The following is a 144,179-nucleotide window of genomic DNA, read 5'->3' on the forward strand; positions in this document are numbered from 1 at the left end:
TAATCTGAACCAAAGAGTCCAAATCCGGCAAATCATTTTAAGAAAAACAGATTTTTTTGAAAGAAGTGCCAAACATGGACTGCTTTGCCAAATACAGAGTCGCCACCTAAATTTTTTAAAATGGGAGAATTTAGGAAACCCTGACTCGGTGCCGAAGGCCACGTGTCCGTCATCACCAAAGTTGCCTTGGCTCGGGAACTTGGGTACGATCGGGGAAGGTCAGCTATGAGCACCCCCTCTCGCCCGATCCGAAGATCAGCCTCTACTAACCGTGATATCCAGTTTTGAAAACTTTATGCGTTCTTATTCCATTTATTAGCCTAGAATTACTATTTATGCGCACAGTACACAAGTATAGACTAGATTGCCTAATTTGGAAATAAGCATTGCATATCCGTTTGTCTTGGAAAATGTTTTGAAATTTGCTACTCACAAGTAGGCTAAAACATGGATTTCAATGAGCTATTCCAACTCAGGCAATCCAACCTTCACCCACAGGCATTCAATCAGTTTATATCGCATAAGCAGCTAGCCACATGGTATACATGTTGTCATGATAGCATTCACACGCATGTGATATGCTAAAGCAGGAAAATACTTACATAGTACTCCGTGCCAAAATAATAAACTAGTTAGCCAACATGCATGATCCTAGTTCATGTCAAATTGCCTAATGCAACACATACAGGATGCAATTAGAATAGGCTCGGCTAACCTAAGCATGGCATGTGAAATGCAGTCAATGGATGCACGTATTCAATTTGGAATTGAAATACAAATGCAGTTAGCATGATGTACCGAGCCCGGTGCATGCAAGACAGATGTATGAATGCACGCATGCTAAGCATAAGGTATGCTAATTTAAACATGACCTATTACTAACCATCAAAGCAGATAAGTAAAAGGAAAGAAAGAAGTGATGATTGGAAGACATGCACACACACGCACCCACACTCATTACAGATTCACCCTCACTCGGAGGGGCCAAATAAATGATACAAATTGAATAACGAATTAACTATCCTAGCTAATTAATTATTACAAATTACCTAATTAGTTAACAAACTAACTAAGCTAGGAAAAATAGTAAACCGCCTCGGGAAGAGAGCTCGATGCAGTGCACGCTCGGTCCTGCTCGGAAGTGCACTGCCATGCGCAAGCTGCCTCTGTTTTCCTTGCTCTGCTCCTCTGAAGATTGCCGAAATCTCAGAATTGCTTCTCTGGACATTGGGAGTCGTCACCGGCTGAATAGGATTGCCACCGGCAGTGTTATGTGGTCACCGGCCATTGGTGAAGCTATCGGCAGAGGGAGGATTGCCGGTCGGCACTTAGAACTGCCGGTCGGCACTTAGAACTGCCGGTCGGCACTTAGAACTGCCGGTCGGCAGAGAGTTCCTGCAGAACCTGCAATTGACAGCAACAGAGGGCAAGGCAGAGCATGGCAGTACAATTCAAGCCATATATGCACCAAACATGTTCCTTATCATGTGAATGAGTCAAGTGGACATGCTTCTTGGTTATCGGACCACCAATTGCGCATTTCAATGCGTGATGGCCCAAGAGACCAAGCATGCACATTTTGATGTCAAAATGCAAGGCAAACCAACGAACCAAAGCCCAATTCCTATCACTAGGTCAAGGAACAAGACATGCATGGTAGATGCTATGCAACCTAGGCATGTGAGCTAAGGATGCAACATGGCAATGCAACGCATTCATGCAATTATGCAAGCAAATATGCGAGGCAAACATGCAAACAAACAAAAGGTAGACTTGAGCACGATATAGGCAGCTCTAATTAGGCCCAAAAACAGTGGCCAAAGTGCCCAAAATGAAGGCTAAATGATATGCAAACATGCATGCACACAAGGGCCAACACTCAAGTAGAAAAGGGCGACGCCCAAGCACACTTGAAAGAGGCATAACATGGACTAATGGCATGCAAGGTAAGCATTGAAAATCATGTTACAAAAGGTTCTAAGCCAATTAAACAAGACAAACAAGGCATGCAAACAAAGCCAAAAAACCCAAGGCAAGCCAAGAGGCTTCAACCAAGACTAAATCGACCAAGCCTCACAAGGCTAAGAGGACTTAAAATAGGTCTAGTGCAGACCTAAACAACACCCGAAGGATGCCTAGATGGCATCTAAATGGCTCAAAATCAAAAGCATGCACATTTGCCAAAACATGGAGCATGCTACACAAGCTTCCAAAGCTTCAAGGAGGCATCCAAGGCAAGCATGCAAGCATGTTAAATGGACTGAAATAGCATGGCAAATGATCCCAAATCACTAAAATAAAGCAAGGATGCATGCTACACATTCACACACTTAAGGCCAATAAGCCAAAAATGCAAAGAGGCTATACAATGCATGCCATGGCCGACCCAAACAACTATGGACAGACCTCTAGCATGGCAAAATAAGCACAAAAGCTTCACAAAGCTAGACCTAAAACATGCTTGAACAATGGTTTACAACCTAAAGCATATTAAGGCCTAAACATGGCATTACAAGGTAGGTATGCTAAGCATGCATGGTGTACCAAAACCAATTAAAAATAGAGGTATATTATAAGATAATAAGCATAAAAAACAGCCAAGGCATGGTCAACATGAAGCTTAGCTAGGTGCTCCCTCAAGGGGCCAAAAATGGTCCTTTTCAAGGACAACAAGGAGAGGGGGTGGCCCTCTCCTCCCTAGGACCTGAAGGCACCATCCTCACCTCTGAAATCCCTCAAGATTTCAGTGGTGAGGAGGCCCAAACACCAAGGTCCCGGAGCTCACTCAAAATAGCACAAAATGGGGCCTCTCAAGGCCTAAGAGAGGTCAAACACCTCCAAACCACAAAACACTCTAAACAAACTATTCAGAGGGCCTAAAAATAGAACTTTTTTATGTTATACACTAAGCACAAAAACAGTTCTAAGATAGGCAAAAAAACAATGCAAAGATGGGGAATATAAAGGCAAGTTTCTTACCCTTGAAGACTTTCTTCAAAAATGGTGGTCCAGCTGGTTCTTCAAGCTCAAAACCACCCAAGAACTTCAAGAACAACCTCTTAGAACCTCAGTAGCCAAGGGAAGGCGTAACACTATGTGTTTGTGTGCAATGGTAAGACACAAATGCACCTATACACACACAAAGGCCAAATGAGAGAGAGGTATAGAGATAGAATGTGTATGGATCCTAACCCTAGAACTCAAAACCCTAATATGGCCGTCTAAAATCTCTAACCCTAGAACAAGGAGAAGAGCTCTCCTCTTATAGAGCTTTTTGTCCTACAAAGCTTACAAGACAAGCTTCTAAAGAGAGAGATCCCTCCATACACGTGTATGGAGGGGAGCCAAATGCAAGACAAATGTACTAAAATATCTGCAAAAGCAGATGAACAGTGGTCGGCTACTCAAAATTGCCATTTTGACAAAATGGACTGCCATTTTGACAGCTGGTGGCCTCTGGCCATGGTCGGTGATGTGTGGGGATGCCTCACAAGGCATTCCCTGCCCCTCCAAGGCAAAACACAAGTGTTTGGTGCAAAACCAGACACTAAACAGTCGAGTTCGGAGATCCTGAGGCAAGGCGCGTAGCCGAGACCTCCAGGAACTCCAAACGAACACAAACATGGATGATCACCGGGTGCTCAAACGGTGACGTCCAAGTCTTGAGGACGGTCAAAAATGGGGTGTCTACAGCGGCCGGGAGCCTCGAAAACTAGCTATCGAGCACCAAAAGTGGTACACGACCACAAAAGTGGTCTCCCAGACCACAGTGTCCCTCTAGGGAGAGAAAGCAAGGTGTGGTTCAAAATCCACGCAAACGGAGAACATTAAGTGGTCTCGAGACAAGACGCGCGGCCGAAGGCTACAAAAACCGAAAACTAGTTTCCAAACGGGAAAAGTGGCCTATGACCACAAAAAGTGGTCTACAAGACCTCTCCCTCCCTCAAGCAAGGAAAACAAGACTTGATCCGCAAGTCGAGTCAAAGCACAAAGTGTTCAGAGGCCCGGAGGCAAGGCTCTCCGCTAAAACTCCAGAAACTCGAAACGAGCACAACATGCACTGTCATCGAGCGCTCAATCGGTGACATCTAAGTCTTAAGGTTGGTCAAAAATGGGGTGTCTACAGTGGCCCCTTTTTGACAAAACTCGGAAGTCATAAGTGATGAGAGTGAATGTCAAAGCCCAGAGACGACCCATTTTTGACAAGGCCGAAGACTTAGACAAACAGGCAAGATAACAAAGAGATGTGCCCGCAGGCAGGGGAAAAATGCAAAGGACATGCAAGATGCCGTGCATAACTTATGATCATGCAAAGAAAGCTGTAATGAAGCAAATATACACAATAAATGCAACGGTTTAAACAGACAAATTCAAACCAAACTGCATTACATGCAGAAAGGATGTAAGAAAATTATGCAATTCTCACAAACATGTGCGATAGATACATAAAGGTGAACGAAGTGTGATAGATACACTAAGTGGACAAGAATGTGTGATAGATACACAAAGTGAGCATGCTGTTATAGATACACAAAGCGAGTGTGTGATAGATACACAAAGCGAGTGTGTGATAGATACACAAAGTGTAATAGATGCACTTAGTGAACAAAGTGTGATGGATACACAAAAGGTGAACACAAAGTGTGATAGACGCACTTAGTGAACAAAATATGGTGGATACACAAAAGGTGAACACGAAGTGTGATAGATGCACTAAGCGAACAAGTGTGATGGATACACAAAAGGTGAACACAAAGTGTGATAGATGCACTTAGTGAACAAAGTATGATAGATACACTAAAGGTGAACACAAAGTGTGATAGATGCACTAAGTGAACAAAGTATGATAGATACACTAAAGGTGAACACAAAGTGTGATAGATGCACTAAGGGAACAAGTATGATAGATACACAAAAGATGAACACAAAGTGTGATAGATGCACTAAGTGAACAATGCATGATAGATACACTAAAGGTGAACACAAAGTGTGATAGATGCACTAAGTGAACAAGTGTGATGGATACACAAAAGGTGAACACAAAGTGTGATAGATGCACTAAGTGAACAAGTATGATAGATACACTAAAGATGAACACAAAGTGTGATAGATGCACTAAGTGAACAAGTATGATAGATACACTAAAGATGAACACAGTGTGATAGATGCACTAAGTGAACAAGTGTGATGGATGCACAAAAGGTGAACACAAAGTGTGATAGATGCACTAAGGGAACAAGTGTGATGGATGCACAAAAGGTGAACACAAAGTGTGATAGATGCACTAAGTGAACAAGTGTGATGGATACACAAAAGGTGAACACAAAGTGTGATAGATGCACTAAGTGAACAAGTGTGATGGATACACAAAAGGAAATGTAGTCTGATGGATACACTAAGTGAACAAGTGCGATGGATACACAATTGGTGAACACGAAGTGTGATAGATGCCCTAAGTGAACAAGTGTGATGGATACACAAAAGGTGAATACAAAGTGTGATAAATGCACTAAGTGAACAAGTGTGATGGATACACAATAGGTGAACACGATGTGTGATAGATGCACTAAGTGAACAAGTATGATATATACACAAAAGTAAATGTAGTGTGATGGATACACTAAGGTGAATGACCTTAAACAAAACTTCTTTGAATGAGCCGTACATACAATATCTCCTGGTTGCGCCAGTTTCAAATGAACCGTACATACAATATCGTGCATGAATGAGAAAGAAACATGATAGGTACAATGCAATACAATGCATGATGTTTAAGGAATACAATAAACAAACCTAGCGGCGCTTTAAAAAGCACCTCACGGGGTGAGCGGCGATGAACCGCTTTACTCTCGATGGGGATCTCCCCTTGTGTTCTTCGAACACTTACCTTCAACTCACAGTACAAAGGTTCTGAAACGCTGACAAGAGGTAACTTCTGCATGTAGAAACCACAAATTCCGTTTTCCTTCCCGATCATATTCACAACTTTCCCAATCCTCCAACGGGGTGACCGACTAGGTTGGTTCAGTACCCAGAATTGAGGTGCACACACGCTATCTCAACCTATGGGGCTTCCATACAGATTTCAAGTCGGGGATACACCCCTGGGTATTTAAACCAGACTTTAGTCTTGGAAATCCTGAACCTTTGCGTTTTAGGCATCAGCCATTCGAACTCTAGCTTCCACCGTCGCAGTTGGTCTCCTAGGAACTCATTGCAAACACAGCCAAGATGCCCCTGGTATGGAATAGTACTCAGGGAGAGCACTTTTGATCGCCATTCTGGAATTGAAACAGACTTGAACTCAAGCTTGAGGTAGAGGCACACTCATACTTTGAAGCATTGACAAGGCCTGAGGAGGTGCATCCGGAGTACAATCATGGAATTTGAAACAAACTCAACTGCTCTGATTTTCTCTCTTTTCTTTTGCTTTGTAGTTTGGAACCTATATAGCTTCAGATAGGTCCTCGTTTTACTGTTCCCGCATGATCTGGGTTGAATCATGTGGTTTTACGAAAGAACGAATCATGTTTTGCACAGATGTGGAGAACGGTACGGCACTCTGAGCACAAAACGATTTTATTTTTGAAATTGAGAGATGAGTTCTTGACTGGGGTATTGAGCCTACAAATGAACACAGTGCACTATGACTCAACAACGGAAAACAAAAGGTAAACAACCTAAACATATCGAGTAACACTCGAAATGACTCAAAACAAGAATCGAGATAAAACAAAAAGACACGACACTCAGACGTGCACAAGGAGCCTGTTTCACTGGGTATTGTTTTCCACCCTTTCTCATTTGTGATTCTCACATCACTCGGCCCTCAGGCTCTGTTTTTTCTGAAAAAGTCCTTTCCTCACTTTTTCTCTCAGCGCACATCTCTCTATTCTTCAATCTCTCATTTTTTATCCCTCCCCTTGGGTGGTTGATGGATAAACGAGAAGTTGCAAGCTCTTGCCCCTAGCATTCTGCTAGATTCTCTATCTTCTGCTCACAACAGTGAACTTCCCCCACAGAGGGGTTGTGATGCGGCTGGATGTGCAGCAGATCTGCAATTGACATTGGTTGACGATGCTCTACTGGGTAGTTTGGACGTGATTAGATCTGTCCAGATGAGGGAATGGAATATCCTGCTCCATTCGAGTTCGTGCTTCGCACTTAGCTTGATACCTCACTGCTTGGAGGATAAGAGAACTTTCGGCATTTTGCCGTTAGTTTCTGTTGTGCCATTTTCTGGCAGATACGGTGCCCTTTCTAGCAAGTATGTTGACAATGGGGAAAAGACAGAACAACTGACTTAACTATGCCCCTAGTTCATTATTTTGACCATTTTTTTATTTTCGACGTTCTGCTAAAACGATTTTGACCAACATAAGAGTTAGATTAACATGCTTGTTCGATTTTCTGATTTAAAATCATGCAAGTTAGGTTATGAGCACTAAAAATTTTCCTTTTTAGGTCCAAGAAAATGGTCCAGTTTTGGAAAAATGGAACAATTTTTGAGAGAATTAGTCAACCTCAGTAAAAATTCTCAAAAATTATTTTTTCAAACGGTCACTGCTTGACCCATGTGGAATTGACTCTTGAGATGCACAACCTCAGATCCAAAAACAACGGAAAATTGCCCCTTGTCTGAAGGACACTGCACGGCAACAGAAAGTCGTCCCTTGTTTGAATAGCACCGCAGCACGCTGTATGGAAAGGGAAAGTTCCCCCTTGTTTGAATAGTACCGCAACGCACTGTAACCAGTTCTCATGGTGAAGGTCATAACCGAACTCTTCGATACAGAAATGAAAAACATGACCCGTTCAATCTCATAGATAGGATAGTTGAATTTGAAGTGTTTTATGGCTGGACTTCAGAATGAAGTTGCCTACGTATCCCAAACATGGGAATTAAGCCATACGTAGTTCGGGTAAGGTACACTCGGGTATTTAACCTCTCCATTTGTGCTCTAACTTTTGCCAAGGCCGCCCTTCCGGGTTTTTAACCTTGCGAGCTTTGTTTTTCTTTTCTTTTCATTTCTTTTTCATTTTTTTTTCTCAGAATTTTTCATTTTCTTCACTTTTTTTTTTCTCTTTTTTTTTTTCTTTTCTTCTTTTCTTGCTCTAACTTTTGCCTGTGTCGCCCTTCCGGGTTTTCGGCCCAGCGAGCTTCTCAAGGGTAAAAGTGTAGCTTGGTCCTTGTCAAATGGTTTTGAGATCTCAAAGCCATCTGAATCCAGGAGAGTGGTCGTTGTTCGCTGACGATGTAAAAGTCCATCCGATAGGGGCTGAATTGCCCCCAGTGTTGTCGATAGGAACTTGGTTGTCCTTCAGCAAAAGCTCTCTTCTTTCCTCCCTTCTGGGATTTGCATTCTTGCCAGTCTTCTTTAGCATGAGAAATGTCCCATTTTTGACTCTTCGTGTGCATCTGACATTTTTGCCGCCCCTAGTTCGAGGGGTGCTTCTGATCTAGCTTCGCGAGCTTCCTTTTGACGACGTCTAACCTTCTTGATCTGACTTTCTTGTCCCTAGTTCGAGGGCTACCTCGAATCTGGCCGCACAGGCCTCACATCATGATTGACCTTTGAACATTCTGAATCCAAGTTCAAGGTTTGAAAGCAAAAGGGGTCGAGTCTCGAGGCTGAGAGCGATCCCAAACTGCACAATCTCAAGAGCGATTCCACACAGGTCTTCGCAGGATCGCGCAAAACATTTTTTGAAATCTTTTAAGAAAGCGACAAATCGCTCGTGCTGAGGACAGTGTAAAACCAATCTGGATCAAGCCAAGATCCTTCTTAGTACTCACATTAACAAACATGATTTCATTCATTAAGGGCTTAGCACGTCTCTCTTTCTCTCAATTGATCAAATTTTGCAAAACCCGAGGAATTCCTTCCTCTTTGTTTTCATCACAATGTTCAAAAAGGTTTTGAAAAACTTGGGTCGATGTAATGACTTAAAGGCACAAAAAAGCAGGTGAAAAGCACTGCCGTTTCATTCAAGTTTGCTAGCACAACAGGCTCAAAGCAGAAACAAGCACAAAAGCATGAAAACCACAGCTGTTTCAATTAGATCTTCTAGTGTAATTGGCTCCCCGGCAGAAACAGACTCAAAAGAAAGCGAAAAGACAAACACAAAACAAAATAGTGATATCCGAGGTAACGCCCTCGGGATCACCCAACCCTAACAAAACAGGACTGACTCGATACAACAAGACAGACCCAACTGACTCAGTATGAAAAGACTGACTCTATACAACGGGACAGACTCTAAACGACATAACAAAACTGACTCAACACCCAGGTCAAAAAGTACAAAAATCAGCATTCACAAATACTCAAAACAGTGCGTGCCATATGCCACATCTGGAGTAAACTGAGTGCCGCCCGCAGGTGGTTCATCCCCTGATCACATATTTGTACTATCCCCCAAGTTCACTGATCCAGTGGCGATAGACTTTGCTGAGCCGGTGCGGCGATGACCTTGTTGTCAAACAGATCTTGTACATCATGGCGAAGACGAAAGCAACTGTCAGTGTCATGACCGGTTTGTTGATGGTAGGCACAGTATTTAGTCTGCTCATGCTTTGGAGGGATAGGATCAGGTAGAGGCCGTTCATCCAACGGTTTTAGATATCCTTTCCGAAGTAAGTCCTCTAGAGCCTTTGACAAAGGCATATAAAGTGGGGTAAAAACCCTCTTGACTCGAGGTGGATATTTGGTTTTTTGTGAGCTACTTCCGGATGTACCGGTGAATAGGGTAGCTTTTTTTGATGCGGTGGTGGTGACCATGCCCACTTCAGAAGATCTTGCAGCTGCATCACCACTGGTGGTCGCATTCGAACTGCGGGAAAACGCCCTCCTGGGCTACTCCTTCTCCTGGTCAATGAGGCTTTGCTTCATAGCGTCCTCGATCTGTACCCCAATCTCATGTAGATCTGCAAAGGTGGGGAGGGGAAAAATGATCATCTTCTACATGAGCTTGGGCTGGAGGTTGTGCACAACCATCTGAATCTGATCTTTGTCAACAGGCCTGATGGTCATCATCGAGGCCTTAGCCCTCCATCGAGTTACAAAATCGGAGAAACTCTCCTTCGGCTCTTGCCTAGTGGCCTCAAGATCACGGGTTGTAATCTCAATCTGCATGTTATAGGAGTATTGAGCTATGACGGCCTCAGCCATCTCTTCCCAATTCCTCTTGACGGAGTCCTCCAGTTTTGCATACCAAATAGCCGCTGCACCCGACAGGGTCCGGCCAAACAAAGAAAGCTTCTACAATCTGGAGAGGCCCACCGGCCTTAGTATGTCTGAAAACAGCCGCAGATGCACCATAGGATCTCCAGACCCGTTAAAGCGGTCTATGTGTGGCATCTTAAATCGGTCCGGCAGCGTCACGGTCAAGTCGGTGTACCCATCCTCAATATCCGGAATGGACTTCACGCCCTGAGACTTCTTGAACAGCTTTTCTAGCTTGCTAACTCTTAGTGCTGTGGGGTCCACTTCGAACTCAAAGGGAGAATCCGGTAGGTTGGTGTGTGTGGGTGCCTTGGACAGCTGGGGTAGCATTGCGGGTGGAGCCGGCCCCGTTGGGATGACCGTATCTTCCTGAACATTTGTTGTCTCCCAGAGTATTGGGACTCTTGGTGGAGGAGGAGCTGGGTGTGAAGCAGATGCCCCGGTTTGTTGCTGTAGCCTGGCGATTAACTCTGCCTATTGGGCCATAACCTCGGCCTAGTGTGCGGCAAATTCTGCTTGACGGGCAGCATCCTGCTGCATGGCTTGCATACTTTCCTGGAGCTGACGCACCATCTCTTCCATACCTGCCATAGAGTGTTGGTTTATCTGAACAACTGGTATATCTGTCCCTGCAGTAGAAACGGAGACCTCAGCCTGACTATTCATTGGTGGGGTGGATAAGGGCCACTGATCTTGTAACTGCTAAACTGGTGATATGTGCCTGACTGGCCCTTTTACCCTGCCTTTGGCAAAGGAACACTGATTTCCCTTGAATTGAATCTCTGACCTGACAAAGTCTATCAGCACAAGTCCGATGAACCTCAGGGGATATTGGAGCCTTCTGAAGCTACGGTTCCATGACTACCTTGCAAAAGAGAAAACAGGCAGCATCTCAGCCCAATTTCACTGGAATACATGTGAGCATAGCTGAATGACTGCACTCTCTACTGAATTCTGCCCAAAATTATGCCTGTAAATTGATACCCTCAGGTAAAACTGATTCCCCCAAAATGCTGATGCCCTCAGGCCTGATACCCAGACTTGCAAACTGATACATGCATCACTTGTAAAGGCACACTCTAAAAGCACATAACAAGCAAATGAAAGTCAAAACACCCCTATGGTGGGGTAGGGTTTCCCTGTCCTATTTCGTCAGGAGCGAGAGTTTCACTACGCACGCAGCGGTTTCAAACAACCTACAATCGAGTAAGCTACCTGTCCTAGTTTGGAATGGTCACTATGGATTCCGATATGCACCAGGTCGAATGGTCAAAAAGGGTGCCCCGATAAAAACCGGGGTTTGTGTTCCTATCATGGCAGAGCCCGTAACCGGTCAGCCTTATGCCACGCTTCTCAAAGCGAGCCTCCGACAAACCGTTCAGGAATAGCAGATGGCAAACACGGTGTCCTAGGCGGACCAATGCAAATGCAATGCAAAGAAACACATAAGTGTAATCAAAACAAGATATCATCAGTTCGAGTCAAGTTCTCTAAATCCCCAGTGGAGTCGCCAGAAACTGCAGACGCGCCCGAACGTCCCAGGAAAATCCCGTTTTGTTCATTCGGCTTATTACAGTTCAGACTCAATTTCACGGTTCTTAATCTAATCTTGCAAAGTGCAATGCGAGATTGATAAATCACCAAAGAGTCCAAATCCGGCAAATTGTTTTGAAAAACAAATTTCTAGAAGGAAGTGCCAAACATGGACTGCTTTGCCAGATACAAAGTCGCCACCTAAACATTTTATTTTTGGAAAATTTAGGAAACCCTGACTCGTGCCTAAGGCCACGTGTCCGTCATCACCAAAGTTGCCTCAGCTCGGGAACTTGGGTACGAGAGTGGAAGCTCATGCAATGAGCACCCCCGCTCGCCCGATCAAAGATCGGCCTTTACTAACATGATATCTTATTTTTGAAAACACATGTGTTCTTATTCCGGTTATTAACCTAGAATTACTATGTAATGCGTACAGCATACAAGTATAGACTGGATCACCTAAGTTGGAACAAAATATCTCATGTTTGTTTTTGAAAGCGATTTGCTACTCGTAAGTAGGCTAAAATGCTGATTTTTCCACCCTCAAGTGGGCTTAGAAAACATGGTGATTTGCCACTCTCAAGTGGGCTTAAAACTCGCAATCAATAAATTGCTCCAATTCAAGTAATCCAACCTTCACCCATAGGCATTCAGGCAGTTATATCACATAAGCAGTTAGTCTCATGGCAAGCATGCTATCATGGCAGTCACTCACACACATGCAAGGATGCTAAAGCATAAACACTTTCCGAGTACTCCGAGCCAAAATAAATAATAGTTAGTAATCATGCATGATCCTAGCTATGTCAAGAATGCCTAATGCAACACATGCAAAATGTAGCTAAGATAGGCTCGGCTATTCTAAAATGTCATATGAAATGCAACTTGATACATGTATTCAAAAAGGAATTGAAATACAATGCAGTTAGTATGATGCACCGAGCCCGGTGCATGCAAGACAGATGAATGAATGCGAACATGCGAGCATAAGGATGCTAATTGAAACATGCCCTAAAACCAACCATCATAAGCTAGTAAATAAGAGGGAGAAAGAAATGAGAGTTGGAAGACATGCATCACACACACGCACACTTATTTACAACATTGCCCTTTCGGAGGAGGGTCCGAATAAATAATACAGAACCGACTAATTAACTAACTATTCTAGCTAATTAATTATTATACAACCAAAATTGAAACAAATATATATTCTAAGCTAACAAAACACTGAAATGGCCTCATGATGAGGGACGCACGCATGCTCAAATCGCCTCGCTCGAAAATCCATCGTGATGCCCCGATTTACCTCTATTTGCGATTGGTCCCAGAACACTGCACAAGGCTCTAGAAGGTTAAAACTCCACCATGGAAACCTATAGGGATGCTGCCGACCAGTTGTTGGCATTGGAGACCACTTGCCGACCACTTTTTGTGGTGAAAACCAGAAAAAGTGGTCGACCAGCCACTTTATCTGGTCGGCCGACCAGTTTTTGCTGCTGGTTTCTGGTTTGCTGCAACAGAGAGCAAGAAAGGGGCATGGCAAAGTATTTGCAACACATACGTGCACAACTATCCTCCCTATCATTACATAAGCTCAAGGGAGTATAGTTCTCGATCCTCAGGCCACCAATCACGCATCTCGATGCATGTTGGCCGAGGAGCCAAATTGCACGACTTAATGTGAAATGAATGCGCACACAAACACATAAAGCCCAAAACTCCATCATGTATAGTCAAGAGTGTTGGCGACCGGGAATTGAGGCCCGTTTCATCACTTCGAGTATGAAATGTCCCTCATTTCTCGTGTTTGGACTAACGCCTATTCCAAACACAATGCAACAAACATGGCATGCACAATGCGACTCAATCATGCAACTTGATGCAATACAACTTAGACATGCAAACGTGCAAGGGATAAACATGCAAACATGCAACTAGCATACACAATGCTATGAACTATATTGTATACACAATGCTCATGACACTAGTATACACAATGCACATGGTAACCAGCATACGCAATGCAATGAACATGGCATGCACCAATGCAATGATCGATCTTGTAACAACATGGCATGCTCAATCCTATGAACCACATAGCATACTCAATGCACAATGGACTTAAACCAAAATGGATAGGCCTCAGCCATGTCCAAATCAGTGGCCATACATGCTAAGATAGAAACTCAAAATGCTATACAAACATTTATGCATATCGGCCCAAGCTTAAGGCACAAAACACAACTCCCCAAAAGCATTGAAAGGATGAAACATGGGGTACAATGGCATACTTCCAGCACTAAAATGGCAAGCAAAATGACTTAGAATCATGCAAACAACCCGTGTAATGCATGTTGAAAGGCTCAAGCATCAAAGCTAGTGAAGTGTATTACACTAGAGGCATGCAAGACAATGCTCAAATGGCTAAACCAACCCCAAATAGACCTTATGCAGGCCTAAACGGTGGCTGAATGAGTTGGGATGATGGCTTTGAAAGGCACAAAAATGGGGCTCATGCAATGGCTCACAAATACGGCATAAAAGCATAACTCTAAAGAGCACTTAAAGAGTGGAAAATATGGAAGTATAGCAGCCCTACATGCTCTAAAATAACATTCCCAATGATGTCAAAACATGCAAATATCTCAAAGTAAGCATGTAAGAGACCTCAAAACTCAAAGCTAGTCAAGGCTATTACACAACAAGCATTCATGGCAAGCATCATTCGACCAAGAGGCCTCAAAATAGAGCTAAGGCAGCCCAAAATATGAACAAAACCAAGTTGGAGCAAAGCCAAAATGTGCTAGAATAAAGAACCAAAACATCATGCGAACCAAGCTAGTAAACAAGATTTTACACTACAAGCATATGGAGCATGTGAGAGGTTGCCAAACCAGCCAAAAATAGAGCCATGACCTCTCAAATGATAACCAAAAACCTAGTGAAATGGAGCTAAAACAAGCAAGATTGACAGGCTACCTTGATGAGCCATAAATGGGAATACACTACACATATGAGAAGCATGTCGAGGGTGACCAAACCAACCATGGAAAGAGTTTAGGCAGGCCCTGAAAGTCACCAAAAGGTGCCTGAACCAAGCCTTGAAAGTATGAAAATGTATGCTCCTTTGATAGGCCAAAAATGCAAGTGAACAAGACAAAAAGAGAGAGGGTCACCCCTCTCTGATTTAGGACCTCAAAACCACGTGTCAACCACTGAAAATCCACTAGATTTTAGTGGCTAAAAGTCCAAGCAAGGATTAGCTCAAAGGCCCAAAGGCATGGCACAACACAAGACTAAACAAGGCATGCAAGAGGGTAGAAGGCCCTCAACACCAAAAGGGCCTTAAACCAAAATCACAAGCACCTTAAAACAAGAATTTTTTTAGTTGGAACCTAAGCCCAAATAAGCATGCAAATGGAACCAAGAGAGCAACCAAAACAAAGCTTAAAATGGAGAAAAGAGGTTACCCTTGAAGCACTGCAGCAACAGCTTGTTTCTCAACCAAAAACCTACCTTTTAACCCCCAAATATGTCCTCCAAGAACCTCAGCTCAATGATGGGGGTATGTGGTTAAGAGTTGTGGTGCAAAAGTGAGGAACAACACACTTTTTAGGCCCCAAATATAGAGATATAGAGGGAGATATATACTTGTGCCTTAGGAAATTTTTTGAACCTCTGGAATTGAGAGGGAGAGCCTCTCTTAAAGAAAAACAAAGGTTCAAGCTTCTTAAAAAAGCTAGAACTTGGATGAAATCCCTCCATACACGTGTATGGAGGATACAGTCTGTGCCCTCCAGCTGGCACAGCTGGCATCCACACAGTCTGCCAAAACAGAAAAAAAGTTGCCGACCAGAAAAGGTGGTCGGCCTGCAACTTTTAGTGGTCGGCCGACCACCCAAAGTGGTCTCCCAGGTAAAAAAATGGTTGGCAGAGGGAATTGTTGGTCTCCACACTGAAAGCAAGCCAATGGTGGGGTGGGAAACCATAAAATGTGGCCCAAAGACCAAGAAAACCAGTTTCCCGACCAGAAAATCGGCTGGCGGGGAGCAAAGTGGTCCCCAAGGATAAAAGCTAGTCTCCCACCCTTGTATCACTTCCTAAATATGGAAAGTAAGGTTTGTACCCAAGACAAACCAAAACGGATGCAAGACGAGGGTTCGGGAGGCAAGACACGCGGCCGGGAGCCTCGAAAACTAGTTGTCAAGCACCAAAAGTGGTACACGACCACAACCCTGACCACAGTGTCCCTCTAGGGAGAGGAAGCAAGGTGTGGTTCAAAAACCACACCAAACGGAGTACGTTAAGCGGTCCCGAGACAAGGTGCGCGGCCGAAGGCTCCAAAAACTGAAAACTAGTCTCCAAACGAGAAAAGTGGTCTACGATCACAAAAGAGTGGTCTACAAGACCTCTCCCTCCCTCAGGCAAGGAAAACTAGACTTGGTCCGCAAACCGAGTCAAAGCACAAAGAGTTCAGAGGCCCGGAAGCAAGGCTCTCCGCCGAAACTCCGGAAACTTGAAACGAGCACAACATGCACTGTCACCGAGCGCTCAGTCGGTGACGTCTGAGTCTTCAGATTGATCAAAAATAGGGTGTCTACAATGATGTTGGCCCTATATTTAACTCTAATTAAGGAACGCCGAGATCGTGCTCTTACGTGCATGGCGCGACATTAACAACTGTTTGCCAAGTCGTATAACCAGCGAGTGCAGCTACAGCGTTATACACCTGGAGAACTGGTTCTTAAGAAAGTGCTGCTTGCCACCAAGAATCCAGCAAACGAAAAATTAGGCCCCAACTGGGACGACCCTTATCAAATTGGACATGACTGGCAGAAGTTTACCACGACCATGGAATTCCACACACTTGCATAAATTTTATCGTTAAGCCAACCTGTACGACGTGCTAGTTTGTTTCTAATTTTTGCTGATACACTAACTTCTACTCATCTACAAATTTCGTAATGCATTTCCCTTTTTTGTCAACCTTTCATTAATATTGGTAGAATGATGAAAAAGCCTTCGAATTCGGAGCGCCCTTCGTGAATGACATAATTGGCCAAAGCAAAGCCTCCGAATTCGGAGCGCCATTCGTGGATATCACGTTTGGGCCAAATAAGACTCCGAATTTGGAGCGCCCTTCGTGAATGACATGATTGACCAATACAAAGCCTCCAAATTTGGAGCGCCTGTTGTGGATATCATGTTTGGGCCGAATAAGCCTCCGAATTCAGAGCGCCCTTCGTGAATGACATGACTGGCCAACATAAAGCCTCTGAATTCGGAGCGCCCTTCACGGATACCTTCGTGGATATCACATTTGGGCTGAATAAGCCTCCAAATTCGGAGCGCCATTCGTGAATGACACGACTGGCTAACACAAAGCCTCCGAATTTGGAGCTTCCTTCGTGGATATCACGTTTGGGCCGAACAAGCCTTAAAATTCAGAACGCCCTTCGTGAATGACACAATTGGCCAACACAAAGCCTCCGAATTCGGAGCAGCCTCCGTGGATATCACGTTTGGGCCAAATAAGCCTCCGAATTTGGAGCGACCTTACTACGTGGCCAGAAACGGCCGTGAATTTAGCAATATAGCCGCTGAGGGCCTGCAAATACGTAATTATCTTACGAATTGATTCAAATATTAAACAACGCAGTATAACAAATATTTATTTATTTCAAAAAAGAGGTACAAACACATAGCGTTGGACAAATTTAAAAGTACAAATAATGTGTTTCTTAATATCTAAGCCTTCTTCGGCTCAACGTTCCATTCATCGTCAATTTTTTCAACGTCATATGCTTTGAAAGGAAACTTGTAATTCTGAAATAGTGGCAACGTTGAATCCATTCTGGCCGTTTGTAAGGCTCTAACCCAACCATGCTTGAAGTCGCAGTTGTCTCATCGACAAACGTCTTCTGCCAATTTTTCCTTTCTCTTTTCAATGCCCATTTTTCGGCCCTTAAAAAATCCTTCTTCATAAGCCCGAGTCATTATAGCCTCTTTGGCAAACATGTTAGCCGTCTCTCTATCGGCCATAACATAATCCAGCAGGCGCTGGTTGACTCTATCCGTGATAACCAGGTTAGCGGGACACGCCGATTTCATCTCAGCTGCTTTGGCCTTTCCTATCTTATTCTCAACTTTTTTTGCACGGTGCTCCAAATCTCAAATACACCCCTCCTTTTGCTCAAGCTGTCTTTTCGCCTCACACAGGCATATACCGATTTCATACGCGTTGTAAAGTCCTTAGGTCAACCTATGTATACCCTCCCTAAAACTTTAATAATCGCCACGGCCAATGAGTGACTACTGCATCTCTGGCAGAAATATTTGTCGGCGAAATCCACCGCCACGTTGGGATCACAACTTATTAAGCCCACTTCAATCATTGGCTTGTTCCCAATAAAGACCGAAAAGCTCAACGGGTGCGAAGGTTTGCTCAGCTCACTCCACGCAGTGCTATGACCAACAGTATGACTCTTTGATCCCCCTCATTGTTGCACCCCATCCCTAGGTTACTTTACTACATCACCTCTTCTTGGGGACCTGCTCCGACATGTGGGCAACCGACGTCTCTCTCTCCTCTTCGCTGTCACGTCCCCGATTCTTTGAGCTTCGGCTCCAACAACGTAATGCATTTCAGCGTCTAGTTCAGCCAAACTTCTTGCTTCACCTATACTGTTGAAGAGCAGTCTCTGAGACATCTATGGCCTAACTTAAGTCTCTGCTCTTCTCAAAATATCAATTATTGACTGTCGATTATTGTCGTCTGTGCCAGATTTGTTCCACAATGGCTGGAACTTCTTAAATACTAGATATTTCGTTCATTAATTACGGATGCAGCATTTCTGATGCACTCCGTAGTTAACCCTACGTCTGTAGTAGGGTTTGAAACATGTCCAAACTAGCACAAGCCATATGTTTTATTCGGCATTTGGAACGACATGCCCAAATGGGGCAAGGGCAAATACATCATTATATTCGACATCTGATGATATAGGCGAATGACAATACATTGCCCCATTTGGCCAAACGTTTAGCTTTGAGCTGAATATTTTATTCATAGGATAAGGTCACACGTTGCAAGTGACACATGTTATTCAGCGTTGGAACGATGTCCAAATTAGCACACACCATATGTTTTATTTGGCATTTGGAACGACATGCCCAAATGGGGCAAGGACAAATACATCACTATATTCGGCATCTGATGTTATAGTCGAATGACAATACATTACCCCATTTGGCCAGACGTTCATCTTTGAGCCAAATATTTTATTCAGCAGAAGGTTACGTTATAAGTGATATATGTTATTCGGCTTCGACTTGTCCAACTGGGCAAATATACGATCAAACTCGGCATACAAGATTATTACCGGACCGTATATTTAATCTGGCATACTATATTATAGCCGAATTGGGATACATTGTCTTGCATTATTTTGGCCTTTAATTCAAATTATTTATCGCCAAATGGCATTGCACTGTCCCACTTAGCATTATAGCCAGACTGGGATACATTGTCTTCCATTATTGTGGCCTTTAATTCAAATTACTTATCGCCAAATGGCGTTGCACTGTCCTACTTGTTAATTAGCACACACAAAAAAGAGACAAAAAGGCAATTTTCATTAATAAAATGAGTACAAACAATCGTCATTTTACACATGAAAACTACCTTACAAATAATTTCTAAACAAAATAAGAAAAAATTTACAAAAAACTACATACAAGAAAATACCAAACAAAAAACAAAATTACATTAACACTACTTATTCCTCAAGGTCAGACTCCAACGGCTCAACCTCTAACTGCTCGTATGGAATTGGCTGCTCCAATACCACATTAGCGGCCGCCAGGGCTTTAAGTCAGCCGTGTTTGAATCCCCGATTTTCAAATTTAGGTACTTTCTTCACATATTTTTCCAAGGTCGTGTTCTCGCCGACATCGAACACTTTGGAAACCTTGGAGTCGGCAATTTCTTTCACCTTCTTCGATTCTTCCAAATCGGCCTCCAGCTTCACAATCGCCTCCGTGGCTAACTTGAGCGCTTCGTCACTCGCATTCGCTCTATCCTCGGCAGCTATCCTGAGAAGATCGGAGCGTTTAGCCTTCTCTTCCTCAGCATTAGCCCTCGCTCGCTCTTCCTCCACCTTCCTGGCTTCAAAGTCGACCCTAAGAGATGCCACCGCCAATTTGACCAATGCCTCTTTAGCGTTGCCCTTTTCGGTTTCGATCTTGGCTTTAAGTAAGCCAATCTGCTCGATGGCGTCATAGTGATAGTGGTCGATTTTTGTGATTCTGCCCACTACGTGAAACAAACCATGCATAAGTTAATCAACATAAAAAGAAGTGAAATAAAAAATGTCAATTACGTACCAATATTGCCGACTGAGTAACTAGTGCTATCGACACCATGTCTAGCTTTGCACGGAACACAGCCCTGTCCATCGGCAAGGAAATAGATGAGGCCACACTTACGGCCACGGCGGGGTCCTTCAAAGTCGACCCATCAGCTGAAACTGGCACGTTTTTCATTCTAGATTGGATGATAAACGGCACTGTCAAATCCTGCGATTCTTCTATACGTGGCTGTTTATCAACTAAGTCTTCAGAAAAATCAGCCTCAATCTCGGCGGCTCATTTTTTCCCTCTCTGTTCGGACACCAGGTCGTCCGACTGTTCAATGACCAACTCAGCCACAACAACTTGCTCCATTTCTTGAACAGGAGAAGGTGGAGAAGATTCAGCCTCAACCGAAGCCGGTGGAAAAGATTCAGTTTCAACAGGAGGTGGCGGGGGCACAGATTTGACAGCTTCGGTCCTTCTTCGAGCTGCCATCTTCTCGGCATTTTTTCTTCTAGCCATCTGTGCAAGCGATTCCCTGGCCATGTTTTCAGGATCTGTGCCAGGAAACTCTCTTAAATCGGTGAAAATATCGTCTTCCAACGTGCGTCAACTCGGCCTGAAGTGGATGGGAGGTTGATGTCGACTTCCACAAATACCAAATTGAGAGTCGCGTCGACTTCCTCCAAGTCAGCTTGGTTTGGTTGTTTAGCGACCTAATCGCCGACTTCACCACCTGGCTCCAAATTTGAACCTTTAAGACCAATGTCTCTGAAGCTCTTGTAGTTTGGAAAAATGAGTGTCGTGAGCTGTTGTTTGCCCCTCGAAATTGGAATGTGATCAGCAGCCGAAAAAGTAGTGTATGTTGGCTCATATCGCAATAGTATATGGGCAAAGAATTGTAGCGCAATTTTGACTTGCTAAAGCACAGCGTCGTCGATCGAAACAAGTACTTTCTTCAAATCGTTACCTGCACAAGTGAAACGATTAGTACATGGAATCTAAGCCGAATAAACCTATAAGAGATGCGTAAAGAAATGGGACTGTACGGCCACCTAGTTCGGCTTTTTGTCTAGGCACGGGATATAAGCAATCTTCGCCTTCATCGAATTCCTAGTTGCCTCGGACAACAATCATGACGTCGTCAACACGCTTACTAGAGCTAGCAAGTATAGTCACCAAATGGTGGTCGATGTCCTTGGCCTTGAGAAAGTAGCGTCTCTATCGACCAGAAGATTTCGCCAAGGCATAACAATACTGAATAGCAAGGATTCCTAGATTAATCCTAAGTCGGCAATTTAACTCTACTATTCCTATTACGATTCGGTAAAAGTTTATGTTAGGTTGTGAAGAGAGTATACCCCAGTAGCGAAGGATGACCCTCAAAAATGGGTCAATGGGGAAACAGACTCTGCCTTCAGCAATTGACATGAGGGAAAAGATGATCGTACTTGCATCAGTCTTCACCATGTCAACTACGCTATCTACCACAAGTGACAGATGGACTTCATCTAGAATGGAAAAGTGGTGTTGAAAAGCGAAAACACGGTCCCAGAAAGAAGAGCTTTCAAATGTTTCACCATTTGAATCAGAATAGAAAATACGCTAAACTAAAAACAAACAAGAAAATGGGAGTTGGAATGAGGAAGAAATGCAAATAAGAGAAGAACTTACATGGTAGAGAGAGAAGAACAACGGGGAGCAGATGGAAGTTGCAAAGGTCGTGAAATGAAAGAAAGATGCTCAGAGGCAACCAAAGAGCCTTGCACATTGAAAAAAATATTCGAAGGGACAACGCGCTTTCATATTGCATTAAATGAACAACGCGTACGAAGGGACGGGAAATTGTAATGATTTCTAAACCGTGGTCATTCTGACGCTTCGGTATTGGAAGGAGTGCAAGCACCGTATTTTTGACTTTCCATATGTAAAACTAAACATGCCGACTAATTGGCATTAGACAGATGTTTGCGGGACAATTGTGGGGGCTAAATAAAATATACCAAGGAAGGCCAAGGACTTTGAAGACATCAGGCCAAACACAATTCGACTCTATCCAAGGGCTCTTGAAGCCAAATATACAAATCAGTCATGTAAGGAGCCGAGTAGGAACCAACACACAAATTGAAAGCCGAGTAAGCAATCATGCACGAGATTAAGAGTGGGCCCAACCCTTGAGCCAAGAAGGTAATATAAAAAGAGGAACGCCAACCAAAGAGATGTATGTGAAAATAGATAAAATAACTTAAGATAGAAGAAAACTAGAGACCATACTAGCTTGTCCGTCGAAGTGCTAATTTCGACACTCTCAACCAGAGTGTTCATCCATTTTTCAAGTAGCAATCAAAGGATCAAGGGCGCCTATCTGGATCCTGGAGTATTTCCAAACCACTTCTCCACAAATAGTATTAGGGTGACATCTTTCACAACATAATTGATTAATAAAAACCAATCAATTAAAGTGGAGTTAAGAGTGATTTATGAGATTATCTAATAATGTTATTACTGTTGCACCCAATATCTCATTGACTGAATAGAGACACTGTTATTTTTTGCCACATCAAAATCCCTAACCTCAAGCAAGAGGAAGCTTTAGCTGAAGCAAGGCAAGACCTCAACTGTTGAGTATCCACTGTAAGATTTAATAATACATGTAACCATAATAATAATGCGGAATTAAACTTTACAAGATCTTGAATTCAATACAACTCAAAAATAAAATGAACATACCTTTGTCAGCCATTGAATTAGAAAAGTTGAGAAAATATCCCTAATAGTTGAACTTTTAATTCTTGGCTCACCTTCTTCTCTTTGTCTCTCTTAATTAGGATGACTCTAAAACTTAGAGTGATGAAAAAATACTCATGATACGAAAGAGGAGTCACCCATCCTTATATAGAGGAGAGAAGAGAGTCAAATAAACTGTATCAGAAGAATTCTTATCCATCAAGGTTTCCTTCTTATCTTAGAAGAGTACTTATATTAAAATTCTAATTACTGAACTTTATATCAAATATTGGCTTTATCTAAATTATGGAGTTAAAATAAATTAAAACATATAAATATATGTAGGCTATTGGGCCACACTAGAGAATAAATCCAATATCCACACCATGTGAAGTTGGCTTTGGAAGTTAAGAATTGAGGCTGTAGATTTGGGCTAGAGATCTAGAGTTTTTCAACCTAGTTATCTTATTGTAAGGTGGCTATGTTAATGGCTTACCATTTATTTTAGTGGTTGGTTGTTGGTAGACAAGTGTTAATTGTTAGCTCTCCCGTTTGTGTATAAATATGGAGAGCTGTGAGCTGAGTTGATAGATAGAAAATGAAGAAAAAAGAGAGTTGTGAAAAGCGTTTGAGAGCTGTGAGTTTTTTTTTTTTTTTTTTTTTATCAGCAAAAGAAAACTTTATTGATGAAACATACAAAGTATGAAAATTTATATCAATAAAGAGAAGCTAGGAGCTAGCAGAACCTCGACGCTCCTAGCTGGTGAGAAACCAACAGAGAGTAAAAGTAGATACATTAACTATAGCATCCATTGTTGTGCGTAACAACCAGCTTGTTCGCATACTACAAACAGCATAGTAGCAAGACTCACCAAGACAAATGATGAACAAACCTTTAAAGAAGAATATGCAGCCACAAAACTTCATAGCAGACAAACCAGAGTTCTCCAAGTACAGGATTCCAAGCGTAGGGCCAGTAGCAGATCAAAATTTATACATCAGACTCAGCCACCAAATTATAAACCAAAACAATGACAAGTATAAGCTGCTGCAGTTCAAAACTCAACATAGCAAACAATGACAAGTGTAAGCTGCTACATAGTTGCAAAACTCACCAAGTCAAAACCTGAACCAACCTTTTATGAAGACTATGCAACCACAAAACTTCATAGCAAACAAACCAACCAAACTCCTCAACAAGGACTCCAAGTGTAGGGCCAGTATCAGACTCAGTCACCATTCCATAAAACAAAAACAGAACAGATAAAAAAACCAGGCCGACCGAACAGATTATGCACCAATTGAAGCAAAACCATGACCCAGTTCTGAGACATTGACAAGTAAACCCAATTATAAACCAAAACAATGACAAAAAGAAGTTACTGCAATTTACTTACTAACCCAGGCACCTTCTCACCTGATGCAGATTATGGACCAGATCATTAACAAAATTAGCCAGGGAAGAAACTGAGCACTTAATCCACAAGGCAATTCGCACCTTAATGGTTTCACATAATACTTCAAAATTAGGCTTCACCCCATTAAACACACAATCATTCCTCTGTTTCTAAATGGACCAGAAAATTGCAAACGGGATTACACTCCATAATTTCTTTTCCATCTTCCTTATTCTACCTCCAGACCACCACTGTAGTAAACTCTGAACAGATCCTGGAGAAACCCACTGCAGCCCCCACCACCTGACAAAGAAAGACCAGATCAGCCACACAAAAGGACAGAGCAGTAACACATGGTTAATAGTTTCCTCCACTTCTTTGTAGAAGACACAACAAACATCAACATTGACAGTAAAAATACCAATCCTTGAATCATGAGATAATTTTCTTCCTGCAGAATCAACTAAGTGAGCTGTGTCATAAATATCAGTTTTGCTGACATAAATATGAACAAACTCAAGCAAGAGTAGGGTATCCCGAGTAGGGTATCCCGATCGAGGTCCAGAGTAGTGTATCCCGATCGAGGTCCAAAAACTTGTGGTAACATGCTCGAACTTTGTACTCAAATTCCATAAGCTTGTCAACAAGTTGTTCAAATTCAAGGCTTTGGAACTGCTTTTGGAGCCGACTTGCTGCAGCAAGCTTGTACCTCTCCATCTCATAGAGCTCGGGTTGAAGATGATGGTAAGGCCCCAAGCCTATTAGTTGTGGCATATATGTTTCTGGCTTGAAAGCGCTTAGAGCTGCAGGCACACGAAATATTGAAACAGGAACTTCAATGTCAACCTTAACCTCTTCTTTAATAATGTTTTTTATTTCACTGATCCATTGTCGCTCATTAGAGCTTGAATAAAAAATTGAACTAGTAGCCATGACAATTTTGAATGCGTGATTATTATGAAGAGTTGTTTATATAGAGGGTTGGCAATGCTATTCCAAGAGGTAGGTAGTATAGTATAATTTTAAAATGATATTTTTTTTTAGATTTGGTGTTTGCTACTAATCCTCTGGCAATATAAAATTTATACTCCCTCCGTTCCAAAATATTAATCCCTTATTCTATTTTTAATCGTCTCAAAATATTAGTCACTCTTCAAAAATCAAGTACAAAAATAATATAAATTTCCTATTTTGTCCTTCTTTTAAATTAATAAACAATATAAAAAGTACAATTATGACATTGATATTTTCAAAAAATGTACTATCAAAAGGATAATTTTGAAAAATCAATTTTTTTCAAATGCAATAATTGTACTATCAAAAAAAGTTAAATTTCCCCAAAAGGGACTAATATTTTGGGACGGAGGGAGTACATAGCATCTCGAACGGTAGTAGGCATTTTACCTACCTAAATATTACTATAAAGTATATATTTTATTTTGCCTATCAACTGTTTTATGTTTTTACTCCAACCATGCTCTTTATTTTAGCTATTTATCCAAACACTATTAATTTTATAGAATGCCACGTCAACAACAAAGATGGAGGGAAATGATCCTAATGATTGAATACATTTTGCCTAGCGTTGAAGGCTAACTACATGTAACTAGTGAATATGAGTTGAGCCAAAATGCCTAATTATATGCCTAGTGCATTGGAATTGAAAAAAGTGAATCACACTAGCCATTTTAACTAATAAGTATTATATTACTTGTACAAGTTTCCTGCCACAGGCTGCGAAGGAGATAATTTCTGGTAATCATATGTTTCATGAAACTGAAAGGCGTTTATCCACCCAAATTTATTTTAAATCCACCCAAAAAAAACTGAAGGGGTTTCAAAAGTTATATATTATATAGTATTTGAATTGAGATTAGTAATGCGTGTTTCAACCCATGTGCGGAGCAAGATCCCCGGATACGTTTATTATGTTAATTTGATTATGTTAAACTACTTGGCATTGACATTTCTCATGAGATGTTTGGAAGTTTATCTTATTTATTTTTTAGATATATATAATTTCTCGTATAAGATATATCACACAATTATTGAACCTTCCACTTTGAGGTAATGAAAAGTGAGTAACAAAAATTTTAACCCTATTATTTCAAGTGCAATACTACACTCTCCCTCAAAAAATAATAAATAGAATAAATATTAAAAAAAAAGGGCCAAATGGAATTGACTAAAATTTTTGGCAAATAATGCTAAAAGTTGGTATATTCGACATCTTCAATAGTTGGGGCGTTGTAGTCTGATAAGTAGCAATACGGGGTGAATTTCCAATAATTATTTTGAATTGTTGATGGTCCAATGTTGATATGAGTGGTGAGGAGAGTATAGTCCTACTAGGATTATGCAAAACCATCTCACTTGGTTGGTAGTGAGTAGAGTGTGTGATTCCTAGGAGGACTCTCATAGGGAGAGTTGGAATCCTACTAGGATTGTGCCAAAGTAAAGTCTATAAAAGCTCATGACCAGACCTTTGTACAGGTATCCCAATTCTTACTCTAGAATACACAGAGCTTATTGTCTATTGTCTAATTGCTGACTTCGGCATCGGAGGGGTCTCCGGCACACACCCGCCGGTTAGCTCACGTTTGTGTTTTCAGGTGGCAAAGCAACGTTGTTTGGAGGAGTGCAAACTTGATCAACAGGATCATACGAGAAGATTTATTCCTTTCCCGTACAATTGGCGCCGTCTGTGGGAAATTCACAAAGAGCAAAACCTCTTGATCAAGTTTTCCTCTCTAGTTGAAAGCAATGGCGCACAGTGAAGACTTGCCGTAATCTGCTATAGATGGGCAAACTCAGGAAGGGGGTGGGAGGCACGAAGGTTTACCTTCTATCCCACCCATGGCGGAATTAGATCCCCAGCGACGGAATCCGTGGATAGAAGCAAGAAGAAGACAGGGCTCAAGTCCACACCGCTCTCGGAGCCCTGATAGACAGAGGCGGAAGATGGATCATCAGGTTCTCAAAGATTGCATAAGGGAGCAAAACGAAGTAATAAGAAGAATAGCGGCTGACATAGAGTTTATGAAGAGCGAGATAAAAAACAAAGGGGTGGCAACAAAAGAGGGGAGCAGAGGCAACACACACTCTTGCCACTCAGAAGATCATGACAGACAAGTCACACTATCACAAACTGAAAGTAGAAGCCTCAGGTCGGTTGATACACAATCAAAGATTTCCAGGACATGCTACTCCAAACCTGAGAGAAAAGAAGACTGAAAAGGCTCGAAGGAGAGAGGACACTCAGGCTCGTGACCCCCGCAGAGTCTCCACACTACAACGATTGGCTCCTAGAACACATAGGAGTGTCGAGGCTGGAATTCCAGAACCACGCCTCGCCTATGAACTAGCAGACAAAGCATTAGCAAGGTTGTAGAGCTCACCGTTCATCTCGACAATTGAGGACGCACCATTACCCTTAGGCTTCCATCAGCCTAAATTCATTACTTATGAGGGGGAGTCAGACCCCAACATACACTTAAGCCACTTTCGCCAGGTTATGGCCGTGTATCAACGAAACGAGCCCTTAATGTGTATCATGTTTCCGTCCAGCCTTGGCGACATGGGTTTAGTATGGTTTGAAAGGTTACCAGAAGGTAGTATAGCCTCATGGGCGCAACTAATGGAGGCATTTGTAACCAGATTCAGAACAAACACCAAGACGCCAGTGGAGATTGACCAGCTTCTCTCCATCAGCATGGGCAAGAAGAAAACATTGAAGTCTTGCGACAATCGGTATTGGGAGACCTTCAACCAAGTAACAGATTGTCCTACAAACCTAGCTATTGCACAGTACAAGCAAGGTCTGTTAGTGGGTCATAAATTGAGAGATTCAATAACAATGACACCACCTCTTACTATGGAAGCCCTGATGGAGCGAGTGCACGAACACATCTTGGTAGAGGAAGATGGGATGCACACCAAGGTAGAGTTCGATACAAACAGTGATATCGGACAGAACACCTTCGACAAAAGTTAGCACGGTTGGAAAGAAGGACTAACCAAGCGCAAAAGTCTTTTCCTGACTGGGGGGCAACCAAGAAGCTTGGCAAGAATGGCCAAGCATTTAGCTATTCTTCAAGCCAGGATAAGGATTCAGGCTGCCGGACATTTGGTCGGAATAACCAAACACTTTACTCTAGGTTGGCCGGAATAACCAACTTAGAGGTTGGCTGGAAAAACCAACACCCCTCCTAAGCCCAGGATAAGAATCCAGGCTACAGGACGTTTGGTCGGAATAACCAAACACTTTACTCTAGGTTGGCCGGAATAACACACTTAGAGGTTGGCTGGAAAAACCAACACCCCTCCTAAGCCCAGGATAAGGATCCAGGCTGCAGGACGTTTGGTCGGAATAACCAAACACTTTACTCTGGGTTGGCCGGAATAACCAACTTAGAGGTTGGCTGGAAAAACCAACACCTCTCCTAAGCCCAGGATAAGGATCCAGGCTGCAGGACGTTTGGTCGGAATAACCAAACATTTTACTCTAGGTTGGCCGGAATAACCAACTTAGAGGTTGGCTGGAAAAACCAACACCCCTCCTAAGCCTAGGATAAGGATCCAGGCTGCAGGACGTTTTGGTCGGAATAACCAAACACTTTACTCTAGGTTGGCCGGAATAACCAACTTAGAGGTTGGCTGGAAAAACCAACACTTACTTCTCCTAAGCTGAGATAAGGATCTAGGCTGCAGGAAGTTAGCAGGTATGTCCAACAAAATTTTTGAAACTCTTTGGCCGGGATGATGGTTACCTCGGCCAAAGCAAGTTGGCAGGTATGTCCAACAAAATTTTTGAAACTCTTTGGCCAGGATGATGGTTACTTCGGCCAAAGCAGGTTGGCAGGTTTGACCAACAAATTTTTGGAACTCTTTGACCGGGATGATGGTTACCTCGGCCAAAATAGGTTGGCAAGGTTCGTATAAACCGAGTTAGTCTGTTCGACAAGACACAGAGAGAACGACTCGACGTATACAAACTCGGAGGATATATACGTTAAAGGCAAAAAATCAGGACTATTCAAATTTTTTGCATGACGATGGTAACAAGGAGAACAAGGATATTGGGGCACGCCATGTATCCTAGGAATAACGCCGTACCAGATTAGTGGAAGGACATGCTAAGCAATTGACAAGGCTTATTGGGACCGAACAAGCCGTGAAACCGAACAACTTCTTAGCTCGGCTGGAGGAAAAATAATCCCAATCATGCTACACAGATGGAATTAAGGGGCAATTGAGAGGGTAATTTGTAAACAAATTGGGCCGAGCTAGGAAGAGTCTTCTTTGGGAGTTGGACCGTGTAATGGGCCGAGATAAGAGCTAGTGTAGCTCGGTCTTAGGCCAAAAAATCTCATATTTTGGGGTTTGGGCCGAACTATGGACCGAGGTATCAGTAGAAAGAGGACCGAGCTAAACGATAGCTCTACAGAGCGTTATCTCGAAGTCAAGACTGATAGTAGTGCTTAAAGTATCACAGAGCCGAAGTAACTTGGCTGACCGCAATGTTAGCCGAGGTAAAGATGTCAGCCGAAATAAGTGGGCCTGGTGGTTAGCCGAGGTATTGGTGAGAAAGGATGTCGGGCTTGGTATAGCTCGGCCGGTCTTGATATAACTCGGCCGGGTGCCATCTACATCATTACTTAAGCGTGTGACCGAGGTAACTTTGCTCGGTGTGGTTGCAGCAGCTTATTAAAAGAAGGTAGCATCAATGGCGAGGGCCGAGCTGCGTATAGCTCGGCAGGGTGACATTCGTTAGATCGGCTTTCGATCACACGGTCCGAAGGGCAGGGGACCGAGATAAATCAATTCGGGCAGGAATGTATAACCGAGGTAAAAGGTTCAGCCATCTCACTTGGTTGGTAGTGAGTAGGAGTATGACTCCTAGGAGGACTTTGCTAAGGAGAGTATAGTCCTACTAGGATTGTGCAAAACCATCTCACTTGGTTGGTAGTGAGTAGGGTGTGTGATTTCTAGGAGGACTCTCATAGGGAGAGTTGGAATCCTACTAGGATTGTGCCAAAGTAAAGTCTATAAAAGCTCATGACCAGACCTTTGTACAGGTATCCCAATTCTTACTCTAGAATACACAGAGCTTATTGTCTATTGTCTAATTGCTGACTTAGGCATCGGAGGGGTCTCCGGTACACACCTGCCGGTTAGCTCACGTTTGTGTTTTCAGGTGGCAAAGCAACGTTGTTTGGAGGAGTGCAAACTTGATCAACAGGATCATACGAGAAGATTTATTCCTTTCCCGTACAGATGGGACTTTTTATTTTCTGAGAATATGAATATGATTAAACCTTTTACACAAATTTTGTGTCTAAAAATCAAGACAAAATTGTAGCAAGAAAATTCAATTTATTAATCTTGAATAAAGCGAATACAGTTTTGATCAAAGAAACTAATCATGTGATTCCTCTCTATGTTAACTCAAAAGCTTGACAGCTTGTTCTCAAATCAAATAGCATAATCTTCTCCAAACTGTATGATGATGGCGACGAGACTTGAATGAGAAAGTTCTTTAGGGCTCTAGAAGCTTTATATGCAGAGCTCTCCCTTGCTTGATGTATGCAATTGTGCATACGAAAACCAATATTGTTGGAGGCCACCCTTATTTATAGTTGTGGGTAGAAGAGAGTTTTGATAGAACCCTAACTATTTGATAATTATCTTTATATTTATTTATCTTAAAGAGATTAAAATAAATAATTAATTGAAGACATGCAGGCAAATTCAATTGGAGGGAATTTTTCTTTTCCTCATTTGTAAGTCCTGTATGACAAATGACTTAACTTGATTAAGCCCAAACCTTATTATCTTGAAGATTCCGTCATGTTGACACATGGCGGCATGTGATTTAGCCATTTGTGTAATAAGGATTCGAAACCTATTATATGTGACAAATTTCTTCTTTTTTGGTGTTGCTTGTATAGCTTTTAGAAGAAGGATTACGAGTGTGTGAACCGCACAAAGTCGGGATGTTGAGTTTAATTAAGAACACTAATTTATTTTTAGCATTTTTTTCTGTAACCATCCGTTTTCTTGGTGATGTGATAACTATGTTGGACATTGGGTTTAAATGATGGTAGAGTTTTGTTATATTCTGTTGAGCTGGTTCTGAGGAGCTATATTTTAGGGTCGACTTGTTTTTCATGGTTTTTCACTTTATCACATTTTTTTCTATTTCATTCACAACATTATGTGTGTGCTTGTAGGAATCTCATAATTTCCCTCTTTTTGGTGCAGCATCCTTGTGTAATCCTTTCAATTTGGTTGTTGCAGATGAGGACTTCCGTAAGGGCTTCAACATTGTTTACGACAAAGCTCTTGCTAATCCTCTCTGCCAAATTTTCAAGTAATTATGTGGTATTTTTGTCTTTACTTTCTTAATATATTGTAGTTCAAGTCTCCATTTACAATTGTTTTACTAGAATTATTATTATTTTTTCTAGGCACTCTCTTCTATTTGAAGATATGAGGGGTGAATATAATATCAAATTGGCAACCAATGCCAAGTCTGTCAAGGAATTTGATGAGGGATTAAGTCGAGGTATATTTGTCAAATTATTTGAAAATGTTGTTTTGTACATCATGATGACTACTCATAAGTTCTCTATAACATCTTGCAGTTCCATCTGGGTTCAAATCAGCGGATTACTACTACTCTAACTCAAGCAATTCAGATTCCATTAAACATGTGTGCACGCCTTTGCTTTGCATACAGGCAATACTTCTTTATAATTTCTCATGTCACTATGTAGGAACGTGCGAATCCATAGCTGACAAGCTTTAAAATTAAATCTTTCGTTGGTATAGTATAGATATGTTGATTTATTGGTTAATTAGGTTTGATTAATTTACCACATAATTATAATTGCAATATTTTATCCGTATTGAGGCTCAAAATGCTTAGGTAAGAAGTGTGTTCTGGTTAACACACTTATTTGTCAAGATTTTAATGGCAAGAAAAATGTTGGAGAAATAGAGAAAAAGTATTTTAGTACCTATATATAAAAGTGAAGGAGATCTAATTGGGTGCTGTTTTATATATATATATATATAGAAGTGAAGGATATCTAAAATTGCAACAACTATAGAGACATTAAGTTGCTGAGACATACAGTGAAATTGTGAGAGTGATTGAACGTTGCATAAGAGTAATAACAACCGTGTCAGAGAATCAGTTTGGATTTATGTTCAATAGGTCAACTATGGAAGCAAATTATTTTCTAAGAAGATTAACAAAAAAGTACAGACAGCAAACAATAGAACATAATGCCTGCAACTTAACAAGATATAAGGTAGCATACTTCTCTTTTTATTAATTTTGAGCAAAGGATGGATGTATGTATGGTTTTTATATATCTAGAAAAATCTTATGACAGGGTGTCAAGGTATATAATATATAGAGGGTGTTTGAGAAAAAAATAAAAATAAATACAACTAAAGGGTATATTGATGTTATAAAAGACATGTATAAGCCGTGACTACAATTAGATAACCAGTAGGGGAAACTAATGAATTTTCAATCACCACAGGGTTGCACCAAGGGCCAGATTTAAGTCCTTATTTGCCTTGGTCGTGGATGAATTAACTAAACACATTTAGGATGACACCCTGGTGTATGTTGTTTGCTGATGATATTGTTCTAGCAAGATGAAATCATGAAACTATGAAAAGAAATTTGGGGAGGACCACTCGAGTTAAAAGGGTTTTAAATTAGTAGAAATAAAACTAAAATTTATGGAATGGAACTTTAACAATAGTAGAAGTCGAAATAATGGAGAAGTGAAGATTAAAAATCAAGAGATAACAAGTAGTAGATATTTTTGTTACTTAGGTTCCATTGTTAATAAGTATGGAGAGGTTGGAGATGATGCGATTCATAGAATCAAAGTAGCTTAGCTTAAATAGAGGACTGTATTAGGCCTATTATGTGATCAATGAATACCAACAAAATTGGAAGGAAATTTTTATGTAACAGTTATATAAGACCATTGATGCTTTGTGGGACAAAGCGTTAGGTAACTACGAAATAATGTGCATAAAATGAGTGTAGTTGACATGAGAATGCTTAGATGGATGTGTGGTAACATTAGAAAAGATAGAATTAGAAAAGATAGAATTAAAAATAACTATATTTGTGAAATGACATGACTGACACCTAATAATAGGGAAACAAAACCAGTAGAGGTATGGAGGAGACACAAAATTGAATTCTGGCATAAGGATGAAACTCAAGTTGAGTAACAGTCGTCTGAAAGCGATCATACTAAGCACGAGAAGATTGCTTCAAACCATACAAAACACGCCGAAAATGACAAACCTGTTTAGAGGAATGGAGAAGGCCAAAGGGAGGACCCATGTAAACTTCCTCAGTGAGATGGTCATTTAGAAAAGCATTCTTAAGATCCACCTGATTAGAGAGGCCAATGACGATAACATCAACAGAATTCAAGGTACAAACAGTAGTTATCTTGTCTCTTCATAATCAATATCATACTTCTGTAAGAAACCTTTGGCAGCTAAGTGAGCTTCATAGCACTCGAGAGAACCATCAAAATGAGTTTTGACTTTATAGACCCATTTGCAACCAACAAAATTATTGCCAACAGGCAATGGAACCAGCTTTCAAGTAGTAGTCTTTTGTAAAGCAGACAACTCATGCTCTATAGCTCAAACCCAATTGGGATGCTGACAGGTCTGCTTGTAAGATTGGGGTTTTGAAAAAGAGTGATTAGTAGACAAGAAGGTGTAATATGGAGGAGAAAACCAAATTTTAGCAAAGCCAAGTTTGATTACCTATTTATGGTTTCGAAGGGGATATCGATGGTCATCAAGATTAGTGTCTTCAGAAGTAGGAGGATCAGCAGCAGGGTTAGAAACAACCGGTGGGGGAATAGCCTTGCGATGAGAATAAACTAACTATCGAGAAGGAGAAGGAGCATGAGGGGAAACCGGAGGAGAAATGGGCATAGACTTATGGAGGACAGTAGAGAGGTATTTAGCAAGTGGGGGTAGGAGGAGAAAGAGGGAACAAACTCATGGGGAACAGTAGAGATGTACTCATTAGAAGGGACCTTAGAGGGAAAGGGATCAATTTAAATCAAATCCTTTTTGGAAATCGGGACAGTGATAGGAGGAAGCTAAAAGTAAGAAAGACATTTAAGAAAGGCAACATGGTGGGAGACATAAAGACGACGAGAAATAGGGTCGTAACAGCGATAGCGTTTTTGAGTAATATTGTGATTCAAAAGACACACAAGACAAACAAAACACTAAGTTTGGTCCTATCTTTACAGGAAGGAAGGATAAAACAAGCAGATTGAAAAATACGAAGGAGTGAGTAATTGGGAAGTTAAAAAAATAGAGCCTCATAAGGAGAACGACCAGAGAGGAGGAGAGTAGGCATACAGTTAAGGAAAAAAAAAAAGTAGCAGTAAGAACTGTCGCACCCTAAAACGAAGCTAGAATAAAGGCAGAGAGAATAAGAGACCAAGTTGTCTCGAAGAGATAACGGTGCTTCTGCTTCAGTTGACCATTTTGGGCGGGTGTATTAGTATAGGAAGTTTGGTGAATGGTACCCAAATTGGCCAAATACTCATAGAACTCAGTTTTCAAATATTCTCCACCCAAGTCAGATATTAACAATTTAATTGTAGACCCAACTATGTAGTGATCATAAATTCAAAAGTACGGTATATCTGGTAAAAGTCAAACTTATGAGTCATAAGATAAACCTAAGTATAACAGGTGTAGTCATCAACAAATGACACATATATGCAGAACCCGCTTTGGTGAGAACAGAGGACCCTAAACATTAGTATGAAATAAAGAAAATGGTCCATCAAAAATAGAAGTACTTTTACAAAAAGGTAAGGTTGTCGTTTTTCAATTTTACACCCATGAAACTCGGTAAGTTGACTAAGAGAAACTTTATCCAATAAGTGCGACTGAACTAAAGGCTGTAAGTGGTCAACTAACAAATGCCCTAATCTAGAATCCCATAAATAGAAACTCGACAGAGAATCTAATTGAAAAGAGGAAAAAGTAGTCAGAGAGATAGTCATAGGCATATGCAAGCTCTCTACCACATAGAGGTCTCTAATTCTACGGTCGATCCCAATCTGTTGCGTAGAGATCTAATCCTGCATAAAATAGATAGAAGAAGAGAAGATAACATCAAAACTGGAGGCATTAAGCTGACTGATAGATAATAAAATAACAGATAACTAAGGAACATAGATGACAGATGAATAGTGACAACGAACATAGTAGACGGTAGGACAAACCCAACAGATATAATAGACATATCAAACATGCTAGTAGTATTAACAATAATAGGAAAGGTAGAGGGAGTACAATTTTTAAGTAAGGAGACATTAAGAGTCATGATGAGAGACACCAGAGTCAAAAAGCTAGATGGACGAAGAGATATTTGAAGAAGACCCAAGCAAACTTGAATAAAGAGAGAAAATAGCAGAGGTAGACAGGATGACTGGGAGGTAGACAGCATATTTTGAAGCTGATCAATTTGAGCTATCAAGGAAACCAAGCCAAGATTAGAAGCTAGAGCAGATGCAATATAAGTGGCGAGAGGCTAAAAGTACTTGGAGGAGTGCAGAACTAGGTCTGAGACTGTTGAGAAGATGAGGTAGGCAGACGTTCCTTCTTAGGACAGTGATACTTCCAATGGCCCTTCTGATGACAAAAAGCACACTCATCTGAAGCTAAGGGCCTTTTTTTTTTTTTAACCTAACAATCTTGTCATCCAAAATTGTAATGAACCAAAAAAAAAAAAAAAAGAAAATTGATGAATCAAAGTGTGATAAACAGGAAACAGATGGGTAAAACTCGAATAAACCAAAAAGCTAGATGGGTCAAATTTTAGTAATCCAAAACTAGTACTAGATGGGTTAAATACATGTGGGTGAAACATGATCAAAGCAAAATCAAATATTTCCTACAATCAATGCATAAGTCGCGAATTGTAGAGGGTCAGAAGTTAAATGTAGAGGGTCAAAAGTTAAGGTCAAAATTAAGTATGGACCTAAGTGCGGAGGTCGCCCCTATTAGGCGACTAGGAATATGATTAAGGGAGCATGGGCTAAAGCTTAAGGGAGGTGGGTCAACAGCGGACTGATGTAGGTCTGATCCGCCAAAGGTTCGAACAAACTCCATGAAGAAAAATGCCTAAGTTAAGATGCGGAGGCAATACTTGTAACGGTCAAGTTATTGAGGCACTTTGTCTCAGCGCCGCCATTCCTAGTATTGCTGGCGCAACCATCTCAAGTATTGTCAGCGCCGCCATCTGAAGTTGCTGAGGGAAAGAGAAAACTGGAGCAACTAAGTTGCAGAGGTAGCACTTGTAACGGCCAAGTTGCGGAGGTACTTTGTCGATGCCACTATGGCGCTGCCATTTGAACTTGCCAGAGGAAACAGTCGTCGTAACAACTACAACCGCAGACCCCACCAAGGTGATAGCAGCCTTTGGGTGAAGCTTTCCCTCCACAAGCAGAGGCTAATGCTTGGCACTAATAGTAGGCCCTAAGGCATTACTAGCCTAGGGATGATAGCAGCCTCCCAAAGTCATCATTAGCTCAGCGTTGATAACAGGCACCGAAACTTACTAGCTTGGTGCTGATAGCAGGCCCCAAAGCTTACTGGTTGGAGCTGACAACAGGCTGAGAGATACTAGTGTACTGCGGCGACCTTGTAAAGATGGGAGCAGGGCAGCCCAAGCGCGAGGGACTCCCTTTTCATTTACCCAGGTCATGGACTTGCCTTGGTTGCACAAGCAGGATCGAGGAAGCCCCCTTGGGCTTGGTACTAAGGCATTTCATGGCTGATAATAGGCTTAGCTAAGGCCTTTGTCCTGGGAAGTTGGGAAGTTTGTGGTTAGGTGGCTATAGGTGGAAGCATTCGCTAAGGTGAACACGAATATAGCTGATAGCAAGCTATGAAGTCCTGAGAATGCATGTCTTGGCTAAACTGAACTGAGAAGGCAAGTGCAGTGACAAACATTATAGCTGTAAGGGCACTTATTGAGGTTCAAGCAGAGGAGGCAAGTTACAGCGGCAAACACTTCCGCCGCAAGTGCACTTACTGAGGCATTTGTGCCAAACAGATAGTACATAGTATATGTAGAGGGACACATGGCACCTTCAACCTGGTGGTCCAAGGAAGAATATTACATGTGATTCCTAGAGACACATGTTCTCACTTTATTTGGCCACTTGGTATCCTTTGGTGCCAAGGAAAAGCCTATAAATATGGCCCATTTCCCAAGGTCCAGGAGGAGGATTTTTGGAGACTTGGGGAAATACTACCCATTTTATGCACCGTCATTCTCTTCTCCTTGAGTCACTTGCTCTACCCTCATCTAACTACTCATTCTCTAATCCAGATTTTTGATGACTCATTTCTCTAGCCATTTCGACTTTGTTGGACCATTGATATAGTTTTGCCTCTCTAATCACTCTCTTAATCACTATTTACCTTGAACCGCCCTCACACGAATCAAGTGAGAGATGAGTTGACCGAAAATCAGATGAGAGAGAAACTTCGCAAGGATTAGAGAGAGATTGCGAGATCGTATGGCCACGATCATATGGTCTTCTTGAATTAGATGGTCGCGATCGATGGGTATGCAAGAGGAGAGAGAGGGGGTGAGAGAGAGAGAGATTGAAGCCGAGAGATGGCTCATGCATGAGAATATCGATCGAAGCACATAGAGGCAAAGAGAACCAAAAGTCGATCTAGAGAGAGAAAGAGAGAGAGTCGAGACCACGATACCTAGTGAACCAATCAGAGCTTGCGAACAACTAGAGATTGGTAATCAGAGAGAGTTGATCGAGTGAATCAAATGATCTAGATGAAACAGACCCAATCACAAACTAGACGAACCATGAATCAAATGGGTCAACTTGAACCAGACGCACCACAGAAGATTTGACAATGGCTGCTAGGGTTTTGAAGCTAACTCTGATAACATGTAAGATTTTTGAATAATTTGTATATTCAATTGTAAAACAATACAAAATGTACATCTGATTTTGACGCAGCGGAATATACATGAACTAGATATTGTTTTAATAGATGAAAGGGGTTCTCGAATCCACGAGAAAAATAGGATATTGAATCCACAAGGAAGAGAAAATATTTTAATATTATTGCATAAAAGTTATCTTTGACATGAGGCTTACGTAGCTATTTCTAATAATGTAAGCCTTGGAGACCAAGTATTCTTGGACATCAAGAAAACTCAAATAAGGAAACAATAAACTAATCTAATTCTTGGAAAACAAGAAACCTGTGAAATTAGGAAAAGGAAATCAAAACAAATTAGGAAACTTAATTTTTATATATTTGTACTAAATTACAAGAATCTTAATCAAATAATATATCAAAAATATTAAAACTAAAAATATAGGAATTCTTAAAATCTTGTCCTATATCAAACCCTTCTTCTTTGAAAGAACTTGTCCTCTAGTTCATATATAGATTTGCCACTTTCCATGCGAAATAAAGAGATGTTGAATATCTTAATTTCTTCAGTTGTGGTCCCAAAGAAATCTTCATGAATCGAATGCGCAAAATTTTCTTCAAGTTGATCTTCAATTGATTGACAAGATCAATCAAACATGAGTTGAAAATCACATCAAAACTTGTGGCACCAATAAAATCAATTCTTCCTTAACATCCATCGGTGAATGAATTGAATTGTATAATTTTCTTGGATCTTTAAAATATTCTTTTTTTGATGAATCTTCACTTTCCCTGGCAAAATTTTCGATTTGGGCAATTCTCTTCTTTTAAGTAATTTCCAATTTGAAGACATAAGTTTCAATCCTTTCAACAATCTTTGATTTGTCTTGACTTTCCTCATGATATAGAGCTGAAATTTCTTCAATTTTGTCAAGATCTCTTTGTACAATTTCCTCTCGAGTATTTGAATCTTTTTCATTAGTTTTACAAGTACCTGCACCACAAACAATTTTATGATGTGAAATATTTTCTCTTGCAACTACAATTTCATTGCAAACTTTTATCAATTCCATTGAAGTATCTTCATTCTTATATGACTATCTTCATGATCATGAAAGTAAAATTTGCTTGCTAAAAACTTTTTTCATTATTAACCATGAACGAATTTTGTCTTTACATTTGCAAGCTCGATAATCTTGTAATCCATTCTACCACTTCAATGCCAGTGTTATTAAAGGTGCCCCTAGGCATGTGCCTGGGCTCAAGATTTGTGCCTTGCAATGTTCCAGGCCAGACGACTTCGATAAGTTACGCTTAAGCATGTGACTGGGCCAAGGCGAAGTAAAGCCCCAGGTTTGCTCCTTTTTTATTTTATTTTTATTTATTTTTTATTGTTGCTTTGATTGGTTTTGTTTGAAATGTTACCATTGATTTAATATGGTGCAACTACAGAAGATCTCTACTATTGAGTACACATGCCAATACATTAGGCATTAAGCCCCAAATCAACGATAGAAGAAAATTTAGCCCTAATTCTTAATCTCCGAAGAACTTTTTGCTGCTGAAAAATTATTGTTCATGTTGTTGTCTTCTTCTTCTCTTCTTGCATTTCTCTCTCATTCTCTTCCCTTCTTTTTCTCTGCATTGTTGTCTTCTCCACATTGCTATCTTCTTCTTCACATAGTTGTGATCTTCTTCTTCTTGCATCTTCTTATGCTTGTTCTCTGGTCTCCTTCTCTTTCTCATCCTTCTTTGGACTGATCAGTTTTTTTCCCCCCTCTTCTTGTTCTTCTCCCTTCTTCTTATTCATGTTTTATGTTAAACTTTGAAATAATGTTACATTTGTCTGTGTCAAAATAGTAGTGTTTGTTGGTAATTATATTTTTAAATGTGTAATATTTCATTTTACTTATGTTGGACCCTAAATTATTTACTTATATTAAATTATATATATATATATATATATTTTACATAAAAATGTACCTCACTTTGGTAAAGCCTGCTCCTTGCCTTGCGCCTTGCACCTAGGCCCCAAGAGACCTTGGCTCCTTAGTGTGCCTATTGCCTTTAATAACACTGTTCAATGTAATTTTATCAAGTTTGTAGGATGCAAATATAACTTTCTTTTCATAAGGAATCTTCATACGTTCAAAGAAATTTTCAAGATCAGGTAACCAATCAAGAAAATATTCTTTTTTATAACTTATATGAAATTTCTACAAATAAACATAAATTAAGAGGTTGACCTCTGGCAAATTCTTCGGTGCAAACGCTATCAGTTGTTGGTTGCCATAGGTTGACAACCAGCCCAATTCAGAAAGTAGATTACAAATGTCATTGTGAATTTCGTGTACCTCTAGTTGATGTTCCTCAATCGCATCCCATATGGCTTCCACCTTACGAGCACTTCCACCCTACGAGCATCGTCAATAGGGTTTGTGCTTCCTACTCCGATGAATGCCATTGAGCTAGGAAAATCTCTGCTCTGATACCACTTTGATGCAGCGGAATACACGGGGAATAGATATTGTTCTAGTAGACGAAAGGGGTTCTCAAATCCACGAGAAAAATAGAACCTTGAATCTACAAGGAAGAGAAAATATCGAGATATTATTGCATAAAAGTTATCTTTTCCATGAGGCTTACATAACTATTTTTAATAATGTAAGCCTTGGAGACCAAGTATTCTTGGACACCAAGAAAACTCAAATAAGGAAACAATAAACTAATCTAATTCTTGGAAAACAAGAAACCTATGAAATTAGGAAAAGGAAATCAAAACAAATTAAGAAACCTAATTCTAAAATGTTTATATTAAATTATGAGAATTTTAATCAAATAATATAGCAAACATATTAACTAAAAATATAGGAATTATTAAATTCTTGTCCTATATCAGATTTATATAGAAATTCTAAGCCTAAGACTAAGTAGGAAACAAGAATAATCCTAAGAATCTAAAATATTCACACAATCTCTCAAATATATACAAATACAAACTAATATTCTCACAAAGAGAATGTGGGAAATGGAGTTATGGCAAAGTGGAAGCAAGACGATTAGCAGGGTTTTGGCCCCAACGTACCAAATGTGAAATGTGGAAGTTATTAGTGCATAATAAACATGTGGGAAAAGCCAAAATGTAGGACAAGTGGCAGGCCACTAGTAAAGATAGCAGGATGAAACTACCACCACAAACAACCACTATAAATAATGAGGCATATGGTAGGCAAAGAGGTCCAACACTAAACAAAGAATCTGACATTCAACACTTCAATTTGGCTCAACGCCATTGTCTTTACATTTCTTAGTTTTGCAAGTTGAGTGTCTTAGATTCCCTTAGCCACGTCAATTTGTAAGTTTTTTCGTTCATCAGTGAAATAATTTATCTTTTTCACCATTTACATCTTGAGTTCAACACTCTCCAACATGTAGGAAATTGTGAAATTCCCTTCATTGAGGCAAAAAAAAGAATCTTTGTGTGACACGAATCTCGAAATGTGCTAAAACTTTTCATATTTTGAAATTTGAGTCGACAAGTTCCGCTACCTTACAATTCATAGCATTATCGGTGATGAGTTGAATCACATTATTTGCCTCAACCTTGCTAATTACCTCTTTCATCAAGTTTGCAATGAACTTTTGGTCCTTCATTTCTCCTGACCAGTCAACTGACTCAAGGAACAATAAACATAGTGGAGCAGATCGTGTCAAAGTTGGATTGGATGTATGGGGGAGTGGATATCACTCCAAACATCACTACCAATGCTTTGCGCATTTTCCCTCCATGTGTTCCTAATTTGTTACAACAATCCATCAATATTTGCCCTCTTCTTCTGAAGTAATGTGGTTCTTAATAAATTATAACCCAGAGGTAAATATCTGAAAATATAGTGATTTATTGTAAATGAGTAGGAGGTATAAAGTAAGGGTTCCTTGTGAGGTTAAATGGTTAATCTCACTAAATAGAACATCCTATCAATTTTACAATGCAATTTGATCCTTCTCCTTCATGTTGGATTCTTTCTCAATCCCAATCCTAGTTCCAGACTCACGTTCTTTCCTCTTATTTGTTTCAAGAGTATAACTACCACCCATTGGCACACTAGAAGGGGGAAAATGTACTCTTTTGGATGAGCATTTTCAAATCTCAATTTAGCCTATTATTTTCAATTTGTAGTTGTGTAATATTCTTACTTGTAACAGACTTTCTTTGGGTTGGGATGGGGTGGGGTGGGTGAGGGTTTCAAGTATCATTTAGTGGATTGGAAGATGATGTGCAGTCCAAGGATGAGGGAGGGTTGGGGATTTAGAGCTTGGAGATATTTAATAGGGCTTTGGTGGGGAAGTGGTTGTGGTGTTTTGTGAGAGAAGTGGATTGATTATGGCGGAGGTTGGTGGTGTCTAAATATGGTATTGGGTGGGGTGTTGAGGTTTTGGGGAGGTTAGGAGTACTCATGGGAGGGGTATATGGAAGATATTTGTCTTAAAAGAGGGGGACTTTTTGAGGTGGGCTAGTTTTAGTGTGGGATGTGGTGCTCAAGTGAATTTTTGGACAGATTGGTGCTGTGGCGAGCAAAGTTTGGCTTGTTGGTTTCGTTTGGTGTTCTAGATTGCAAATTGTTAGGATGTAGCAGTTGCTTCCTACTTGTTTATAATGGATGGTAGGATGGTGTGGGATGTAAAGCTTTGTAGGGCAGTGTTTGATTGGAAGGTTGATCAGTTGGTGGACCTTTTGGAGGAGCTGTATGGTTTGAGGGGTGTTGGGGTGGATGGGTTGTAGTGGAGGTGTAAGGGGGCTAAAGGAGTGTTCCGACGCATGGGGGGGCCAGGGATGTTTCTTTTCCTTGGCAAGGGATTTGGGTTTGTAGGGTGCCATTTAAACTAGGATTTTTTATTTGGTCAGCTACGCATGTTCCGATTTTGGCTTTAGATAATTTAATTCGGTGTCGGCATGTTTTGGTTAATTGGTGTTGTTTATGTTATCATGATTCAAAATCTGTATAGCATCTTCTTCTTCATTGTCCAGTGAAGTTTCAACTTTGTAGGCTGATTTTTGGTGTGTTTAATTTGGTTTGGGTGAAGTAGGGACGGTGAAGGAGGTGTTGGGTAGTTTGGAGAGGGGTAGGGCAGGGAAGAGGCGTAGTAGGCTTGGTTGTTGGCACCTTTATGCTTATTGTAGACACCCCATTTTTGACCGACCTTAAGACTCAGATGTCATCGATTGAGCGCTCGGTGATAGTGCATGTTGTGCTTGTTTCGAGTTTCCGGAGTTTTCAGCTGAATACCTTGCCTCCGGACCTTTGAACTCTTTGTACTTTGGCTCAGTTTGTGGACCAAGCCTCGTTTCCCTTCCTTGGAGGGAGGGAGTGGTCTGTGGACCACCTTTTTGTGGTCGTAGACCACTTTCCGTGGTCGAAGACCACTTTTCGTTCTTGGAGACTAGTTTCTGGTTTTCAGAGCCTTCGGCTGCGCGCCTTGTCTCGGGACCGCTTAACGTTCTCCGTTTGGCATAGTTTTTGAACCACACCTTGTTGCCTCTACCTAGAGGGACACGGTGGTCTGGGAGACCACTTTTGTGGTCGTAGACCACTCTTGATGCCCGTAGACTAGTTTTCGAGGCTTCCGGCTGGGCGCCTTGTCTCTCGAACTTTCGTCTTGCATCCTTTTTGGTTTGCTTTTGGTACAAACCTTGTTTTCTTTGTTTGGAAGGTGGTACAAGGGTGGGAGACCAGTTCTTCCCCTTGGAGACCACTTTCCTTCCCTTTAGTCAGTTTTCTGGTCGGCCAACTGGTCTCCTTGGTCTTTGGGCCATCTTTTCTGGTTGGCCACCACACCACTGCATTGTTTTCATGTTGTAGACCCTCTCCCACCATGGCCGACTAGTTTTCATTTTGGGAGACCACTTGTGGTGGTCGGCCGACCACTTCAAGTAGCTGGCCGACCACTTCAAGTGGTCAGCTGCTTTTCATCACCTTTTTGGAGATATTTTTAGGCCAGCTGTGCCAGCTGGAAGGCATAGAAGCCATCCTCCATACACGTGTATGGAGGGATGGCTTTATGCCTAAAGCTTGTCCAACAAGCTTGAGCCTTGTTCTCTATAATAGAGGACCTCCCCCTCCATCCTCTAGGCTCAAAAAATCTTGCTTGAGCTATATATATCATCTATATCTATACATCTCCATTCCTCTCTTGTTTTGTACCTTAAAGTGTTATTTTGTCACACTTTTGCACACAAACACACACTCAAACACCATACTCTTGGAGCTAAGGTCCCTTGAAGTTGTTTTTGAAGTTTTTTGGACTGGTTTTGGTTCAAAAAGTGTGCTGTAGTTGCAGCTTTGAAGGTGTTCTTCAAGGGTCAGAAACTAGCCTTTTAAACCCTTGTTTTGCTTAAGCTTTTGGACCTATTTGCATGCTGATTTAAGCTTAACTTTCTACTGCAAAAAGTTCTGATTTTTGGTCCTTGAAATGTTTGTTTGAGGTCACTTTTTTGTTGGGGGTAGTCTACCTCTTAGGCCATGTTAGGCCTTGTTTTGAGCCATCCCTTTTGGCTTTTGTTTTAGTGGTGGAAATGGTGTTTTGAGGTCCCAAATAGGAGAGGGTCATCCCCTCTCCTTGTGTCTTGTATGCTTGCTTCATTTGCCTCATGTTTGTTAAGCTTGTGTTAGCCACATCTCAGCCTATTTTAGGCCTTATTTCAGCATGACATACCACTATTTTGACTTGGTTTTGTCACCTCATGCATGCCGTATACACTTGTGGTGTATTTCTCACAAACTAGTCTTGTATGCTTCATGAAGTAGCATGTCTTTCTAGCTTGTTTTGTTTCCATTTCAGCATGTTCTTGGTGTTGTTTTACCATGTTATACCTCTATTAAGGTTTGGTTTAATGGCCCCTTGCATGCTACATACACTTGTAGTGTAATTCTATGAAATAGCCTAATGAGTATCATGCTTTAACACGTCATTCTAGCATGTTTTTGGCTTAACTTCAAGAAGCTTTTGTCCATGTTTTAGCATGCACTAGCTCTGATTTGTGTTGTTTTAGTCATGCATGCCATGCTTTGTATAGCTATAGTGCATTCTAGCTTGTTAGCTTTGTGTATCAAGTCGACTAGCATGCATTTCTTGGCCTATTTGAATGATTTGGCATCATTTGTAATGTGATTTCAGTTCATGTTTCATGGTCATACACTTGCATCATTCACTTATTCCATGCTTTGGAGGGTTTGTCCTTTATGCCTTTAACATGAGCCATTGCGTATGCCTTCATGCCTAAGCTTGTGAGCTATCATTTCAATGTGTTTTTAGGGTTATTTTGCCATGATGTAACTTTGATTTTGTTGGCGAAGCAATCTCATGCTTGGTCTTGGTAGGTGTAGTGTAATCCACCTTATTTGCCCTGCATTCATCCACGCTTTATGCCCTTCATGATAGCTTGTTTTGGCTTCCTTCCATACATGTTTTAGTATCATTTTGACATGTTCTAGGACTGTTTTGGGTTGCTTTGGCCATATGCTTCATGTTTTGCATAGTTGTAGTACGAATGCCTATGCTAGCTTCAACCTTCGGGCACTATAGCATGCTTCATTTGTGTTGTGTACACGATTTAGCATCACTTAACATGACATTTCAGAGCATGTAGCATTGCCATGTTCTCATTTCATTCACTTTTTAAGTGCCTTTGAGTGTTATGCATTGTTGCCTTGCTTATGGCTTAGTGTGTATGCTTGCATGCCTAGGCCTTTGAGCCCTCATCTCGGCATGTTTTGGTCCTTGCCTTGACCTATTTAAGCTCTGTCGATAGTTGGTTCATGCATTTGTGCCACATATTACATGCCTCATTTGTAGTCCTCTTTACTAGCCTTATGCCTTAAGGACTCTAGTATGCTTTGCTTGTGTTGTTTGAACGATTCGGCATCATTTCTTACTTTATTTCAGAGCTTATAGTGTTGCTACACTTCCACATTTGTCACTCCTTGAGCACTCTTGAGAGTTGTGCTCTTAGGCCTAGTTGGTGGGCCAATGCATGTGCATGCTTTGTTTTGCATTTCATCCCTTCATTTTAGCATTATGGCCACTGATTTGGGTATGACTGAGGTCTGTCCATTTTGGTTTAAGTCCATCGAGCATGTTATATAAATGTTGTTACATTGCATCATGTTGTTGCATGCTTATATTGCCTTGCATTGTGTATACATGCATTAGCATTATTTGCATGTTATTAGCTTTGTTAAGTTGATCATGTCACATTGCATTGAGTATGTCATGTTGTTGTTTGCATTGTGTATGCCATGTTATTCTTTGCATTGTGTATGCCATGTAGTTGCATTGTGTTTTGCATGCCTTGCATTGCATGTTTGCATGCTTAAGTTGCATTACATGTTTGCATGCTTGGGTTGCATTGCATTTGTTTGGATTGGGTGTTAGTCCAAACACGAGAAACAAGGGATGTTTCATACTTTAATATATGAAACGTGCCTCAATTCTCGGTCGCTGACACTCTTGATCACACATGACAGAGTTAAAGGCTTTATGTGTTTATTTGTGCATTCATTTCATATTGAATTGTACAATTTGGCTTCTCGACCATCATGCATTAAGATGCGTGATTGGTGGCCCGAGGGTCAAGAACCACACTCCCTTGAGCTTATGAAATGATAGGAAGGGTGGTTGTGCACACATATCTTGCAAATACATTGCCATGTCCTTTTTTGCTCTCTGTTGCAACAAACTGGAGAAGTGCAGTCTAGCTGGCCGACCACTTTTTCTGGTCTGCAGCAACAAAAAGTGGCCGGCCAGTGGCTTGAAACAACCTAGGTGGTCGGTAGCCCTCCTAGGTCCCCAAGGTGAGTTAGAAGCTTCCTGGAGCTTGGTGCAAGGTTCTGAGAACAATTGCAAACAGAGGCAAGTTGGGGCATCGTAACGGATTTCCGAACGAGGCGACCGAGCATGCATATACTTCCCGCCTTGAGGCTCCTATTTTACCACTTTACTTAGCTAATTTGCTTAGCTAGTTTGTGCTTTGGTCTTGTACCTAATTAACTAATATGCTTAGCTATTCAATTTGTGTTGTAATAATTAGTTGTAGCTAGTTATTCAATTTTGTGATGTAATAAGTAGTTTAATTAGCTTAGATTAGCTAGTTAACTTCTTATTTGGACCCTTCGTCGAGAGGGCCAACTGTTGTAATAAGCGTGCGTGTGTGTGATGCATGTCTTCCAACCCCCATTTCTTTCTCCTTTTTACTTAACCGCTTACAATTGTTAGTTTTAGGGCATATTTCGATTAGCATACCTTATGCTTGCATGCGTGCATCCATTCATCTGTTTTGCATGAAGCGGGCTCGGCGCATCATGCAAACCACATTGTATTTCAATACATTTACTTGAATACGTGTTCAACAGCATGTTACCAAGTTGCATTTCATATGACATTCTAGAATAGTCGTGCTTATTTTAGTTGCATTCTCGCATGTGTTGCATTAGTCATCTTAACATGAACTAGGATCATGTGTGATTTCTAACTAGTTCTCTGCTTTGACTTGGAGTACACTGTGAGTGTTTATGCTTTAGCATACTACATGTGTGTTATTGATTACCATGTTTAGCATGCTTGCCATGAGGCTAACTGCTTATTTGATATAACTGCCTGAATACCTGTGGGTGAAGGTTGGATTGCTTGAATTGGAACAATTTAGTGAAATCCCCGATTTAGCCTACTTGCGAGTAGCAAACTTCAAAATCATTTTCACAAACGAGCATGCAATGTTTTGTTCCAACTTAGGCGATCTAGTTTATACTTGTATGCTGTGCGCATCACATAGTAATTCTAGGTTAATAACCGGAATAAGAACACATGTGTTTTCAAAAACAAAATATCATGCTTCGTAAAGGCCGATCTTTGATCGGGCGAGCGAGGGTGCTCATTGCATAACCTTCCCCTCTCATACCTAAGTTCCCGGGCCGAGGCAACTTTGGTGTTGATGGACACGTGGCCTTAGGTATCAGTCAGGGTTTCCTAAATTTCCCCAAAATAAAATATTTAGGTGGCGACTTTGTGTTTGGCAAAGCAGTCCATGTTTGTCACTTCTTTATTAAAATCAGTTTTCCAAAACGATTTTTCGGATTTGGACTCTTTGGTGATTTATCGGTCTCACATTGCACCTTGTGAGATTAGTTTCAAAACCGTGACACGAGTCCAAACTTGTAGTAGCGTAAAGAACAAAATGGATTCATGCCCTCGTAGCGCGGAGCCGGGGAGTTCTCGGGGCACGCCTACAGTTTCTGGCGACTCTGCTGGGGAGTTAGAGAACTTGACTCGAACTCATGATATGTTGTTTTGTCTACACTTATGTGTTTCTTTGCATTGCATTTGCATTGGTGCGCCTAGGACACCGTGGTTACCATATGCTATTCCTGAACGGTTTGCCAGAGGTTTGCTTTGAGAAGCGTGCCATAAGGCTGACCGATTGCGGGCTCTGCCACGACAGGAGCACAAACCTCGATTTTCACCGGGGCACCCTTCTTGACCATTCTACCTAGTGCATATTCGGAATCCATAGTGGTCATTCCAAGCTAGGACATGTTGCTTACCGGATTCTAGGTTGTTTTGAAACTGCTATATGCGTAGTGAAACCCTAGCTCCTGACAAAATAGGACAGGGAAACCCTACCCCAACATAGGGGTGTTTTGGCTCTCATTTCCTTGCTATGTGCTTTTTGAGTTTGCCTCTACAAGAATGCATGTATCAGTTTGCAAGTCTGGGTATCAGGCCTGCGTGCATCAGTATTTGAAGAATCAGTTTTACCTGAGGGTATCAGTTTTGGGGCAGCAATTTGGGCACAGTAAATAGTGTTTGAGAACGGTGTATTCAGCTTACAACTGCCAACTGTGTGTTGTCTTTATTTAAGCCGTTATACTGTCCATTTTGCTATTCATTGCTTCCTTATTATGCTTTATTTATCTTTTTGCAAGGTAGTTTAGCACTATTGCATCCGACCAGGTACATATTCCCCAAGCACTCTGGGTTAGAGGTCGCAGACTTCATCGATCCGAGGATCTGATAGATGGACAACCAGTGTACCACTCATTACCCCCGGTTATTAGACGAAGGCCAATTAGGCACAGTGTATCAGTACAACGGTTGCCAGATCAGTGGTCCTTGAGTAGTCAGGCTGAGGTTTCAATTTCCACTGTAGGGACAGATATACCGGTTGTCCAAATAGACCAGCACCCTATGGCAGGTATGGAAGAGATGATGCGTCAGCTCCAGGAAAGTATGCAAGCCATGGAGCAGGATGCTGCCTGCCAAGTAGAGTCGGTGGCGTGCCAAGCCGAGGTAGTGGCCCAACAGGCAGAGTTAATTCCCAGGCTACAGTAGCAAACCGGGGCGTCTGCTTCGCATCCACCTCCTCCTCCACCTATAGTTCCAATACTCGGGGAGATAGTAAACGTCCAGGAAAATACAGATGTTTCAACGGGGCCAGCTCCGCCCCTAATCCTACCCCAACTATCCAAAACATCCACCAATCTAGTGGATTCACCATTTGAATTTCAAGCGGATCCAACGACGTTAAAAGTGAGCGAGCTGGAAAAGCTTTTCAAGAAGGCCCAAGGCATGAAACCCATTCCGGATATAGAGGATGGATATACCGACTCGGCCGTGACGCTACTAGACTGATTTAAGATGCTGCACATAGACCGTTTTGACGGGTCTGGAGATCCTATGGTGCACCTACGGCTATTTTTGGATATCCTAAGGCTGATGGGCCTCTCCAGATTGCAGAAGCTTTCCTTGTTTGGCCGAACCCTGTCGGGTATAGCGGCTATTTGGTATGACATGCTAGAGGACTCTGTTAAGAGGAACTGAGAGGAGATGGCTGAGGCCTTTATAGCTCAATACTCATACAATACACAGATCGAGGTCACAACTCATGATCTCGAGACAACCAGGCAAGAGCCGAAGGAGAACTTCTCCGACTTTGTGACCAGCTGGAGGGCTAAGGCCTCGATGATGACCATCAGGCCGGTTGACAAAGATCAGATTAAGATGGTTGTGCGCAACCTCCAACCGAAGCTCATGCAAAAGATGATCGTCCTCCCCCTATCCACCTTTGCAGATTTACATGAGATCGGGGTGCAGATCGAGGACGCTATGAAACAGGGTCTGATTGACCATGAAAGAGAGCAGCCCAAGAGGGCATTCGACTGCAGTACGAATGCAGGCACGAGCAGTGCTGCAGCTGCCAGAACTATAGATGTAGGAATGGTCACCACCACCACCCCAAAAACTATTGTAGCTACACCCTTTACCGGTGCGTCCGGAAGTAGCTCGCAAACAGCAAGATACGCACCCCGAGGCCAAAGAACCTTCACCCCACTATATGCCTTTGTCCAAAGCTTTGGGGGTTTTGATCAAGAAAGGGCACTTGAAGCCCCTAGAGCCGCGACCCTTACCAGAAAAGCTTCCTCCCTCCCATAATCCAGCAAAGTACTGTGCCTTTCACCAACAGCATGGCCGCGAAACCGACCAGTGTTTTCGATTGCGTCATGAGATTCAAGATCTCATCGACAACAGGGTGATTGTGCCTCCAGAGAAGCTGAATGTCACAACCAACCCACTCCCACCACATAACCAAGCTCCACCTCCCAAACGCATCAACCTGATCCAAACTGGGGTTGTGTCATACGACCCCAGTATATATATCACACCTTCCCACCTACCCAAGCCGAAGGTGTTTATTCTTCACAACATTGACTTGTGCATGTTGGACATCTCCCAAACCCAACCTGAACTGGTGGTGGTTACTATCGAAGATAGAATTAGGTCGACTGTTGAGGTAGATAGTAATGAGGATTCAGACCATGAGGGGTCTGCAAGATTTGTGTACAACCCGAGTGGTTACAATACTTCAACAAGCCAGGTTAGGCCGAGAGTAGAGCTGCCAGCTGGGGCAGAAATCTGTGTAGTTCGGACCTAATCAAGGGCAAGATGACCTAGCTGAGTTGGAAGAGGACATTGTTAACCTTCAGTTCTTCAATGAACAAGATCTGGGAGAGGTGACTGTCAACTGCTTTGATTTGGAAGGGTCAGCAGAAGCTACTGGGTGGCTCAACGACGAGCCAGATATTGTTGAGCAGCCTCAGCTAGAACAGGGTCCATCAGACACCGGGACATCAACAGTGGCTGGAATGGTTAGGAACCAGAATGGATAGTCGGAGAGCACCGGTGTAAAGAATTTTGCTCAGAATACGGGAAATTTGAGTACGGATGATTCTGAACAACAGGCTGCACTGAAGCAGTTTGAGTAGGAAAAGATCGAAGATCTGGAAAGGGCAAGAAATGCCAAAGCCCTTGAGGGGACGGAATGTGCTGTGCGCATAGAAGCAGTTGTAACAGAACCGGACAAGTGTCTGTCGGTTGCCGATAGCATGTGGTGGGAAGATGACGACCTATGTCTTGTCCACACCAATGAAGATTGGGGACAAAACCAACCGGATGATACCTGGTATGTGGGAGAGGTGGACCACATGACCAGAAGTGGGCGGTATTTTAAGCCCCTGCATTTAGATCAACCAAAGGCGTTTGGGAAGGACAAAGAAGCAGAGAAGTAGGAAGAAAAGTTACTCGAGGAGGAGGCTGTGTTGAAACATCTCAAGAAAATCGAAGCAGACATCTCTATCTGGGGACTTCTCATTGCCTCAAGAGTTCATAGACAGGCTGTCCTTTCTGCCATGGACAAGGCCAAACTTTCAATTGACACCACGCCTGAACAGTTGGTAAGATTGGTTTTTCCGGGAGGAGCTTCACCGACGTTGACCTTCACTGATAAGGAACTTCCGCCTGAGGGCACAAATCATAACAAACCACTCTGCATCTTTGTGGAATGTAGAGAAAAATGGATACTAGTAGTTCTTGTTGACACGAGATCTGCTATCAATGTGTGTCCGTCGAGGATGGCATATGCAATCAGGTTGAAGCCCGCGGACTTTGTGCCTACTGCCCAGGTGATAAGGGCATATGACAATACCAACAGAGAAGTGATGGGGACTGTGCAGATTCAGACTGAGGTTGGTCCAGGACAACAGGGTATTGACTTTCATGTCTTGGACATTCCTGCGACCTTCAATCTACTCCTAGGACGACCGTGGCTGCACCAGGTGAAGGTGGTCCCTTCCACCCTGCACCAGATGTTGAAATACCCCAATGGGAAGGGGGTGGCTATTGTTTTTGAGAATTCGTCAATCCATCCACCGCTAGAGGTGTCTACACCGGTTCTGGAGATCAGGCATGGCGCGAAGGATGTGTTCCTATCAGGATTTACCTTAGCCGAGGCTCGGGTTATACAGAACATACTGGCTATTGATAAGGGATTATATGTCAGTGCACAGTCTGTGTACCTCATGAACAAGCTCCAGCACATCCCCGGGATGGGATTAAGGAGAAGTGGCCGGAAAGGCATTGTAGCATCGGCTGAAGTACTGCATAACCCACATACCTTTGGTTTAGGTTATCTACCTACCGAGGAGGACTGTGTAAAGAAAGGGAAAGAGATGGCCGGAAGAGCCAGAGCCAAACAGGCCGGGAAGCCTTATGATTTGGTGCGCTAGCCTATCCAAGGCACCCTGAACGGACGCTTTGTCCAGGAGGGGGAAGACTTTCCATTCTGTGGCTTCCCAGAGCCATGGCTAAACACAGAAACGCAGCGGTTGCTGGGGTTTGAGACATTCTTTAACTTGCAGTTGTTCGGGGATGATGTTGCCAAAGAGCAGACAGACCCACTGACTAAGGCTGAGCAGTGCAGGGAGGAGAATGCTGAGAGTGCAGAGATTGAAATGGGGGTAGCACTGGCTTGTCGACTTTCAGATCCTCCGATCGTACATGAGTGCTTGGGGGATGACTTCTCGGTGTCCATGATCGGGAATGAAACGGCGGCGAGCCCATCTTCAAACATTCTGGATGCATTTATCACACCCTCCCTCATCTGGCAGTACGAGGAGGGCTTCTTATCGAGAAGCACCGGGTCAGGTAGGGAGCCGGAATCTGATTCGACTGAGTCTGTGGAGTTGGAATCAGGTTCCAACTCGTCTGAGTCTGAGTTTGGTATTCTTGGGGGTGACAACCCGGATGCCACAGTCCTGTCTAGGTCGTCTTTTTCTTTTTCCTTTAAGTCTGTTGTAACAGTGGAATCAATCGATTTGGAAGTGATTAATAAGAATGGAATGGCTGTGGCTTTCGAGTACTTTTCTGTGCCCTTAATTTATTGCATTAATCAGGACTTTCAAAATTTCGTTGAAAACGATGAGGAAAAAATTCTTCCGATTTTGCAATATTTTCTTGACGAAGAGCATGAGAGGTTTGTAAAACCCTTGGTTGATGAAATCACCCAAATTAATGTTGGTACTGAGAAGGACCCGCAGCTATTCTAGATCGGGTCCACGTTGTCTTCTTTTGAGCACGAGCGCTTAGTCGCTTTGTTAAAAGATTTCAAAGATGTTTTCGCGTGGTCCTATGAAGACATGCCTGGAATCGATCCTGAGATTGTACAGCACCAGATCCCTCTTGACCCAGAGGCTCGACCTGTTAAGCAGAAGCTCAGAAGGATCCGCCCGGACTGGGCTCTCAAGATCAAAGAAGAGGTCGCTAAGCAAATTGACGTAGGGTTCCTGCTAGTATCTGAATACCCAACGTGGTTGGCCAATATAGTTCCGGTGCCGAAGAAGGACGGCAGAATTCGAGTATGTGTGGATTTCAGGGATTTAAACAAAGCTAGTCCGAAAGACGACTTTCCTCTACCGCATATCGACGAATTAGTGGACTTCACTACTGGGCATGCGTTGCTCTCATTCATGGATGAGTTTTTAGGCTACAATCAGATATTGATGGCACCCGAAGACCAGGAGAAGACTACTTTCACCACCCCATGGGGACCTATTGTTATAGGATAATGCTGTTTGGGCTGAAGAACGCTGGGGCTACGTATCAACGGGTTACGACCACAATTTTGCATGACATGATCCATAAAGAGGTTGAGGTGTATGTGGACGACATGGTTGTCAAGTCTAAGGAAAGAGAGGGCCACTACACTGCCCTGCAGAATTTCTTCCAAAGGATCAGAGAATATCGATTGCGACTGAATCCTCAGAAGTATACATTTGGTGTTACAGCAAGAAAAATGCTGGGGTTCTTGATCACACAAAAAGGTATCAAGGTCGACCCTTCCAAAATCAAGGCCATCTTAGGAATGCCACCACTGAAGACTGAAAAGGAGGTGCGAGGCTTTCTGGGTAAAGTGCAATTCATAAGGTGGTTTATTGCTAAATTAACCTTGACTTGTGAACCACTCTTTGGTCTCCTGAGGAAAGGAAAGAAGTTCCAATGGGACGGCCGATGCCAAGCTGGTTTCGAAACGATCAAGCAATATTTATAGAACCCACCTGTGTTGTCACCGTCTGAGCCGGAGAAACCGTTGATTTTGTATCTTTCAGTGACTGAAACTACAATGGGCTGCATGCTTGCACAAGAGTCTGAGGACAAAGTGGAGAAGGCTATCTACTACCTGAGCAAGAAAATGTTGGATTATGAGGCCCGCTACACTCCGCTGGTGAAGGCTTGTCTGGCCTTGGTATGGGCTACCAGGAAGCTGTGGTACTACCTGTTAGCTCACTTTATAATACTGGTTTCGAGATTAGATCCCATCAAATATCTTTTCGAGAAACCAGCACTTGTGGGTAGGCTAGCCCGTTGGTTGCTTCTGCTTTCTGAATTTGATTTAAAGTATGTGACGCGCAAGTCAATAAAAGGGAGAGCGGTAGCGGAGTTCCTAGCTGATCACCCAGTTGAAGGGGATGAAGCAGTCGAGTATCTATTCCCAGACGAGGCCATTCTACATGTTGAAGAAGAGACTTGGATGATGTACTTTGACGGAGCGTCAAGCCAATACGGATATGGGATAGGGGTGTTGCTGATAGCACCTAACATTCCCGCATACCTCTAGCATTCAAACTCTAGTTCAGAGTATCGAACAATGAGGCAGAGTATGAGGCATGTATTGTTGGATTAGAAGCTGCCCTAGAACTAGGGGTAAAACGGTTGGACGCCATCAGGGACTCGAACCTTGTTGTATCTCAAGGAGATTGGAAAGTTAAAGAAGAAAAGATGAGAATCTATCACCAGACCTTGGACGTGCTGATTCCTCGGTTTGAGAAGCTGAATTTCGCTCATCTGTTAAGAGAGAACAACAGGTTCACAGACTCATTAGCAACTCTATCTTCTATGATAAACATCTCTTTCAGAGTCCAGATGCGTCCGATCATTATCGAATAAAAGTTCGTGCCGGCCTACGAGCTGATTGCTGCCATAGATGAGGTACAAGATGAGAATCCCTGGTATTACGATGTCTGAAAGTTCTTGGAAAAAGAGGCGTATCCACCAGGGGCAAATGCCAAAGATAAGAGGGCAATTCGAAGAATGGCTGCTCAGTCATTGTTTGCGGGGGTAAACTATATAACAGGGGTCATCTCAGGATGCATAAACTGTGTGTTGATGCTGAAGAATCCAAGCGCCTGATGGAGGCCATCCATGGAGGAGAGTGTAGAGCGCATATGAACGGGGTGATGCTAGCTCGGAAGATCCTTAGACAGGGTTATTACTGGTCCACCATGGAGGAGGATTGCATTGGCTTTGTCCGGCGATACCACAAATGTCAGATCCATGCAAACTGCATGAACATTCCGCCGTCGAAGCCGCACAACATGACTTCGCCATGGCCATTCAGTCTAGGGGATTGATGTGATTAGGGCTGTCACTCCGATAGACTACTTTACGAAGTGGGTTGAGGCCCAATCTTACGCGGTGTTAAAGACATCACACGTTGCTAAGTTCATCAGAAACAACATCATCTGTCGCTACGGGATCCTGAATGAGATTATTTCAGATAATGGCTCCCACTTCAAGATGGAGGTGATCGATTTGTTGGAGAAGTACAACGTGGCTTTTCATAAGTCATCTACATATCAGCTGTAGACCAACGGAGCAGTTGATCCTGCCAACAAGAACATCAAGCACATTCTACAGAAGATGGTGGAAACCTACCGGGACTGGCCAGATAAGCTGCCCTTTGCTTTTTGGGGCTACCAGACTTCAATTCGAACTTCTACTAGGGTAACTCCATATTCTTTGGTCTATGGGATGAAGGCTATTCTGCCTATCGAAGTTGAGGTTGAGGTTCCATCATTACGGGTACTGGCTGAGTGTCAGATAACTAAGGCAGATTTGTAGCAAAGCAGGTTCGAAGAACTCATGCTCTTTGATGAAAGAAGACTGAAAACACTGTATCACGTTCAGGGCTATCAATGAAGAATTGCCAGGGATTTCAACAAGAAAGTCTAGGAATTTGAAAGAGGGGGATCTTGTGCTCAAAGACAACCGAGCTCCCATCCACAACCCTGGGGGCAAGTTCAGACCTAATTGGACTAGTCCTTACATCATCAAGTCAATCTGGTCAGGTGGAGCTGTCGTTCTGATGGACCTAGGTGGCCTAGAGTTCTCCCAGCCAATCAACATGAACAAGTTGAACACTATCCTTGAATGGCTTGCTAGGCCGAAAACCCGAAAGGGCGACCTAGGCAAAAGTTAGAGTACAGAAAATTTGAAATAATAAAAACTGAGCTCGCAAGGTTGAAAACCCAGAAAGGGCGGCCTTGGCAAAAGTTAGAGCGCAAAAGGAGAGTGTTAATACACAAGTGAACCTTAGCCGAACTATATAAGGCTTGATTCTCGTCTTTGGGATACGTAGGCAACTTCATTCTAAAGTCCAGCCGTAAACACTTCCCTGATCAACTTTGTTCGTGTGATCATGTTGGCCATCTTTGTCTATTTTGCATTCAAGAGTTCGGTTGTGATCTCTAGATGCAGTGCTATTCAGACTAGGGGCAACTTTCCAGTTGTTAGGATCCGGGGTTGTACATCCCAGTGATAGATCTCAGGCGTGTCCAATTGTGATCCATATCGAAAATGGTTTTGAAAAGTTTTAATAAAAGTTGATTTTGCTCAAATTAATCTTCTTACAACTTAGACCATTTTTGGACCAAACGGGAAATTTTCAGTACCCACAACCTTCAATTACATTAATTTAAGTACAGAGTTCTCCTACTCTTGAATACAAATTGAAGTTGCTTTTTATCACATTCATAAAGAAAACTTGAAAGTACTGATTAAAGCAAATAAATTCGGAGTATAGCCAGGTGTTCCCGCGTCCCCTCCCAGAGCTTGTGGAAGCCTCTGATGCCGAAGTGGGCCCGACCTGTGCCTCTTCATCAAGCCAAGCTATGCACTCATCAGAGAGACTGCAACTGAAAGTGAGAGTGGGGGCCAAAAGCTCTCTCGTCCTCTATGCTGTGGCGTACCGAGCTAGCTGTGTGCCTTGGACTGGAAATGCAGCAGGGTACTCTATCCCTTCCTTTGGGCAAGTCTGATTATGTCCGAACTGGCGCCGCAGTCAGAACGGCAAGTAAAGTACACAGTGTGTCAGCCCGATCAACTGAATCCCGGGCTGGCGAGTCATGCTGTAGCTCATCGCCGGTAGAGTAAGGCAGGGGCAGTGCCAAGTAATGTCAAGAGCAATCAAACTGCACATCCATTCGTACCACCATCCCTCATCAGGGGTATCAACTAGATGTCGCCGGAAGAAATAGCTGCGAGGTGAATATGCTGGGCATGAGCCCACAACCTTCAACTTATCTATCAACCATATCTGGGGAGGGATAAAAAATGGGAGATTAAAGAATAGAGAGGTGTAAGTGGAGAGAAAAGTGAAAAAAGCGTTTTGAGAGAAAAACCGAGCCTGAGGGCCAAGTGATGTGAGAAATATATATGAGATGGGGTGGGAAACATTACCTACAGTAGTAATGAACTCCCCACGAATCTAGTCATCTCTTAGCGATGGAAAGCGTCCAAACCCATCAACGTCTCAGCTAGTGTCATGGCGATACAGCTCTTGCCCTCTTTCAAGCCCTCGGTAACCCCAATTAAACGGGCGCTAAACCCACTGCAGCCTGGGGCAAGCAAGAAATGTGACAACATACACAAGCAAAGTGCATGTCGTCGGAAACCCTGCTAGTCATGGTCGCCGCAGTCGCCGGCATCAGAAAACCGACGAAGCAAGCTCGGAATGTCCAGCACTCCATCACAAACCAATGACCGAGCGTCATGCAAAGTAAGCCAGCACATCCGTCCTAAGGCTTGGACGTGACCGAAGTGGAATTGTGGCAAAATCTCTTCCTTGCGTCTGGGCTCCATCAAAGCTTGGAAATCTTCGAAAGTGGGACACATCTCCTGTTCGCCAAAGCTAAAGACATGTGTTACCGGATTCCAAAACCTTGCCCCAGCATGAAGAAATGGAAGACGCAGCGGGGTGCGACTCAGTGTGAATAGTGCATTTATGCCGAAGCCCCGAAAATTGACCTTTTCCGAGCCATCCAAGGTAGCAATCCAATTTGTGAGATTTTCAACAAGAAACGCCTCCATTTTGGTGCAAAACTGAGTTAGAATGAGGGAACCACGAAGCTGGAACCTTTATGAAGGATAAGGCATTATTTGGAGGACAAGTGTTAGAAAACTGGAGGTCCCCAGGCCAAGTGGTCGGCCGACCACTTTTGCTGGTCGGCCAGCTACTTTTTGGGTCTGTAGAATGAAAACTTGGTCGGCAAGCTCTAAAAGTGGTTGGCCATGAGTAAAAATGTGGCCTCCAGCTCTCACTTGTATCCATAAGAGAATCTCTAGCTTTCCTGTGTGCTAAGAGTGGTGAAGGCCTGAGTTTACCTCTGTTTCGGATGCATTCCATCGCTTCGTTTGTCCAAAATACATTCACTTATCGAGTTGTTAAGTTTTGCTTATCGAGTTGTTGCTCTTTGATTATCGAGTTGTCGCTCTTTGTTTATCGAGTTGTTGCTCGTTGCTTATCAAGTTGTAAACTTGCTAAGGTTTTGTTGTTTCTTAGCGAGTCGAGTTGTTTAGTCTGTTGTGTTGGTTCACTACTTGACTTGGTAATACATCAATTTTCAATTTCCATTCAATCTCATTTTTGTATAAAATGGTGCGATGCGATGCATAGAATACAAATATAGCACTTTTTGAATAAAAGTCATTTTCATTCCATCATAGCTTCTTTTTACAACATTTTACAAAAGGTTACAAGTTTTAAAGAAAAAAATAATAAAACTGCCTAAGCTGTACAATGTGCTACAACTACATGTAAAAAGAAAAATAAAGTAGGAAGATTTGTATCAATGCTATCAAAGCTCAAGATTGAGAGGCCCTCTTCGCCCTCTTCGGCTGAGCAGCCTCTGCACCACCGCCGTTGGCACCTTCGTTTGAATCGAAGTCACCGTCTTCAGAATCCTCCTCGGCATCGCCTCTGCCTTCAGAACTGGAACCGAAGTCGTCATCCCTGCCTGCAGATGTCTCTGACTGTGGATGTGCTGACTTCTCCTCCTCGCTAGACTTCTCGTCATGACTGATAGGTGCTCTACGTCTCCCCTGGCCGCGAGTCGAGACTCCTCTCCCACCTAATCGAGAAGGCCTAGATGGCCCAGTCCGCAGAGGTGGGACCTGAAAATGACAGTTTGAATGCATCAGCCAGTATGTATGTCAGATATCAGATACAAGAATGATACAAAGAATGTGTGCATGCAGATATAGTATGTGAATGTGATGTGGCAGATGTGCTCTACACATACAGTGAATCAATGCAGTGAAATGTTCAGTTTCCATATGTCATCAGAAGTATGATAAATACAAGGAAATTGAAGAGTACCGGAATGCCGGAGGCGTACAACAGCGTCTCCCTCCGCAGGATCATGCTCTCGAGTGAGGCCACCACTCCGAGCAACCCCTCAGTATAATCTCTGGAGGGCTGCAGATGCAAGTTCAAGTCATCAGTGAATGAATGAATGAATAAATATCTGAGTGTTAAATGAAAACTGTGGAGCGTATCGGTGGTGAGTTAGGGTCACCGACGTATCAATGATTAGGCAATGGAGGCTCCAGTGGAATCAGGTAAGATGTCCCATACTGCCAGCCTATCAGCTCGGTCGGAAGAACTGGCCACCCAGTATACCGGCAAGTCGAGGGCATCCCTTTAGCCCCACCCCTCGATGTGCCGGCCCTACTAGTGGAAGGGATCTCTGCAGCTCCAGCGCGAGTCGACGATGGCACATTAGTAGCCCTCCTTGTAGGAGTACGGACACATGTCAGTGGAGGCATCAAGTATATATGGTGGTATGTCGCGTACTTCCCCTCCTCCAGGAAAAGAACTACGTCGGCACCCTGCATAAGGTCGTCAACCTCCTAGGGAGTGAGCCTCTCTGTAGAGCGCAAGTCCAGTGGAGGCAGTGAGGTGATCTCCTGATCGGGATTGCCCATCATCTGGCGCATGAAGCGATCCCCGAGAAACTACGCTTTGCTGGATGGTCCCTCAAGAAAAACCTTGTATCGGGGGGTGTAGACGCGCCCGTGGGCCCCATGCTACAGTTCGGACTCTCGAATTGTCACGGTTCTTAATCTGAACCAAAGAGTCCAAATTCGACAAATCGTTTTGAGAAAATAGATTTTTAGAAAAGAAGTGCCAAACATGGACTGCTTTGCCAGATACAGAGTCGCCACCTAAATATTTTATTTTGGGAAATTTAGGAAACCCAGACTCGGTGCCAAAGGCCACGTGTCCGTCATCACCAAAGTTGCCTCGGCTCGGGAACTTGGGTACGATTGGGGAAGGTCTGCTATGAGCACCCCCTCTCGCCTGATCCGAAGATCGGCCTCTACTAGCCATGATATCCGATTTTGAAAACGTTATGTGATGCGCACAACACAAAAGTATAGACTAGATCGCCTAATTTGGAACAAAGCATTGCATATCCGTTTGTTTGGAAAATGGTTTGAAATTTGCTACTCGTAAGCAGGCTAAAGCACGGATTTCAACGAGTTGTTCCAACTCGAACAATCCAACCTTCACCCACAGGCATTCAAGCAGTTTATATCACATAAGCATCTAGCCACATGGTAAGCATGCTGTCATGTTGACATTCGCACCCATGCAAGATGCTAAAGCATGAAAATACTTACAATGTACTACGAGCCAAGATAAGAAACTAGTTAGTAATCATGCATGATCCTAGTCCATGTTAAGTGGCTAATGCATCACATATAGAATGCAATCTAGAATAGGCTCGGCTAATCTAAGGATGACATGTGAAAATGCACAGATAGCATGTATTCAAGTTAGATTTGAAATACCTTATGCAGTTAGAATGATGCGCCGAGCCCGGTGCATGCAAGACTAATGAATGATGCACGCATGCATAGCATAAGGTATGCTAAAGTAAACATGTCCTAATACTAACCATCAAAAGCAGGTAAGTAAAAGGTAGAAAGAAGTGGGGGTTGGAAGACATGCACACACACACCCACACTTATTACAAATTTGCCCTCGCTCAGAGGGACCGAAAGAATAATACAAATTAATTAGCCTACAAGCTAATTAAATAGTACATACCAATTAATTATTTAACAAATTAACTAATCTAATGAAAACAGTAAACAGCCTCGGGAAGAGGGCCCAATGCAAAGCGCGCTCGGCTCTGCTCGGAAAGCCACTGCCATGCACAAGTTGCCTCTGCTTTAACTGTTATCCTTCTCTGAAGACTGCACAAATCTTAAGGAACACTCTCTGGACATTGTGGATCACCATCGGCTAAGATAAATCATCACCGGCCATATCAAGATGGTCATCGACCATTTGTTGGGCTCTCGGCCATCCATATTTGGTCGGTCGGTAGTATAGATGGCCGGCCGGCCAAAACTTCCTACAGAATCCTGTTTCGACAGCAGCAGAGGACAAAACAGGGCATGACAATGCATTTCAAGCAAATGTGTGCACCAACACATCCCCTATCATGTTTATGACTCAAAGGGACATGGTTCTCGATTCTCGAACCACCAATCACGCATTTCAATGCGTGATGGCTCAAGAAACCAAGTATGCACTTTGATATCAAATGAAATGCAATGCACATAATCAAATAATGAGGCCCAACCTCTATCACTTGATCAAGAGGCAAGGCATGCATGCCAATGCAATGCAACCTAGATATGTGGACTAAGTATGCAACATGAGCATAGGCAATGTAATGTGTAATGTAGGTTAGGCACACAACCTAAGTAAAGAAGCATGTAAGGCATGGAGCAATGCAACCTACAAGTATGCAAGACACAATATGGATGTTCAAGCATGCAAGCAAGCATGTGACTTCATTCAATCATGAAAAAACACACTAGTATGCAACAACACACAAGGTGAGCATGGAACAACATGCAAAGGGGTGGACTTAAACTAATTTTGGCAGCCCTCAAACAAGCCTAAAACAGTGTCCAATGCTACGGAAATGAGGGCCTACACACACACACACATGTACATGTTGATGAGCCAACACTTAAGCATCAAACAAGCAATCTTTAAGCACACTTAAAAACATGGACAATTAGCATGCAATGTAAACTCTAGAAATCATGTTAATAATGGTGCCAAACCAATTTAAACAAGACAAACATGGCATGCAATTGGTCCAAGTACTTGAGGCAAGCCAAGGAGACTTAAACCATGGCTAAGTCAACCAAGCCTCACAAGGCTAAGAGAACTTAAAACAGGTTCGAGGCAGACCTAGACAATGCTAAAGGAACACCTAGATGGCGTCTAAGTGGCTTAAACATGCAAGCATACAAAGGAGCACATTCATGGAGCATGAGGCAACAACCTTTTAAAGCAACAAAGGAGTATCAAATGCAAGTATGCAAGCATGTTATAAAGATTGAAATAACATGGTAAGTGGTTCCAAACCACCGAAATAGTGCAAGTAATGCATGCTACACACTCACACACCTAAGGCTAACAAGCCAAAATGCAAGGTGGCTATACTAAGCATGCTATGGTTGACCAAAACAACCAAGAACAGAACTTAAGCATGCTAAAACAAACACAAAAGCTTCACAAAGCTTGGCCAAAATCATGCTAGAACAAGGATCAAAACCCAAAGCATGTTAAGGCCAAAACATGGCATTACAAGGCATGTATGCTAAACAAGCATGGTGTATCTAAACCAACTTAACACAATGCTATATCATGGAAATATAAGCACAAAAATCAGTTAAGGCATGATCAACATGAACCTAAACTAGATGCTCCCTCAAGATGCAAAAATGGCCCTTTTCAAGGACAACAAGGAGAGGGGGTGGCCCTCTCCTTCTTAGGACCTCAAGGCACCATCCTCACCACTAAAATCCCTCAAGATTTCAGTGGTGAGGAGGCCCAAACACAATGGTCCCAGAGCTCACCAAAAATGCACAAAAATGGAGCCTAACAAGGCTTGAGAGATGTCAAACAACCCCAAAGCTCAAAACAATCTTAAACAACTATTTAAAGGACTCAAAAACAGAAATTTTATATATTATATGCAAAGCCTAAAAATAGTTGCAAGATAGGTAAAAAAAGCTATGCAAAAATGGGGTATTTAAAGGTAAAGTCCTTACCCTTGAAGACCTCTTTCAAGAACAGCACTCCAGCTGCTTCTTTGGCTCCAAACCAGTCTAAAAACTTCAAGAAAAGACCTCTGGCCCCTCAGCAACCAAGAAAAGGTGTAAGACTAGGTGTTTGTGTGCAATAGTAAGACCAAAACACACACAAAACACAAAGAGAGAGAGATATAGAGATAGGATATATGCAAACCCTAACCCTAGAACTCAAAGCTCTGAAAAAAAGTTATCTAACCTAAAAGAGGGAGAAAAGACCTCCTCTTATAGGGGATTCAATCTTGTAAAGCTTCCAAAGAAAGCTAGCAAGAGGGGGATCCCTCCATACACGTGTATGGGTGGGAGAAAAGTGTATGCCAGCTAGCATAAAATATCTGCAAAAGCAGATGAACAGTGGTCGGCCAGCCAAAAATGCAATTTGGCCAAAATAGATGGCCGGTCGAGCATATATAGTGCCGACCGGCAAAAAATTTGGCCGGTGGAAACAAAACACAGCCGATGGCCTCAAGCCATGGCTGGTGATGGGTGAGGATGGCTCACAAGCCATTCCCTGCCCCTCCAAGGCAAAACATAAGTTTTGGTGCAAAACCAGCCACAAAATAGTCGAGTCGAGAGATCCTGAGGTAAGGCGTGTAGCCGAGGTCTCCGGGAACTCAAGGCAAAGACAAACAAGGATGATCACCGGGTGTTCAAGCGGTGACGTCCAAGTCTTGAGGACGATCAAAAATGGGGTGTCTACAGTTACCCCTCTTTGACAGAACTCAAAAGTCATAACAATGACGGGAGTGACTGTCAAAGCCCAGAGATGACCCATTTTTGACAAGGTCGAAGACTTAGACAAACATGCAAGACAATAAAGATATGGTATGCGCCCAAAGGCGAGGGAAAAATGCAACTGACAATGCAAGGAGCCGAACATAACTTATGATCATGCAAAGAAAGCTGTAACGAAGCATAACATGCAACAGTTTTAAGCAAGCAAACGTAAGTCCAACTACACTACAATGCAGAAAGGATATAAGAGAATCGTGTAATTCTTGCTACGTTTCACGCGGAGAATACAATACCGGTGCCGTTCGTCTGGTTGCACCAGCTTCAAATGAACCGTACATACAATATCGTGCCTGCAAAAGAAAGCAACTTAACAGGTATGATATCGTTAACAACATGCATAACATGCAAAATGAATGCAAAATGATATGCAATATATACAAAACTATGTATAATAATGCAAAAGAAAATGCAATGCAATTGAATCATGATTCAATCATGAGTAGTTCAAAACCACATAGATGTCAAATAGATTGATGGAGGTGCAAAGTCCGTCTACCATAGAAAAGGTGCTGCAACCCTCAAAGCGCATACACATGCAGAACTATGAGTGATGTAGACGGACACAAGAACAAGTAATTGGGTGGAATGACATAAGTGGGGAATGACCCGCTAACGAAAGAATATGATCCTAATGCAGGATGTAAAAATTACACTGCATTGTAATATATACAACGAATATGGCGCGCGGGCCAAACCAAACCTTGCGTAGGAAAAGCATGGACACATACAAAGCACGTCTAACATAGAACGGTCATACAGAACTATGAGTGTATAGACGTGATAAGTATGGGCACATACCAGACCAAGCTCAACAAGGAAAGGCGCAAGCCATAAATGGAGGTGATGCAGTGGATGCATGCAAGCTATAATGCAATATATGCACTAGAATGGAATATATATACAATGGATAAGGCATGCGGGCCAAACCAAATCTTGCCTAGGAAAGGCATGGACACAAACAAACCACGTCTAACACAGAAAAGGTGCCGCAACCCTTAAACCAACATACCAACGTGGAATAGGCGTGTACACATGCAGAACTGTGCTTTAACATGAAAAGTATGGGCACATACCAAACCAAGCTCAACATGGAAAGGCGCAAGCCATAGATAGAGGTGATGCAGTGGATGCACGCAAGCTACAATGCAATATATACAATGTGCAGTGGATGGGAAGGATACAACGGAATGCATGACATATGCACTATATATAAGGGAATGCATGACATATGCACTATGTACAATGAAATGACATATGCACTATATACAATGAAATGCATGACATATGCACTATTTACAATGAAATGCATGACATATGCACTATTTACAGTGAAATGCATGGCATATGCACTATTTACAATGAAATGCATGACATATGCACTATTTATAATGAAATGCATGACATGTGCATGTTGTTTTTGTTTTGGTTTTGTTTGAAATGCAAATGATGCATGTTGATGCATGCTGATGTAAACGCGGGACAACGCACGTCTTGTGATATGCATGACAATGCAAATGATCTTGAATGTGCGACCACGCGTGTCGCTCGAAATGCTTATGAACTCGAATGCGCGACAACGCGCATCGCTTGAAATGCATGATAATGCATGTGAACTAGAATATGCGACGGAGTTACTTGAAATACATGTACAATGCAACTTACCAAAATTCGTTCGGGCACGACAAACACCGAAGGACTTGCACCTTCAGAGGATTTAAGGTCTCCTAGGCCAAGCGTATTTAAGGTCTCGCCAGACCATGGCGAATGCATAACAATGCAAGCATAATGACGCATAACTCAACACATGTTTGCAAAACAACGTATGTGGGAAACTTTCGAATCTTAAAAGAGACAAAAGGATACAAAAAGGATACACCTTGCACATATTCGAGTGCCACGCACAGAAGACACGGTCCGAGGTTAAAACGGAGGCCGGTTGAGCTTCGAAAATGCACTGTCTTGCACTATCTTGAGCAATAAATGCCCCAAACTATACATATGTCCCAAACAAGGTTATAGGAGGCTCACCGGCCATCAAGGGAGGTCACTGGCCATCCACCGGCCATCAAAACATCTCACCAGCCAAATGTTTGGCCGACTGGCCAAAAATGTAGCCGACCGGACAAATCTTGCTGAATCGGGGCAGTTTTGTCCTTTCGCCTTGGGTCTTTTAAAATGGGGTTTCAAACCCTATTCCTTTCATTTTCCTTGGCCGAAACTTCTTCCCCTCTCTAGAGTATTTTCTCCCCCTCGATCCTCCATTTTCTTGCATTTCGCGCCCGTTTCATCATTTGATTCGCGAAGTTCTTCGCGTTTCGAACATTTTGAACCGAACATTTCTTCGTTTCGGTGTTTCTTTTGCTATTTCCACCGTTTAGGGTTTGTTCCCCTCGAGTTTCTCTTGATTCCCATGCCTTTTTCATTTTTCGCCTTTTTCGGCCATTTTTTACCCTCTCGGGGTTGACTTTTTAGTTGACCTTTCGCATTCTCACCTGATTTCCACTTTCCCGGTCATTTTCGCACCACCTTTGACATGGCGAATGATATTCCATGGGGCGGGACTCCTTCGGATCACGAGGTGGACCCAGAGGTCGAGCTCCTCCCCTTGAGCGTCCGCCCATTCGACCCGGCGACCTACAGACCGGCGGTTCATGTGCTTCCTCCCGACGGACTTTGTCAGTTCCGGAGTTTTGTGAGAGGTGTGCCATCAGAGCTCCTTCTGCGTGAGCCGGAGTCACACCTATCATACGGCGCTTCCGAGGTATATTCTTCCCCGTTTCGTTTTCCGTAATGTAGAACACTTAACTGCCATAGTTGATTTTATTCTTTAACTGCTTAACCCAGATACATTGATACACTGTATGTTGTAGTTGACTGTGAACACACTCGCACTTGATGTCTGTTTGAATCTGAACACGTGCATACACGTTGCATTGTCACTGAACCACCCAAACACACTAGCACATCGTATGTCGTAGTTCACTATAAGCACACTGGCACCCGATGTTTGCTTGAACCTGAAAATGCGTACTCACACTGTATCTATACTGGACCACTTGGAAACACTGACACGTCATATGCCGTAATTCACTTCAAGTACACCGACACTTGATACCTGTTTGAATATGAAAACGTGCACACGCGCTATATTTGCATCAATTTTTTACTGTTCTTCAAAACTGTACATTGAATATTGCTTCGCAACTATTTGCTTTTGAACAGGGAGATTCCCATATTGTCCGCGGGTATGGGAATGTCACCGCCAGGGATTGGTACATGGAGCTACCTGATGCAGTTCGCCACATCGTGGATCAGGCCGGCTTCAGCGCATTCTGTAGGGGACTCTCCCGGCTTACTACGAGCAGGCCTCTCCTCGCCGCTTTGGTGGAGAGGTGGTGGGACACCACTGACTTATTCCATTTCTCTGCCACGGGAGACATGACGATGACTCCCTATGATTTCTCGATGCTCACCGGCATCGGGATAGGGGTGATCCGATCCCTTTCAACACAGACATGGATGAGTGGGAGGCCGCTCAGATCTACTTACTTGGCGAGGTGCCGCCTCTCGCGCGTCCTGGCTTCGTCAGGTATTCATGGTTTGATGTCCAGTTCAGAGTTCAGCCGGCCTTAGTTGAGGAGGCTCTGATGACCGAGGAGGCGGTGGAGCGATATGCACGCGGCTTCCTCATGTTTCTGCTGGGGACGACTATCTTTGCTGATCGGGCGAACACCGTGCCCCTCTGTTTGTTGAGCGCACTGGTGGATGTCACACGGATTCTACGCTTCGACTGGGGTGGCACTGCTCTAGCCACTCTATATGGATACATGAGCTCAGCCTCCCGTTGCAGCGGGCAGTTACTCGGGGGTTACTGGCGAGCTTGGGAGGTGCACCTCTTTCTCTGTTTTACATTTCTGCCTTTCATTTTCTGTACTCTGTACACTGCACACACTGCGGTCTACTTCACACTGAATGTACATTGCACACACGGCGCACATATACCCTGCTTTACACTGACTGTACACTGCACACACTGTACACTCTGCACAATACACTGCACAATACACGGTTCTGCAATTTCTGCTTTATTCTGTATTCTGCTTTATCTAATAATCCTGTTGATATTTGCTCTGCAGTTGTGGGTCTACGCCTACTTTCCGAGACTCGCCCTTGTGCCAGACGTGGAGACCCCTCTCATCGTTCCGTTCTCGCGCCGCTTTGACGTGAGGTGCGTGCGGAGGCCCCGGGAGACGTTTATCTTTTTCCGCCGCTACTTCGACACCATCACCCCCACAGAGGTATGTTTAACTTTTAGAGTTTTATTTGGCTTGGCTTTACACTGTATTTTCAATAACAGTAGATAACAAACTGCATGTCATTTACAGATCACTTGGCAGCCTTGGGCTCCATTGCCTGCGATGATTCGAGATCGGTTTGCTGGTGCAGAGGAGACTGCACGTTTCAGGATTTTGCTGGAGGGACCGGTCTGTCGGGCTTGGTACCTGGGTGAGCGTTTCCTATGCCAGACCTTGGGTTTGTCGGAGCAGATAGTTCCAGGTCTGCCTCCTACCCACATGAGGGACACCGAGAGGTGCACTGCCGAGGAGATGGCCGATTACACGATTGGCTGGGACGCGGAGGGCTTTAGGGGCGAGGGTGACTACTCAGAGTACGTTTGGACGTACATTATGCGGCCTCTGAGCGGTGGCCGTCGAGCTAAGAGGGAAAGGCCTGCGGCGCCGGTAGTTGGAGCGGGAGTAGGGGCAGGGACGTCGAGGACAGCTCGTGTCCGTGGCAGGAGCGGAGCTTGGAGGGGTCGGGGTCTTAGCTGGCCAGCGCTACCCACGATGATGACATGCAGAGGACGGGGCGGGGCGACTTACTAGATTCCCATTGCTCTCCCTCCGGCTGATCATGAGTTGCTCGGGTTCTATGACTTGCCTCCCGTATGTACTACTACATCTTGCATTTTGCATTGTCATTTTATTTCAGTTTATTGATATTCCGCAGAATACTGATACATCTAATACTTTCGTAGGCCTCTTCTGAGTACACTCGCCAATCCCTAGAGCTTGACGCCTCCGTGATGGGGATGCTCCAACAGAGCCTCGACCTTCTGGCGATTTACAACATTCTGGTATGTTCCTCTGACTGCGGTCTCAAACCATACATAAACTGTTTCACATATCTGATGCACAACAGGACACTGGATACACTGCCCTCACAGCATCTGACATACTGTAGCCCACAGACTGTTCACAGCACTATCTAAGGCATTTATACACTGTACTCGTACACTGCATTTTGCACTGACACACTGCTCACAGTATTCACACACTGTATTCATGCACTGCACTCTGTAGCATACTGATACACTGCTCACAGTATTCACACACTATATTCGGACACTGCATTCTGGACTGATAAACTGCTCACAGTATAATGATGTGTTTGCCTTTTGTGTTTTTTAGCCTCTCTTCCAGATCCCTACTGTGGGAGGTGCTCCAGCTGGACCTTCTGTTCCTGCCGGAGGAGATGGCAGAGTATACCCCCGTACCAAGGCGGGGCGCACCCATATTGGGAGTAGCTCACGGGCACCCGTCCCTGATGATGATGATGAGCTCGAGGCTAAGGCAGAGGCGGAGGCAGAGTCGTCCGAGGAGGAGACCGGAGATGGCACAGACTCGGACTCAGATGACGATGCTGATGACGGTGCTCCTGGACCTTCATCCAGGAAGAGGACGAGGACGGACCCCTAGGCCGGAGCCCTTTTGACATTGATCTAGATTTTTGCTGTTTTTCTTTTCCTCTTTCTTTTTGTACTTTTTGCTGGTAGCTAGAGTACCTTTGTACTGCCATAGGTAGGTTTTTGTTTCCAAAACTATGTACTTGAAAAAGATGATGAAATGAAACAAACTTTTTATCTAAAAAAAGTGTTGCATTTGTACATTTCATGTATTGCATCGCATTGCATCGTGTTGCACCTCAATGTTAATGAAATTGATCTGTTGTATGAAAATTGAACATTTGCATTGTAATAATCAGATAATGAACCAGCCAATAGCAAAACAACCCATACCAACCACTGCTCATTCCAAATACTCGGCCCATACTCTACTGGGGATTAGTCTGCGTACAGCTCATAACACAGCGCTTGGTTCATTTTGCATACAGCGGATCCTGAACAAACACCTCGATTCTGACAAGACGGACCATGAAGGTTGAATCTACTGAAGTTGAAGCACACTCGGATGCGATCTGAAACCCAGAAGCTTCAAAGAGGCCTAGGTTTTCCTGTTCACACTTATCGGGGGTGGACCTTGCAGTTGTATGAAAGAACCAAATCATGTTTTTGCAAAAATGCAGAGAATGACACAGCATTCTGAGCACAAAATGATTAATCTTTGAAATTGAAGAAGGGTTTTTTTTTTTTTTAAACCGGGGTAGTGAGCCTACAACTGGACATAGCGAGAACGACTCAACAGCGGAGACAAAAAGGTAAACAACCTAAACACAACGAGACACACTCAAAAAAGACTCAAAACAAAGGTTGAAGTAAACAAAAAAAAAGACACGACATACAGACGCGTTAACGAGGACGGGGGACCTCAGATCACGAGGAGCCAGTTTCTCTGGGTATTGTTTCCCATCCTTTCTTATTTGTGGTTCTTACATCACTCGACTCTCAGGCTCGGTTCTTCTCTCAAAACCCTTTGGCGCGCTTTCTCTCTCAACTTACACCTCTCTATTCTTTATTCTCTCATTTTTATCCCTCCCCGGGGTGTTCAATGGATGAATAGGAAGTTGTGGGTTCACGCCCGACATGGTTAGCTCACGGCTGTTTCTTCTGGTGGTGTTTGGTCGATGCCCCAGGTAAGGGAACGGAGTACCTTGATCCCTTTGGGTTCATGCTTCGTACTGGTTTGATACCTCGTTGCTCGGAGGTTGAGAGAGCTTTCAGCCCTTAAATGACAGCTTCAGTTGTGCCCTTCTTGGCAAGTATGTTGGCAATGCGGGAAAGACAGGAAGCCTAACTCAGCTGTTCCCCTAGTCCATCATTTTGACCATTTTTTGTTCTGGTTTTCTACTAAAACAATTTTAACCAAAATGAGAGTCAGATTAGCATGCTTGTTCGATTTTTGATTTGAAAATCATGCAAGTCAGGCCATGAGCACTGAAAATTTTCCTTTTTGGGTCCAAAATGGTCTAAGTTTTGGAGAAATGAAATAATTTTCGAGAAAATAGTCAACCTCAGTAAAAATTTTCAAAAACTATTTTTGCAAACAGTCAATGCTCAAAGAGCATGGAACCTACTCTCGAGATGCACAACCTCGGATCGAAGGCAATGAAAAATTTCCCCTTGCTTGAAGGATGCTGCATGGCAACGGAAAGTTGCCCCTAGTTTGAACGGCGACTCGTGGCAACGGAAAGTTGCCCCTTGTCTGGATAACACCGCAGCATTCTGTAGTCAGTCCTCATTAGTGATAACCACGATCGAACTCTCGGACACGGAGAAGACGAAGATGGTCAAAACCAATATATGGACACAGTCACTTTGAAAGTGTGTGGTACAGGACTTCAGGACGAAGCTGCCTACGTATCCCAAACATGGGAATCAAGGATGATTAAAACCATTACATGGACTCAGTCGCTATGAAAGCGTTGGGGGCTGGACTTTAGGACGAAGTTGCCTACGTATCCCAAACATGGGAATCAAGCCTTGCGTAGTTCCGGTTAAGGTACACTCGGGTATTAACCTTCACTTTTTAGGCTCTAACTTTTGCCAAGGCGCCTGTTGCGGGTTTTCGACCTTGCGAGCTATGTTTTTCTTCTTTTCTTTTCACATCTTTTTTGTATCTTTTCATTTTTTTTCTTTTCTTTTGCATTTTTTCATTATTTTTTTTTCTCTTTTTCTCTTTCTGTATTTTTCTCTTGCTCTAACTTTTACCTGGGTCGCCCTTCCAGGTTTTTGGCCCAGCGAGCCTCTCAAAGGGTAAAAGTGTAACAAGTCCATGCCAAATGGTTTTAGGGTTTCGAAGCCATCCGTGTCCAGGAGAGTGGCTGTTGTATCGATTTGCTGAAGGACCCCTCTTCGGCTCTTCGAGTACATCGGCCATTTTTGCCCCTAGTTCGAGGGGCACTTCTGATTCAGCTTCGTGAGCTTCTTCTGATGAGGTCTGATCTTCTTGATCTGACTTTGGGGCCTCTTGTTTGAGGGCTGCTTCAAATCTGGCCACACGGGCCTTACATCGCGGTTGATCGTTGAACAGTCTGAACCCAAGGTCCAGGGTTTGAATGTAAGGGCTCAAGTCTCGAGGCTGAGAGCGATCCTAAGTTGCACAATCTCAAGAGCGATTCCACACAGGTCTTCGTAGGACTGCGCAAAATATTTTGTTTTTTGAAAGTTTTTAAGAAAGCGACAAATCGCTCGCACCGAAGATAGCGTGGAACCAGTCTGGATCAAGCCAGGGTCCTTCTCAGTACTTATGCTGACAAGCATGATTTCAATGAGTAAGGGCTTAGCACGCATCTCTTTCTCTCAAATTGATCAAAGTTTGCAAATCCCAGGGAATTCCTTCCCCTTTGTTTTCACCGCAGTGTTCAAAAAGGTTTTGAAAAACTTAGGTCAATGCAATGATTTTCAGGGCACAAGAAAGAAGGTGGAATGTACTGCTATTCCATTCAAATACTCTGGCATAACTAGCTCAAAATAGCAATAAGCACGGAAATATGATAGCCGCAGTTGTTTCACTCAGATTCCCTAGTTGCAACTGGCTCCACAGCAGAGACATACTCAAAAGAAAACGAAAGGGTAATTACAAAACAAAACGGTGTTCGAGGCAACAGCCCTGGAATCACCTGATATTCTATACAGTGGGACTGACTCGACACAACAAGACAGACCCTTTAAGCAAAAAGGACTGACTCAAGACAACGAGACAGACTCAAAACAAGACCACCGAACTGACGCCATACCTAAGTCAGAAACCACAAAAATTGGCATTCGTAAATGCTCAAAAGTGCGTGCCAGACACCACATCCAAAATGCACCGAGCGCTGCCCATAGGTGGTCTAACCCCTGATCACAAACTTGCAGTATCTTCAAAGTGCAACAGCTCAGTGGTAACGGACTTTGCTGAGGTAGGCGGGAGGATGACCTCATTGTCGATCAAATCTTGCACTTCATGACGAAGGCGGAAAAAACCATCGGTACTGTGACCGGACTGTTGGTGGTACGCGCAGTACAAGGTAGCATCATGTAAGAGAGGGAGATTCTTCGAGAGGGGTCGAGGCTCGAGGGGTTTAAGATGCCCCTTTTTAGCTAATATTTGAAATGCCCTAGACAAAGGCATGTAGAGGGCATGAAAGACTCTGCGCCCTCGAGGCAGATACTTCGAAGTCTGAGGGTTCTTGCTAGACGCACTAGCAAAAGGGTCGGCAGGCACCGCCTTGGCTTTCTGATCTTTTCCTGGTACAGGGTTAGGAATGACAGGAACTGTCTTGGCATGACGGGGCCCATCCCGATTTTTTGCCCGGCTTGAACTGGCTTCGGTTGGAGTGGGGAAAGCATCATCCACAGCTTTAGTCATGATTGCGAATACTTGTTGCTTATTCATCCCCTCGGCTTTCAAAGCCTCGGTTGCCCACAGCAGTTGCTTAACAGGATCAGCATCTGCTCTCACTTTATCTTTACCTCTAGCCTCAGCCTGATCAAGGGTTTGGGTTATTACATCAAAGCGAAACTCGGTTGTCGCTGACACGTCGTTGCTGTAGCTGGAGGCAACCTCTGGTTGGCTGAGCTCGATCACAATCTGCCCCAGTAGCGGGGGCTCCTGTGGTATGAAATTCCCAGCATACAGTGCAGCTGGTGGCGAAGCCGATATTCCATAGGCCAGATCGGCCACGGATCTCTGGAGATCACCGATCATTCCCATTAACTCAAATGTGTTAGATTCACGAACTTGAAACATCTGGGGTTCCCAGATCAAGTGAGCAGCAGGCGACCTGGGCGGATGCGGTACATCAACATTGGTCTCATCCTGCAAGATGATCCCTTGGTCTAGCGCGGCTGTCATAACCACAATTTCCTCTGAACTCTGTGTCATCATAAGTCCGCTGAATTGAACGGTGACTGACGGATCAGATATCTGTCTTGCCTCAGCAAAGGAGAACACCAAATCTCTGAACCCAAATCTCTGCACCTTGAAAGGGAAAACAAGCAGCATTTCAGCCCAAACGAACAGACACAGACGTAGCTGACCAACTGTACTCTACTACTGATCACTGTTCCGCAAAATCACTGCCCAAAAAAAAAAAAAAACTGAACCTGATACCCACAGATATAACCGATTCCCCAAAACACTGATACTGATGCCCGCAGGCCTGGTGCCAAAACTTGCAAACTGATACACGCATTCCCTATAGAGATACACTCTAAAAGCACATAGCAAGTAAAGTGTGAGCCAAAACACCCCTATGTCGGGGTAGGGTTTCCCTGTCCTATTTTGTCAGGAGCTAGGGTTTCACTACGCACGCAGCGGTTTCAAACAACCTATGATCGGGTAAGCAACCTGTCCTAGCTTGGAATGGTCACTATGGATTCCGAATATGCACTAGGTCGAATGGTCAAAAAGGGTGCCCCGGTAAAATCAGGGTTTGTGTTTCCATCGTGGCAGAGCCCATAACCAGTCAGCCTTATGGCCGTGCCTTGACAAGGCCAGCCTCTAGAAAACCACTCAGGAATAGCAGATGGCAAACACGGTGTCCTAGGCACCAATGCACATGCAATGCAAAAAAAAAAAAAAATGCATAAGTGAAATCAAAACAGGATATCATGAGTTCGAGTCAAGTTCTCTAAACTCCCTAGTAGAGTCGCCAGAAACTGTAGACGCGCCCGTGGGCCCCATGCTACAGTTTGGACTCTCGAATTGTCACGGCTCTTAATCTGAACCAAAGAGTCCAAATTCGGCAAATCATTTTGAGAAAACAGATTTTTAGAAAAGAAGTGCCAAACATGGACTGCTTTGCCAAATACAGAGTCGCCACCTAAATATTTTATTTTGGGAAATTTTGAAAACCCTGACTCGGTGCCAAAGGCCACGCGTCCGTCAGCACCAAAGTTGCCTCGGCTCGGAAACTTGGGTACGATTGGAGAAGGTCAGCTATGAGCACCCCCTCTTGCCCGATCTGAAGATCGGCCTCTACTAACCATGATATCCAATTTTGAAAACGTTACGTGTTCCTATTCCGGTTATTAGCCTAATCTTACTATGTGATGCACACAACACAAATGTATAGACTAGATCGCCTAATTTGGAACAAAGCATTGCATATCCGTTTGTTTGGGAAATGGTTTGAAATTTGCTACTCGTAAGCAGGCTAAAGCACGGATTTTAACGAGTTGTTCCAACTCAAACAATCCAACCTTCACCCACAGGCATTCAAGCAGTTTATATCACATAAGCATCTAGCCACATGGTAAGCATGCTGTCATGTTGACATTCGCACCCATGCGAGATGCAAAAGCATGAAAATACTTACAATGTACTACGAGCCAAGACAAGAAACTAGTTAGTAATCATGCATGATCCTAGTCCATGTTAAGTGGTTAATGCATCACATACAGAATGCAATCTAGAATAGGCTCGGCTAATCTAAGGATGACATGTGAAAATGCACAGATAGCATGCATTCAAGTTAGATTTGAAATACTTTATGCAGTTAGAATGATGCGCCGAGCCCAGTGCATGCAAGACTAATGAATGATGCACGCATGCATAGTATAAGGTATGCTAAAGTAAACATGTCCTAATACTAACCATCAAAAGCAGGTAAGTAAAAGGGAGAAAGAAGTGGGGATTGGAAGACATGCACACACGCACCCACACTTATTACAAATTTGCCCTCGCTCGGAGGGACCGAAAGAATAGTACAAATTAATTAACCTACAAGCTAATTAAATAGTACAGACCAATTAATTAATTAACAAATTAACTAATCTAATGAAAGCAGTAAACAACCTCAGGAAGAGGGCCCAATGCAATGCGCGCTCGGCTCCGCTCGGAAAGCCACTGTCATGGGCAAGTTGCCTCTGCTTTGACTGTAATCCTTCTCTGAAGACTGCACAAATCTTAAGGAACACTCTCTGGACATATTGTGGATCACCACCGGCTAAGATAAATCATCACCGGCCATATCAAGATGGTCATCGACCATTTGTTGGGCTCTCGGCCATCCATATTTGGTCGGTCGGTAGTATAGATGGCCGGCCGGCCAAAACTTCCTATAGAATCCTGTTTCGACAGCAGCAGAGGACAAAACAGGGCATGACAATTCATTTCAAGCAAATATGTGTACCAACACATCCCCTATCATGTTTATGACTCAAAGGGACATAGTTCTCGACTCTCGGACCACCAATCGCGCATTTCAGTGGGTGATGGCTCAAGAAACCAAGTATGCACTTTGATATCAAATGAAATGCAATGCATATAATCAAACAAAGAGGCCCAGCCTCTATCACTTGATCAAGAGGCAAGGCATGCATGCCAATGCAATGCAACCTAGATATGTGGACTAAGTATGCAACATGAGCATAGGCAATGTAATGTGTAATGTAGGTTAGGCACACAACCTAAGTAAAGAAGCATGTAAGGCATGGAGCAATGCAACCTACAAGTATGCAAGACACAATATGGATGTTCAAGCATGCAAGCAAGCATGTGACTTCATTCAATCATGCAACAACACACTAGTATGAACATGCAAAGGGGTGGACTTAAACTAATTTAGGCAGCCCCCAAACAAGCCTAAAATAGTGGCCAATGCTATGGAAATGAGGGCCTACACACACACACACACGTACATGTTGATGGGCCAACACTTAAGCATCAAACAAGCAATCTTTAAGGACACTTAAAAGAGCCTAAACATGCACAATTAGCATGCAATGTAAACTCTAGAAATCATGTTAATAATGGTGCCAAACCAATTTAAACAAGACAAACATGGCATGCAATTGGTCCAAGTACTTGAGGCAAGCCAAGGAGACTTAAACCATGGCTAAGTCAACCAAGCCTCACAAGGCTAAGAGAACTTAAAACAGGTTCGAGGAAGACCTAGACAACGCTAAGGGAACACCTAGATGGCGTCTAAGTGGCTTAAACATGCAAGCATACAAAGGAGCACATTCATAGAGCATGAGGCAACAACCTTTTAAAGCAACAAAGGAGTATCAAATGCAAGTATGCAAGCATGTTATAAGGACTGAAATAACATGGTAAGTGGTTCCTAACCACCGAAATAGTGCAAGTAATGCATGCTACACACTCACACACCTAGGGCTAACAAGCCAAAATGCAAGGTGCCTATACTAAGCACGCTATGGTCGACCAAAACAACCAAGAACAGAACTTAAGCATGCTAAAACAAACACAAAAGCTTCACAAAGCTTGGCCAAAATCATGCTAGAACAAGGATCAAAACCCAAAGCATGTTAAGGCCAAAACATGGCATTACAAGGCATGTATGCTAAACAAGCATGGTGTACCTAAACCAACTTAACACAATGCTATATCATGGAAATATAAGCACAAAAATCAGTTAAGGCATGATCAACATGAACCTAAACTAGATGCTCCCTCAAGATGCAAAAATGGCCCTTTTCAAGGACAACAAGGAGAGGGGTTGCCCTCTCCTTCTTAGGACCTCAAGGCACCATCCTCACCACTAAAATCCCTCAAGATTTCAGTGGTGAGGAGGCCCAAACACAATGGTCCCGGAGCTCACCAAAAATGCACAAAAATGGAGCCTAACAAGGCTTGAGAGGGGTCAAACAATCCCAAAGCTCAAAACAATCTTAAACAACTATTTAAAGGACTCAAAAATTGAAATTTTATATATTATATGCAAAACCTAAAAACAGCTGCAAGATAGGTAAAAAAGCTATGCAAAAATGGGGTATTAAAAGGTAAAATCCTTATCCTTGAAGACCTCTATCAAGAACAGCACTCCAGCTACTTCTTTGGCTCCAAACCAGTCTAAAAACTTCAAGAAAAGACCTCTGGCCCCTCAGCAACCAAGAAAAGGTGTAAGACTAGGTGTTTGTCTGCAATAGTAAGACTAAAACACACACAAAAACACAAAGAGAGAGAGACATAGAGATAGGATATATGCAAACCCTAACCCTAGTCCTCAAAGCTCTGAAAAAAAGTTGTCTAACCTAAAAGAGGGAGAAAAGACCTCCTCTTATAGGGGATTCAATCTTGTAAAGCTTCCAAGGAGAGCTAACAAGAGGGAGATCCCTCCATAGTGTATGGAGGGGAGAAAAGTGTATGCCAGCTAGCATAAAATATCTGCAAAAGCAGATGAACAGTGGTCGGCCAGCCAAAAATGCAATTTGGCCAAAATAGATGGCCGGTCGACCATATATAGTGCTGGCCGGCCAAAAATTTGGCCGGTGGAAACAAAACACAACCGGTGGCCTCAAGCCATTGCCGGTGATGTGTGGGGATGGCTCACAAGCCATTCCCTACCCCTCCAAGGCAAAACACAAGTGTTTGGTGCAAAACTAGACACAAAACAGTCGAGTCGAGAGATCCTGTGGCAAGGCGCGTAGCTGAGGTCTCCGGGAACTCAAGGCAAACACAAACAAGGATGATCACCGGGTGTTCAAGCGGTGATGTCCAAGTCTTGAGGACGGTCAAAAATGGGGTGTCTACAGGGTGCGCCCCACGCCCCGGTGAACTGGAACCGAGAATAACCAGGCATCGCCAGCCAAGGCTGCTAGGTGAACTGCGGATAACAAACGCATAAACTGATTAGTTGTCATAAATATGCAAGATAAATCAAAACTGAAAGCATGAAGAACTGAGAGTTCTAGATTACCTCTGTCGCCCGCATGGTGTCAAAGTACTGCCGGAGATACGGCAATGTCTCTTGAGGCCTGGACCGGCACCGACCATCGTATCTATGTGAATATGGCACACCTAGTGGTGCCTCGACTTTCGGTTAGGGAGCGAGCGTCGGGAAATAGGCATAAACTCACAGTTGTGAAAGGCAAGACAATGGCTGCCAGAATAAAGGATGTAAAGAGAATGTAAATGCAGGATGCTGAGTGCGGAATGTAGAGTACAAATTGTAATAAGCGCCGCGTGCAGTGTACAGATAATGAAAAACAGAAATATAAATCAAGAGGGCAGAATGTACCTTCTATGCTCGCCAGTAGCCACCTACTATGGTCCCCCGCTCTCGGGAGGTCGCACTCATGTAGCAATAAAGGGTAGCGAGGCCAACGCCACCCCAATCAAAGTGCCGGACCTATGATAGGTCTACTAGAGCACTGAGAAGATAAAGCTCGACTGTGTTCCCCTTGTCGGAGAATAGAGTGGTCCCGAGAAGGAACAACAAAAACCCTCAGGCATACTGCTGTATCTCCTCAATAGTCTCAGGCATAGTCCTCCTATACTGCTCTGCAAACCAGGTATACCTGACCCTGCCCGACGATCTGTTGATCGGCGGATGAGCTCTGAGCAGATACGTCCAAGCCGCCTCCCACTCGCCCATATCGGTATCATATGGGACCTACTGGCCTGCCACATCGAGGCTCGTCAGCATCGAGAAGTCATTCGGGGTCATCGTCATGTCCCCAGCGACGGAAAAATGAAGGAGTTGGTGGTATCCCACCATCTCTCTACAAGTGCGCCCAGAAAGGTCCTGCTTGCTGGATGAACAACCCCATACAAAACGGACCAAATCCGGCCTCATCTACGATGTGCCGAACAGCATCTGGGAGCTCCATGTACCACTCCCTGTTAATGATCGACCGGTTACCCCGTGTGAAACAGGAAGATACCTGCAGGTAAAATGAACAGATGTATTCAGTTTCAAAATAGACATAATGTTATGTATGAGCCGTGTGCAAAGTTAAAAGAATGTTGTGTTATGAACTGCGTGTTCAGATTAAGCAGTATTGTGAGCTGTGTCCAAAGTTAAAAGAATGCAGTGTTATGAACTGTATGTTCAGATTAAGCAGTGTTGTGAGCCGTGTGCAAAGTTAAAAGAAAACTGCGTGATGAACTGTGTATTCAAATTGAGCAAAAACTGCGTTATGAACTGCGTGTTCAGATTGAGCGAAAACTGCATTATGAATTGCGTGTTCAGATTGAGCGAAAACAACGTTATGAACTGTGTGTTTAGATTGAGCAAAAACTGCGTTATGGACTGTGTGTTTAGATTGAGCAGAATACTGTGTTATGAACTTCGTGTTCAGATTGAATAGTGTGCTATGTTATGAGCTGCGTGCCGACTAAATTGAATACTGTGTTATGAATTGTATGTTCAGATTGAACAGTGTGCTATGTTATGAGCTGCGTGCTGACTAAACCGAATACCGTGTTATGAACTGCGTGTTCAGATTGAACAGTGTGCTGTGTTATGAGCTGCGTACCCAATGAATAAAATACTGTGTTATGAACTGCATGTTCAGATTGAATAGTGTGCTATGTTATGAGCTGAGTGCCCAAAAGAGCTGCGTGCAAAGTGAACAAAGTTTTGTGTTGTGAGCTGCGTGTTCAAAGTAAATAAAGTTTTGTGTTAAGAACTGCGTGCCAAATGAACAAAGTGTTGTGTTGTGAGCTGTGTCCTGAAATGTGTTGTGTGCCCAAAATGAGCGGTGCGCTCAAATGAGTTGTGTGCCCAAATGAATAGAATGCTGCATGCAAGTTATGTTCAGAATGAGCAGAAATGCTGTGTATGTAAATGTGTTCAGAACGAGTAGACATGATACATAGCGAAAGCATGAAAATGTAAAAGTGAAGTATGCACTTCAAGCGCATGATGAGATAGATGAGACTCCGGCTCCTGTAGGAGTAGGTCTGCAGGTGCTCGTCGCGCGAAGTTTGTAAAATGGTGGAAGGTGCTAGGAGGTAGGACATGCTGCTGCGGGTGGTACCCCTCCGGGTCGAATGGCTACATCCTCGGTGGCAACGGTATAATGTCGGGCTCATCCTCTACTCTCTGGGAGCCTCCGCCATATGGAATATCACCGGCCATCTGAAGAAATCTGCAAAAATGAGCAAAAATGAGCGGAATGGGCCAAAATTGCAAAAAGTCAAGAAAAGTCAACTCTTGGAAGAGAAAAAGTCAACAAAAGTCAACGCCCCGGAAAAGGTGATAAACTTCGAGACAAACATACCTCAAGTGGTGAAAATGGAGAAAGAAGCTCCGAAAACAAATTCTAATCGGGTTCAAAACGAAGAGAATCAAAAGTTTTCACGAAACAACTTCGTGTGGGACGTTGGAAAACGCGTATAAAGTGCAGATCTAAGAGAGAAAATGGTCTAGGGAGAAAGAGAGGTTGATTTCAGCTTTAGAGGTGTGAGCAAAAGTGATTTGGATGTGTATACTTAAAGTACCGGCCATGAAAAGACCAATTTGTCCTTATTTCTGTAAATTGGTCGGCCGACGACTTTGGTGGTCGACAACTGGTCGGCCACTGATCTAACTGGTCGACCAACCTCCTGGATGATCTTCAGAGCTCCATTGTTCTCCCTGTGTGTTTTGGTGATGATTGGAGTCCTCGGCTTTCGAGAAAGTACAAGAAAAGTACACTTTTCGGCTCAAAAATGTCCCCGCGGGAACTTCGATTCAAGTCTTCGATGCATGGCTCATCGTCACTTGTCAAAGGGCGAGATGTATCCTTTTTAAGTATGTTGTAACTCTTCCAACAGGTAAATCGGAGGTTACGATTAAATTGCTCGCGTTAAGGCTTGTATCTCCTTTTTCAGTATTTTGCTTCGAGCATTCTTTTGAAGTTGCACATTTCTTCCGCATTATTATGCGCACACTTAAGTTACATTGTCATGCACCCCTTCCACCTGCATTGTCATGCACTCTTCACATGCATTGTCACGTATGTTCCATTCGCATTGTTATGCACACACTTAGGTTGCATTGTCATGCACCCCTTCCACCTGTATTGTTACGCACGTTTCGCTCGCATTGTTACGCACGTTTCGCTCGCATTGTTATGCGCACACTTAGGTTGCATTGGCATGCACCCCTTTACTTGCATTGTTATGCACACTACTTGCATTGTTATGCACGTTTCACTTGTATTGTTATGCACCTTTTACTTGCATTGCTATGCTCGTTCCACTTGCGTTGTCACACACTTTTCACTTGCATTGCTACACACCTTTCCATCGGCATTGTGTATGCACGTGTTTACCTTGCATTGCAATATACCTTGATATAGTGTTGAACATATGCTTTTACTATATTGTACCTGTTAAGTTTTTTCTTTTGCAGGCATGATATTGTATGTACGGTTCATTTGAGGCTGGTGCGACCAGATGGTATTGTATTTACTCCGCTTGAGATGAAGCGAGAATTATATAATTCTCTTACATCCTTTTTGCATGTAATGTAGTTTGGGTTCGTATTTGCCCGCTTAAATTGTTGCATTTGTTGTGTATAATTGCTTCATTATAGTTTTCTTTGTATGATCATAAGTTATGTTAGGCATTGTGCATGTCATTTGCATTTTGCCCCTGCTTGAGGGCGCATCTCTTTGTTATCTTTGCCTATTTGTCAAAGTCTTCGGCCTTGTCAAAAATGGGTCGTCTCTGGGCTTTGACATTCACTCGCGTCACTTCTTGACTTCTGAGTTCTGTCAAACAGGGGCAACTGTAGAAACTCCATTTTTGACCGACCTTAAGACTCAGATGTCATCGATTGAGCGCTCGGTGATAGTGCATGTTGTGCTCGTTTCGAGTTTTCGGAGTTTTTGGCTGAATACCTAGCCTCCGGACCTCTGAACTCTTTGTGCATTGGCTCAGTTTGTGGACCAAGCCTCGTTTCCCTTCCCTGGAGGGGGGGAGTGGTCTGTGGACCACTTTTTTGTGGTCGTAGACCACTTTTCGTTCTTGGAGACTAGTTTCCGATTTTCGGAGCCTTCGGCTGCGCGCCTTGTCTCGGGACTGCTTTACGTTCTCCGTTTGGCGTGGTTTTTGAACCACACCTTGTTGCCTCTGCCTGGAGGGACACTGTGGCCTGGGAGACCACTTTTGATGCCCGTAGACTAGTTTTCGAGGCTTCCGGCTGAGCGCCTTGCCTCCCGAACTTTCGCCTTGCATCCTTTTTGGTTTGTTTTTGGTACAAACCTTGCTTTCCTTGTTTGGAAGGTGGAACAAGAGTGGGAGACCAGTTCTTCCCCTTGGAGACCATTTTCCTCCCTGCCAGCCAGTTTTCTGGTCGGCCAACTGGTCTCCTTGGTCTTTGGGCCATCTTTTCTGGTCGGCCACCACACCACTGCATTGTTTTCATGCTGTAGACCCTCTCCCACCATGGCTAACCAGTTTTCATTTTGGGAGACCACTTGTGGTGGTTGTCTAACCACTTCAAGTAGCTGGCCGACCACTTCATCACATTTTTGGAGATATTTTTAGGCCAACTATGCCAGTTGGAAGGCACAGAAGCCATCCTCCATACACATGTATGGAGGGATGGCTTTAAGCTTCCTTCCCTTCTCTAGGTTCAGAAAATCTTGCTTGAGCTATACATATCATCTATATTTGTACATCTCTATTCCTCTCTTGTTTTGTGCCTTAAAGTGTCATTTTATCACACTTTTGCACACAAACACACACTCAAACACCATACTCTTGGAGTTGAGGTCCCTTGAAGTTGTTTTTGAAGTTTTTTGGACTGGTTTTGGTTCAAAAAGTGTGCTGGAGTTGCAGTTTTGAAGGTGTTCTTCAAGGGTGAGAAACTAGCCTTTTAAACCCTTGTTTTGCTTAAGCTTTTGGACCTATTTTCATGCTGATTTAAGATTAACTTTCTATTGCAAAAAGTTCTAATTTTTGGTCCTTAAAATGTTTGTTTAAGGTCATTTTTGTGTTGGGGGTAATCTACACTCTCTTAGGCCTTGTTAGGCCTTGTTTTGAGCCATCCATTTTGGCTCTTGTTTTAGCCTTTGCATGACCTTTATACCACTGAATTCTAGAGGAATTTCAATGGTGGAAATGGTGTTTTGAGGTCCCAAATAGGAGAGGATCATCCCCTCTCCTTGTGTCTTGTATGCTTGCTTCATTTGCCTCATGTTTGAGCATGTTTGTAAGGCTTGTGTTGGCCACATCTCAGCCTATTTTAGGCCTTATTTCAGCATGTCATACCACTGTTTTGACTTGGTTTTGTCACCTCATGCATGCCTTATACACTTGTAGTGTATTTCTCACAAACTAGTCTTGTATGCTTAATGAAGTAGCATGTCTTTCTAGCTTGTTTTGTTTCCATTTCAGCATGTTCTTGGTGTTGTTTTACCATGTTATACCTCTGTTAAGGTTTGGTTTAATGGCCCCTTGCATGCTCCATACACTTGTAGTGTAATTCCATGAAATAGCCCAACGAGTATCATGCTTTAACATGTTATTCTAGCATGATTTTGGCTTAACTTCAAGAAGCTTTTGTCCATGTTTTAGCATGCTCTAGCTCTGATTTGTGTTGTTTTGGTCATGCATGCCATGCTTTGTATAGCTATAGTGCATTCTAGCTTGTTAGCTTTGTGTATCAAGTCCACTAGCATGCATTGCTTGGCCTATTTGAATGATTTGTCATCATTTGTAATGTGATTTCAGTTCATGTTTCATGGTCATATACTTGCATCTTTCACTTATTCCATGCTTTGGAGGGTTTGTCCTTTATGCCTTTAACATGAGTCATTGCGTATGCCTTCATGCCTAAGCTTGCGAGCTATCATTTCAATGTGTTTTTAGGGTTTTTGCCATGATATAACTCTGATTTTGTTGGTGAAGCAATCTCATGCTTGGTCTTGGTAGGTGCAGTGTAATCCACCTTATTTGCCTTGCATTCATCCACGCTTTATGTCCTTCATGCTAGCTTGTTTTGGCTTCCTTCCATACATGTTTTAGTATCATTTTGACATGTACTAGGACTGTTTTGGGTTGTTTTGGCCATATGCTTCATGTTTTGCATAGTTGTAGTACGAATGCCTATGCTAGCTTCAACCTTCAGGCACTATAGCACGCTTCATTTGTGTTGTGTACATGATTTAGCATCACTTAACATGACATTTCAGAGCATGTAGCATTGCTATGTTCTCACTTCATTCACTCTTTAAGTGCTTTTGAGTGTTATGCATTGTTGCCTTGCTTATGGCTTAGTTTGTATGCTTGCATGCCTAGGCCTTTGAGCCGTCATCTCGGCATGTTTTGGTCCTTGCCTTGGCCTATTTAAGCTCTATCCATAGTTGGTTCATGCATTTGTGCCATATATTGCATGCCTCCTTTGTCGTCCTCTTTACTAGCCTTATGCCTTAAGGACTTTAGTATGCTTTTCTTGTGTTGTTTGAATGATTCGGCATCATTTCTTACTTTATTTCAGAGCTTATAGTGTTGCTACACTTCCATATTTGTCACTCCTTGAGCACTCTTGAGAGTAGTGCTCTTAGGCCTAGTTGGTGGGCCAATGCATGTACATGCTTTGTTTGGCATTTCAACCCTTCATTTTAGCATTATGGCCACTGATTTGGGCATGATTGAGGTCTGTCCATTTTGGTTTAAGTCCATCGAGCATGTTATATGAATGTTGTTACATTGCATCACGTTGTTGCATGCTTATATTGCCTTGCATTGTGTATGCATGCATTAGCATTATTTGCATGTTATTAGCTTTGTTAAATTGATCATGTCACATTGCATTGAGTATGCCATGCTATTATTTGCTTTATGTATGCCATGTTGTTGTTTGCTTTATGTATGCCATGTAGTTGCATTGTGTTTTGCATGCCTTGCATTGCATGTTTGCATGCTTGGGTTGCATTGCATTTGTTTGGATTGGGAGTTAGTCCAAACACGAGAAACGAGGGAAGTTTCATACTTGAAGTAATGAAACGTGCCTCAATTCTCGATCGCCGACACTCTTGATCACACATGATACAGTTAAAGGCTTCATGTGTTTATTTGTGCATTCATTTCATATTGAATTATGCAATTTGGCTTCTCGGCCACCATGCATCGAGATGTATGATTGGTGGCCCGAGGATCGAGAACCACACTCCCTTGAGCTTATGAAATGATAGGAAGGGTGGTTGTGCACACATATCTTGCAAATACATTGGCATGCCCTTTCTTACTCTCTGTTGCAGCAAATTGGAGAAGTGCAGCAAAAACTGGCCGTCCACTTTTTCTGTTCTACAGCAACAAAAAGTGGCTGGCCAGTGGCTAGAAACACCCCTAGGTGGTCGGCAGCCCTCCCACAGGTCCCCAAGGTGAGTTAGAAGCTTTCTGGAGCTTGGTGCAAGGTTCTGAGAACAATTGCAAACAGAGGCAAGTTGGGGCATCGCAATGGATTTCCGAACGAGGCGACCGAGCATGCATATACTTCCCGCCTTGAGGCTCCTATTTTACTGCTTTATTTAGCTAATTTGCTTAGCTAGTTTATGCTTTGGTCTTGTACCTAATTAGCTAATGTGCTTAGCTATTCAATTTGTGTTGTAATAATTAGTTGTAGCTAGTTATTCAATTTTGTGATGTAATAAGTAGTTTAATTAGCTTAGATTAACTAGTTAACTTCTTATTCGGACCCTCCGTCGATAGGGCCAATTGTTGTAATAAGTGTGCTTGTGTTTGATGCATGTCTTCCAACCCCCATTTCTTTCTCCCTTTTACTTAACCACTTACGATGGTTAGTTTTAGGGCATGTTTCGATTAGGATACCTTATGCTTGCATGCACCGGGCTCGGCGCATCATGCAAACTGCATTGTATTTCAATACATTTACTTGAATACGTGTTTAACAACATGTTACCAAGTTGCATTTCACATGACATTCTAGAATAGCCGAGCCTATTTTAGTTGCATTCTCGCATGTGTTGTATTAGTCATCTTAACATGAACTAGGATCATGCATGATTTCTAACTAGTTCTCTGTTTTGGCTTGGAGTACACTGTGAGTGTTTATGCTTTAGCATACTGCATGTGTGTTGTTGATTGCCATGTTTAGCATGCTTGCCATGAGGCTAATTAATATTTGATATAACTGCCTGAATGCCTATGGGTGAAGGTCGGATTGCTTGAACTGGAACAATTCATTGAAATCCCCGATTTAACCTACTTGCGAGTAGCAAACTTCAAAATCATTTTCACAAACGAACATGCAATGTTTTGTTCCAACTTAGGCAATCTAGTCTATACTTGTATGCTGTGCGCATCACATAGTAATTCTAGGCTAATAACCGGAATAAGAACATATGTGTTTTCAAAAACAAAATATCATGCTTAGTAAAGGCCAATCTTTGATCGGGCGAGCGGGGTTGCTCGTTGCATGACCTTCCCCTCTCGTACCCAAGTTCCCGAGCCGAGGCAACTTTGGTGATGACAGACACGTGGCCTTAGGCACGAGTCAGGGTTTCTTAAATTCCCCCAAAATAAAATATTTAGGTGGCGACTCTGTATCTGGCAAAACAGTCCATGTTTGGCACTTCTTTATTAAAATCAGTTTTCCAAAACGATTTGCCGGATTTGGACTCTTTGATGATTTATCGGTCTCCCATTGCACTTTGTGAGATTAGATTCAGAACCATGACACGAGTCCGAACTTGTAGTAGCGTAAAGAACAAAACGGATTCGCACCCTCGCAGTACGGAGCCGGGGAGTTCTCAGGGAACGTCTACACTTATGTGGCTGAAGCGGAATTGTTGAACGTTCGAGGGGTTAGCGTCTTTGGTTCCTTGCTCGAAAAACAAGCTGTTGGTCAGCTTAAAAAACAAGTTGATAATTTTTTAATTACATTTATCCTTTATTTATCATAAAAAAAAATTTAAAAAAAAAATTCATGTAACTTTTTTGGCAAGCACAGTCCTTTTTCTTGGAAGTGTGCCTTCACTCTTGTGTATAAATCTTTCAAAGTTTCATTAAAGAAATTACATTTAAATTGATAATTTCCTCCTCCTTCCCAAGGTTTGGTTACATGATTCCATAATGGCTTTTCTCATCAAATTTGTCAGATATGTCACTACCCGTAGATGCCAATGTCACATTCAAGAATAAAAAATTGGTTCCTATTGAATAGTAATTACAATAAATTAATAAAGCAAATTTAGGAATTATAACAAATTCAGCAAATGCAACAAGTTGAGCAAAACCAATTTTTCTTTTTTGTTGTTGTTTTGAAGTATGTTTTTTTTCCCATGCACATCTAATTCAAGTTCAACAAAGAAGAGTAAGAGAGAAATACAAAAAAGACAGGGCTAGAGATGATTACAAAAATAAAGAGGGTTAAACTATGCAAGCTCGATTTTTTATTTTTTTTTTGGTTGACAAATACACATTCAATTTTTTTTTTTTCTTTTCATTTTCTAAAACTAACTTAACCTAACCTAACCTAACCGAACCGAGAGAGAGAGAGAGAGAGATCTTCCTTTCACAAAATCCATGATTCAAACAGCCTAATGGGGTGTTTGATAACATGATTCAACATTTAAAATTAAATGTATTAATTGATAATCAATTAAACTCGTTTGTTAATCACAATCAATATCACTTTAAAATGTAAGTATCTCTTAAAATGTAAGTTAAAATTTAAGTGATATGAAATAAGTATCGACATATACTATTATAAACTCACCGCTACCGCTGCCACCGACATTATCGTTACCGTCACTACCACTACCAGCACTATCGTTAACACTACTACTACCACTACCACTACCATCGCTACCGCTACCGCTACTACCTTCACCACTGCTACTGCTACCACCATTACCATCATGCCATAGCCACAACTACCACTAACATTGCTACTGTTACCATTGCCACCAACATCACTACCATTACCACTACCACCATCGCCGCCACAGTCATGCCGCCACCCCCACCATTACTACCACCAATTTCATCACAATTGTTATTGTTGTTATAAGTACAACCATCATTTTACTACTACTACTATCTCTACCACTACCACTACCACTACCACTACCACCGCCGCCGCCGCTATCATACCATCACCACCACCAGTACCACCACAATCACAATATAAAAGTTAAAATATATAATTTGAGAACAATAAATTTCAAATTTGATCAAACAATTTATTTTTAATTCAGCACTTAAATTTTTATCAAACAGCTTTTCAGCTTAAAAAATTATGCATTCAAATTTCAATACTTTTGGGGTGTGCCATATAAGCACTCTTTTTATCTTTTTGTCTTTTTGGGTCACACCACCTCTCTATTTTTCTGTACATGTTTTCGTACAATGTCAAAAAGTGCACTTATTTAGATCATCTCGAACAACCAGTTTTCAGTTTTTAAATTTATCAAGCACCACCTAAATCTCCTCTTCATTCCATTAATTGTGTCTCTCGTGGATGAGTATCAAAGATTAAACTCTTTCCCTAGAACTGAGGCCATCATCAATGTTTATTAGGCATGTATTGCCACTGCTCTGCCGGAGACTATATACAAGTGTACAACACGTGTCGGATACATTGAAGGTGTCAAATTGATTTACTTATTTAGTTATTTGGTTCAATTGGACACATTGAGACATGTTTGGGACACTGGGGCCAAAATAAGATTTTAAAAACTTTTAATGGGGTTAAAAGTGTAAAAAGTAAAATAATAAAAAAAGTGAAATTCAGAAAAAATAATTTATCAGTAAACCCTAGCATCACAGGGAGAAGGAGAAGAAGTTGCTCACTACATCGCTTAGATCGTATAGAAATTAGGCCGCATTGAAGCTTTTGAATGTATCCAAATGAAGAATAGAAATGGAGAGAGAGAAACGAAGAAAGAGAAATCGACTTGTGATAACTTCACTAAGACCTTTAACAACTTGGTCAGGGCCTCAATATTGTTGAATGTTTCTCTAGGGACTTTTGACAACTTCACTAGGTGTTCGATTCATTCGATAGCTTCACTATGGACTAATTTCTTTGCAATCTAAGTGATGTAGTGAGGAACTTCTTCTCCTTCTCTCTACAACGGTTAGGGTTTACGGATATTTTATTTTCTTTGAAGGTTTTTATTTTTTTTTTATTTAGCTCAGGTATCTCTTGAAGACCTTAACTAAATGCCTCCGCTCTTGCCAGTTGCCATACAGGGTGAGTCAGTATAAAAACATGTCTGTTTAGTTATGCCAACTCAGCTGGATAATAATATCAATGCTAGTGCCTTCACTTCCTATTTAGTTGTATTGGTTATTAGATTCCAGCTTATTTTGAAATGTAAGGCTTCTCTATTTTAGCGTGGTGATAATATAGTCTTTAGTAAGTGCAACATTTTTGCTTGCAAATGGTTTATGTCAGAGCCAATCACCATAGTATGGGTTCAGATGCAACCTATGAGAGTATGGGATCCAATGGGTGGCTGCTTTGTAGTTCAAGCCATGGAGGGGACCACTTACAGTCAGGATTAAAATACCTGCCAAGATGTTGGAAATTGATAGGTGAGTGAAGCCTTTTGAAGGGAAATGGATACCATTGGGTTAGTCAATAGAAAGGGCTTCCATGGAAGGGCTTAGCTATGTGCATATAAGCTTCATAAGCACCCTTCCTTTGCAAGCTAGTTTTCAAGGGTAAAATCAACCCAAGTGATTGTATCAAAGATGGAGAGTATAGGAAAAAAAAGAAAGAAATAAATGCACTGCACATGATTCGACTCCAAGAATTCATTTTTATTTGAATTGAGAATTACAAGGTAAGACAACTCTCAAATCATTAGTAATTGAACTTTGTTTTGTGCCACTTAGCAAGTTCCACTGAAAGGAAAAAATGAAGAAGCAAAGAAAAATAATTATTTGTTTGATAATATATTGCGTTGAATGGTTCACAGGCTGCAAATGATCCAATTTCTCCATCTAGGGGAATCCCTCGTGAAGATATTCAGGTATGCACCCATTCTCTTTCTCTCTCTCTCTCTCTCCCCATGCACAGGGCTAGCTTATATTATATGCTACCTTAGCACATTGTATATCTCTTATGACTGGATCACATAAATTCTCTATGCAATTCTGTTTTTATATTATTGTTGCAGGTTGGTATTTCCTGTTGGTTCTTAGTTCCACAGTAAACAAGGATTAGGAGAGAGGATTAATGGGTTTCAGAATGAGTTTCTCTTTTTGGTTTTGTCGTAGAGAATTTATGAAGTGAGGAAATAGTTAACAATTGGATTTCTTTAAAACTTTTCATTATATGGTTTCTTATTTAAGTAGGATGAGGGAGCCTATTGTTTGTTTATTTCTTTGTTTTTCCCCAAAGAAAATAGAAAGACAAAAATGAAACAGGAGTCGTGTTCTCTTTGTACTTGCCTCTTCTCATCTCAGTTCTGTCCAAAATAATGATTTTGTATCATTTACTCCGTGTTTAGTTAGTAGATTTGTAGAGGGATTTGGAAAGTGAAACGAAAAAGGTAGGTAAATATGAATAAAATATATCTATATTTCACTTAGTTTCACACATATTTTCCATTTTCCTTTCCAAACTTAGCGTTATAGAAACCCACCTATCTCAGCTTCTTGTGGTTGGCTATATGAACTCCCCTTGTGATTCATCTTTCTCAACACTCATATCTATTTTAAACGTTTGCCATCTGTCCTCTCTTTCTCTCCTTTTTTTTATGCTATTTTGGCCTTTTCTCATCTTTGGGTTTTCTTGTGAATCAAATTGCTTCTTATTGGTGCAAGTTTTTAGTGTTCACCATAGGTGCAAATTGAAACTATATATTTGTTATATGGAGGCCTAGGGTTTTTGTGAACCTTTTAATAAGTTTAGGTTGCTGGGAAATGCATTAATTGATAAGTCCTCTTTGATCTCTGCATTTCTATAAGGCCCAAGCAAAATTGGCTGAAAATTACTATCTATATGGTGCTGGTCTCCAGCTACCCATGATAGTAGCAATTTTGTAATTACATGAGAAGAGGGATTACATATTTGACTATTGCACTTCCCCTGTTGGTTAATTTGTTACAATATATGAAAAGAAAAAACTCACATTTGTTAGTAAAACAATATTTTTAGCCTACCAAATGAATTGACAGAAATTTATATTTTTCTTTAATCCATTCTAATTTCCAGTAAATTTCTACATAATTTACATCTCATTCGAGAATAATATACAATATGAAATATATATGTGTATATGACGCATCTGTACCTGCATCTAATTTTTTGGCACGTATCCCAAGATCTTAAGATTTAAGTTTATGAAAATCTAACGTTTGTATACACATCCTACTTGGTACTTGTATACTTAAGTCCATATAACATAGCTTGTTGGTGTGACTCTTAAATTGGCTAAAATAAAACCAGACACTTTAATTTTCTTTGTTAAGTTTGACAAGGAATAGGAAAGTGCAGAAATTAACACAAAGTGGTGGAAGTGTAACTTTTTTTCACTTGTTACTTTTGTTTTACGATTTCTAATAGTCTTGCCCTTTTTTCCACCAAAGACTTAACGACACCATAATTGCCCTATGTGCTAAAAATAAAAGTAAGTGCCAAATAAAAAAAAGGGCTTTCTTGGCTATGAAACATGTGTACAGGTGCGAGTATGTCGATACAGTAAAATGTTAAAAAAAAAAAAAGTACGGGTATGGGTGAGCATGTTAGTAAAAAAAAAAAAAAATACTTATTTTTAATTTGGAGTACTGCAAAAATTACTTTAAGTAGTTTATTGGTTGAATTTAAACTTGCAATTAACATTTAACATCAAAAGTAAGGTATAAATCAAAATTAAGTGTTATCATGAAATAACTTACAAACCAAAATTTAATTTTAAAACCATGCTACAAAAAAATAAAATAAAATAATAATAAAGTAAAAAAAAAAATTCAATGAAACCAACTGCACCTCTGTGTAGAAGAAAATATTATTCCGGCTTTGGTATATATATATATATATATATTAGGTGCATTTACGGTACAACAAAAATTAAGAAGAAAAATTTGAGTACGTGTTAAGCGTACCCTGCACGTATGCTAAAATAGCCATGCAAAGTATCAATACAGTGTATCTGGTATGGGTATGTCATGTTTGTCAAAATACCTATGCTTCATAGCATCTTGGTATGTAATAATTATTTCTAATGATAAATATCTTCCATGTCATTCATAAATATGAGCAACCATTTATTTATTTATTGTGTGCAAATAACAAGCAGCATGGTTACTTTTTAGGGTATAAATAATTTTATTTGCATAGTTGTTATATGTTAGAAGAAATATGTATATGTATATTTTAAAATTTTGATTAACAGTGCATATGCAATTTTTTCTTAATTATTGTTGGAATGAGAAAATATGTATTTCAATTGCAATATATGTCTTTTGTTTCTTAATTCTTTAATAGAATTCGAACTTTACTGGCTATTTGTTTTTTATGCACCGATTGCCTCTGAAGCAAATCGTGGCTCCATCCTTGTTGATATAAAAATAGATAACCAAACTTATTTTTTCATAATATGATATGATGTGTCACATGTAATGATATCCGCTGTGGCTTTGTTCTGCTAATGCTTTCTTGTTTTCTTGAGTGCTATTGTAATTTTGCATAACCTCCATTTTACTATTCTTTTGCTCTCAATATTGTTAGATACACTATATATTTGGAAAGCACTCACAAAAAATTCTGTAACCGTACAGACATGAGCACTGATATGATTGTCTGTCCTCAATAGAGCTTACACTGACAGGCATTGCAAAAGCTTTCACAGGATGTTCCTGTATGTTTGATCTAAAGTAAAAGGTGTAAGAATCACAAAAGAAAGAGGATAAGAGGGAAAGACTTGAAGAGATAGAAAGCTGGGCACGAGTAAAATGTTTATTTCTAATGTTTATCATGTGCTATTGCAGGAAAACCCGAGATGTTTGTTGATAATTACACCAAAAGGGGGTCATTTAGGGTGGGTTGCAGGTGCCGAATCTCCTCATGGAGCTCCTTGGACTGATCCTGTGGTGATGGATTTCCTCGAACATTTGGAAAGAGGTAGAGAAGTAGAGAAAGAGAAGATCTATAGCTAAATCTGGCAGTGCAAAGCAAAATGAAGAGGGCTTGCACCACATTGAGGTATACGCCCGCAAGTTGATTCTTATATTTCCATTGCTGTATATGGTTTAATATATCAATCTACTGTTTCAACTGTCCGAGATAGTAATAATGTCATCTGATTTTATTCTTTTGACCCCCAAAAAGTGTCGGATGAGTTATTTTGTAATCCATCAAACTCATTAATGGAGATCATATGAATGGACTCGGCATATAACTATGATTTGGAATGAGAAATTCATCAACGGGAACCATTATTGATATAAGTAATTTGTGCACTGCAGAGTCCTGACCTTTACATGGCGTGAAAATGCAAGAAATTTGACAAAAGGTCAAATGCTTAAAAACTTGGGAGAAATTGCGAGTCAGTGTAACAATTAAAAAATAATAATAATAAAATTTGGAAAATTGAAGAAAACTGGTACGGAAAACAACATATTTGCTAGTGGGATGTTTTCAAAAATTTCAAAAGAGACAAAATGTTTAAAATTAATTGCAAAAGCTGGTATCACAAGTTAACAAGACAAAAAATACTCTTTCCTCACCTTCCATTCCTTTTGCAACTTTGGTGGCCAACATCACCTTTGGCCGGCCCTTTCCTTTCCCCACCATCACTTGCCATATGTAACCCTTCCTGGCCACCCCTACTACCCAAAGCCCCTCATCAACACTCCTGGCCTCTCCTCAACTCTTCTCCAGCTACCTGTCTTTCATCAACTCCTTCCGCCACTTTTATCTTTCTTTCTCATCCCTTCACCTCCTTTTCACACCGCTACTCATTCACCCTACCCAATCGTCAATGACCCCCCTCTACCCTTCGTAGCATTTGTCATCCTACTCTAAAATCAAAACCCTAAAAGAAAATCTCAAAATCAAAACCGAGAGAGAGAGAGAGAGAGAGAGAGAGAACAGACAACAACCAATGTATGATGATCGACAAAGTGAGAATTCGAGGGAAAAAAAAAAACCTATGTAGGGGGGTACTTTTTACTAAATGATCCACTCGATGAACAAACAATAGCAGCAGCGGAAGCTCAAGTGGTATGGCCAACTTGCGCTTTGGTTTCTATTTCAAGTGAGGTCCTCAAAAGTCGCTTACTTTTCGTTGGATGAGATATTTGTAAGAATGCATATAGTTAAGCAAATGTGGGGCTGATTGATCTTCGTACCTCAGTGCAAATTTGACGTCCCTCGGATGCTCTTTGTTTGGCCTCCTTTTGAGCTTCTTTGAACCTGTAAGTAAGAACAACACTTACAAAAAAAATAAAATAAAAAAAAAATTCATAGACAATAAACGAATGGACAAAAGGAAATTGAAATGTAGAATGAACTAGATGGCAGTTCATTCGCTGGACCCGCTTTGATTGGTCCACCTCATCTGCAGGGAACTCCTAATTCCCCCTGACTCGAAGAAAATTAGAGCCATGTTTATTATTATCAGGAAGTTCAGTGACGAGTTGGAGATCCAACGATCAAACCTTGACATAATAGGTCTTACCACGTTTGTTGTGTAACAATGAATAACAATGAAGGATATCCCAAATGCCTAAGTCTAAGTTTAAAAGGTCATTCAAGACCGAGATGCCATTTACCACTTTAAATGTGTTCACTAATATTTGTATTGGTGTAAGTTTAAAACAAGAAAAGAATCGATGCAACAAGCGGTTCAATGGAAACATAACACCCCCCTCTACAATGGAGGCAATTGGGAAGGGCATTGTGATGCTTGTACACGACCGATCTGTGTCCACCGCTGCCAATGTCAATGTGACATAGTTGGGAATGTGATATTTCTGGCGAAACTCATCCATTCCTATTGGAGTATTTACTAAGTTACAAAACTTGCCCATATTTTGAGCAGCCAACCAAGCACACAACGGATGGACAACTCACAAGTCGGAAGCACAATGTCCTACCGAACAAATACACTAATGGTGGCTTGCAAAGTAGAACATGTAATGGCCAACCAAGTAACTACGTGCTAGACAACCATCAATGTTAGAGGTGCACCGTTCTACCAAAAAAATACATGTATATATACGAACAACTTGCAATGTTGGAAGCGCAATGGCCGACCGAATGATCAATGATACTAAAGCCAATGTTTTTGAAACCAAAACCCTAGAAAATAGTGTGCCAGCCCAAAAACCCCCCAAAAAATATTTATATATATAGTAGTCCCGTCCAAAAACTCAAGAAAATAGTGGGCTTACCCAAAAATCCAAGAAAACAATGGTCCACCAATGGCAAAGGGGAAAACCGCAAATTCGATTGATAACATGTAACCAGTCAGAAACAATGGTGTAACAACCAAAATCAACAATGACAAGCGACAATGAAGACCGTAACGAAATACACGAGATCGAAGACTTATAGTGCCGAGATTAAGTAGCAAATGGCAAAGAGCATCCCCAATGATCCCGCTGGAAAAGGTGAATCTCAGAGTAATAAGAAATCTTGAAAACAATGGTGATGAAACCCACTCGCACTGTCAGATTTCAAGGCTTGCCATCGGAGTTGATGGTAGACACCGTTGGTAGTAAGACGAATATGCCAAAGGTCTAACACCGTCAAAAGAAAGGGCACTGTCGATGAAGCTTACAATGTTGAGAAAATTTGAATTTCTAGAGAGAGAAAGTCGAAAGGCCACATTGATGCAAGCTTTTTGGAACCAAAGTTATTGAGTCTAGATCCTCTCCAGGTTGTCTCTCCTGCCTTTCCTTCGGGTGATGTCCTAGATTCGGCTACATCACCTTGCTCAAAATCTACGTCTCAGATTAGGTTAAAAAAAAATTCAAAAATAGAGGCAAAATGCGAAAGAGGAGAGAGGATCTAGAAACAAAAAAAAGAGAGAGGGAGAAGGAGAGGAGAGGAGAAGCATATCAGAACGCTCCAACCACCATCATTGTTCTCCATCGGCGACCACAGTCCACAATTCTTTACCGGCGACCACCGTCCATATGCCAATGTTGTCCGCCGGAGCGAATAAATCTTTTTGTTTAGATCGTCGGTCTTCATCAATTGTTGTTGTGAGAACCCGAATATAAAAACTAAGTAAATAATTAAATAGTAATATTACAATCTCAAATATTTTGGTGGTGAATTCTAAGGTGCAAATTAAATATTATTGGAGGATCTTTTAATTAATTTTAAACTTAAAATAAATTTGTGGTGAAAGCATTTAATTTAGAGGCAAGATTTATTTATTTATTTATTTTTTTAAAATATTGAGGGCAAGTTAGTAAGTATATTTTGTTATAATAATAGTTATATTTTATTTAATTAATGTGTTAGAAAATAAAGTAATATAAAGATAATATTTTAGGGCCTTTTTGTGTAGATACATATGTAATCCTAGGTTGCCTCATACTATTCATAACAGCAATAGGAGCCACCACGGGAGAGAGAGAGAGAAAGGTTGAGAGAAAAGAAGAAGAGAAAAGAAGGGTTGCAAACAAGGAGGAATTTTTGGGTGTGGTGGGTCTTTATCTTTCTTCTTCCTTTTGGTTTTGTTTTTATCCTTATTCCATTATTATTTTATTCATTCATGGAGGTTGTAGGCTTATATATTTTGTATATATATATACTGTTAAGACATTTGAGGAGTTAAATTCATGCATAAAGAACGGGTATTATTCTTAGTTAAAAAATTCTGCGCATAATCATGAACTTTAAAAATCAAGAAACCAAATCAAACGGATGAATTTTGAATTGAAATTTTTACAGTAGATTAGTTACATATTGAATTGCATATATGAATTGTTTCATAATTTTTGGGAGTCAAAATCCATATAAATTGAGGTATTCAAATCTGTCTAGGAAACCAGTCCGAAACAGTGAATTCGGGAGTGTTGTTCTCTTTGGGTATAAATCCAAAAATTATCAAATTAGAGTCATTAGAACCGGTTACGAGTCTCGTTTCGTACGTTTTTAGCCTTGCATTGATTGCTCATGTATATTAAGAGAACCGTCAATTTCTTTAAAGTGCTGCAGAAAACAACCTGCTTGGATATAATAAATTGTAGATAATTATTTCGATCAACAAATCAAGTGAAACCAATTGGGTTTGAAACTTAGGATATATTAGATCATATCTGGGGGTTATTGGAATTTTTTTAATAGCGTGGAGTGGGTTTTCTAATTTTCAAAGTTAGTGAATATATTGGGAAGGCTTGTTTGAAATTCTGTTTTATCTTAAAGTCACAATTAATTAAGTTTTGACCGGAACCCATGTCTTGGGTGATTTTAAACCTTGAAGAACATGAACTTAGGTAATATTTAAGAGTAACGGTGAGTTGGGTTGAGCCATGTTAGTGTGCTTTAGTTTGGGGTTAGTTCGTATTCTTTAGTATTTTTAAATTAGTAGTGACGTGTAGCTTTCATACTTGGTTTAGGGCACCAGTTAGACTTTTACACTCTATTCGAGGATTATATTATTTCGTTTTCAGGTGAGTAGTTTCATGCTACATATTTTTATAAATGTTCCCCTACCCTGAACTGTTGAAAAATTAAATTGTTGCTTCAAGACTAAACTGTTTTGATAAATTATTATATTATCAATGGAATCAAATTATTTCTGAAACATGCGTGAACTTGGCATACTGTAAACTATTTTTTTGGTCTCATGTTTATAATGATGAACTACCATGTTTTGCGAAGCTGATGTGTATTGATTATTGAGACCATGTGCGTTTTTAGTCTAGGGAAATTATTCCACTGTGTGTGGTGACTCAGGCCACAAGGGAACAGATCCGGGTTGGGCGTGATGACTCTAGTGCTCAACGATTGTAAGGAAAAGACCTTTAAAAACAACTAGGTGACCTTCAATCGGATCGTCTTTGAGAAAAGGCCTAGGTGCCACCCTGAGGATGACTCTTAGTTCGGTATTGGATCTAACAGGGCTTATAGCCTTGAGAATTGTGTGGCATATTATTTGTTTTTATTGGTACCCAGAAAATTATTGGTGTTCATGTTATAATCTGTTTTAAGTGGAAAATGTCATTTATCATGTTCTTGCGAGAGATGAGTATTTTAAGTGTTGAATTGTGGAGCCTTCTTTTTTAAACAGATTGCATTTACCAAACTGTATGCCAATCTAGTTTCTGTGATATATATCTTATTTTGGAATTGAACCCTGTTTTCAAAACTGTATTTACTGTCCATGTTGCTACTCACTGAGCTATCAGCCGACTTAGTTGTTTACCATTTCCAGGTGTTAGAAGGACTTAGAGTGGACTCATGGCGTAGTGGGGACTTAATTGCATGGACCTCTAGGGCATTTATTTAATTTGTTTTAGGTTACTTTGTCGAGTTTTGTGCATACATTGTGGTTGGATTTTATTTAGAATTATTTTATTTTGGGGGTGGTTTGTGTCCCATTTAGTATATATATATTTTTAGAAAGTTGGTTATGACTTGTTTTTCACTTGTGGTATGTCACTGGATTGAGTGTTGATTTATTTATCTCTAGGCTATCATCACGTTTATTCTTTATGGTTTTGGATTCATGTTTAGGCTTACGTGTGCCTTGGGCTAAGTCCCTGTGGGCCACGGCCGGTCATGCCCAGATTTGGGGTGTGACAATTGTGGTATCAGTGCTATAGTTTATTGAGTTACATATCTTTCATTTCATCATTTAGACGAGGTCCGAGTCCTTATAGTCCTTAGTAGTGTGTGGTTGAGTCAGTTTTGTTTAAACTTGTGTTGAATCTTTCTTGATTTCAGTTTGAAGGTTAAGAGTTGGCACCTAGATATCTACACGGATTGTCTATTCCTTATGAGCCTTTGATGTTTGTATTACCTTGTCTACTCTATTAGGTGGAACAGTAGTATTGGGAGAAACAGTAGTGTTCAGGGATGATTGTAGATCTTGTGAGATAGAGATGGATGGTAGAATTTTTCCAGTGCATTTGATTTCTTTAGAGATGAAGGATTTTGATGTGATTTTGGGGATGGATTGGTTGACCAAGCGTCATATCTCTGTTGATTGTTTTAGAAATAAGGTAGTTTTTGCTATGCCGGGGCAACTTGAATTTTTCTTTCAAGGAGATAGGAAATGGTCTTCTATCTGTTTTACTTCTTCTCTTTAGGCTAATCGAATGTTGAGAAAAGGGTATCATGGTTACTTAGCTTGTGTGGTGAGTATTGAACTGCCAGAATAGAAGTTAGAGGAGTTGCCTATAGTGAGTGATTGTGTTGATGATTTTCTAAAGGATTTACCTAGACTTCCTCTTAATCGTGAGGTAGAATTTTCCATTAACTTGGTCCCCAATACAACACCTATCTCTAAACACCCTATTGAATGGCACCCTTGGAGTTGAGAGAGTTACAAGCTCAGTTACAGGAGTTACTAGACAAATGTTTTATTAAGCCTAGTGTTTCACCTTGGGGAGCACCTGTGTTGTTTGTGAAGAAGAACAATGGGTCTATGAGATTGTGTATTGATTGTAGAGAACCGAACAAAGTCACAGTGAAGAATATGTATCCTTTGCCACATATTGTTGACCTATTTGACCAATTTTAGGGAGTTCAAGTATTCTCTAAGATTGACTTGAGGTTAGGCTATCACCAATTGAAAGTAAAGGATGAGGATGTTCCTAAGACAGCTTTTAGAATCCGTTATGGGCATTATGAGTTCTTGGTGATGCCTTTTGGTCTCACAAATGCAGCAGCCGCATTCATGGATTTAATGAATAGAGTATTTAAACCCCAACTGAATAAATTTGTGGTAGTGTTTATTGATGACATCCTAATTTAATCAAGTATGGAGGAGCAAGAGCAGCATTTGAGGGTAGTACTGCAGATCCTTAGGGAGAAGTGATTGTGTGCAAAATTTAAGAAGTGTGAATTCTGGTTGAGTAGTGTATCCTTTTTGGGTCATGTGGTGAGTAAAGATAGGGTATCTGTGGATAGCACGAAGGTGGTAGAAAATTTGTAGATTGGCCACGATCTACTTTTGTGACAGAGGGACGTAGCTTTCTAGGGCTTGCTGGATATTATAGACAGTTTGTGGAAGGATTCTTCCGTATTGCTTTTCCATTTATAAATTTCACTAGGAAAGAGGTAAAGTTTGAGTGGAATGATGATTGTGAGTGCAGCTTCTAAGAGTTTAAACAAAGGTTGATATCAGCTCCAATCCTTGCCTTACTTACAGGTGGTGGTAGTTTGTGATTTATAGTGATGCTTCACGATAAGGTTTAGGATGTGTGCTCATGCAGCATGGGAAGGTGATTGCTTATGACAGTTGAAAATACATGAGAGAAACTATCCTACACATGACTTGGAGTTAGCAGCAGTAATTTTTGCTTTTAAGATTTGGCGGCATTATTTTTATGAAGAGTCATATGACATTTACACTAATCATAAGAGTTTGAAGTATATTTTCACATAGAAGGAACTAAATTTGAGGCAAAGAAGATGGCTTGAGTAACTAAAAGATTATGATGTGAATATTTTATATCATTCGGGGAAGGCAAATGTGGTTGCAGATGTCTTGAGTAGGAAGGTCGCTGTTGGAGATGTAGCAGCTTTGTCTATTGAGAGTTATTTGGTGGAAGATATGAGACGTTTGAGGCTTGAGGTTGTTACACCTGGTAACAGGACTTATTGTAGTCAATTGATAGTTCAACCGACCTTGAGAGAACGGATTCGTTTAGCACATGAGATTGACCCCCCAGTGTGAGCGTATTAAAGGAGAGATGGCAAAGAGTAAGCACGTAGACTTTGTGGTTAATGATGATGGGTTGCTTAGATTCTGTAGCCGAATTTCTGTTCCTGCTAGTGGTGATTTGAGGAAGGAGATTATGACCGAGGCACATAGTTCTAGTTACAACATTCATCCTGGAAGCACTAAGATGTATCGGGATCTTCATGAACATTTTTGGTGGAATGGTATGAAGGGAGATATTGCAGAATTTGTGACTCAGTGTTTGGTGTGTCAACAGGTTAAAATAGAACATCAGAAACCTGCGGGAAAACTAGAACCCTTGCCTATACCGAAGCGGAAGTGGGATCATGTTACCATGGACTTTGTGTGCGGATTACCTCATACTAGTAGTAATCATGATGCAGTTTGGGTAGTTGTTGATAGATTAACCAAGTCAGCACATTTCATTGCAGTACGGATGACCTATTCTCTAGCTCAATTTGCACAGTTGTATGTGAAGGAGATTGTTAGATTGTATGGTGCACCAGTGTCAATAGTGTCAGATCAGGACTCTCGTTTTGTGTCTAATTTTTGGGGTGCGTTACAATCAGCTATGGGTACTCGGTTAAATTTTAGTTCAGCTTATCACCCTCAGAAAGATGGGCAATCAGAGAGGACTATTCAAACCCTTGAGGATATGTTGAGGGCTTCTGCTTTGGAGTGGAGAGGTAATTGGGATGACTACTTGCCGCTCATGGAGTTTGCATATAATAATAGTTATCATTCTAGTTTGGGAGTAGCTCCTTCTGAGGCTTTGTATGGAAGGAAGTGTAGGTCTCCATTGTGTTGGTATGAGGTTGGTGAAAGGCAAATGTTGAGACTTGATTTGGTGGAGGATGCTACACGGAAAATTATCACCATCGGAGAGAGAATATTGACGGCTTAGAGTAGACAAAAAGGTTATGCTGATCATCATAGGAGAGACTTAGAGTTTCATGTGGGGGATATGGTATTCTTGAAAGTATCACCATGGAAAGGAGTGATCAGGTTTGGAAAGAAATGAAAGTGGAGTCCTAGATACATTGGTCCATTTGAGGTATTGGAGAAGGTTGGTGAGGTTGTGTACCGTGTTGCTCTACCCCCTAGGTTGGTAGGAGTGCATAATGTGTTTCACGTGTCTATGCTGAGGAAATATGTGCACAGTCCGCCGCATGTGATAGATTATGAGCCACTTCAGATTAGAGAGGATTTTTCGTATGAGGAGATACCTGTTCAGATTTTGGATTCGAAACAGAAAAGGTTGTGTACAAAGGTCATTAAATTGGATAAGATACTGTGGCATAATCATCTAGTTGAAGAGGCGACTTGGGAATGCGAGGACGAGATGCACGAGAAGTACCCACATCTATTCTCATGATTTACTCAGGTTAGTTTCGAGGACGAAACTTTTTTTTAGGAGGGGAGAATGTGAGAACCCGAATATAAAAATTAAGTAAATAATTAAATAATAATATTACAATCTCAAATATTTTGGTAGTGAATTCTAAGGTACAAATTAAATATTATTGGAGGATCTTTTAATTAATTTTAAACTTAAAATAAATTTGTGGTGAAAGCATTTAATTTAGTGGCAAGATTTATTTTTTATTTCTTTTTAAAAAATATTGAGGGCAAGTTAGTAAGTATATTTTGTTATAATAATAGTTATATTTTATTTAATTAATGTGTTAGAAAATAAAGTAATATAAAGATAACATTTTAGGGCCTTTTTGTGTAGATACATATGTAACCCTAGGTTGCCTCATACTATTCATAATAGCAGTAGGAGCCACCACGGGAGAGAGAGAGAAAAAGGTTGAGAGAAAAGAAGAAGAGAAAAGAAGGGTTGCAAACAAGGAGGAATTTTTTGGTGTGGTGGGCCTTTATCTTTCTTCTTCCTTTTGGTTTTGTTTTATCCTTATTCCATTATTATTTTATTCATTCATGGAGGTTGTAGGTTTATATATTCTGTATATATATATACTGTTAAGAAATTTGAGGAGTTAAATTCATGCATAAAGAATGTGTATCTATATATACTGTTAAGAAATTTGTGGGCGGTTTGTGTCCCATTTGGTATATATATATTTTTAGGAAGTTGGTTATGACTTGTTTTTCACTTGTGGTATGTCACTGGATTGAGTGTTGATTTATTTATCTCTGGGCTATCATCACGTTTATTCTTTGTAGTTTTGGATTCATGTTTAGACTTACGTGTGCCTTGGGCTAAGTCCTTGTGGGCCACAGCCGGTCATGCCCGGATTTGGGGTGTGACAGTTGTCTCTCACGCCGCAGATTGAACCAAGTTCCTCTTTCAAACTCTGAAATCTAGATAGGTTCCTCCTCTAAACTCTAAAATCTAATTTTAAATCCAGATTATAAAGTTGGGGTTTTGATTGAGAAAGTAAAGTAGATTTGAAATATAAAAAATCAGGGCTTTGATTTGAGGCTTTAAAAAATTAAAGTCATTCATTAAATAAAAAGAAAAATCCTCAACATGTCAAATTGGGAGGGTTTAATGGTCATTCATAGGAATCTCAAAGGAGATCGTCGAAGAGGAGCATAAAAAAAGGCGACAGAAGATCAAAAATAGAGAACTCCAATTCATATATACATATATATATATATATATCTTCAATTGCTTTCATTGTGCATGATAATGGTTGTGCATTGAAAATATATTGGTGTTCATAGTTTCACATTGTTCATGGATATATAATTTCATGATACATTTTTATTGTTGTTTGAGGAGATTATTTTTATTTATTTATATTATTGTTGGTGGTGTATTGTTGATGAATACAGTGACTCATCCTTGTTAGTAATCTACTTAATTTAATTTTCTATATGTGAAGTTCAACTCATATTGCAATAAAAAATGGGTAGGCAACAACACCACCCCTGTCTCTTAATGCATTGGATGATGATGAATTGGAGATTGTGCTTGAAAATGGGTAGGCAACAAGTTGGAGATTGCTGATTTTGTTTGTAGAATTGTTGTTGTTTGATTTCTTAAAGATTAAATTAATGTATGAAGACTATATGGCATCCAATTAAAGGTTCTTGTTTGATTTTTTAAAGGTTAATGTTGAAGACATGAAATTGTTGCTGTTTATGTTGTTAAACGTTCATTTTTTTTTTCTTTTTTAAAGCTATGGGTGAAGAAAGATTTTTTTTTATAGGAAGTATTTTGTAGGAATAACTCTTGTAAGATTGTTGTTGTTGATTTCTTAAAGATTAAATTAATGTATGAAGAGTATAAGACATCCAGGTAATGGTTTCTGTTTGATTTTTTAAATGTTAATGCATAAGACATTAAATTATTGATTTTTATAGGAATAACTTTTTTGTAAAATTGTTGCTACTGATTCCTTAAAGATTAAATTAATGTATGAAGAGTATAGGGCATTCGGTTAAAGGTTTCTGTTTGATTTTTTAAATGTTAATGTATAAGACATGAAATTGTTGTTGTTTGAGTTGTTAAAGGTTCAATTTTATTTTATTTATTTATTTTCTTTCTAAAGTTGTGTGTGAAGAAAGCTTTTCTAAAGCTTCTCCCATTTCATTGTCTTTACTTTGCAGTTGTGTTTTCATATGGATACGGAACCTGAAAACAATTGTGGTCGGAAGCCAGAAGAAGGAATGACCTTTGATTTGGAAGAAGGTGTGTATGATTTTTATAATGCATATGGAGGAAGAATGAGGTTTAGCATAAGGGAATATTATAAGAAGAACAAGTTTACTAACCAAATTATTTCTAGAAATTTTGTTTGCAACAAGGAGGGATTTCGGAAGGTTGACAAGCGAGACCCATTGACAAAAAACCCTAGAGCTGAAACTAGGACTGGTTATGAGGCCCGACTTTTTGTTAAATTGGATGTCACTACTGGGAAATTTGTTGTGATTGATTTCAAAGAAAAACATAACCATGAACTTGTATCTCCTGATTGTGCCTATATGTTGCCATCATAGAGAAAGATATCAGTTACCCAAGCAATTCAGTTAGACTTAGTCTCACAGTCTGGTCTTCGTTTGGGGCAGTCTTTTGAACTCATGGGCAGGGAAGCCGGTGGGAGGCAGTCTCTTGGGTTTTTGAAATTAGATCAAAAAAATTACTTGAGAACCAAAAGACAAAAAAGTTTAGCGTATGGGGAAGTAGGTAATGTGTTGCAATACTTTCAACAAAAATCTTTGGAGAATCTATCTTTTTTAATGCTTTCCAGATAGATAATGAGGAGCAAATAACAAATATGTTTTGGGCTGATGCACAAATGATCATGGATTATGCCCAATTTGTTGATGTAGTTACATTTGATACTACCTACAAGTTAAATAAAGAGCATATGCTACTTGCATCTTTTGTGTGATTTAACAATCATAGAGAAACAATTGTTTCTGTTACAAGTTTGTTGTATGATGAGGCTACAGAAACATTTGTATGTTTACTTCAAACTCTTTTAGAGGCTATGTCAAAAAAGGCACCAAAAACTTTGTTTACCTATCAAGATGCTACAATGTCTAAGGCCATACCCATTGTGATGCTTGACATGAGTCACCATTTGTGCACTTGGCATTTGATGCAATGTATTAAGGCATGCTAATTGTCTCTTTCAAGATAAGGGGATGAAAGGTGTATTAAATAAATTCATGTTTGATATTGAGGATGAAAATGAATGGAAAATGAAGTGGGGGAAATGCTTGATGCATATGATGCTCATGATAATCATTAGTTGAAGTTGACTTTTGGGTTGAAGGAAAAATGGGGTTGGCCATATATCAGATCAACATGGGTTACGAGAATGAGTACAACACAACTCAGTGAACCTTTTAATGCGTTTTTGAAGGATTACATTCGTTCCGATTTTAATTTAAATGAATTCTTCTTGCATTTTGAAACGGTACTTTGTGAGAAGCGGTACAAGGAGTTAGAAGTAGCATGTGCTTTGTGCCAAAGGTTGCCTAGGGTGAAAGTGCCATTCATAATGTTAAGTCAAATGGGTAATGTGTACACTAAAAATATTTTTGAGGAGTTTCAAGATGAGTATTTTCTTTCTATTGAATCAGATATACAAGCAATTGAATATGGTGAGGGCTGTACCGTATACACAATTGTTGATCCTATTGGGAAAAGTGCAAGGAAAATGAAGATAGAGATGGATGGCTTTTTGACTTGTAGTTGTACAAATTTTGAAAGGAAAGGGATTTTCTGCATGCAGTCACTGTTTGAATGTTGTGAGAGAAATATTGAAGCTAAAAGAGGTTCGTTGACAATAGATTATGAAGAGGTGGACCAAACAAGCAAGAGCAGAAGCTGTGAAGGACAAGTTGATCCAGTTAAAGGTTCATTTTCCCCTCTCTAAAGTTGTGGGTGAAGAAAGGTTTTTTTTTTTTTTTTTTATAGGAATAACTCTTTTGTAAAATTGTTGGTGTTGCTTTCTTAAAGATTAAATTAATGTATGAAGAGTATAAGATTAAAAATTCATTGGTTTTACATATTACATTAGGTTTCAATTTGGTGAAGAAAGCACATAAATGAGTTTTCTCGCCGGGTTCTAGTTCATGGTCGTTGGAGCTCTGGTTGACAGTGCAAATCATGAAGGAGATGATAGTGAGGAGATGAGAGTGAGGAAGATGTGCTGAGGGAGAGGGAGACAAACAAAGGGAGAGAGGGAGACATCGAGAAGGATTTAAGGCGTTGATGTTCACAGCCGTCAATGTTTGTCGTTGATTTCATGAGCTGGAGTCGATTTTGGTGAAGAACTCAAGAGGGAGGGAAAAGACGCAAGGAAGATATGGGAGGGAAAATTTTAGCTCAGTGCTTGTGTTTTTGAATTTTTTTTTTTTTTTTTTGGTTTTGTTTAAGCTAATCTGAGCCATAGATTTGAGTGGGGTGACGTGGCCCAATTTGGGCCGTCACCTAGAGGAAAGGCAGGAGAGGATCTAGCCTCAAAGTTATTGGGGTAGCTTAAAATAAGAATTAAATAAGTTATGTTCCAGGCCCTTAGCCCTAAGAGTGTAACGTGTTGCGGAAGAAATGCAAGCCTCGTTATGTCAATCATTTCAAATGGCTGACCCGATGAACCATGGAGTGATGTAATTCTGCAGACGAAGGTAAATCAAGGTCAGATCGAGCTATAGTAACAAATTCAAATCAACGTAAGACAATTGGTCGACCAAACTCCAACTAGCGATGGCCAAACAAGATTTGAGCTAAGCTCTGCGGAAACTTGGTCCAAGATTGGGGGTATATCTATTTAGTGCAGTATGAGACTCAATTTATTTATTAAAAATATTTAATTAAATTTAGTGTTGATTATAATATTTTTTAATATATTATATCTGACTTTTGGAGGCCCAATGGATATTTAAAAATCAATTTCGTAGCAATTAAGATTTTGATTAAAAAAAACTCAAGAATTAATAATATATATATTTGTATTGTTTATTTTTCCTAAAGGGTGCGGCAACTAAGATTATTGATTCATCTTTAGTGACTTAGTGCTAGGCGTAATTCAATTGGTGACTAAGATTGTAATATGAGCCGTAATTTTACACTTTGACACTCCCTATCTTATATTTTTAGTCTTTTAGTTTGAGATATTTGATACAATAAAGTGTTTTTTTTTTTTTTTTTTCATTTTCATGTTAATATCACTTCGTAGACAAAAGGTTCACAAAAAGAATCAAAAATCCGTGACTGAGTGAATCCGCACGAACGGAGTTCACTAATTAGCACGAGCGGATTTCCTTACTCTAAATTCGTCTCTGACTGAATTCGCATGAGTGGAATTCCCAATCTGCACGAGCGGATTTTCTTGATATTTGTGCGTGTGTTTTTCTTTGAATTGACTAGAGGCTATAAAAAGAGATTTTGGGGACCTGTTTTGGTATATGAAACCCTAGAGAAAACTGTTAGAAGCTAGAGAATAAGAGCAAATCGTCAATTCATAGCTTCCTCTTCAACATTCGAAGTGTTCAACCTCTTCATAAGCGGCTAAGCTTTCTTCTTAAGATTGAGATAAAACTCTAATAAAGTATCATGTAGTTTTGTATTTTAATTTTAGTTTGAATTTGGAATTGGAGAATCATTGTATAATTGCTTTTAGATCATTTATTCAAATAATCTTTTTATTCGATTTGTGTATTCGATTTTTGTGATTGAGAATGCATGATCATACAACTGTTTTACTTTCTTGTATATACAAATCATGAGACAATTCATGCTTAAGGGAGACTAATCATGCTGCAACCTTTGTTTAATGTAGACGATTCGTGCCGACCGAAGATAAGTCGTGCCTACGTTTTGAATATACCCATCTTTTTAACAATGATATTGGGGCTTGTAGCCATGATACATGATTGTTATCCGGGCCATTGATTTACTAACATTGGATATTTTAATTACATTATATGAGATTAGTAGTGGATTTGAAATCCTAAGTCTCTCTCTATATTTAGATTACTCTCTATATTTGCGCAATTGTTTTAGTTTTAATTTAAATTCTCATTAGTAAAAATAAATCATCCCCTCTTTCTCAAATTAAATTAAAAATTACCACTCGAATTAATAGAACTCAGCCGAAAGTCCTCGTGGTATGATATTGGACAATCCATTGTTCTATTGAATTAGTGCTTTGTTTAGTTATTTATTTTTGATTGAAAAACGACCGATCAATTTTTGGCGCCGTTGCTAGCGACTATTGGCGCGGTTGATTAATTCAATAGTGATTGTTATTTTAATTTATAATTTAGGATTTTATTCTTAGTTTATTACTCTTTTTTCTTTGTGTACCTACTTGTGCAGGGTTTTCGCGTATCTGCACAGCAAGTGAATAGGCCGCAAGTGCTTAAAACTACATATATATATATATTTCTTTTTCTTGAAGATGACTTTATTTCGAAGTAATTTTTCTGGTCATGAGTTTGCAATTAATGAGGATTATTGGGTAAATATGTCGGCTTATTTAAATGGAAAGAATTACAACCTCCACATGAACTCACTCTTGTCAAAAGAAAAATATTAAATTTTACTCAGGAAGCGGATGAGTTATTTTGTCATTGTTGGGAACGATACAAGAGCTATGTAGATGCTTGTCCACAACATGGCTACAAAATGACTCAACTCATTACTTTCTTTTACAATGGGTTGAACTCTCAAACAGGTCAATTTGTAAACACAATGTGGGCAATTGAATATTTTGAGACGTTCCCAGATGAGGTGCGAATTTCTTTTGACCAACTCGTTCAAGACTTTCACAAGAGTGCATGCTGTGAGATTTTTGAAAAAGAGTTGCAAATTGAACCTAGTGAAGCCAAAACTCATCTATCTAGTGATCCAACAACTGATATGGAGTTAGTATTTTTGTCATTTGAGCTTTCTGTTGCACCCATAGATATGACAGAAACTCACCCCATAGTTATGGTTTTTCCTCTGGAAAAAATTGAAAGTGATTTAATTGTAGAAAAATATAGTGATAAAGAAAATCAACATGGGTGGGATTTTATTTTTGATTTCGATCTTATTGTTTCAACCCAGGAGATTTTTTTACGCACTATTCTTTTGACACACATATTTCTCCACTCCATTAATCATCTTCCTACAAGTCATTTACAACCTAGTCTCGCACTGCTGGTCGGGTTTATTTATTTTTGTTATAGGAACCCATATCTCATAAATTGGAAGAAAAGGCGAAAATAAGCTTGTGTTGATATCTGGCAGAAGACAATAAATTTAGCTCTTCTCGGGAGGAAACCTAAGCATTTTAGCTTTATTTTTTTATTGTGAGTTTTCACTGTGGTGTATTAGGGCAAAATAGACTACTACCCCTTTGAAGGGAACTACTGAGGAGGACCTAACAAATTTGGTTTGAGACGGATTTCTTAAAGGAAGATCAATATGAAGTGTTCGATCCGAAAATTAAATAATAATAAACAAATTTTTGTATGTTGTGTTTATCTTCTAACCCTTTTGCAGGTATAGTTTCCTTCCATTTAGGAGGCATCTTTCTCCGCAATTCAGGGATATGTATATTTTATTGTGTTTTAATTCCCTTTCTTTTTACTGATCTTGTCGGTCCTTTTTGGTATATGTCATTTAGGCCATTGTCATTTAAGTTAGGGGGAAAGGCTTTTGTTTTTGGTTTAACAAAATATATATATATATATATAATTGTTTCTCTTTGCGTGCTATTGTTTTTGTCTTAAAAAAAAAAAGAGAGAGAGAGAGACAAAAATAGTGTTTTGTGTATTGTGCGTGATTGCGTTTCATGTCTAGGAGACTTTAAATCCTCTAAAGGTACAAGTCCTTTAGTGTTCGCCATGCCCGAACGTCTTTTGATGGTCTGGTATAGCCACCTACCATGTTTGTGGTGAGTTCCTAGGGGACCAATTGAGACGGTGGAAACTAGAGTTCGAATGGCAAAGCATAGAACACAAAAGTTTGGAATTTTTGAGACTAAAGTTTGGTTTAAATACCCAGGGGTGTGGAGATTGCTTCAAAACCACCTCGGCTTGAAATCTGTAAGGGAGCCCCATAGGTTGAGGTAGCTTTAGGCGCCTCAATTCTGGATACCAAGTCAACCTAGTCTATCACCCTGTTGGAGAATGAGAAAGTTGCAAACATCGTTAGGGAGAAAAGTAGTACCTGTGGTATACGCTTGAAGAGGCCATTGTCATTAAGTTGGGGGGAAAGGCTTTTGTTTTTGATTTAACAAAAAAAGTATATATATAATTGTTTTTCTTTGGGTGCTGTTGTTTTTGTCTTTAAAAAAAAAAATTAGTGTTTTGTGTAGTGTGCTCGATAGCATTTCAGGTCAAGGAGACTTTAAAAGTCCTTTGGTGTTCGCTGGGCCCGAACGATATCTGACGGTCTGGTTTAGTCACCTACTACGTTTGTGATGAGTTCGTAGGAGACCAACTGAGACGGTGAAAACTAGAGTTCGAATGGCAATGCCTAGAACACACAAAGGTTTGAAATTTCTGAGACTAAAGTCTAGTTTAAATACCCAAGAGTGTGGAGATTGCTTCAAAACCACCTCGGCTTGAAATCTGTATGGCAGCCCATAGGTGGAGATAGCTTTAGGCACCTCAATTCTGGATACCAAGTCAACCTAGTCTGTCACCCTGTTGGAGAATAGGAAAGTTATAAACATCGTTAGGGAGAAAAGTAGTACTCGTGGTTTTCTCGTGAAGAGTATACCTCTTTATTGAGTATTTTGTGATTAGTTAACGCGTATTTGTATGTCAAATGCCTGAAAAAGATAGGATTTGGGTCAATATGTTTATGAGTTGTGTTTAAAAAAAAAAAAAAAAACTGCACGAGCAGAATTTTGGGTTCGCCACTGCTACATTAGTGACACCATGCTATTCTGGGTTCTCTTCTTTTCAAGCTCTGTTGTTATCTCTATTCTCCACACTTTGGAGTTTTTCCTTTTCATTTTATTTTCTTTATTTATTTATTTATTTTTGTGTCGGCCTATATATATATATATATATATGTGCCTAGCTCTCCTAACTATGGACCTCCTATATTCTTGTATATATCTCTTCTTCTATTTATTTATTTTTATTTTATGTATTTGGCTGGCTTTCATTCTTTGTCTGTGACAGTGAGGGCACTGTTACGTTTTGTTAGGGGGAGGTTGTATTGTAGCTTTTTTTTCTTTTTCTTTTTTCTTTTTTTGTACTCAGGTTTGATTAATGGGATTGATGCTTGGTATAGAGTTTATATGTGAATATGGTTATGCTATACTCTTTATCATGTTGACCATCCTAGTTTGCTTATGTCTTGAGTTGAGAGTGCGTGGGGTAGATATTTTTAGATTATTCATGAATTATGAAATACAAATTCATTTCGGTATTATTGTACAGGGATTGTTGGTATCACTTGTAATTTTGTGCACTTATATGTTCACATTTGGTTGTGGTAGTTAAAGTGGATAGTTCTGAGCATGTGTGGCTTCCAAATGCTTAAGATGAACTGGGGTTTGAGATATGAGCATGGTTCTTGTATAAAATTAAAAAAAAAAAAAAGAAAAAAGAAAAAAAAAGAAAAAGAAAAAAGAAAAAAGAAAAAAGGGACTAGTTTGAGTTCGTAGCCTTTTTGACTCAAGTTATTAAGCCCGTTGGGGTGTCTCTACACCTAGTGCCCTAAGTCCATCTGGATTGGGAGTTGTTGGCCTAACGCTTGCTGCATGAGTTAATTAGAAAGCTTAAGGGACTTATAGTCACCAAAAAAATAAAAATAAACATAAAAATAAAAAATAAAATGAAATAAAAAAATAAATAAAATGTTTGGTCTGTAGCCTTGTTAACCCGATTTATTGAGCTCGTTGAGGTGTCTCTACGCCTAGTACCCTAAGTCTATCTAGATTGGCAGGCACTGGCCTAACGCTTGTTACATGAGTTAATTAGAAAGCTTAAAAGATCCATTTAAATATATATATATATATATAACAATAAAAAAAAAATTTAAAAAAGAAAGTAAAGTTTGGACCCATGTTGGATTTCAAAGATTCAAGGCGCTTAGTTGTTGGAAGTTAATACATGAGTAAGAGATGTTTTCTTTCCTGCTACACTGAATCTCACTTACACTAAAGCAGCGTGTGACACCTTTCATCCGATTGTGATTTGATGCTATTTGTTTGCATATTTATGGGCTCATGGATTGTTTGAAGATTTGTCTGACTTGCATACTCGAAATTTGTCATAAGTGAGAGAGGCTGGTTTTGGTTAAAAAGGGGGTGGTATTGAGTATTTGTACACAAATTTGTCCTAAGTTTCAATTCCTTTGATGAAGTTGATGTTTGTGAGTATCATCTCTGGAAGCCATCACGAGACTTCACTAAACCACTTGGGTAACCTTGTGGCTTAAAAGGCTTGTTGCATATGCTAAATGTAATTGTGATCCCAATGAAAGTGGCTTTGATAGATTTTGCTTTATTTTGCTTTACTCGAGGACTAGTAAAGTGTAAGTTGGAGGGTGTGATTTGAGCCAAAATGTTACACTTTGAGGCTCCCTATCTTATGTTTTTAGTCTTTTAGTTTATGATATTTAATACAATAAAATGTTTTTCTTCATTTTCAGGTTAATATCACTCCGAAGATAAAAGGATCGCAAAAAGAGGCAAAAATAGCGAAAAATTTGTGACTGAGTGAATTCGCATGAGCGAAATTTCCAATTTGCCTCAATATTTGCACTCATTTTTTACTATGAATTGATTGTAGGCTATAAAAAGAGATTTTGGGGACCTGTTTTGGTATCTGAAACCCTAGAGAAAACGACTAGAAGCTAGAGAATAAGAGCAAATCATCAATCCGTGGCTTCCTTTTCAACATTTGAAGTATTCAACCTCTCCATGAGCGGCTAAGCCTTCTTCTTAGGATTGCGATGAAACTCTAATAAAGTATCATGTAATTTTGTATTTTAATTCTTGTTTTGTCATTGTAATTGGATAATCATTGTATAATTATTTTTAGATCTTTTATTCAAATAATCTTTTCATTCGATTTATGTATTCAATTTCTATGATTTAGAATGCATGATCATACGACGGTTTTAATTTCATGTATATATAAATTGTGAGATGAGTCATGCTGTGAATCATGCTACAACTTTAGTTTAGTGCAGACGATCTGTGCCAACTGAAAATGATTTGTGCCTACGTTTTGAATATACTCATCTTCTTGACGATGATATTGGGGCTTGTAGCCATGATACATCATTATTATCCAGGCCATTGATTTACTAGAATTGGATATTTTATTTACATGGTATGAGATTAGTAGTGGATTTGAAATCCTAAGTGTCTCTCCATATTCAGATTACTCTCTTTATTTATGCACTTGTTTTAATTTTAATTTAAATTCTCATTAGCAAAAATCAAATCATTCGTTCTTTCTCAAATTAAATTAAAAATTACCACTCAAATTAACATAACTCAACCCAAAGTCCGATATGATACCTGGACAATCCATTGTTCTATTGAATTAGTGCTTGTAGACGTCCCCAAACGTCCCGAGAAAATCCTTTTTTGTTCTTAGGGGCTTACTACAGTTTGGACTCAATGCCATGGTCCTGTATCTAATCTCGCAGAGTGCAATACAAGACCGATGAATCATCAAAGCGTCCAAATTCGGCAAATCGTTTTGAAAAATTGTTTTTTAGAAAAAAGTACGAAACATGGACTGCTTTGCCAGATACAGAGTCGCCACCTAAATATTTTATTTTGGGGAATTTAGGAAACCCTGACTTGTGCCTAAGGCCACATGTCCGTCATCACCAAAGTTGCCTCGGCTCGGGAACTTGGGTACGATTGGGGAAGGTCACTTCGTGAGCACCTCCACTCGCCCGATCAAAGATCGGCCTCTACTAACCATGATATCGAGTTTTGAAAACATTATGTGCTCTTATTATGGTTATTAGCCCAGAATTACTATGTGATGCACACAACATACAAATATAGACTGGATAGTTTGAGTTGGAACAAAACATTTCATGTTTGTTTATTTGAAAGATGGTTTGATGGTGCTATTCGCAAGTAGGCTAAGACGTGGATTTGCCACCCTCAAGTGGGCTTAAGAAAACATGATTTTGCCACCCTCAAGTGGGCTTAGAACTCTTAATTGGTGAATTGTTCCAATTCAAATAACCCAACCTTCACCCACAGGCATTCAGGCAGTTATACAACATAAGCAAATAACCTCATGGTAAGCATGCTATCATGGCAGTCACTCACATGCATGCAAGGATGCTAAAACATAAATACTTACTGAGTACTCCAAGCCAAAGAAAGAAGCTAATTAGAAATCATGCATGAATCCTAACTATGCTGAAATGCCTAATGCAACACATGCAAAAATGTAACTAAGATAGGCCCAGCTATTCTAAAATGGCATATGAAATGCAACAACTGATACACGTATTCAACTCGGAATTGAAATACAATGCAGTTAGTATGATGCGCCGAGCCCGGTGCATGCAAGACAGATAAATGGATGCAAACATGTGAGCATAAGTATGCTAATTGGAACGTGTCCTAAACTAACCATCATAAGCTGGTAAATAAAAGGGAGAAAGACGTGGGGTTGGAAGGCATGCATCACACACACATGCACACTTATTACAAGATTGCCCTCCTCGGAGGGTCCGAATGAATAATACAGAATAAACTAGCTAATCTGAGCTAATTAAACTAATTATTACACAACATTAATTAATTAATGAATTAACTAAGTAAGTAAGGAAACTAGCATGCAAATTAAACAAAATGGACTGCCTCAGCTCTGTTCCGAATGATAGGGATGCATGCATGCTCAAGTCACCTTATTGGGAAATCCATCGCGATGCCCCGATTTGCCTCTATTTGCAACTGGTCCCAGAACATTGTACAAAGCTCCAGAAGGCTGCTGACCAGTTTTTGCTGCTGGTTTCCGGTTTGCTGCAACAGAGAGCGAGAAAGGGGCCTAGCAAAGTATTTTCAAACATATGTGTGCATGACCACTCTCCCCATCATTGCACAAGCTCTAGAGAGTGTAGTCCTCGATCCTCGTGCCACCAATCACGCATCTCGATGCATGATGGTCGAGGAGTTGGATTGCACGACTCAATGGGACGTGAATGGACATATAAACAACTAAAACTAACAACTCCATCGTGGATGGTCAAGAGTGTCGGTGACCGGGAATCGAGACACGTTTGATCACTTGGAGTATGAAACATTCCTTGTTTCCCGTGTTTGGACTAAACCCTACTCCAAACACATTGCAACAAATAGAATGGCATGGCATGTACAAAATGCAACTCTATTATGCAATCCTAAATGTAATGCGACTAAGTGATGTAAACCTGCAAAGGATGACATGCAAGCATGCAAATGGCATACACAATGCTATGAACTAATCAATGGCATACTCAATGCACATGGATTATATGGCATGCATACACAATGCACAAACATACGTGATGTTATGAACGAGGCATACTCAATGCAATGATCGAACATGCAACAACATGGATTATATGGCATACACAATGCAAGATGGACTTAAACCAAGATGGATAGGCCTCGGCCACACCCAAATCAGTGGCCAAACATGATGAAAATGAGGCAACAACACACGCACAAACATGCAAGGTGCAATGGCTCCGAGTCTAGGGCACAAAACACAACTCTGAAAGAGCATTGGAAGGATGAAATATGGCATACAATAGCACAAGTTCCAGCTCTGAAATGGCATATAAGATGGTCCCAAATCATGCAAACAACTCACACAATGCATGTTGGATGGCTCAAATACCGAAACTAGTGAAGCACATTACACTAGAGGTATGCAAAGCAATGCACAAATGACCAAACCAGCTCCAAATAGTCCCTATATAGGCCCAAAACAGTAGGAAAATGGGCTAAACTGGTGGCTCAAAAGGCACGAAAATGAAGCTCATGCAATGGTCCATAAATGAGGCATACAAGCACAACCCTCAAATGCATAAAAGGAGTGGAAAACATGGGAACATGGTAACCTTACATGCTCTGAAATACCATGCACAATGACCCCAAAACATGCAAACACCTCAATATAAGCATACAATAGCCTTCAAAACTCAAAGCTAGGCAAGGGTATTGCACTACAACCATGCATAGAAAACATCATTCGCCCATGAAGCCTAAAAAAAGAGCTAAGTCAGTCCAAAACATGTACAAAATCAGTTTAAGGCATGGCCAAAAAGTGCTAGAATCAAAGGCCAAAATAGCATGCAATGTAAGCTAGTAAAGAGGATTTGCACTACAAGCGTGTGAGGCAATCAAGAGGCCACTAAAACAGAAAAATTTTGAGGTATGACATGCCAAATAAAGCCCAAAAATCCACTGAAACATGGTTAATGCAGGCAAGAATGAGATGCTCCTTTGATATGCTATGAAGAGGATTGTTCTACACATGCAAGGTGGACATCCAATATGGAAAAAAAAAGCTCTAGACAGAGCATATCCCGGTCCTAAAACTCATCAAAAATGGCCTGAAACATGGCTTGGAAGCATGCAAATAAGTGCTCCTTTGTAAGGCCAAAAATGCTAGAAAATAAAACAAGGAGAGAGAGGGTCACCCCTCTTTGATTTTGGGACTCAAAACAGCATGCTAGCCACTAAAAATCCACTGGATTTCAGTGGCTAAAAGGCCAAACAAAGGCCAACACAAATGCTCTAAAGCATGGCTCAAAACAAGGCAAAATGAAGCATGCAAGAGGGTAGATGACCCTCAACAACAAAATGGTCTTAAACAAAACATGAAAAGGACCTTAAAAAAAGAATTTTTTTAGTTTACACCAAAGCTCAAATATGCTTGCAAGTATGGCTAAAAGGTGGAGCAAAATAAAACTCAAAAGAGGGAATAGGGTGTTACCCTTGTAGGTCAGCAACTCCAGCAGCTTATGGACCAAAAATGCAGCTCCTTAGGACCTCTCAAGACCATCCAAGAAGCTTAGGTTGGTGTTGGAGGTGTTAGGCTAAGAGGTAGTGTGCAAAGGGGCAAGAACTAAGCACTTTTGAACAAAAATATAGAGACAAGGGGGGGATGTATATGTGTATGCCTTAGGGAAATTCTGAACCTTCACAAAGGAAGGGGAGGCCCTCCTTTATAGACAAGAGGGTCCAAAGCTTCTCAAAGAAGCTAAAAAACAAGCTTGAAGATCCTCCACACACGTGTATGGAGGATCCATTCCGTGCCTTCCAGCTAGCACAACTGGCCACAACTCACAGAGACAAGACTGAGGGAGGCAGGCCGACCAGTTTAGGTGGTCGGCCGACCACTTCCCCTGGTTGGCTGACCAGTTCAAAAGGTCCAAGCTCAAGAAAAGTGGCCGTCAGCCCTAAATGGTGGTCTCCCAAGTGAATGCAAGCTAGTGGTGTGGTGGGAGACCAACAATTGTGGTCCAAAAGTGAGGGAGACCAGTTACCTGTCAAGGAAACTGGCCGACAGGGGAAAGTGGTCTCCAACGAGAAAAGGTGGTCTCCCACCATTGTACCACCTTCCAAACTATGAAGACAAGGTCCATGCCAAAAATTAACCAAGACGGATGCAAAACGAGGGTTCGGGGGTCAAAACGCGCGGCCGGAGGCCCCGAAAACTGGCTGTTAAGCACCGAAAGTGGCGTGCGACCACAAAGGTGGTCTCCCGGGCCACAATGTCCCTGTAGAGAGAGGAAACAAGGTGTGTGACAAAAATCGTGCCAAACGGAGAAAGTTAAGCGGTCCCGAACCAAGGCGCGCGGCCGACGGCTCCGAAAATCAGAAACTGGTCTCCAAACGGGAAAAGTGGCCTATGACACGGAAAAGTAGCCTAGGGCCACTGAGAGATGGTCTAGGAGACCTCTCCCTCCCTCCGAGAAGAGAAAACAAAACTTAGTCTGTAGACCGGGTCAAAGTACAAAGAGTCCCAAGGTCTGGAAGCGAGGCTCTCAGCCAAGAACTCCAAAACCTCAGGACGAGCATAACATGCACCATCACCGAGCGCTCAATTGATGACGTCTGAGTCTTAAGGTCGGTCAAAAATGGGGTGTCTACAGTTGCCCCTCTTTGACAGAACTTGAAAGTCATAAGCGACGGGAGTGAATGTCAAAGCCCAGAGACGACCCATTTTTGACAAGGCCGAAGACTTAGACAAACATGCAAGATAACAAAGAAATGTGCCCGCAGGCAGGGGAAAAATGCAAGTAATAATGCAAGAAGCCGAACATAACTTATGATCATGCAAAGACAGTTGTAATGAAGCAAATATACACAATAAATGCAACAATTTTAAGCAAGAATGCAAATCAAACTACATTTCGTGCAGTAAGAATGTAAGAGGATTATGCAATTCTCACTACATCTCACGCAGAGTACATACAATACCTGTCCGGTTTGTCTGGTCGCGCTAGTTTCAAATGAACCGTACATACAATATCGTGCCTGCAAAAGAGAGAAACCCAACAGGTACAATATTGTTAGGAATATGCATAGCAATACAAGTGAAAAGTGCGTAATGACGCAAGTCGAGGGATGCATGACAATGCAACCTAAGTGTGACGCATAACAATGCGAAGGGGATGCAAAACAATGCAATGCACTAACAAGTGCAGATGAGGTGCGCAAGATAGCGCGAATAATGCAGTGCACAAAACAGTGCGATGCACAAGATAGCGTGATGCGCAAAATAGCGTGAATGATATGCAATATTAGAAAATAATGTAATAATATACAATGTAATGAAACAATGCAAATGATATGCAATGTATGTGAGATGATCAAATCACAAGCAGTACAAAACCACACAAAATATCATAAAGGGATGGAGATGCAAAATCAAACTACTTTTAACACAGAAAAGACAGTGGGCACGAGCCGAACGACGCCTAACACAAGCTACGTGCCTACATCCTAGTACTGGCCACATCTCAGCATGGATGCTTACACATAACAGAACTGTGTTTCAACATGAAAGGGGTGTAAGCACATGCAAAACTATGTGTTTCGTAGAGAGACCACAAAGTACAAGTAATTGGGTAGTATGATATAAGTGGGGAATGATCTGCTGAGGAAAGATCGCGATCCTAAATGCTGAATGTAACAAACTAAAATACGATGAACTGGATGAATTGAATAAAGCGCGGGGCCAAACCACATTTTTCCTAGAAAAGGCATGGACACAAACAAACCACGTCTAACACAGAAATGATGTCGTCACCCTCAAACCACAATTCCCTTAGTGGAATAGGCGTGTACACATAATCACATAACCATGCTTTAACGCGAAAAGTATAGGCACATGCCAGACTAAGCTTAACATGGAAAGGCGCTAGTGATAGAATGGATATGTAGTAAATGCATGCAATATATTCTATGTACAATGCAATGGACATACTAGATGATGTAGTAATTAGGAAGTGAAGGTACCTTACAGGGGCAATTGGCAATGACCTACCTCATGCTGTTGGGGACCTTTCCCTTCTTCTCGGTTGAACCGCAGGTACTACTTTTCTCCCTGACTATGGCTGCAGCTTTCCCTATTCTCCAACAGGGTAACAGACTAGGTTGGCTCAGTATCCAGAATTGAAGCGCATATACGTGCTATCTCAATCTATGGGGCTGCCATACAGATTTCAAGCCGAGGATATACCCTTGGGTATTTAAACCAGACTTTAGTCTCAGAAATCCTGAACCTTTGCGTTCTAGGCATGAGCCATTCGAACTCTAGTTTCCACCGTCTCAGTTGGTCTCCTAGGAACTCACCGCTAACATAGGCAGGTGGCTATACCAGACCACTGGAAGTCGTTTGGGCACGAAAAACACCAAAGGAATTGCACCTTTGGACGATTTAAGGTCTCCTAGATCGGAGAGTGCACAAGAAAGCGTGAACAATGCAATGCACTAACCAGTGCAGGTAAGATGCGCAAGAAAGCGCGAACAATGCAATGCACTAACAAGTGCAGGTAAGATGCGCAAGAAAGCGCGAACAATGCAATGCACTAACAAGTGCAGGTAAGGTGCGCAAGAAAGCACGAACAAAATGCAATGCACTAACAGGTGCAGGTAAGGTGCGCAAGAAAGTGCGAACAAAATGCCATGCACTCTCCGGTCTAGGAGACCTTAACATGGCAACCTTACATGCTCTGAAATACCATGCACAATGACCCCAAAACATGCAAACACCTCAATATAAGCATGCAATAGCCTTCAAAACTCAAAGCTAGGCAAGGGTATTGCACTACAACCATGCATAGAAAACATCATTCAACCATGACGCCTAAAAACAGAGCTAAGTCAATCCAAAACATGCATAAAATCAGTTTAAGGCATGGCCAAAAAGTGCTAGAATCAAAGGCCAAAATAGCATGGAATGTAAGTTAGTAAAGAGGATTTGCACTACAAGCATGTGAGGCAATCAAGAGGCCACTAAACCATCAAACGTCAGAGGTATGACATGCCAAATAAAGCCCAAAAACCCACTAAAACATGGTTAATGCATGCAAGAATGAGATACTCCTTTGATATGCTATGAAGAGGATTGTTCTACACATGCAAGGTGGACATCCAATATGGCAAAACAAGCTCTGGATGGAGCTTATGCAGGTCCTAAAACTCATCAAAAATGGCCTGAAACATGGCTTGGAAGCATGCAAATAAGGGCTCCTTTGTAAGGCCAAAAATTTTAGAAAACAAAACAATGAGAGAGAGGGTCACCCCTCTCTGATTTTGGCACTCAAAACAGCATGCTAGCCACTGAAAATCCACTGGATTTCAGTGGCTAAAAGACCAAACAAAGGCCAATACAAATGCTCTAAGGCATGGCTCAAAACAAGGCAAAATGAAGCATGCAAGAGGGTAGATGACCCTCAACAACAAAATGGTCTTAAACAAACATGAAAAGGACCTCAAAACAAGACTTTTTTTAGTTTACACCAAAGCTAAAATTTGCTTTCAAGTATGGATAAAAGATAGAGCAAAATAAAACTCAAAAGAGGGAATAGGGTGTTACCCTTGTAGGTCAGCAACTCTAGCAGCTTACGGACCAAAAATGCAACTCCTTAGGACCTCTCAAGACCCTCCAAGAAGCTTAGGTTGGTGTTGGAGGTGTTAGGCTAAGAGATAGTGTGCAAAGGGGCAAGAACTTTGCACTCTTGAACACAAAATATAGAGACAAGGGGGGGATGTATATGTGTATGCCTTAGGGAAATTTTGAACCTTCACAAAGGTGGTGGAGGCTCTCCTTTATAGCCAAGAGGATCCAAATCTTCTTAAAGAAGCTAAAAAACAAGCTTGAAGATCCTCTATACACGTGTATGGAGGATCCATTCTGTGCCTTCCAACTGGCACAAGTGGCAATAACTCACAGAGACAAGACAGAGGGAGGCAGGCTGACCAATTCAGGTGGTCGGCTGACCAGTTCAGGTGGTCGACCGACCACTTCTCCTGGTCGACCGACCAGTTCAAAAGGTCCAAGCTCAAGAAAAGTGGTCGACAGCCCTAAATGGTGGTCTCCCAATTGAATGCAAGCTAGTGGTGTGGTGGCAGACCAACAATTGTGGCCCAAAAGTGAGGTAGACCAGTTACCTGTCAAGGAAACCGGCCGGCGGGGGAAAAGTTGTCTCCAAGGAGAAAAGGTGGTCTCCCACCCTTGTACCACCTTCCAAACAATGAAAACAAGGTCCATGCCAAAAATGAACCAAGACAGATGCAAAATGAGGGTTTGGGGGTCAAAACGGGAGGCCGGAGGCCTCGAAAACTGGCTGCTAAGCATCGAAAGTGACGTGTGACCACAAAGGTGGTCTCCCGGGCCACAATGTCCCTCTAGAGAGAGGAAACAAGGTGTGTGCCAAAAACCATGCCAAACGGTGAAAGTTAAGCGGTCCCGAACCGAGGCGCAGAGCCGACGGCTCTGAAAGTCGAAAACTGGTCTCCAAAAGGGAAAAGTGGCCTACGACCACGAAAAGTAGCCTAGGGCCACTAAGAGATTGTCTACAAGACCTCTCCCTCCCTCCGAGAAGAGAAAACAAAACTTAGTCCACAGACCGGGACAAAGTACAAAGAGTCCCGAGGTCCGGAGGCGAGGCTCCCAGCCAAGAACTCCAAAACCTCAGAACGAGCACAACATTCACCATCACCGAGCGCTCAATCGATGACGTCTAAGTCTTAAGGTCGGTCAAAATGGGGTGTCTACAGTGCTTTGTTTAGTTCTTTATTTTCATTTGAAAAATGACCGATTAGATTGGTCAAGGCTTTGTACTTGATTTGTTGATGCTGCTGTTGTCTTTGCTTTGAAGTTGTGTTTGATTATGCTTCGAAGCTCTATTTTTTTGTCTATTTTGGAGAACTGTTTCAGCCACTTTTGTTCATATATTTGGTGAGGTTTTTCCTCTTGATTATTTGTGATTATATGGAATTCACCTATGGGTGGTTTATGAGATCATTTGTGTCTCGATTGTAATCGTTTGAAAACTCTTGGTTGATAGTGGAATTAGATTTCAGTTCCGTGGACATACCTCACATTGAGGGAACTACGTAAAAATTCTTCTGTTGTTGTTGATTTAATTTTTTTGCATTATTTTTATTTTCATCAATTGATTTTCTTATGGGAAATCATCTGTTTTTCCTAACAACTGGTATCAAAACTTACGGTTTATTTGGGTTTATTTATTTGTGTAAATGGATCGAGGGGAATGTGGGTTATATGTCTAGCTTCAATGAAAGCAATTGGATAACTTGGAAAACTAAAATGGGGAACCTATTATTTTGTAAAGATTTGTATGGGCCTATTGAGGGTGATAGTGGCAAACCCGAGAGTATGAAAGGTGATGAATGGAAGAGGCTTAATCAAAAAGCCGTTGGTGTTATCCGTCAATGGATTGATGACAATGTGTTTAATCATATTGCTACTGAAACTTCGGCACCAAATTTATGGAAAAAATTAGGTCTTTATGACAGAAAATCAGCCAGAAAAAATATTTTTCTATTTCGCAAGTTGGTTAATTTAAAATATAAAGATGGCAGCCCCATCTCGAAATATTTGAATGAAATAAAGAGTATTGTTAACCAATTTAATTCTATGAAAATTGTTTTTGATGATGAGTTGTCGTCTTTGATTCTACTTAGTTCTTTGCCCGAAAGTTAGGAGACTTTGGTTGTGATGGTTAGTAATTCAGCGCCCAATGGAGTTTCACATAAGCCAAGTCACTAGTAGCTTGTTGCATGAAGAAAGTAGAAAAAAATTAGTGGTTTCTTCTCATTCGGAGGCATTTGTTATGAGAGCCCGAAGCAAAACAATGGGGATGAGGAAGACTCCTCATGGTCGTGATCAAAGCCGTCACAAATCAAGAGATGGTTCTTTTTCAAAGAAAGACATTAAGTGCCATTATTTCCATGAGAAAGTGCACATGAAGTGGGAATGCCGAAAACTCAAGAGCAAGGAGAAAAGCCATGACAAAAGTGTGGATAAGAAGTAAGAAGACATAACGGTGGTTACTACCAATGGTGATCTCATGGTTGTTTGTGAAGATGATTGTGTCAATTTTGTGGGCTAATAGAGCAATTGGGTGATTGATTCTGGTGCTTTCCTTCATGTGACTTCTTGAGTTGATTTCTTCACTTCCTACACCAAAGGAGATTTTGGTTGTGCTCGAATGGGTAATGAAGGTTTGTCCAAGATTGTTGGCATGGGTGATATTTGCTTGGAAAAAAATTTAGGTTGTATATTGTTGCTTAAAGATGTGAGGCAAGTTCCTGACATTCGCCTCAATTTGATCTCTATCGGGAAGCCAGATGATGAAGGCTACAACAACAAATTTGATGACGGAAAATGGAAGCTCACAAAAGGTTCTGTGGTGGTGACTAAGTGCAGAAGACTCGCATACTTTATTCGATGCAAAGAAAAATTTGCAAAGGTGTATTCAATGCACTTAAGGATGATGCTTCTACAAAATTGTGGCACAAGTGGCTTGGGCACATGAGTGAAAAGGGGTTGCAAGTTTGGTTCAAGAAAGAGCTTTTACTTGGATTAAAAGATACACATCTTAAAACTTGTGTTCATTGTTTAGCGAGTAAAGAACATAGAGATTTTTTTCATAAAAATGTTACTTTTAGAAAAGAAAATGTTTTGGAGTTGATTCATTCGGATACTTGTAGTCCTTTAAAAGTTAGAACACATAGTGGTGCACTTTATTTTGTTACTTTCATTGATGATTATTCAAGGAAAGTTTGGGCTTTTGCACTAAAAACTAAAGATCAAGTTCTAGATGTGTTTAAGCATTTTCAGGCCATGGTTGAAAGAGAAACGAGGCAGAAATTGAAGTGCGTCCAAACAAACAATTGTGATGAATACATTGGGCCGTTTGATGAGTATTGTCACAACTAAGATATTCGGCACCAAAAGACAGTTAAGAAGACTGCTCAACAAAATAGCATTCCTGAGAGTGCGACGCCCCGAAATTTGAGGACATCATAATAAGGTTTAAAACTAAAAATCAATTTTTCTTAATTAAGAACTTCTAATCATTGTTTCCACCAAGTTTGCAATAATCCATTAATTAACAAAACAAAAATTAAAAGTTCTTAAATTACAACTCCAAATCAAACTTAAAGCTTGGTCTTAGTACATTCTTGATTGAAAAACACCAATAATAATAATAATAAAAACTAGAGAAAACTAGATAACTCATAAAAGGGGTGCATGGAACTTGGGCACACTTCAAGCTAACCAAGGCTGAATGTCGCCTTCCAAGACCTCAATGTTTCCTTCAGTTTCTTCGGTGCCTGGCATATAACACCAAGGTAATGGGAATGCCAATGATCGATGAGCTCAATAAGATACTACAACCCAAAATTATTCTCCCTGATAATAATACTCACAAATAATGAATATTGTGTAGCAACAGAGTAACAAGCAACGCTTAATAAAATAAGCATAACAGGAATGCTAGAAGTTGAAATAATAATAATAGATAATATGAACAATGGCAAGCGGAAGGAGTAATTCCTCATAAGGAAAATACCAAACTTTTCTTTTGAATTCTCATAGGTTCAGTTTATCAGGTATGTCTAAGGCTATGTTTGGGATACTACTTTGGGCTAAAATAGCCATATAGGACAAAATTGGCTATTTTAGCCAAATAGGGCAAAATGTCATATCCAATGCATAATCATTTCATTTTTTTCTTTCACAAAAGTCAAAAAAGCCAAAAACCCTATCCCAAGCGAGGATTTTTATCCCCAGGCTAAAATAGCCAAAAAGCTAAAAAGCCAACCCACATCCCAAATGAAGGCTAAGTAACTCCTCGTGGAGCACCATTTCTACTCAATTGCTAAGCAAAGGTCATGGGAAATTCTGACTCTCCCTTGGTCAAATATTCAAAGGTTACTTGTTGTAACTACCAATGATGCCCACGCACTAGGGTTACGTACCCGAGTTGTGACATCATGGTTTGCCCCAAGGGAACGATCTATATTGTGGCGCCTGCACCACCAACCTTATATCGCCTATACTGATAAGAGTTGAAATACCTTCTCGTGCAATGTTAGGGTTCGTAACTCACTCACACAAAACTCTAAATCGGGCTCACCCCATCACTTCTAACCTTTAATACATTGGTTCAAGTTCGTATTTCTTTACTTCGTCATATTCACATTTTGATAAATGCGCGCATTTTAGTTTGAAAACCACAGTGACATAAGATTTATATAGCACGACACAACCATGTACGGATACCAAAATGAATATTACAGAAATGTCTTAGGAGTCATCAAAAAATTTCTTAGAATTTCCCAAACTTCATTACAGGAAACTACACTTTTGGTGACCAAATTTGGTGACTAAAAAAAATTTAGTCACCAAAAGTTGTGGAATTGGTGACCAAATATTATATTAGTCGGGAAAAGTACAAGATTTAGCTACAAATTTTTTTTTAGTCGAGGTATATTGATTATTGGCAACTAAAAAAAATGTGGTCGCTAAAAATGTCACAATTGGCGCCGAAAACAATTTTTAGTTGCTAAATATGCCATAATTGGCAACAAAACAAAAATTTTAGTCGCTGTATAGTTACTTTTGGGTTCTAAAATTATTTAGTCGCTAAATGAAAAATCAAAATTTACATTTTATCTTTGGCAACCAAAGGTTTGGTAACCAAAAATTTATTTTTAGCGACCAACTAATATTTTAATCGTTGTATAATTAGTTTTGACTACTAAAATTATTCAATCGCCGAATTAAAAAAAAAAAAAAATTATCTTTGGCAACCAACAATTTGGTCCCGAAAAATGTATTTTCAATGATTAAAAAATATTATAGTCGCTGTATAGTTAGTTTTGGCTACTAAAATTATTTAGTCACCGAATGAAAATAAAAAATTTATTTATTTCTTTGGCAACCAAAAGTTTGGTCGCCAAAAATGTATTTTCAGCGACTAAAAAAATTTTTAGTTGTTGCGTAGTTAATTTTGGCTACTAAAATTATTTAGTCACCAAATGAAAAACAAAAAATTAAATTTTATCTTTGGTGACCAACAAGGTTGGTCGCCAAACATTTCTAGCTCAACGACAAAAAATATATTTAATTTCCAAAGAACTAAAATATTTGGGGGACACATTTCAACTTTTAAATGGATTTATAAAATTAATTAGCAACTAAAATGTTTAGTCGCGAATTGGAGGGATTTATATATTTTGCTTCCAAACCAAACCCTAAACAAACCAGCGCCTCTCTCTGTCATAAGCTGTAGACACTCCATTTTTGACCGTCCTCAAGACTTGGATGTTCTCACAGTTACATCCAGTGATGAGTCTGATTGCTCGTCGAGCGCTTGAACTTTGCGACAGAATGTTCCTGGTTTGATCTTTCCAAACCCTGCATCCATTCTTTCTCATTTTTGGACCATGCCTTGGTCCTTCCATCTTGTTGTTTGTGGTGCACTGCTGGCTACGATTGGGCTCTGCCGGCCGTGCATCTTGGCCTGCCGGTCATCAATGAGCCACTGCCGGCCACCACTGATGGCTGGCCGGCCACCAATGCTTCAGTAGATATTTTTGCAGATATTTTGACAACTGTTTGCATAGATGAGCCCATCTGCTTGCACGTGGATGGTTGGATCTCTTCAAGGGGCTTTTGTATCTTCTATATATAGAGCTCATCTATATGCATGCAAAGGGTTATAAAGTTTGAGCTGAGCAAGAGTTCTCTCTCTCTCTCTCTCTCTAGAATCCTCTCTGTCTATATTTTGTGCTTGAAAGTGAACTTTCTCTACATATTTGCACTAGCACCCCTAGCCAAACACCTTCACCTTAGAATTGAGGTTCTTGGAGGCCTTTTTTGAGCTCCTTGGAGTGGTTCTGGCTCAGAAGTTTGGCTGTTTCTTGCTGTTTCAGTGTTGTGCTTCAAAGGTAAGAATTTCACTCTTTTAAGCTTTGTTTTAGTTCATTGCTTGGCCACCTTTGCATGCTACTTTGAAGCTGGTTTTAGCCTCTAAAAAGTTCTTTTTTTATGGTCTTAAAATGGTGGTATAAGCCTTGTGCGGTTAGGGGGCGGTTCCCTCCCTTTGCTCTTTGGCTTGTAAAGCCTTTTGAGCCATCTTTTTAAGTTTTTGAAACGCCCTTTGTTTGGCCTTTCTACCAATGAAACTTAGAGGTTTTTCAGCGGTAGAAAGTTGGTTTAGAGGACCAAAATAGGAGGGGGTGGTCCCTCCTCCTTGTTTCTTGTTTGCATGTATTGGTGGCCTAATAGTTGAGCATGTTTTTCTACAATTTCATGGCTTGATCTCAGCATGTTTTTGTGACTTTTTTGACCTGCTTTAACTCTGGTTTTGTCTGGTTGGGTCATTTGTTACTTGCTTCCTCCACTTGTAGTGTAATCATGCTTAGTAGCCTAATATGCTTGATGATTTAGCCTATCATTCTAGCTTGTGTTAGTTTGATTCCAGCATGTTTTTGCCACTGATTTAGCATGCTTTAACTCTATTTTGAGTGGTCTTGATCATACGAGGCTTGCTTTGTATAGCTATAGTGTAAATGGCTTTGACTAGCTTTCAGTTTCAAGGTCTTCAACATGCTTTGCTTGAGTTGTTTGCATGTCATAGCATCATTTCACACATGATTTTAGTGCATGTAGCCTTGTCACACTCTCACATATTCCACTCTTTCATCACTTTTGAGAGGTGTGCTTTGTGCCTTGTTTATGAGCCAATACATGAGCATGATTTTCTTGCTTTTCATGCTACCATTTAAGTTCATTTTAGCCTCTGTTTTGGCATGTTTGAAGTCAGTCCATAGTCAGTTTGGCCATTTGAGTTTGATATTGCATGGTTCTAGTGTAAAGCTCTTCACTAGTTTTAATGCTTAAGTCTCCTAACATGTTGTACAAGAGTTGTTTGCATGTTAGAGTCTTGTGTTTCATGCCATTTCAGCACTGAAATTCTGCCACCTCCCTCATTTCTTCATTTTTCTATTTTTTTTTAGGGTTGGTTAGTCCTAAAGTTGTGTTTAAGCTTGAGATTGAGGCTTGTACTTAAATGGCTTTAACCCTCTTTTGAGGGTTCGTCCTAGTCAAAGGCATGGTCTCTCTCATGTCTTATGTCATCTTTTGGCTGACCTCTCTCTCATTAGAGGACTTTCACATTTGGACAAATCAATTAATGAATGGCTTGGTAATTTTAAAATGAGTAAACAAGTATTGAATCAAGTAAAACATGCCAAGATAAGCATTGTTGTTTGCATTGCATTGTGTTGAATCAAACATTATATTGAACACAAGGTAGATTGGTCCATTTCATACTCAAAGGGATGAAAATGTGCCAATCTTCCTTTGTCTCCATTGCCCTTGATCATGCATGATAGGGTAGTGGTCCTCGAGTCATGTGTTTGTGCTTTTATTGAATGTGTACAAGTTGGATCTTTGGCCATCATGCATCTCAAAATGCTTGATTGGTGGTCTTGGATTCAATAACGGAACTCCTTTGATGTTTTAAGATGATAAGGAGGGGCATGGTACAGATATAATCTTGGGAGACCCTCCATTTTCCTTTGGTTTGAGCTTTGTTGCAAAATGGTGATACAGCACACCAGTGGCCGGCGCTGCTTCATCCTTGGCTGGCAATACACATCTTTGGCTAGCAGGTGGCCGGTAGCAAGCTCCCATGGCCAGCAGGCCACTAGTGCATTCCTCTGCATTGATTTGGTAAGGTGGAGCAGAAAGTTCTTGGAGAGACCCTGCAAACCGAGCCTCTCAAGAGCAAACCGGTGGGCTTTTCGAGGCGAGAAACCGGATGCATGCATCTCCAACTTCCTAGAGCAGAGCTGAGGCAGCGTTATTTAAAGCTTTACTTGTTAGTTAGCTTGAATTTGTAATTAATTAAGTTGTTAATTAGTTAAAGTGTTGTAATAATTAGTAAGTAGTTTACTAGTTATTCAATTTGGTTTGTAATAATTATTCTAAATAGTTTAATTAGATTAGTTGATTAGCTTAGCTTAGATTAGCTTAGCTTATTCATTCAGACCCTCTTTCACGAGGGCACAATGTTGTAATAAGTGTGCGTGTGTGTGTGCACTTCTTTCTCCCTTTTACTTAACCACTTTCGATGGTTAGTTTAGGGCATTTTTCGATTAGCATACCTTATGCCTGTTACATACCATGAGCATATTGTCTTGTTTCCCACACTTCACGGTCATTCTCATACTATTCTCACACTGTACTAATCTCTGACATTGCATTGATTTCTCACACTGCACTGATTTTTGACACTGCACTGACATCTGACAATGCACTGCCATTCCCAGACCGCACTGATCTAACACTGCACTAATTTCTGACACTACATTGCTATTTTAACACTGCACTGATTTCATAGGTTGACTGGCATCCTTGGGCGAGCATTCCCCAGGTGTCGAGGATGACCTACGCCACTGCATGGCATGCCTCCACCATGCAGATTCTATTCGAGGGTCCCTTTGGTCGGGAGTACTACCTGGGAAAAGGTTCATTCGCCAGACGCGGGGCGTTGGTAACCCCGACATCCCACATCCCCTCCTCCGATTATGACGGTAGTTGATGAGCTACAGGATGGTCCTCAGATTGACCTCTTGATGTTAGACGGGGACGACAATCATCATCATGAGCCTGGCGACTTCACTACATTCTTACACACCCAGGTGATGGTGCCACTTACCCCCAGGCGCGGCTCGAGTTGTGCCGAAGGTTACTGCTACTGCTGCTATGGCTGGTGGTCCCCTGTCGTTGCTCCCATTCCTAGATTTCCTGCGATCCTCATTAAGATCATGTACATGCGTCCAGATGGAGTGATCAAGAAGATCCTGCTTTAGCGCATCGAGGAGAGGGACCGCAGGGTAGTGTTTCTCCTGGCATTGAGCAGGTACACATTCCTATATACTTTTACTTACTACACTTTATCTTGTTTTCTATGATTTTTGTTCATTGTTCGCTATTACTTCTATTTGCCTTTCTTAGATTTTGTTCCTTTTGTAGGTGCCCCAGGTGTATGCTGATGACCTCCTTCGTATGATCGACCGACTGCTCCTTATGGTACGGAGGAGGCAGACCGCCCTAGTCACCCATGGGATCGAGGTAGATTCTATCTGTAGTCTATTGTTGTTGCCATACTGTACACTCTTGTTAGTTCATACTAATGCATGCCCTGTTGTTAGCTTTAGCCGGTGCCAGCAGTGCCTACATTACCTTCTGCAGCTAGTAGATAGAGACGGGGCCTGGTGAGGGGCCGAGGGGAAGCCAATTAAAGGAGAGGCCGAGCGAGGTAGCGCTCACCTTCTGAGGAGTTTTTTGACGGGTCTACGACCCCCGAGGAAGAGGAAGAGGAGGTTGACTTGCAGTCCAGTAACCCTAATGAAGGTAGTGATGCACCACCTCCCTAACCGAGGAGGAAGAGGGCGAGGATGGGCTATTGACGAGGATGATGATTTCGTTTTATTTATTTTTTATTTTTTAATTTTAAAGACTACCTTCAGATAGACCCTTTTGTTTTTGTTTGAAAGATTTTCTTTTGTTTTATTGCTCTGTAAAACAATGATCGGGGTTAGATCCTCCAGTTATAAAAGATAAGTTTTTGTTGAATGATTTCCTTGCACAATGTGATGAATGATTGCATGGCATAACCTCTGCATGATAACTTTGCATAAGACTTGCTCTTGCATTCATTTGAATCAGATAACTACCTATAACCAGACAAAATCGTGAAATATAAATCAATAACAGGAAAGAAAATAAAAACAATTCAAAAATATCAAAAAACACTTGGTACAAAGAAAACAAGACTCAAAATACAACTATGGTATGTCAAGGCGAAGGTTGGCCGTTCTGCACTCTGTTGGGCCCGAGGCCATGTGGATCACGCCGAGTGGAGGGGAATCTGTAATAGCGCCCGCGTGGGCCTCATCCTACAGTTCGGACTCGATTTGTGTCACGGTTCTAAATCTGAACCAAAGAGTCCAAATCTGGCAAATCGTTTTGAGAAACAGATTTTTGAAAAAGTAGTGCCAAACATGGACTGCTTTGCCAGATACAGAGTCGCCACCTAAATATTTTTTAAAAAGGGGAAATTTAGGAAACCCTGACTCGGTGCCGAAGGCCACATGTCCGTCATCACCGGAGTTGTCTCGGCTCGGGAGCTTGGGTACGATCGGGGAAGGTCAGCTATGAGCACCCCCTTTCGCCCGGTCCGAAGACCGGCCTCTACTAACCGTGATATCCAATTTTGAAAACGCTATGTGTTCTTCAACCAATTATTAGCCTAGTATTACTATGTTATGCGCGCAGCAAACAAGTATAGACTAGATTGCCTAATTTGGAAAGAAACATTGCATATCCGTTCATTTTGAAAATGCTTTGGAATTTGCTACTCGCAAGTAGGCTAAAACACGGATTTCAATGAGTTCTTCCAAGTCAAACAATCCAACCTTCACCCACAGGCATTCAAAACAGTTTAACACATAAGCATCTAGCCACATGTTAAGCATACTGTCATGGCAACACTCACACGCATGCGGGATGCTAAAGCATAAACACTTACATAGTACTCCATGCCAAAACAAAGAACTTATTAGCAAACATGCATGATCCAAGTCCATGTTAAGTGCCTAATGTATTGCATACAGAATGTTGCTAGAATAGGCTCGGCTATCCTAAACATGTCATGTGAAAATGCACAATTATCACATATTCAATTTTTTGAATTGAAGTACGAATGCAGTTAGCGTGATGTACCGAGCCTAATGCATGTAATACAAAATGCATGAATGCACACATGCATAGCATAAGGTATGCTGAATTAAACGTGCCCTAATACTAACCATTAAAGCAGGTAAGTAAAAGGGAAGAAAGAAGTGGAGATTGGGAGACATACACACCACCCACGCACACTTATTACAGATTTGCCCTCGCTCGGAGGGACCAAATAAATATTACAAATTAATTAACTATGCAAGCTAATTAATATTACAAATTGCCTAATTTAATTAACAAATTAAATAGACTAAGACAAACAGTAAAACGCCTCGAGAAACGCGCCGCCATGCACAAGCTGCCTCTGTTTTCCTTCCTTCACTTCTCTGGAGGCTGTCAAAACCTCAGGGTTACATCCCTGGGCACTGGGGAGTACCACCGGCTGAGTGGGATCATCACCGGCACTGGTATGTGTCCATCGGCACAAAATTGAATCTGTCGGCAGAGAAAAGGTTGCCGGCCGGCACCTTACACTGCCAGTCGGCAAAGAAAGTCTGCAGGACCTGCAAACTCACAGCAACAGAGGGCAAAACAAGGCATGGCAGCACAATTCAAGGCATGTATGCACCAACCATGTCTCTTATCATTGTAATGACTCAACGGGACATGTGCCTCGGTTCTCGGACCACCAATCACGCATTTCCATGCATGATGGCCCAAAGAAACAAGTATGCAACTTTGATTTCAAATGCATGCAAACCAATCAAACAAATTAGGCCTAATTCCTATCACCATTTCAAGGAACAAGGCATGCATGCAAGATGCAATGCAACCTAGGCATACAAGCTAAGAATGCAACATGGCATGGCAAGGCACTTATGCAAGCATACAAGCATACATATGGCAATGCAAATGGATGGCAAGATGGGCTTATACATGAATTAGGCAGCTCTAATAAGGCCTAAAACAGTGGCCATTAATGCCTAAAATGGATGCTAAGCACACATGCACACACACACATGTTAAGACCCAACACTTAGGCACAAAGCAAGCAACATTCAAGCACACTTGAAAGAGACATTCATGGACTAAAAGCATGCAACATAAGCTCTGAAAATCATGCTAAAACAAACCTCAAGAATCATTTAAATGGCATTCAAATGACTCAAAACAAAAGCATGAATAAGCACCAAAACATGGAGCATTGCTACACAAGCTTATGAGGCATTAAAGAGACATGTAAGGCAATCCAACAAGCATGGCAATGGGACTGAAATGGCATATAGGATGGTCCCAAATCACCAAAACAATGCAAGGATGGCATGCTACACATGCACATACTCAAGGCTAACAAGCCTAAATACAAAGGAGCTATATCAAGCATGCCAAAATCGACCCAAACACTTATGGACAGAACTGAAACATGGCAAAATAAGCACATAATCTTCACAAGACTAAGCCTAAAACATGCTCCAACAAAGGCTAACAACCTAAGACATGTTAAGGCATAAACAAGGCATTACATGGCAACTATGCTAAGCATGCATGGAGTTCCAAAACCAACTTAAAGTCATGTTATATTATGGATATATAAGCATGAAAAACAAACCAAACATGCTCAACACACACTTAAGCATAGGCTTCCTTAAGAGGCCAAAATGTATCCTTTTCAAGGACAACAAGGAGAGGGGGTGGCCCTCTCCTTCTTGGGACTTCAAGGCATCATCTTCACCACTGAAATCCCTCAAGATTTCAGTGGTGAAGAGACCCCAACACCAAAATCCCGGAGCTAGCACAAAATGGCTCAAAATGAGGCCTTTCAAGGCCTAAGGGTGGTCAACAACCCTTAAACAACAAAACACTCTTAATAAACAATAAAGAGGGCCTAAAAATAGAACTTTTTTATGTTATACAATAAGCACAAAAACAGCTCTAAGATAGGTATAAAATCAATGCAAAAATGGGGGAAAAAGGGACTAGATTCTCACCCTTGATGACCCCTTTACAAATGGTGCTCCAATGGCCTCCTTTAGCTTGAATCCAACACCAAAACTTCAAAACAAACCCTTTAGAACCTCAGCTCCAAGAGGAAGGTGAAACACTAGGTGTTTGTGTGCAATAGTAAGACACAAAACACCTAGTGCACAAATGAGAGGGAAAGAGAGATAGAGAATGTATCTAACTCAAACCCTAGAACCAGAGCTTCTCTCTGTGTTTTTTCCTCTCTAAAATGTCTAAAGTCTCTCCTCCTTAGCCCTAAGAGAGAGCCTCTATCTATCTCTCTTGTAAAGCTTACAAAACAAGCTTTGCAAGAGGGAGATCCCTCCATACACGTGTATGCAGGGGAGCAAAAGCAAGACAACTGTCTAAAAATATCTACAAAAGCAGATGAACAGCAATCGGCCGGCCAAAAATGCCATCTTGGCCAAAAAGAGTGCCGACCGGCACAAAATAGTGCTGACCGGCAACAAATAGTGCCGGCCGGCAAACTACATTGCCGGTGGAGACAAAAACCAGCCGGTGGCCTCTAGCCACTGCCGGTGGTGGGTGGGGATGGTCTACAAGCCCTACCCTGCCCTTCCAAGGAAAAACACAAGTGTTTGGTGCAAAACCAGACACTAAACGGTCGAGTTCGGAGATCCTGAGGCAAGGCACGCGAGCCGAGACCTCTAGGAACTCCAAACGAACACAAACATGGAAGATCACCGTGTGTTCAAACGGTGACGTCCAAGTCTTGAGGACGGTCAAAAATGGGGTGTCTACAGAATCCTATCTTACGGCTATTGTTTTGGTTGACTTGTCCTTTCGGATGTATTGTTGTAGCCGACCATCTTGTACCAATTCCTCTAGGTGATCCTTCGATGAGTAACAACTCTCAGTATCATGGCCGTAATCCTTGTGATACTCGCACCACCTATCCCGTCTTCTCGTTTCGGGAGGTCCCACCATTTTGGACGACCATTTGAAGAACGGAAGGTGTTGGAGTTTGGACATAACCGTGCTGATCGGCTCTGACAACTCTGTGTATCTCTTGTCGGCGCACCTTGTGCGCCTGCCATTGACTTGCAGTTGTTCATTTGCTCGGTGGGGCATTGGTCGCTCGATCGGCGAGAATCCCGTCTCTTGTCTCGTTTAGCCCGATGCCGTGGTTCAGGGCTCTGAGGTGGTATGAAATTTATCGGCTGAGCAATTTCAGAAAGGGCCGTCTTGTTGGCCATGTTTTCAGCTTTAACCCGTAAGGCGTCATCCTCCACTTTGCAGTATTCCTCAACTTTCTTCATCAACGACTAGACTGTTTTGGGGGGTCTTCAAGTCAAGGAGCTACGGAGAGCACTGTCAGGATGCAAACCCATTTTGAAGGCGATGATGGCCATGGAGTCCTTGCAAGCGTCATCAACAAGATTAAAGCACTCCAGTAGCGTGCCGAATACGCTCGTAGTGTTGCTCGTGGCTGGATCTGCATTGCCCAGAGAGAGTCGGCTTGTTTCGGCTAGACCTCGTTGGTGATGAATTTGGGCCTGAAAGATTTCTGTAATTGATGGAAGCTCTTGATCGAAGTCGGCTCCAGTTTGTAATACCACCTGACAGCCAATGGTCCCAAACTGCTGGGAAATATTCGGCACATGAGGGCCTCATCATCTGCATGCAATGTCATGGCTTGCTTGTAGTGACGAATGTGATTGGTGGGGTCTGATTTTCCATCATAGAGAGTGAATGACGGAGCTTTGAACTTTTTGGGCAGAACCGCCCTTGCGATCTATCGTACAAAGGGATCATGTTGGTCTTCTTCGTCTGAACTGTTTCTTCTTTGCTTATGGCTTATACGTACACTCTTTTCAGAAGAACTGGTAGCTTCGAGTTGACCCTTCTTTTTGGGCTTCGGGGACAATGAGTCAAAGTCACTGTCAGTGTCTTGTTGTCGAGCTCGAGGTCGTCGACCACCTGCCCTCAAAGGTCATTTCGGATCTTGGCATAAAGCTTGTTTGGACTTCGATACTTCCAAGGTGAAATCCTGATGGAGACGTTCGTTCTTAGCGATCATGTTTCCCAACCTCTGTTCGTTTTGATTTACTTGCTCCATAATCGCTTGCATTGGCTCATGTGCTGATGTCGAGGGTGAACCGAAGTTCAAGGCCCTTCTTGCAATAATATTCTCTGGCCCAAGCATATTGCTTGGAGTGGTTTCATCTTGCGGCATAGGGTCAACAGTGACTGCCGGAGGATCTTACGTCACTTCTCCATGGATGTGCTCGAGTATTCCTACAGATGGCGCCAATTGTGGAGAAGTAGTTTGGAAATACTCTTCTGATCCCGGGGGACGCTCATGATCCTCAGCTAGTCACCTGAAAATGAATAAACACTCCGGTCGGGGGTGCCGAAATTAGCACTCCGACGGGCAAGTCAGTCTCTACTCTCTGGATTACTTGTATTTTAAGTTAAGCGTAATGGTTCTCACATACCTCTTTCTGGCTGATGTTCTTCTATTTATATCTTTTCTTTCTTGGGCTTTGGAATTAGGCCCACTTTCAATTCGCCATTCAGCTACTTTTGTAGCAAACCACTTTTCACTCGGCCCCTTGCTCAATCGGCTATTCGACCGAATAGGGTAGGATTTGATCGTGCGAGACGGGGCTGAGTGCTATATATACTTCGACTCTCCAAGTTCAACTATTCGGCCACTTTACGACTCCCAATATTCGGCCCTCACAATGTCATTAACCCTACCCAAGCCAGTGGTGGTGACTGTCGAAGACGAAGCTGGGGTGACCTTGGAGGAGAATGAGAATGTTGGTTCCGAACCTAAGGGATCTGAGAGCTTAACTGAGGAAGCATATAACCCGTGCGGTTATATTGTGTTAGCGGATCAGGCCAAGCCATTGGTAGAGTAGCCAACTGAGACAGAGGTCAATGTAGTTCGGGAAGATGGGCCAAATCAAAGGTTGGATGATTTAGCAGAACTTGAGGAGGACATTACAAGTCTATAACTTTTCGATGAGCAGGATCTGGGTGATGTGAGCAGCAACTGGTTTGACCTGAATGGCTCAACAGACAATACAAGGTGGCTTAGTGACGAGCCAGATATTGATGAAGGATCTCAGTCGAAATAAGGATAGTCAGAAACAAGAACATCTGCAATGGCTGGAATGGTCGACAATGAGGAGAAGTTGCTGGAGAGCACTGGTACATAGAATTTTGCTCGGGAATCGGGTAGCATTTGTATAGCAGACACAGAACAAGAAGTCGCACAAAAGCGATTTGAACAAGGGAGAATTGAGAATGATGACAGGGATAGAAAGGCCACGGGTCCTACGGGGATAGAATGCGCTGTGAGCACGGGAACGACTATAGTGGAATTGGACAGTTGTTTGTCAGTTGCTGAGGGCATGTGATGGGAAGATGATGATTTGCGTCTGGCCCATACTGATGAAGACTGGGGACAGAATCTCCCGGATGATACGTGGTACACTGAAGAAGTCAACCATATGACCAGAAGTGGGCGGTACTTTAAACCCCCACACATGGACTAGCTAGAGGCATCCGGGAAAGACAAGGAAACAGAGAGGCAGAAAGACAGACTGTTAGAGGAGGAAGCTGTACTGAAGCAGCTAAAAAAGATTCAAGTAGACATCTCCGTCTGGGGACTACTTATGGCCTCCAGGGTGCATAGACAGGCCATCCTTTCAGCCATGGACAAGACTAAGCTTTCGATAGATACAAGGCCCGAGCAGTTGGTGGGGTTCGTTTTCCCGGGTAGAGCTTCACCAATTTTAACCTTCACAGATAAAGAATTACCGCCTGAGGGCTCGGAGCATAACAAGCCGCTATATATCTTTATGGAGTGTAAAGAAAAATGGATACCGGTTGTCCTAGTTGATACGGGATCTGCCATAAATGTGTGTCCCTCGCGAACGGTATATGCTATCGGGTTGAAGCCCGTAAATTTTGCACTAACAGCCCAGGTCATGCGGGCTTATGACAACACTAGTCGGGAGGTGATGGGGATAGTGCAGATCAAAACTCAGGTTGGCCCGAGCCAACAGGACATCGAATTTCATGTTCTGGACGTTCTAGCCACCTTCAACTTACTCCTTGGACGGCCGTGGCTACACCAAGTGAAGGCTGTCTCTTCCACCTTACGCCAGATGTTGAAATACCCCCACGGGAAGGGGTGGCAATTGTTTTTCAGAACTCTTCCATACATCAGCCGCCAGAGGTCACAGTGCCACTCTTGGAAATTGCACATGGCGAGAAGGATGCCTTCCTGTCCGGGTTCACCTTGGTTGAGGCTCAGGTGGTGCAAGATCTTCTAGCTATTGCTGAGGGGCTGTATGTCAGTGCGCAATCTGTTTACCTTATGAACAAGCTTCAACATATACCCGGGATGGGATTAGGAAGGAGTGGCCGAAAGGGCATCGTTGAATTAGCCGAAGTACCACACAATCCCCATACCTTTGGTCTAGCTTATACACCTACCAAAGAGGATTGGGTAAGAAAAGGAAAGGAGATGGCTGGAAGAGCCTGGGCTAAACAAGCTAGGAAGCACTATGAGTTAGTGCATAGACCTATCCGAGGAACCCTAAACGGATGCTTTGTCCGGGAGGGGAAAGATATCCCATTTTGCGGCTTTCCAGAGCCATGGCTGAATTCAAAGAGGCGGCGCTTGCCGAGTTTTGAGATCTTTTCTGACTTACAATTCCCAGGGGATGAAGTTGTCGAAGAGCAGACTGACCTAACGGCTGTGGCTGAACAGGGCAATCAGGATGAGTCCAGTGGCACAGATTTTGAGATGGGAGCAGCGCTGGCCTGTCTTTTCTGGGATCCTTAGATCTCACCAGAGTGCTCGGGGGATGATTTCTCAGTTTCCATGATTGGAGATAATAATGTGGCTGTGAGCCCTTCTTCCGGTATTCTGGACACATCCATCGCACCCTCCCTCGTCTGGCAATATTAGGAAGGCTTTTTATCTGGCAATTCTGGGTCAGGTACTGAACCAGAATCTGATTCCACCGAGTCTGTGGATTTGGAATCAGATTCCAGTTCTTCTGAGTCAGAGTTCGGTATTCCTGAGGGTGAGAAACTGGATGCCATTTTGTTGTCCAGGTCGTCTTTTTCATTTTCTTTTGAGTTGCTTGTAACTGAAGAATTAGACAGTTTGGAAGTTAATGTGAATGGTACTATTGTGGCCTTTGAGTACTTTTCTGTGCCTTTAGTTTATTGCATTAATCGGGACTTTCAAAGTTTTGATGAAAACGACGAGGAAGAAATTCCTCTGGTTTCAAAGCATTTGATTGATCTAGAGCAGGAGAGGTTTGTAAAACCTTTGGTTGATGAAATCACCTCAATTAATGTTGGTACTAAGATGGATCCGTAGTTTGTCCAGATCAGGTCCACATTGTCTTCACAGGAATGCAAGCGCTTAGTCGGTTTATTAAAAAATTTCAAAGATGTTTTCACGTGGTCCTACGAAGACATGCCTGGAATCGATCTTGAGATTGTACAGCACCGGATCCCTCTTGACCTAGAGGCCCGACCTGTTAAGCAGAAGCTTCGAAGAATCCACCCGAATTGGGCTCTGAAAATCAAAGAAGAGGTCACCAAGCAGATTGATGCAGGGTTCTTGTTAGTATCTGAATATCCTACTTGGTTGGCCAACATTGTTCCGGTGCCAAAGAAAGATGGCGAAATTCGTATATGGGTGGACTTCAGAGATCTGAACAAAGCCAGTATGAATGATGACTTTCCTCTGCCGCATATCGACGAATTGGTGGATTTCACTGCGGGGCATACGTTGCTCTCATTTATGGATGGGTTTTCGGGCAATAATAAGATTTTGATGGCACCCGAAGACAGGGAGAAGACTGCCTTCACCACCCCGTGGGGGACCTACTGCTATAGGGTGATGCCGTTCAGTTTGAAGAATGTTGGGGCTACTTATCAACGAGTTGCGGCCACGATCTTGCATGATATGATCCACAGAGAGCTTGAGGTTTACGTGGATGACATGATTGTCAAATTGAAGGAAAGAGAGGGCCATTACACCGCCTTGAAGAAATTTTTCCAACGGTTTAGAGAGTATCGATTGCAACGGAATCCTTAGAAATGTACTTTTGGCATTACAGCAGGGAAAATGCTTGGGTTCTTAATTACACAAAGGGGCATCGAGGTCAATCCTTCCAAGATTAAGGCCATCTTAGAAATACCACCACCAAGGACTGAAAAGGAGGTGCGAGGCTTTCTGGGTAAAGCACAATTCATAAGACGGTTTATTGCAAAATTAACCTTGACTTGTGAACCACTGTTTGGTCTCCTGAAGAAAGGAAAGAAGTTCCAATGGGATGACCGATGCCCAGTTTCTTTGGAACAAATCAAGCAGTATCTACAGAACCGGCCCGTGTTAACACTGCCAGAGCCGGGGAAACCATTGATATTGTATCTATCAGTAACCGACATGACAATGGGCTGCATGCTTGCACAGGAGTCTGTGGACAAAGTGGAGAAGGCTATCTATTACCTGAACAAGAAGATGCTAGAATATGAGACCCGTTACACTCCGCTTGAGAAGGCTTGTTTGGCCTTGGTATGGGCTACCAGGAAGTTGAGGCACTACCTATTAGCTCACTCTATAATACTGGTTTCGAGATTAGATCCCATCAAATATCTCTTCGAGAAACCAACACTTACGGGTAGGCTATCCTGTTGGTTGCTTCCTCTCTCCGAATTCGATTTGAAATATATGACTTGCAAGTCTGTAAAAGGGAGAGTGGTAGCGGAGTTCCTAGCCGATCACCCAGTAGAGGGAGATGAAGCAGTAGAGTATCTATTCTCAAATGAGGCCATTCTGTAGGCCAAAGAATAGGTTTGGACTATGTACTTTGACGGAGCGTCTAACCAGTACGGGTATAGGATAGGGGTGTTGCTGATAGCGCCCGACAATTCCCACATACCTTTAGCTTTCTAACTCCGGTTCAAAGTATAAAACAATGAAGCAGAGTATGAGGCATGTATCGCTGGCTTGGAAGCCGCCCTAGAACTAGGGGCAAAACGGTTGGACGTCATTGGGGACTCGAACCTTGTTGTGTCTCAAGCGAAAGGAGACTGGAAGGTTAAGGAAGAAAGGATGAAAATCTACCACCAAACCCTGGACGTTCTAATTCCCAGGTTTGAGAAGTTAACCTTCACCCATCTGTTAAGAGAGAGCAACAGGTTCGCAGACGCTTTGTCAACTCTATCTTTTATGATAGACATCTCTTTGGGAGTCCGAATGCGTCCAATCATCATTGAATAGAGGTATGTGCCGGCCTACGAGCTGATAGTCGTCATAGATGAAGTACAAGACCAGAACCCCTGGTATCATGACATCTGAAACTTCTTGGAAATAGAGGCTTATCCACCAGGGGCAAATGCCAAAGACTAGCATCCTTGCATGAGTGTGAGTGTTGCCATGTTTAGCATGCTTTCCATGAGGCTATTTGCTTAAGTGCTAAATTGCATGAATGCCTGTGGATGGAGGCTTGATTGCCTGAATTGGGACAACTCAATGATTGTGAGTTTTAAGCCCACTTTGCAAAGGGGCAAATGATGTTTTAAAGCCCACCTGAGGGTGGCAAATCCACGCTATAGCCTACTTGCAAAGGGCCTTTTCAAACCATTTTCGAAAACAAACACGAGTTATTTTGTTCCAATTCTCGTGATTGAGTCTATACTTGTATACTGTGCGCATCCCACAATAAAGATATCTAATAATCAGATAAGCACACATAAAGTTTATAAAACAACATATCATGCTCAGTAGAGGTCGATCTTTGATCAGGCGAGCGGGGGTGCTCATTTCAAGACCTTCTCCTCTCGTACCCAAGTTTCCGAGCTGAGGCAACTTTTGTGATTACGGACACGTGGCCTTTGGCATGAGTCAGGGTTTCTTAAATTTTCCAAAAATAAAATATTTAGGTGGCGACTCTGTAATCTGGCAAAGCAGTCCATGTTTGGGGCTTTTTCATTCAAAATTGATTTTCCAAAACCAATTGCCAGATTTGGACTCTTCGGTGTTTATCAGTCTCACGT

At 41.4% G+C, this 144,179-nt stretch overlaps 1 protein-coding gene across 1 annotated transcript; it reads left to right on the forward strand.

Annotated features, from left to right (window-relative positions):
* Positions 1-27,950: 27,950 nt before the first annotated feature.
* LOC145823838 (embryogenesis-associated protein EMB8-like) lies at positions 27,951-94,726 on the forward strand. Its single transcript, XM_082923366.1, has 6 exons — positions 27,951-28,178; positions 31,471-31,610; positions 31,708-31,805; positions 31,885-31,979; positions 91,518-91,571; positions 94,534-94,726. The coding sequence occupies exons 1-6, from the start codon at positions 27,951-27,953 to the stop codon at positions 94,699-94,701; spliced, it is 783 nt and encodes a 260-aa protein (XP_082779492.1). The 3' UTR covers positions 94,702-94,726.
* Positions 94,727-144,179: the final 49,453 nt, after the last annotated feature.

This window comes from Camellia sinensis, chromosome 4 (genome assembly GCF_055761805.1).
Source record: "Camellia sinensis isolate YWXY chromosome 4, ASM5576180v1, whole genome shotgun sequence".
In the NCBI taxonomy this organism is placed as follows: Eukaryota; Viridiplantae; Streptophyta; class Magnoliopsida; order Ericales; family Theaceae; genus Camellia; species Camellia sinensis.

What these genes read in the sequence shown, in the direction of transcription:
- LOC145823838 (XM_082923366.1), top strand. Translation starts at nt 27,951, where the DNA reads ATGGGCAAGAAGAAAACATTGAAGTCTTGCGACAATCGGTATTGGGAG. An exon ending in AAGATGGGATGCACACCAAG is followed by an intron (nt 28,179 to 31,470) that starts GTAGAGTTCGAT and finishes GTGTGCTTGTAG; the next exon opens with GAATCTCATAATTTCCCTCT. An exon ending in CCTCTCTGCCAAATTTTCAA is followed by an intron (nt 31,611 to 31,707) that starts GTAATTATGTGG and finishes TATTTTTTCTAG; the next exon opens with GCACTCTCTTCTATTTGAAG.